Below are 144,179 nucleotides of genomic sequence, written 5' to 3' on the forward strand. Positions count from 1 at the left end.
GACATACCTTTCCAATAAAGCTCCCAGCGCCAGGATACGGGGCTGTTTTAAGATACGCTCAACAGTGCTTCAAACATTTTAGAGAAACAGCATGGTCTTCTCCACTCAGCTCCATGAGGGGGTTTGTGAAATGAAATTGTGATGTGTGACCTGCTTGATGCTTGTCTCATGTTGGTACAGGATTGTGGGTGTTGCCTCCAATTGCTTTGGAAAGTGTAAACATTAAAGTTATTTTGCTTCCACTGTGTGTGACACTTACGGAGCGATACAGATAAAATTGGTTTCTATTCTAGTAAACACCATACCCAATTAAAGACATTCTCAGTTTTTCTCCTTTCCTTTTGTATTGTTTTCTTCCTATACTGCTTATTTCCTTTACTATAATGGGATTGGGACTTGCTTTCTATTCATAAATCAACAGTTTCCAGCAGTAATAAAAATCAGTGCTTATTCCAATGGTAAATGTTCACAAAGATTTCTGCCCTCCTGTTGTGTTTATTTAGCCTGGACAGTGGCCCAGGCTGAATTTTCTGAGTAAACACAGCACACGTTAGTAGTCCCCACACAATCAGTCCCTGGGGATCCCCGCACCAGCTCCTTACAACCTCCTGTTGTATCTCCAGACACGTGTCCCCAACACAATTTGGACGGGGCAGTCCAGGAGTGGTGGGCCCTGCAACTAAAGTGGAGCTCCCATAGCAGGAGAGAAATATGGCTAGTCCCACATGTACAGCATGGTGTCAAGAAGGCCTGGCCTCAGTGCCAGAGCCTACAGTGGAGTGAGAGATGTGTCCTGGCAGAGTGCAGAGCAGGGCACATCCAGGCACAGTGAGAAGGTAGGTAGCCTGAGGGAAGTCTGTCAGTCACCGCAGTCAAGTTCAGGAATCTCTCTTTCTCTCACCCAGTGGGAAGGGAATGTCCAAAGTGAGATAAGGTGACAACTCTAGAAAGACTGGGGCACTGGGAAGGTATCAAGACAAGGTCCCCAACTCATTCAACAAGTATTTTGTGAAAAATCACTATGAATCAGGCATTGTTTTGAGGGCTAGGCAAACAGCAATGAAAAGCATAAACATAGTTCCTAACCTCATGGATCTTATGACCTAGCAAGGAAGAGAGATCACTGTGAAATAACCACAGAAATGATTAATTACTAACATATGCTGTCAGGAAGAGGTACAGGGGGTTTTAAGAGTACCCAGTAGTACTCCTAGCTGGGTCTAGGAGGTGAAAAGTCTTGCCGAAGGAGTGGCATTTAGGTTGAGCTCTGAAGGATGATTTGGCTATGTGCAAGAGCAGAAGCTAGAGGTCAGAGGTTGGAGGTCGGGGCACAGGTAAAGGAAGAAGAGTGATCCCATTGTAGGAGAGATCTTATGCAAATGAATGGAGGTGGGAAGTAGTTTGACTTACTCAATGAAACAAGGAAGGAAAGTGAGTGGATGGAAGAGATGAGACAGAACATGTGGGAAGGTGAGGCAGGAGAGGTGGCCAGGCCAGACTGTGAAGCCTCTTGTCCTAGTCATGGCCGTGGTAAGACTGAGAATGGGGTCCCAAAGCAGCAGAAAGCCACTGAAGTGTTTTTAGAGAATAAGTGGTGTGATCTTACTTGAATTTTTAAAAGCTCATGTTGACTGTTAAATGAAACAAAACAGGTTAGGGGCAGGGGAGAAGGGCAAACATGGAGAAACTAATTAGGAGGCTCAAGAGAAACAGACAGAAGCCAGTTCTTAGAAATGGAGCATAGGGTAAGGAGTGGGTGCTGGGGAAGAGACGGAGACTCTGTGGCCAGGACCAGAGACTCAAGTGGGTACTGGGCCTTGTGAACGAGGCTCTAAGTCAGATTCAGCCCACAACCAGGGTTCCCCTCACTGCAAAGCTCAGAGGCTGAGGCTGGGCCTCTTCAGCTGCCTTTGGTAAGGCAAAACTTGACCCTTAGGCAAGGGGCGATGCCCAGCCCACAGGGAGTGGGCAGGGCCTCAGCTAAGGTAGAGGAGGTGTATCAGTTTCGAGGGCTACCGTAACAAAGCACCACAAACTAGGTAGCTTAAAACAATAGAATTTATTCCCTCACAATTCTGGAGGCTGGAAGTCCAAAATCAAGGCATTGGCAGGACTACGCTCCCTTCAAGACTCCATGTAGAATCCTTCCCTTGCCTCTTCCTGGCTTCTGGGGGTGGCCATCAATCCTTGGCATTCCTTAGGTGCATCACTCCAGTTTCTGCCTGTATCATCACGTGGTATTCTCTTGGTGTGTCTGTGTCTTCACACACCTGTCTTCCTAAGAGGACACAAGTCATATTGGATTAAGGGTGCACCCTACTTCAGTGTGACCTTGTCCATCTTAACTCATTACATCTGCAATGACCCTATGTTCAAATAAGCTCACATTCTGAGGTACTGAGGGTTAGGATTTCAACATATCTTTTCTTTTTTTTTAAAGATTGACACCTGAGCTAACATCTGCTGCCGATCTTTCTCCTTCTTTTTCTCCTTCTCCTCTCCTTCTCCTTCTTCTCCCCAAAGCACCCCCAGTGCATAGTTGTATATTCCTATTATAGGTCCTTCTGGTTGTGCTATGTGGGATGCTGCCTCAGCATGGCCTGATGGGTGATGGCATGTCTGTACCCCGGATCCGAACCAGCAAAACCCTGGGCCGCTGAAGCAGAGTGTGTGAACTTAACCACTTGGCCATGGCGCCAGCCCCTCAACATATCTGTTGAAGGGAACACAATTTGACACATAACAGGAGGGTTATTGAGGTGGGAGCCACCAGAACCTGATCCCTCCCTTTAAACATCACAGTCTCTCTGCCCAGCAAGATCTGTAAGGATGCCTGCCTTAAGGAGACCTTAGCTTCTGCCATCCCCCTCTTTGCTTTCTGAAACAATTATTAAACAATTGAGTATGGGATAGGCACCGAGATACACAAATGGAAAAGATATGGTGACTCCCCTGAAGGAGCACACACGCTAATGGGAGACACTGACATATAAAAAGTAATTACAGGACACCCTGACCATTGCTATTATGGAGAAATATACAGAGCAGTGAGGAAAAGGAAAAAGAAGTCCCTGTGCAAGGTAGGGTGTGTATGCGGGGGACAAGGAGCAGGGAGGCTTTGAGGCTTCACAGTGGAGTGGTTCATAAAGGGTGGGCAGACATTCAGAGAGAAAAGACCTCGAAGAAGAGGAATCAGTGTATGCTGAGCATTCACACTTTCAGTAAATCTTTGTTAAGTGCCTACTATATTCTGGGTACTGCACTAAGCATTTGGGATACATTAGCGAACAAAAAGGCAAAAATGCCTGCCCTCGTGGAACTTACTTGTTTGTGGGATGTGAAAATGAAAAAGCACATGGGGTAAAACCAGTGGGCAATGCTAAGCACCTCAGTGTGGCTAAAGTGAGCGAGAGAGCTGGGAGATTATACTGCAGGGCAGGAAGGGGCCAGATTACAGTCTTTGTCATCACACAGAGGAGCATGAGATCACAAGGAGCCCACTTTCCTGGATTCTGTAAAGGCCAGGGCAGCATCTTACTCATCTTCATATCTCCAGCACCTAATACAACGCCTGACAGATGGCAGCTGGTCAGCATGTGAATGCATGAATGAATGAATGAAAGAATGAATAGCTTTACACACACCTGTGAACAATGAGAAGTGTGTTTTAGAAAGATAACTCTCTGTGTAATGTAAAAGAAGGGATCGAGACAAGGAGACCAGCCAGAAGGAATTGCAATTGTCTAGATCAGTGTTTGCCATAGAGGTTTTTGGTTTATTTATTTATAAATTATATGTCAGTACCACAATACTGATACATGCATTAATAAATCATACAGAAAAATCAAAATTTTAACAGGAAAAGTTGAAAATAGAAATTCTATTGCTTTCTTCTTCTGTTCTAGTGGAGACCAGTGCTCTAGATGATGAGGACTGAATGGTGGCAGTGGCAAAGGAGGTGGAGGGCAGTGGCAAAGGAGGTGGAGGGCAGCAGCACACTTGAGGACAAGTGGTAGCTCTGCCTTCCACACACAACAAGAGCTGGACAGCAGCCAGCCCTGCTGAGGAGGGACATCTGTGGGTACACATTGGCACTGAACTGCTGCTCCAACATCCTAAATCTAAATTCTGCTGTGTGACCCACATGCGGGAATCCTGGTAAAATGTACCACATCCAAGATTAGTCAGTGTTTAGCAGGATAACCCAAGGATAAGGTAAGAAGGGAGAAGAAGGGAAGATGTCTAGAAGAGGTGTGATTGAGGCCAAAGCAAACTCAGAGAAGGTGACTGCCTACTGCTGAGGGTGTTTACTGACCTGGGTCTACCTGCAAGTGGTTATCCCACCTGAGGCCCTCAAGCTGTACAACCAGTTTACAGCTTATCCCCTCCAGTCATGAAACCAAAACAGAAAATGGAGGGGCTGTAGTCAGGAGGCGCATCCACACTGACTATTCATTCACCCTGGAAATTCCTGCAGGCGGATTGTGTTCAATCCATCTGCCCAGATTCACATTACCCATCCTCTAAAATGGTAATGGTGATAACGCTCACTACCGCTTATTGAGGACCTACTATGTGCCAGGCATTGGACTAGATTTACGTTTAGTTGATGCTCATGGAAGCCCTGTGAAGTAGTCACTGTGTCTCCCTAGTCTCATTTTATAGATGAGAAAAATGAGGCTTAGGAACATAAAAATTAATACAGCTAGTTCTTGTCCAAACTGAGATTAGAACCCAGGTATGTCTGACTCCAACTGCGTTAGCTTTTCACTATACCTCCCTCTGCCTCATGTAGACATTAGGAGCCACAGGTTCTTGTCCAAACCTCACTTTTTGGCTTCCTTGATTCCCACGCCTGCTCTCCCATGTGCTATGCTCAGCCGTATTAAATTTCCTGCTGCTCCCTAACATGCCATCCTCTCTGTCATGCTTCTCAAACTTGAATGCCAATGCTGCTGGTCCTCTGACCACATTTTGAGCAACAAGGATCTAGAAGCTCACTACAAATGCAGAGTCTCAGGCCCCATCTCAGACCTACTGAACCAGAATCTGCATTTTAACAGGATCCTCAGGGGATTTGTACGTCCATTATAATTTGTGAAGCACTGGTCTCACCCTAAACTACTTCTGCCTTACTTCTCACCAGGCTACCTTTTACTCAGCATCATTTGAGCATTTACAATGTGCCAGGCACTATGCTTAGAACTGAGGACACAAAGTCAAATTAAATATAAGGCACAAACTCAAGATGATGATAATGTATTCATGAGAGAGATATGTAAATAAACCATATTCTTAAAAGTATGAGTGCTATGAACAAGATAATAACATGATGGAGTATCTTATATACCTCACTATCTCCAAGCACCATCATAATATCAGGCAACAAGAAAACGCTCAATGATATTTCTGGAAGAAAGTCAAGGAGGGAAGGTAAGAGAGAGAAAGCGAAGGAGCGAGAAATGAGACAAGGAAGGAATTGCACTAAGCTATAATTTCTAAAATGACAATCAAACAAGATGTGTCCCCCAGTGACTTCCCCACAGGGTGTCTTCACTTGAACACTTGGAGACCCTGATATTGAGATTACTGTAGCCCCTAACCCCACAAAATTCCCCTCTTCTCTTGTGATTCACTGGATAACAGTATTATCATTCTTTAAGTGATTAGCCTAAAAACCTTGGATTTATCCTAGACTCTTCCTTCTCCTTTGATCTTTCTATAAAGCTATTACAAACTCCTGCTGTTCTATTCATTCATGTACTAGTCACTAAGCCTCCACTGTATGTTCTGAGCAGGAGTTCGGGGGTGGAAAAGATCATTTCTAGTTGAAGTTCTTACCAAAGTCAGAGGGTTAGAGTGTGTGATCAGACAGAGATCTGAATCTTGGCCCAGCCACTTACTAGTTGTGACCTTGGGGCAGCCCCTTACTCTCTTTGCACCACCATCTGTAAAATAGGATAACAATATCCACCCTACAGAATTACATAAGGGATAAATGAGACACACACTCTTGCTATTATCATTATTGTCATGGAGCAGGTGGGATTTGAACACGCAGTTGAGGACTAAGCTTAAACAAAGACAAAGAGGTGGAAAGGATGGAGGCCTGTGGAGGGAATGGTGAGTGATCTGCTTGGACTGAGGTCCAGGTATGTTGGAAGTAGAAGGAAAGAAGGCTAGATAGGCTGTTTGGGGTCCTGGGGTCCTATCATGGTGCAGTTCAATGCTCAGCCAAATGGTTTACAGTGAGTTTGATAGTAAGAAGAGAACAATGAAAGTTTCTACAATAGGGAGAATCACGATCAAAATTCACTCTGCCTTGATGTGTTGGATGAGAGTGGCAAAGATGGAGAGGGAGGAGCCTTCAGCCAGAAAAGGGAGTCAGGAGGAGAAACTGGCTTGCAGAAGAGAGGCGTCAACTCACTGAGATGGAGAAGATGGTAGTATATCCAAACAGAAACATCTAGTAGGCAGATGGACATGCTGGCCTTTAATTCAAGAAACATTTGGGCTGGAGGGATGAACTTGAAAGATATCCGTGGAAAATAGTAGTTAAAACCAATACCGTGGGCAAATGCCCTGGGGGAGTTCAGGTAGGGGAGCAGACCCTTAGGAATACTACCCTGGGAGATGTGGGGAAGCAAGAGGAGTCAGAGAAGCTAGGAAGAGAAATCGGTTTTGCAGAATCATGGAATTAAAAGAAAAGATCATCAAACTCTACAGATAAGGACTGAGAAAAGGACTTTGAATGTGTCAGAGACAGGTACGAGTGACCTTCAACAGGACAGCTGAGGAACTAGGGCATCTTTCTTTATAGTCTTTGCAGCCTAATGTAATGTGAGACTGGTGGGTAAAGCGTGATAAATATTGGCTCCTTGAAGCAGCTGCCGCATCTTAGGCTCAATGCCTTTGGCAAAGCTGCCCAAGTCCATTGGCATGGTCCACTTCAGGTTGAGTTTCTTAGTCTGGCCTGGAAGAGAAATTGGTTACTATGACTTGAAGTGGTGGTAGGGGTAATTCACAACCAAAAAAGAATTGTTTCTTTAATCCTGTACTCTTGGACCTTGGGGACTCATTTAACCTCTTGCCTGTCTTCCGACCATCTAAGCTAGACAGAAATCCATCTCCATTTTCAACAGCTCCAGAGGCAATTCCTCAATGACTTTTGGTAGTCTGTTCCACAGTGTCTGAAAACCCTTGCCAAGGTCAACTAGAAATTAGGCCATTGTGACCCAGAGTTTCTAAAAAGCTCACTTGACAAATTGAGTAATGAGTCAACCAATAGGAAAAATAAAGTCAGAGATCGCCCTGCTACTGGAAAGATGGAGCACGGGGTCATCAGAGGCTGAGGGAACAGATTGTAAAGGAGGTGCAGAGGTCAGCATCATGGAGAGTGTGCTCCAGGGCTCCAAATCGGGGAACTGAGGGCCTCTGTCATGCACAAGAACATCAAAAGCGGGAAGTACAAAGAAGCATCTGTGCTGTGCCCTGAGAATAAACTCGAATGAAGTTATTCACAAAGAAACATTGTCATCAAGGTCTTGTCATTGAAATTTTTCCATTTCTTGGTGCCTAGAACAGATAGCCCTTGAGATGGTTTATAGTGCTCAAAGACAATAGGCATGACCTAACAAGGAGGCACATTGGGGGAAAACAGTGGGAGCGCAAAGAGGTACCATGCATAAAGAATTAGGATAAAAATGTACGCTTGCTGTAGGCAAGGAGACAGAACTCAGGTAAGTTATGGGAAAGAATATTTTATCAGATTTAAAAATAATAACTTTATTCATTCAAACATTTATTGAGCAGCTCACGGTGCCAAGCACTAGGTTGGGTAATAGGAGATGATGCCACGTTCCCTTGAGGAGTGAACAGCCTGTTGAAGGAGACAAGTGTGAGCAAACAAATAGTTGTGAAACAGCTTGAAAGGTGCTAACAGGCAGGTATATGATGCTAACAGAAGAGAAGGAGATTTACTGCCAAGAGAGAAAGAGAAACTTCAAAGAGCAGAACAGAAACATTGTTGCACTTCTGAGGACTTTCATTTAAGCCAATGGAGTGGTCCATGGCATTTGCAGACTGAATATTCATGGATGAAAATAGTCTCGACCGAGTGATCTGAAAGGTCCCTGCTGTGAGGTAATTCACTGAGACACAAATTTGAATGGCTTGGTAGGAGGCCAGAGTGTACTTGCCAGCCAGTTAGCTAGTGAATGGACCACGCCCAACACCTGGCATCTGTGTCCCAGCACGGCTTAGCTCTTCTCTTCTCGTTGACATCTACGTAGTAATTCTCATACTGTGATTAACATTTTTTTCTTTGCAGAGTCAGGGAAATATGGAATTAATAAGGTACAGATGTAATGAGGTCAGAAGTTTATTTTAATGGCAAATTTATTTAAGTAGCTTTAGAAATTACCTTGGTCCCATATTTATAGAACCATTAAGAGTCTAAAAGGATCCCTTACATTTTTCAGTCACACTTTACTGCTTTTTATAGTGGAAATTATATGTCATGGTGACATTCATGATTTTGGAGACTCACGAAGGTCATGGATGAACCCTTTGAGAATGTCAAGGGTCCAAGTCTGTGAATAATGAGTTATATTTGATTGGCACTCTGCTGGATATAACAAGGTCTCATCTTAAGTTTGAAAAAAGATATATTCTCCTTTATATGATTTCCCTATAATTGGGGGAAGGCTACCATTGCTCTAGCCTGTTTATGAAGGCTTAGCATGTGGTGCCAGAAGACAAAGGATGACATTTATCCACAAAATTGCAGCCTTACAAGTAACTCAAGTCAACAAAGATAACTAAATTCTTCCAATTGAATGTTTTTCTCTTGGTCTATTTCCTGGAACCTAATAACCACTAAAACTCAAACTCTGACCCTCTTCTCAAAATACCCTCCAAGTACCTCAAATTTAACACGACAACACTCAACCTCAATCTGCTTCTACTTCTGTCTCCTTGTTTTGACTATTAGGATCACATGTATTTAATTGCTGAAGCCGGAAAATTCAGAGCCAGCCAGACTCTTCCTCCAACATCTAATCAATTACCAAGTAAATCGGTTTTACATCTTAAATGATTCTCAAATGCAGTCAGGCCTCTCCAGTCCCATGGCACTGCCCTCGCTCAGGGCCAAATCATCTGTTGTCACAACATCCTGACACCTTGCCTCTAAACTGTCCTTGCTCTATCTTCCAAATTGAGAGAGTAATTTTTCTCAAAATGCAAATCTTGCATCCGTTGGTTTCCACTAAAGATCAAGATACGGTCCTATCAATAACTGGTTCCCGGCCAGCAATTCTGATGCCCATGGTCTACACGTAACACTTTGAGAAATATGCCTTGACTGTGAGCATTTTCTCTCTGTGAATAGGCTATGTTCCTTAATACCTCTATGCAGTTTGCATTTGCCCACCTCTTGTTCTACACTGCCCTTTCACTTTTCTTGGCAAGCCTCTATCAGTATCTTCAAGATCCAATTCAAATGTCACTCCTTCAAGAGAGCCACGTGTAAATCCCTCAGGGTCTCTTCTATCTGGGCTCCCATAAGACTGGATACACAGTACCATGAAAGCACGTGTCACAGTTAACAGTAACAACTTGTTAACAGGTTTATCTTCAGTGATCCATGAGCTCTTGTTCATCTTTTTTTTTTTTTAAAGATTTTTTTATTTTTTCCATTTTCTCCCCAAAGCCCCCCGGTACATAGTTGTGTATTCTTCGTTGTGGGTTCTTCTAGTTGTGGCATGTGGGACGCTGCCTCAGCGTGGTCTGATGAGCAGTGCCATGTCCGCGCCCAGGATTCGAACTAACGAAACACTGGGCCGCCTGCAGCGGAGCGCGCGAACTTAACCACTCGGCCACGGGGCCAGCCCCGAGCTCTTGTTCATCTTTGAATCCTAGTACTTAACACAATACTTGGCTCCTGCCAGGCAGTCAGGGTTTACTGAATGAAAGGACCAGTGATTAAGATCTGTGGCTACGTGATAAAATGAGAGAACTATGTTAGCAAAGGACAAAAACTGCTTTTTTGATAACTATAAAGTGAATCAAGGTGCCAGAAAAGTTAAAACAAGGATAAAGAGTGCTTTTAGATCTTGATCGATCTTTAAATTACTCATCACATCTGTCCTAACTAAAGATTAATTCTAGCCAGTCTCCTGCATCGTGTTAGAGTATTTCACACCAAGTTCAGCAAATGTTCAATGATCAGACAAGAAATATTTAAAGAGAAACCACCGACTTTGAAAATATAAATGTAAAAAGATGCCCAGTAAGAGCATTTGCTAAATATTTTTTTTCTGTTTGGCACATTCGACCACAATACCAGACACACAACATGGGTCATACTGTACACAATGTCCAATATCTGTGGCGGCAGTTTCCACACGACAATTACAATCGGGCTGTTCATTGCTTACTCATTCACTCATTAATAGACAGCTGTTGGCCAGCCACTAAGTGCCAGTCACTGTGCAGTGCTCTGGAGAAGGACAGATAAGAACGGGTCCCTGAGATTCCAGGCTTTCTACAGATTCCAGGGGTAGATGGAGTGCTACAAACAGGTATCCTGAACTTGTATCATTAAGCAGTTACTATTTAAACCCAGCCTGGTTCCAAAATGTTTTCAAGGTCCCCTTGTACTTAGCAGGTCACAGGTTACCTTGAGTAACCTCAAGAAAGCTGCTAAGCATTCTAATCCAGCTAGATGGTCCTGCTAGGCACAACCTGTCTCTAGGATACAGCTACATTCAAAATGTGATGTTTAGGGTAAGTCCACCACGGCTCCAACTCCCCAGTGTGTGGGGTTTTACTGAAAGAGCGTTTTCTAAGAAGGAAAAGATTTGGAGGAAGGCAGGCGATGAGTAAAAGCTGAGCTCGTGCTTCCACCAAAACTCTTGCCATTTTGGTGACTCGGTGTTAGGACACGGAAGGATTCTTTGGGTACCCTCCCTACAAACAGTGGCGGAAAATAAAAGCTTCCAGAGCAAATCGTCAGGGAAAGACGCAAGTGCACTGCATTTAGCACCATTACTGGAGCCCAGACTTCAGCCTTCTTCAAGGTAGGCTACCCGGGGAGCTCAAGCCTAACTCTAATCTAACAAACCACATTATAAATAACGGACCAATCTCAGATACAGCTGCTCTCCCAACCCTTTGGCTGCCCCAAACATTCACGGCTGGCTTCCGCCCTGACCCTGGACAGGGCCGCGCCCTGCTCCGCCCCACCCTCCTCATCGGCGCCCGGGCCTCGTCCCCACTCCCAGGCGCCACCTACCGCAGCCCCGCCTCGCCCCGGCTCCACGTGTCCGGCCCCACCCCAGCGCTAGCGGCCCTTTAAACACCCCCACCCTTACACATTCCCCCCCCCCCCCGCCCCCACCCGGACGGCAGCCGGAGAGGGACAAAACTCATGGCGTACAGCCAGTTTCCTCCGCGGGTCACGTCTCGGGCTGCCTAGCCCGTGGGGCTCTCCGCCCGGCCGCAGCCCCCTGGCGCCCCCCAGCCCCCGGCGGCCGGGGAGAGGAGTGTCGGCGCGGCCCGGCTGTGGGGCGGGGCCGTGGGGAGCGCGGGTCTCCGCCGCCGCCGCCGCTGCCTCCGCCTGCCGCTCGGGCCGCCCGCTCGCCCGCCGCTGGGTGCGCTGCACGCGGGGGGCAGCCGCGGTGCAGAGGTTCATGCAGCGGCGGCGGCGGCGGCGGCTGCGGCTGCTGCTGCTGCTGCCGCGGAGGCAGGCAGACCGGGCGCTGCCGCCGCCGCCGCCCTCCCCCGGCTCCATGCCGCCGCCGCTGCCGCCTCCTCCTCTCCGGCGAGGGGCGGGGGGCTCCGGCCTGGGGTGGGCACCACTCCTCACAGCGCTGCTCCCCTCCCTGCCCTCCGCGCGGGCGCTGGAGCCGGCGGGGGCGCCCGCCGCCTCCTAGGAGCGCACGCTCCGCGCGCCCTGCCGGGGAGAGGGGGCGGGCGTGGGCGGGGGCGGGCGGGCGTCGGGGCAGCGGGGACCCCGAGCGGCGGCTAGAGGAGGGGGCTTCCCCGGAGGGTGCCCGGCGGCAGCGCCCGGCTCCTAGGCGTGAGCTGAGCCGGACCGGGAGCCGGCGGCGTGTCGCCATGCCGGCGTGACGGGCGCCCCCGGCTGCCCGCGCGGGCCCCCGCGCTGCCCCACGCCGCGCCGCGCCGGCGCCGGGCGGCAGGATGGGCTGTATCCAAAGCATCACCTGCAAGGCTCGGATCCGGCGCGAGAACATCGTGGTGTACGATGTGTGCGCCACCATCGACCAGTGCCCCACGCGCATCGAGGAGACCTCGCCCATCGTCCTGCGCTACAAGACCCCCTACTTCAAAGCCTCGGCCCGCGTGGTCATGCCCCCCATCCCCCGCCACGAGACCTGGGTGGTGGGCTGGATCCAGGCGTGCAACCAGATGGAGTTCTTCAACACCTACAGCGACCTGGGCATGTAAGCGACCGGCCGCGCAGAGCCGGAGCGGGGTCCCTGGCCTCAGTCTATTCTCCCCACCCGGACCCTCCTCCCCAGCTCCTTCTTACAGCTCTCCCCATCCTCTTCTAAACCTTTCTCCCGCCTCCTCTTCCACCTCCCTCCTCCCTACCCTTTTGTTTCAGTGACAGGGCGGGTGTAGGGAGGCTCCTTACGAAGGCATTTTCTTGTGGTTTGCTTCTGACTCCCCTGAACGCGAGGAGAACGATGCGGGGCGGGAAGAACGCGACAAGGAGGGTTCGAGAGACAGAGGTGGGGATGGCTGGCGAGTGCCCTGGGAGTTTCGGGGCGCCGTCAGTGCTTTGTGAGGTTTCCCAGGAAGAGTTTGGGGGGACCTGTGGAAAGAGGTGTGGAGTGGAGTTGCCGGGGGCGCATGGGCTGTGCCGCGCGTCCTTTGGAGAAACCAGAGCGGGCTTGGAGGAGAAGGTCCTGGGTGTCCTGGCGGGACTTGGTAGTTCTGCTCTTGTTCCTCCGACTGTTGAATTCGAACCCTTGTCTCCCAGGCCAAGAAACCTAGAGGCGTTTCCACCCGGAACCGCAAACCCGGCCCAGGCGCCTCTGGCTCAACGCCCTCTGGACGAGTTCTGGGGCAATGGGGAGCCGGAAGGCACCGGACGCGTCCCACCCGAGCAGGGCTGATGGCCTTGTGCGAGCGGTCTCCGGCTGGCGCGGCGCGGTGTCCCCCTTATGCTTAAGAAAAGTACGGGTCTCCTGTCTGTCTAGGGTCTACTTCAAAACTTTACTATTTGCGGCGCTCGAAGGGATTCCCCGGCGCCCACCGCCGAATCCTGTTGGCGAGCTGGGAGCTCTCCAACTTCTTTCAGCAGCGCCGCTCGGCGCGCGCCGGGCTCGGCGGCTGCGGTGGAGACCAAGGATCGCGGCGACTCCTTGGCCGCCAGGGGCCGACAGCCTGCCCTGGAACCGCAGGCTGCGGGCGGTCGCGTCCAGGGCTGTTGTATTTACTAAATGTTCGTTAACCCCCTCTCAGCCTCCTTTCAGAACTAGACTCTGAGCGGTTAGCAACTACAATGGCTAAAAGGTTTGGGGTCGCGTTCTGCCTGCCGTTACAGTGTCGGTGTGGAGCACCCTAATTAGCCTACAGCCTATAGGGAAACCCTTTTCTGGAAGTTCAGCCTCATTTCATTTATTAATCCAGAACTCTAGAGCTCCCGAGGTTCATCTACTGAATATGGATATGGGGTGGGGGAGTTTCCATTTTAAAAGGTCAAACCATTTTTTTAGCAGCAGTGTGCAGGTTTTTTATGGCACTCTGAAAGCATGTAAGTTAACACTAGTCTTAGGTACTGAAAGGAATTTTGACAGTTCGCTTTGTCTCAGCACCCCCCTCCCCCAAGAGTTTGAACTTTTCTCTTTAAACATGAAAGCTCAATGCTGGAGAAAGTTCATTCCTAGTGAGGATGTGTGAGAGCCCAGTTTCCTCTATGCCTCTGCACATCGTGTTCTTGTCTTTCTGGAAGGCAGCTGGATGTGAGAAATGGGGGACATATTATTTTAGGTGAATCATGCCATTTAAAAGCAGACACACCCTCAAAAGAATGATTATATCTGAACACATGTCTCTTATAACTGTTTTTCTTAGAAACCCATTATTTCCAGCCAAGTCAGAGAAAGCCCCAGACAGGGCAAGGGTGCCCTCCCTTTTTCCTCCCTGGCCTGGCCCTGATGGCAGTGTGCAACCTTGCAGGGGAGGGAGGGGGCAGTCATGGCAGCCTGGAGCCCCTGTAGAGGAAGCCAGGAGGAACTGAGAAGAAATAGCCTCCCTTTTCTGCACAACCAGGGCTCTCCGTTGCCTCACGTCTCTTGTAAAACAATAAATCATAAGCAAATAAATAAATAATTCTGTCCACAAAAGAAAATATATTCTACCTCAGGAGAAGCCGAATTGAGATATAAACAGACGTGGTAGTTGAATTTCCTTGAATCTGTGGAAGAGAGCGTCCACATTGGAACCAACTTTCATGGGCATGAATCAGTGCCAGCTCTGAGGGACACAAATTCCCTGCCCTTTCCTTGCTGAATTCTTGCCTTTGGGGTCTAGAAAAAAGTTTTGCCTTTAAACTGCCACTTTTAGTATTTTAAGATTCTTGGTTTTCATGTTGTTGATGCAGGGGGGCAAAAATAGTCCCTAGGAAATCATAAAGCATATTATTATAGATCCATGTCCACCGTCTACCTGTCTTTTCATGGTTGCAATAATTGCCACGTGTTAAAGGCCGCTTTGGAGCCCAGATTTGATTGAAGCAATTTCCGCAAAATGTTTATGCCCTGAGAACTTCACCAGTGTAAACTTTTTAATGGGAGCTCATATTGCATGAAAGTCGCTGCAGACTATTTGTTATTATGTCTAATTTAGCCAGTACCTTGAGTGGAAAAAAACACCGCAGGCTGAATTTTCACCCCTGTGCAGTGCTCTTGTTACATGAAGCATGATACGATAAGAGGGTGTAGCTTAAAAATCTCCTTTTCAGATTTTAAAAGGGACTACGCCAGGGGAAATCCACAACTTAAAATGGCAAGAAACCTCTGTCTACAGGGTCAAAAGAGAGCATGAGCATTTGTGGTTTAAATTTTCAACACTTGCAAGAAGGGGTAGGCTTCTAAAGGAGCGTTTGAAGTAGTTGATGATCGTGATGGCCAGAGCTTAATTTGAACTTGAACTCAAGTGGCTTGCAACTTCCTCAAATGATTCTATGGAAATCAGGCTGGCGAATACTTGTGGCACCCATTTATTTCTCCTTTGGCCCTGGTGAACCCTGCTAATGCAGTCCTGATGAGACTGCAGCAAGGCTTCATCCTTCAGGGAGGATGGACTACTGGCTTTCTCAATCAACCTGTCAATAAACAAATATTTACCAAGTGCCACCTATGTACAGGCACCAGCAAAGAAAACAAAGGAATAAGCAGGCAGTTTCACTGTTCCTCAACGTAGGAGGTATGTACACATGCAGAGAAAGCCAGGGCAGTGTAGGAAAAATGCAGGAGAGAGGAGTAGGGGACCAGGCAGGGTTTTCTAGAGGTCTAAGGACTTGAGCTGGACTAGAGGTATGGATAGGAGTCAAGTAGGCAAGGAGGAGGGACTAATTCTAAAGGGGAAAAACAGCGAATGTATGGAGGTAAGAAAATATAAGATGTTTTAAGGGGCGTAAGTAGGCTGGGGTGGAGTTTCAGCTAGGAGAACAGTGGGAGATGAGGTCTGTAAGGTAGGCTGAAATCTGTTGGGGAAGGCCTAGGATGATTTGATCTAGAAAAGGCAAGGTTGAGGTCAGGTCTTCTTAGCCAGAGTGTCAGGTGCCTCTATACACCTTATTCATACCTCCTGGGCATGCAGTAGCTTTTTCAATTGGGGCACAAGACCTTTATGATGGAATGGTTTTGAATGCTGGGGTACAAGAAGAGGTTTCCTGTGTGAGGTTTGAACAAGGAATGGGGCTCATGTGCCAAGGATGAAGGAGGTGAAGCTGAGGTCAAGGGAGAGCCAACAATGGCTACAGGCCCTTCCCGTTCTCTCTGAACCCATGTTCGTTGTCTTCTAGAGCTATAAGGGAACTGTTTGTAGTCAGCCCAGGCCTGATGGCATGGAAGCCATCTCAACTGCCAACTGAGAACCTTGGCCTGGGTAGAACTTGAGGAGGTCATAGCTCACTCTTCTCCTTCAGAGCCAGTGTTATTGAGGGTTAGACTGTACCCACCCACCTCTGTTGCCTGTTTGGGTTCAATCCAAGCTGGTTCCTATCCATTCTGAAACTATTCTTGCTCAGTTCATCTGCGATTTCCCTACTGCCAAATCCAGCAGGCACTTTTGAGAGACACTCACCTTTTCAGCAATATTCCACATGGTTGGCAGCTTCCTCCATCTTGAATCACTCCCATCTTTTAACTTTCATGCTATTTTTCCAGCTGTTTCTCTACCTTCTCTCAAAATACAGTTCATCAGGACATTTTTCTTCTCATTCTCTAGTCTCCCTGGGTAATTTCATTCATCTCAGCGGCAGCAGATGCTTTGTGATATGCAGTCACCTGCAGTTTAGGTGTGTGTATCTACCCACAATTTCCACTTGGCTGTCTGAAAGACATCTCAAGCTCAATGTGTCCAAACCTGAACTCTTGATCTCCATAACAGCTCCCGCCAAAAACCTGTACCTTCACCATTCTTCCCCATCTCAGTAAATAAAACCTCTAGTTCTTGAGTTGCTCGAGCAGAAACACCTGTGTGTCATCCTAGATATTTCTCCACACATCAACCCATCGTCACATCCTACCCATCCCAATCTCCAAGACACATCTGTAATCCAGCTACACTCTCTGCGTCCGCCCATACCATTTTAGGACATGTCGCTATCAACTACCACCTGCTGTGACAGAGGCTTTCTCATCACACCTGCCACCTCCATTCTTGTCCTCCTTCCAGTCTGTTCCCCACACGGCAGGCAGAGTGATATTTTAAAAATGTAAATGCTATCATTTCCCTGCGTAAACCCTTTAATGACTTTCCATTACAATTGGGATAAAATCTGAAGATCTCTTCCCGCTCTCTGAATTTCTGTTCCTAAGTCGTGTCAGCCTTTTTCCGTTTCCTGAAAGGAACGAACTTTGTCCCACTTCAGAGCTTTTCCATATGCTGCTCTCTGTCTGAAATGCTCTTCTTGCCTGCCCGTTTCTAGCAAATTCCTACTCCTCATTCAAGTTGCAGCTGTTACCCCCTCAGAGAGGCCACCCGTGATTTCACCTTTTAAATTAGGGTTCTCCATAATGATGCACAATTCTTTTACGTGTTACAGTTAGTAAGAAGGTAATTGGATGTTTGTTTAACATCTGACCCATCTACTAGAATTTAAGCTCCATGAAAGTAGATATTATATCCATTTTATTCTCTATGAACAGTTCTTGGCTCATAGAGATATTCAATAAACATTTGATAAAAATAAATAAGTGAACCACTTTTCTGACCTCAAATATTCTGTGTTCTCTTCAACAAATTATGTGTTAGCTTTTCATGTTAAACTTGAGGCTAACCCTACAAAGCTCTTGAACTCTAGACACTCCAGCAGTCACTTAGCGCATAAACAGATGAATTCTGCTGTGCTTTTGTGCCATTTTGTGTCATGTGCACTGCCCCATCAGAGCCACTGCTCCTCAGCACACAACTTCTGTCTGTCACTTCCTCCCTCTGCCTGCAGTGTTCTGTATACCAGGAGGGGTGTTCAGCAAACACTGAAGCCTCACTCTCATGTCACCTGCCTTTAAAGTGGCACACAGTGTCTGCTGAAGGAGATGTAACATAGAAACCTTGTCGTAGCACTGTTCCCCCTGCATCCCTAACTCATGGCCTGAGTCCCAGGACTTGTCAAGGTCATGGCCTAGCCATTGCTTAAATACCTTGCCTGGTAGGTCATTTTTACCAGAGCTAACACCCCTCTTCCTGTTCATGGCTGCATGCTGCCTGCGTGTGCAGTGTGGCTTTGAGAGTGGCCCTCACTGGTCATAGAGATGCCTCCTTTGGGCTTTTAGCTCTTGAAGGCCAGCTCAGCCCATCTGTCCAGGGAGCCTGATGAGTCCCCAGGCCATTTCTGCCAACACCCATCCCCCGTTCCTGTCACATCCCCAGTCAGGGGTTCATAATCTGGCAGTAGCTAGAGCTGCTCATCACCAGAAATGTTGGGGACCCCCAGTCTAGAGCATCGAGACTCAGGATCAGAAAGCAGGACCCAATTCCCTTATTAAAGTCCTGAGTGCCCTTGAAGGGGAGATGGCCTAACCCTTTGCCTCTAATCTTCTCCATCTCAGCAAAAGAGGAGCAGCAGAGGATTAGCTGGTCTTATCAGGAAGTATTAAGCTCACTGGAGATAAAGCGCAACTCCAGAGTTGGAGGGGGTCGGGGAAACAGGGGAGGAGACAAATGATTAGGACAAGAGTTAGAAGGGGAGAAAGCAACGGGGAGTTAAAAACGCAATGTGGCTTGTGTAGCCTGGGATGCTAAAGTATGGCTGTGGGGGCACTGTGTGGGCAGAGAAAGCAGGGACAGATGAGCTGGGAGGGTGCTGGACTGCAAGGTCAGTGACTTTCCACGGGGCAGCAGAGACAAAGGCTGTCTTTGGGGCTAGGTCTGCAGATGCTTCATGTTCCAGGTTAAGAAAGAAGGCTGGTGATTGAGTAAGGAAATGCAGAGTCTGATGCAAGATCCCCAAATGCCCTTTCCCTCTGATTTGCATCACACTCCTATCTTGTCTGACCTCCCTGTGACCTGTGAGCTCGATGCTCGTGTTATGCCTGTCTTACTGATGAGGAAACTGAGGCTCAGGGAGGTCGGATGACTAGTCTAATAAGTGGCTGAGCTGAGACATCTTCTGACCCCATGTCCTGCCTGTCTGTACACTGTCACAGCTTGGCCTAGCTGTGACGGGGACAGGTCAGCACTCCGTTCACATCAGCTCTAGAAAACATAGTGTTGATGGCTGCTGCAGTCGTGGGCCTGGCTCTCTTCCTCAGTGCTTCTTGAGAAGCTCAGGGTTGCTCACAGGCCCCAAGTTGGTCATTCTTCAGCTTCCTTTCAATCAGTCACTTCTGTCCACTGATAAGGAAAGTTGTCACAGATACCAGAGGGGCCACTATTTCTGTTGTGTTAACACCATACAGGCCCCAGGAGGTGGCCATCATTTATAAATTGGCCCTTATGAGAAGAGAAATCACATGAAGTTAGCAGCAACAGAGCCTTCTGGTGAGCACTCACGGAGGGTCCCCAGGAGGGCTGGAGCCCGCACACCACCAGCACAGAAGCCCGCAGTGAGGGATGTTCCCCCCAAAGACAGAGTCAGGGGTGAGTTGCCTCTCATTCTCAGCAGTCTGAATCAGTGAGGTATTTTGGAGTCGTCGTTGTGATGGGTTTTAGTAAAGAGAATACGGGTGTGCAAGTGTTGGGAGAATTGTTCATATCAAGGAACACCTTGTGAGTCTAGGAAATTGTGCTATGGGAAGGAAAATGCAGGGACGGGGCATAAAATGACGTGAAAGGTGTATGAGCTGGGTGCTTTCCACACGGCCTCGTGGAGAACTCACCAAGGTGGGAGTGAGACCAAGGTGATGCTCAGAGGCGTTCATAGCTAGTCCCAGGCCACACAGCTAGCAAACAGCTGAGCCAGGAGTCAGCCCCTGTGCCCTGACTTCTCTGCTTCTAATCGATGGCCTTACCTCCTAGGAAGGAGGCTTTCCACACTCACTCTGCAAAATATCGTTGTGCCTCGATAGTTTTCTCTTCTGTTCCAAAATGGACCCAGCTGTATTGTTTTTTTCTGATTTGTGTGTGTCCTCACCCCTTTGGAAGTTGTTCTGAGGTCCTGTAGGCGAACCTCTTCGAACTGCCCCTGAGAGTGGCTCTAGCGATTAGCAGTGAGAGCCGAATCCTTGTGAGAGCATGGGAGCAAGGTCGGCAGGGAGCCAGTTCTGTCTGTGGCTGAGAAGCTCATTCCCTGGGAGCAGGGGGACACTGCCTCAGCTCTCAGGAACCCCAGGCTGGCCAGTCTGGGCTGCAGGTTTTAGCCCTGGGCCACTGCCTCCAGGAGCTTCCCTGTGGGTCCTGTGTCAGCCCTGATAGGCAGGCCTGGGCCCTGGCAGACAGTCACCCGGACCACTCAGTTACTGGACTTGGGAGTCTGTTTGTCCCTCAAACTCTCCAGACAATTGCTATTTGGACAGATGATTAGGAGGAGAAAGAGGATCCCCTTCTTGGAATGGGAAGGACCCCTGGCTCTACCATCAGCTCATCGGACATGCCTCTGGCTCCCAGGAATTGTTGTACTCTTATTCTTTTTTCCAAGGCCCCCTCAGGCCACCATGTTAGTTGTGTGGACCCTGCTCCCTCATTAGGTTCTGATACAAGCCAGTTGGAACTGTTCACCATGCCAATTGAAGATACAGCTGCTGGATCCCCAGCACAAGGGTTCACCTCAGAAGACCTGGGTTTGAGTGCCAGCCGTGCGACCTTTGGCAGGTCCCTTACCAATTCAGTGTCTAGTTTGCATGCATGTAAATAGATGTTAATGAGATCTGTCCCGTCTCCTTCCCTGGGGGTCAGGAATCAAGTGAGATGACAACTGTGAAAGAGTTCTCCAAACTGTAATGTGTTGTGCGCATGTTATTTGTATTATTTTAGAATGTGACTGTTATTATTCTAGAGGGTGACTCTGGATCAGCCTCAAGGAACAGGGAGGCTGTGGTTGTGGCCCTGCAGCTTCCCCAGGCAAAGAAGCATTGAGACTCTGGAGAGGGGACTGTCACGCCTCAGCTGCTGCTCCCCACGGCCCCGCTCAGAGCCAGAGGGGAGGAGAAAGGCTCACTCTGTACCTCCAGCTCCAGGGCTGTTTTCCACTCATAGTCAGAGGAGGGTGGTCGCTTCCCCTTGCCCCACCCAGAAGTCACCTTCTCAGATCTGCTCTAAGCTGTGGATTTTGGACGGCATCCCTGGCCGCTTTCAGTCCCTGGGCATGATGTCTGTCCCTCAGCCACATCCTCATGGGGACTGCCCCAGCCCTGGGCCCTCCAGAGGTGACAGTATCAGTCAGGCTCAGGTGAGGAGCCAAGGATGCAGGAGCAGGGCAATGCTACAGCATGTAAGCCATGCCATTCGTGCTCAGGACGGCGTGGAGTTTCCAGCCTGGGTCAACCAACACCTGAAATAATTTGCGTCTGAAACTATTTTTAATATTTTCTTTCCAATGTATTTTTAATATATCTTATATACATGTTTTCACAATTTTGTGTCTTTGTGTGGGACCTCACATAATGAACTTCACCTTAGTCATGAAACTTACTTAGGGCAACTGTTTTTCCCATTTTACATAAACAAGCTGAGGCTCAAAGAGATTAAATAATGTTCTCAAGGTCACCCTGGCAGATGCTGGTAGAATCAGGCCTGGTGGCCAGGCCTCCCAACTCCTGGCCTCCTGTGCCAAATGTGAGGTCAGCCAACCTGGGACAGGAGCTGGGGATGAGAGAGGTCGTCCTCAGAGCCGTGTACATTGAGCACCTCTGGGTCAGTCAGCACATGGGCATTTTGGCGGGCATCGCTTGTGGCCTCTGGAGACAAGAGAGAGTAGATAGGAACATTGAAATGTGTCCAACAAAAGCAAAGAGAAATTTTCAGGCTGTCAGACTAAAACAGAATAAATAAGGCCATGTGCTGTCTGATGGTGTCTCAGTGGGGTTACTGTGACAGGCCTGCCTCTGACAGCCTCTGGCTGGCTCCCCCTCTTGGGGCCTGACCTTTCCAAGCTGGTTTGCAGGCTCATGTCAGGCCGGGGAGGTGAGAGGCTGTCAGAGGTCTGGCTAATAGGAAGCAATAAATTGGCATCCTCAGTCAGGAAGCTTGGCAGCATCCTGAAGGGGCAGGCAGGCCAAGGAGGTCAGGGCTTCTGGGCATGAGTGGCGGCAGGGACAGGCTTTGGCAAGCCTGGGAACCTCCAGAAATAGGCAAATAAGATGTTGCTTTGCCCTTGGCATGGGGGTCGGGGGAAGGGGTCAGGAGCCAGGGTATGTGGGGAGGTGCGGGTTGAGTGGTTTTGGACGTGCTTGCTCTAAGAGAGCAGGGTGTTACCTTCTCATTCTTCCTCCTGCTAAGAGCCACCAGCTAAGCCTCCATTCCAAAATGGCAGCCTCCACACCTGAGCCTGGGGAGCTCGATTCAAGACTGGATTTTTCTTTCTTTTTTTTTTTTTTTAAAGATTTTTTATTTTTTCCTTTTTCTCCCCAAAGCCCCCCCGGTACATGGTTGTGTATTCTTCGTTGTGGGTTCTTCTAGTTGTGGCATGTGGGATGCTGCCTCAGCGTGGTCTGATGAGCAGTGCCATGTCCGCGCCCAGGATTCGAACTAACGAAACACTGGGCCGCCTGCAGCGGAGCGCGCGAACTTAACCACTCGGCCACGGGGCCAGCCCCTAAGACTGGATTTTTCTTAAGTGACTCAAATATTTGAGAATCTGTTTCAACCTTCCGTGAACAACCTTCGCATTTTTTAGGAAGGAAAAGAGATTTGTGCCGAAAAAACGAAACCTAAACTCCTATTGAAGATTTGGCCTTCAGAGCCAGGAAGCCTGTCTTTTGCTGGGACACGTGTCTACTTTGAGGAATGGGCAGGTATTTGCTCATTGTCTGTGTCCCCCTGAGGCCATAAGCAACTTACTCAACCCAATAATAACCACAACAGCCATTTGTTGAACACTTATTGAGTAGTGCTCAGTACTTCATATACACTGTCTGTGAAGCAGGTGCCATTACTTTCCCCATATTAAAGATGATGAAACTGAGACCTAAAGAGGTTGAGTGGCTTACCCAGCATTGCCCAGCTAATAAGTGACAAAGCCAGGATTAGAAACCAGAATTCCAGTGACTCCTTAGGATGTTATACTGCCTCATTAAGGGTTGAATGAATGACTGATGGAGTGAATGAATGAACAAATGGAGGAATAGGGAGTCTTCAGGATATTCTTTGAGTGCTTGCTTTTGTCTTTGCTGAGGAGACCTGGGAAACAAAGGGTTTAAACCAAATTGGAAATAGCCAGCCTCCTCGCCTCCCAGCTGGTTTGCTCAGCTGGTCAGGACACGATGTTAATGAGACCAGGGTCTTGGGGTCAGACTCAAGGGACCATCCCAGCACCCGCGTCGGCACTCTTTACCCTTCCAGCTACCAGTCATAGCAGAGTCTAGGTTAAAGAGTAGCAAAACAGGTGGGAAAGTGCAAGTGGTGGGTCGACAGAATCATCCTTGACTTGCAGGGTGTTAGGGCAGTATGGGAAATCATCCAGTCCAACTGTTCATTTCACAGATGGGGACACAAGCCCAGAGAGGGGCAGTGACACAAACTAGTGAGTGGTAGAACCAGGACTCAGACCCAGGTCCGTCCAACTCCATGCCAATGTTCTTCACCACTGGCCCACACTGGGCCCTGATGGGGAGCAGGTGGCTCACTCTGTGGGTCAAGGCTGGGGCACCCTTAGTCTGCAAAGTAGTAATCAGGGGTCACCACCTCCTATTTTTTTATCCACCCCCCCCCCAACCCTGTTTGCTGAGGGTCCAAGTCTGTGGGCAGAGATAGCCGCCTGCTCAAGAGGCTACAGACTGCAGGAAGAACCTGGCCCTGGGCACCACAGAGAGGAGCTCAGCTCTGCCCAAGGGATGTCTACACAGTTGCTGGGAGCAGAGAGACCAGCCTGTTCCCAGTGTTTGTAGGCAGTGATTAGCAAGCAAGAAAGGAGAGGGTCTCCCCAGAGACCCCCATCACAGATGGCAGGAAATGGAGGGCTTGGCGGCCCAAGGGAGAGATGTATGGAGAAACTGAGATTCAGCCTGGATACCCAACAACCCAGAATCCCTTTCCTCCACCCCTCAACACCCCCTGCCCCAGCCCAGGTGCTGATGCCATCCATGGGCTCCCTGGCCCCCTGCCCACAGACAGGCAAGGTAGCTCCAAGGCCCCTGGCAGAGGAAACAAGATCCAAGTGGTGTCAAAGATGACAGATTGTGAGGGGGCCAGGGGCCCTTCTTTGACAGCAGGGCTCAGCTGGGAGGCCCCCATGGAGCATAACAGATGGGGACGTCTGAGAGGGATACCCCAGCCGCCTGGAGACTCTGTTTCTGTTGTGGATTTTAGTTGCATTTCTCTCCATTTTTTTTTCTTTTCTTTTTTGTTAACTTGAGGCATTTTAGCCTAGGAGCATGATCCAGTTGTGCCGTGTCTGCTTTCTCTAAAGGAGGTGGGGGTGGAGAGGAGCAGCAGCGAGCAGTTCGAGGCCACCAAACAATTTGCTGGGGCCTTGTCAGGATCGAAAGGAAGAACTGCCTGGGGGCCGAGTTTATGCGTCCGAGCAGCCTGTCACCTCTGCCTGTCTGGCTGACTCCAAAGCTATAGTCTTTGCCCCACTCCCGCTGCTTCTCCTGACGAGGACTCTGGAAATCCAGGGTGATGTCACAGGTCTGCCTCTTGCTTCCACAGTCCTGTTCCAGCCTTGGCCCTTCCTTCCAAAACTTGCGCTAGGGACCTACCTCCAGCCCTCGCTGGAGGCCTCCCTGAAGGAGGAGGCACCTTAAGATCTCCTGGACTACTTGGACCTCTCTCCAGTGCTCCACCAGCCTGGCATGATCTTTTCAAGTCCTGTAACTTTCAGGGCTCCCTGTGCCTGTCTGATCAGCCCCACTGCCTGATTCTTCGGTATTTTTGAAGGCTCCTGCCTGCCTTTGTCCCTATCCACTGCTTGCACTGTCTCTGTGTCCGTCTTGATGTCTACCTGCTTGGTTTCTGACCCTCTGCTTTTCTCAGGCCAGCCACTGTTTCAAGCTGCTGGGCCTTAGTCAGCTGCCTGCCACCAGGCCCTCTGTCCTCCTGGGTCCTCCCTGTCAGGCTCACCCTCTCCTTCTGAGATGACAGATGCAAATGCAGAGGGGCCCACAGCCCAAGGAGCAACACTGTCTTGCACCTGGGAGCCCATGAGCCACTCTGTTCTCCTCGTGCCCTCAGAGCCTGCACTGGGCCTCCACTTTCATCTCATGAGTGGGATTTCAAGAACCATGGATGATCTTTATAAAGAAAATTACATGTGACTTAAGGGGCAGCTGAACTAGAGGCCTGGAGGTCTGATGAGAAAGCTGAAACACAGACCAGAGTGTTGGGGACTTTCCCAGAGTGGGTGGGGAAGGGGGAAGGGGCTTGACTCAACTAGCATTCAAGGCTGGTCAACTCACAGTAAGTCTGTAGCAGAGAGAGGGGACGAAAGAAGTTTAAGAATGTGGTTCACTGCCATTGTCTCTTTGGTAGCCATTAGAAAAGCCTAGGTGTCAAGAACAGACCCTAAGATAGAGGAAAAAGGACCATTGATGGGATGTGGACAGGGCCAAGGGAAGCCGTGGCCAGTGTAGTACCTGCCCAACAAGGCCGGACTGACTTGTGAGCTTTGTCCTAGCCTCCCGGGTGTGAGCCTGGGAGGACCAAGCAGCCGCTCTCACCTCCACCCCTGATGCCAGAGAACAGCCACCCTCCGGAGTCTTCTCTGCGGAAAAGCCCCCAGAGGTAACAGTCTTCAGTCAGGCGGCTAAGCTGAGTGGCCCCAGCTAAGAGGTTCCTGAGACGGAAGGGAGGGTAGGAGACAGGAACACCAAAGCAGCTCCTGTGCGGCCATGGTGGGCTTCCTCCTGCACCGATCATTGCCTGGGCTTCTCTCGAATGTCTCTGAAAGAGGTCGTCTTTTCGCAACCTGAATCCCACAGGGAATCTAGACCATCTGAGTACCCATGGGGTTGCTTAATCACTGGCAAAAAGACTCTCAGAGGTGGAACTGTTGCATAATTAGACAGAGAGTTAGACCTGGAGCAAGGCTGACTGAAAGGGTCATGCAGATTTAGATGGTCAGGCTGTCTTTACTAGGACAGGTCAAGAGTTAACATATATATCAGAGTGTAAGAGCACAGACCAGTTGACTGGGGTAGCAGTGAGCTCCTGAGCTGCTACAGGTCTTCCTGCAATCATTTCCAGTCTCAGGTGTTCAGTTTTTTCTGATGCCATCCGTGTGGGTCAACATTCTGGTACGTGCATGACCCAGGACAAAATGAGATGGATCTCCTTGACCTGCAGCTCCTTGGCAAAAATGAGTTTCCAGAGGCGCTCAAAATCCCAGTTCTGGATTACTCCATCCAACTTCTGCATATTTCTGATTGGCTACTATGTATCCTTGAAATGAGTGTTTTCATTATTTCTTTTGTCCATAAGATCTAGCTTGTAAGTTGTATTGTGCGAATGTTCTATATTCTTGCCAAGTTTTATCTGCTCTATCTATCAATTATTGAGGAGGTCTTTGGAAATTTCTCACTATGCTAGTGTGTTCCTTACTCTTCTTGTAAGGCGCTCGATTGTGACTTTATACATTTTGAGGCTGGGGCTGTTTACCTCTTTGGTTTCAGTCTATTCTTTATTTTTGACACCTGGGGATTTATTTTGCAAGCTCAACCGTGGATTCAATGAATGTCTTTCAAAGCAAGCTGCCTGTCTAGGCAAGGCCCTTTGATAAAAGGAGCTGAAGTTTCTTAGCAATCTGACATTAAGGGTAAAGAGGGGAGCCAAGGACCTGTGAGGGTCTTGGGTCTATGGCCAAGGATGAGAGAGTCCAGCAAGACCCCCACTGTGCACTGGGCACAGCTGACTGATGTGTACCACTGCCTCAGTGCACACGGTTTCTTTGTAAGCAACTCTGCTGAATGACTACTGCATTTGTCACCCATCTGTACACACTTCAGGGTTCTGCATCTGCCTTGACAAGCCAGAATGTTCTGTTGGAGAGGAAGCTGCATTCCCAAGAAGCCTCGAGGCCCCGCTTGTGCACAGCCATCCTCAGTGTCTCTCTGTAGCATCAGAGACTCAGAAAGAGTCGGCTCCAACTTGCCTTGCTCTTCTGCTCTGGGCCTTACCCCAGGGACTCATCTTGCACTGGCATTTGGCTTCTGGCAGGTGGTGAGCTTGTTCGCCCCCTTTTCTTCCAGATGGCTCTGAGAAGGACCAACAGGAGGAGGCAGGGTGGGAAGGGGGCGGGGAGGCAAAGCTGTCTGCTGTTTGGAAGGGTAACTAGGGACCCCTGAGGAGTTGCACATGCCTGGCATTGCCCTGGCACTCAGCAGGCTGGCTCTCTCCAGAGGTGGTTGAGGATGGGAATTCCCTGCATTGAGCTATTCTGGGGTCTGGCAATCTCAAGGCAGTTGGGGTCACATAAAGCTAGACTCCAGTGACAAAAGGCTAGGCTGGAACTTCAGCATTTATAAAAATGCTTTCGTCTGTGTTACTTCTGTGGTGCCTCACTCTCACTCTTAGAGAGGGTGTCATTGTTGTCCAGGTAACAAGGGAGACAACCAAGGCTCAGGAAGCTTAAATGATTGGGCAGGTTTACGCAGTTGGCAAGTGGCCACACTTGCCATCCAATTCCAAGCTGATTGCTCCCTTTGGGTAGCTGATACTGGAAAAAGAAAAAGTGATAGAACTTTAGGAGGTGAAAAGACGTTGGAGTTCCCCAGTCTGACTCCCTTATTTTACAGATAAAAAAAAAAATTGACCAAATTGATGTAAAAAAGAGGTAAAAAGAATTGTCCAAGGTCCTACAGAAAGCTAGGTGGCAAACCAGCAGAGATCCTCAAAAAATTGAGTTTACTTTAAAACTTGTCTGTGTTTTTTATAACAATTGAATTCAGTGAATGTATTTTTTTATGAAAGCCTATGATTTTTCTGAGACACACACTCCGTGATGGAATGAGTGTCCCCAGGAATGACCAGCCTAATAGAAAAGCATCTCGGGAGGAAGGGTCTGAGCCCCCATTGTCAGCTGGGCCTCCTGGCTCCACGTGGCACAATGAGTTGTCTCCTCCCCCGTCTCCATTCAGTGCCCATCAGAACTTCTCACCCCCTTGACTGTCGAGTAAGTCCTGTTCTTCCAGATAGCCATAACTGAGTCATCACCTGATAGGCACCAGGCCAACATGAGATGCTGGGTGTTTTACACAAATTTTATCTCAAAGTTCATTTAAATTCATATTCTCTCTGTTTCACACCTAAAGAAGCTGAGGCTTTTGAAAGATCACGTAACTTACCCAGACTTTCAGTGCTAGAACCAGGTTCAAAGGACTCCACATCTGTGCTTCTGACCACCGTTATTCATACACCTTTATTAGTACATTATTGCTTCAGCTGAAAGAGAAAAATTAGCCTCAGATTCCAAGCAGGACTTGACAGTGCTGGGCACAGCAAATAATTTGTACATCTGATAACAAAACTATTGCAAACACTGTTACCAAACTGCAAGTATAAGACAGGTATTTCAAGATTTATCTGTAAGCCAAAAATAAAAATACTCTTTAAAAAAAATCTTATCAAAGATTTGAGTTCTTTGTGTTACCAGCTCTCTAGACCCTCAGATCTTACCTCACATCCATCTGAGGTTTCTCCACGGGTGGACCACAGACTTGGAGAGTCATTGTTGTAATTGTTGTTGGTAAAGATGAAGCATTAGATAAACAGGAACAGTGGAAAAGGGCATGGAGTTCAGAGCCACCAGTCACTGAAGAGTCATTGCCCTTAACTCTTCCTTGACTGGCGGTGACATGGTGTTAAAAAACATGAACTCCGCTGCCTCTGTACATAGGTTCAAATCCTGCCTCCACCACTTACTAGCTGTGTGACTTCAGGCAGCTTATCTAATCTCTCTGTGCCACTGCTCCCTCATCCATAAAAGGGGATAATAATAGTTTCTACTTCCTAAAGTTGTTAGGAAGATTAAATGATTATCATTTATAAAGTGCTTAGAACAGTGCTATGCATTGCAGGCACAATATGTTTTCGTTAAATTTTTAAAAAATGGATGAACAACTAAATGGACAGAGATTTATAGACTACTTGGTATGTGTCAGGGACGGTACTGACTGGGGAATTTTTCATACTGTGCGGAAAAGCCCTTTATACGGTGGGATCACCCGGCTGGTGTTAGTAAGCAGCTGGGTGCCTGGCTTTGTGCTGGGTCTACCGTGGGCTTCATGGTTAGGGAGGCCCACCTGAGGAGGGGTAGCCTGACAGACCCTGAAGACCCCTGTAAGTTGCCTTTTGTTCAGCCTTCTCCGGGCAGAATTGAGCCAGTTCCCTAACACGTCCTTATGGGTTCTGACTTCTTCATCCTGAGGACTGTTTGGGGAGTTCTGGCCCAAGCAGTCAGCAGCCACGAGAGGACTTCCCCATGCCTCTTGCTCACTGACTCTTATCTGGGCATTATTATCCCAGCATTGTGCCTGCTTTTTACTGAAACCACAGCATTCCAGTAAGAGGAGTCACCTGTCACCTTCATAACCCCTAGGACTTTTCTGGCCGTCCTTACCTCACGCACAGCCAGCCTTTCCTGTCCTGGTTGTGAGGCCATCTCCCCTCCCTGTGTCCATCCTGCACGTACTAAGCTGCACTTTGCTCTTCCCTGACCACCTCTCCGAGGGCAAGGTTCTCTCTGATCATCTCCTTCTGGATCTGGTCTCTCCTGAACCCCAGCCGGGTGAGAGCCAGACCCAGAACTCAAAGCCTTGGAAAGAGGTTGTGAGCTCAGACTTTCTAGGAACCCTGATGGCTTTGTGCGTGTGCTTGGTGGCTGGGTATGAGACGTGCAAAGAGAGACTGGGGGTCATTAGCACAAAGTCGTTGACCTTGCCTGAGCACTGAATGCTGAGAAGGCCAAGGACCTAAAGCTTCCAAAAGAGGACACTCCGGATAACTCCAGGTCCTGTGAGCCAAAAAGAAATGCATGCTAATGCTCGGGAGGCTTCTCTGCCTTTGCTGAGAGGTTGATGGAGATGTCCCCTAAGACTCATTTCCCACTGTTTTTCCACCTCACCATCCTATTGGCCTTCTGGGTTCTGAATTTGAGCATCAGCTTAATGTGCCACCCTGACCCAATAATCAGTAAGTTTAATTCAGAGGTAGAAAAAGTGACTCAGACAGGATCCTAAATAAACATAATGCTTTGTGGTCCCAGATGCCATAAAACCCTGAATGGAGAAGGTAGAAATTGGCCCTTGAGGTCAAAATCCTTTTCAGCACAATGGCAGTGGCAGTAACTCTGAGACATCAGTCCATTGAACTAAAGGCCTGAAGCATTCCCCTGAATTGTCCTCAGGGAAGCTTTTGGACCTTCCAAGCCATGTTAATAATAACCATCCTTCATCTTGGTAATAGAAGCTTATAAAGTGCTTTTGCTCACAACATTTCCTTTCCTCTTCACAGTAGCTGTAAGAGGAAGGTAGAGAAGGTGTCTCTTTTTCGCAAATGAAGAAACCAAGACTCAGAGATGTTATGTGACTTGTCCAAGGCCAGAAGGCTCAGACATAGGACTGAAAAAGTATCTTCTGACTTCTTGCCCACTATTTGTCCATTTTACCATCCTACTAACTTTCAGGTTCTGAATCTGAGCATCAGCTTAATGTTCAGCCAACCAAAAAAAAAAAAAAAAAGAGTCACCTTTCATTTAGAAAACTTACATAGATGGGCTCCATTTGGGGCCAAAAATGTGTCTGACTTGAGCTTGTCTTGGATAATATACAAATTCAAAACTAGATCTTTTGGTGACTTTTGCTAAGATTATGCTTTGTGGCCTCTCTTAAAGTCATAAAGCAGCTGAAAGGGATTGGGGGAAAACATCTGACTCATCCCTCTCCCTCCTCCACAAAACGCGGAAGCAGGTGAATGTCCTGTAGGCTACAGACCCTTCCACACCCCCTTCACCCGTTGAAAGGCCTTCTTTCCCTTTGACAACATGGGCAAAATGCTGATGCCATGATGGCATCTGGTACCAACCTGCAGGATGCCCTGCAAGGCGATGTACCAGACAGGCTCTGGGATGAATTTTTGCCATTCAGACAGGTTGGGCAGGGGAGTGAGACAGGTGGAAGCACATCCAAAATGTAAAATCTTGCGTTGGTTCCATGTTTAGGAGGCACCTCTGACTTGGAAAGATGAGTGTGATGGAAGCGACCTTGATGGGACAGATGCGAGTCTGTGGCAGGCATGGCGGTTCCTGCAGTCTTTGGCCTCGTGAGTCTGTGGATATCAGCCATCCAGGCGGCACATCCTTCACCTTGAGTAAAATGGATTCACCCCAACTTAAGGGTGCCCTACCACCTGTCTTCTTTGGCGGAGTTTGAGATTCGAGGAACTAGGGTCTGATGTGTGCCTGTAAAATGATAGTCAGTCTAGCAGGTGGTGTCGATTTCCCCCAACGCCTACCCCATCTCTGGCTTTTTCAAAGGAACACAGGCAGGGGGTTGGAAGAGAGGGTTACTTTTTTTATGGAAAGATGAATGATTTCTTGGAGAAGCCTCTAGGTGAGGTACCATGGTGGAGATGGCTGTCTGCCGTGAAGCAATGGCAGGTCTCTCCTCCCCTTGTGGGCTCTATACCTTTGATACGCCTTTTCTCCCTTGAAGCTGAAGATTTTGCCCTGAGGAAAGTTAGTTTACACCTTGTTACTGAAGAAATTAGCTGTGGTTTGAGAGATAAACAGCCACCCACTCCCTGTCTGTCAAGAGCCAGTACAGCCTAAGATGAATAGGAGCCCGCTCTTTGCTCTCCTCTCCGCCCGCCCCATTACGCTCTGATTGTTCCTGCTCCATCATGAGGACAGCCAGCCTCCTCCTCCCCATCCCTGCCTCCCACCTTTCAGAACTCAGCTAATCCTTTAGGAAATATTTAATGTTCATATGCCTCCCTTGCATAGAAGCAGTTTAAGGGTTTCTGTGATCCTGGATTTAAATCTGTTTCTTTCATTTCCTACAAAATTATTGCCATCTGTTGATTTCATTCCTGTGACACCCACATCAAGATCATTCATAAGGAGGATCACATCCATTCCTAGACCCCTCCCTTACTCACAGCTCTTGCCTCCCATCCAAATGCCTGAGCATGCATGAATCTGTGAAAACATATTCTCTCTCTCTACCTCTCTCTCTCTCCCCCCCACCTCTCTCCCTCCCTCCCTCCCTCCCTCTCTCTCTCTCCCTCCCTCTCTCCTGCTCCCTCTCTCCCTCTCCCTCTCTTTTATATGCGTAAGCACACACACACACACACACACACACACATACATGCATTTGAAAGACTGTCAGGCAGTTTTGAGTTTTGGTATTTATTTCCTGAGTAATTAGAAGTAGGCACCCACTGCCCTTTATCCCTTGGGGACCCTGGTTACTGGACCCACTAACTTGGGTTCAGGATTTCTTTGGTGCCTTTTGTCAGCTGTTTTGGCTGCCTCATGGTTACTTAGTCCTTGATAAAATCTCCTTCCTTTTTTATTTTCATCAAAGGTAAGTTAGTAGGTTGTTTCTCAACTGTCCTCAGGCCCTAAGGGCATCCGTTCCCTCGCCATCCTGCCCACACCACCCCTGTGAGGTTTGTAGGGTTTGGGTAAGGACTAAATGAGATGATCCATGCCAAGTGTTTCGCAAAGGTCTGACACGTGGTTAAGGGCTCAATATGTATTATTGTTGGTGTTGTTTTAGTATTTGTCATTTAACCTGCCAGTCCTGTCATTTAACCTCCTAATCTTTCTCAGATCTGTCTGCTCTCTTCTCTCCATCCCCACTCCCTTAGTACAAGCCTCACCTCCTCTCACGTGCATTACTGCCACAGCCTCCTAACCGGCCTCCCGGCCTCCCATCTCCACACTCTTCCCCTCTGCCACCTATTCTCTGCATCATCGTCAGAGTGGGCATCTCAGAATATAAATCTGATCATGTCACCCCCTTCTACTTAAAAGTCTCCCAGGGTTCCCCATGCCCTTCAAGATAAAATTCAAGCTCCTTAGCAAGTAATGTCACACATCTGGTGATCTGACTTTCCCTGCTTAGGGAACCAGGAGCATCTCTAACCTGTCACATCTGCCAGTCCCTCCTTGGTAAGCCAGAACCACGCCAAATTGCATGCAGTCCCCAGCCATGAGGCCTCTAGGCCTTTGCACATGCAGGTCCCCAGCCAAGTTCACCTTCCTTTCTCCTAGAAGATACCTGTGCAGCTCCCCAGAGAGCCTTCTCTGGCATCCTCCTCCCATTCTGGATTAGGTGTCCCTCCCTGCCACTGTCCCAGCCTCTACCACACGTTAAAAGCTAGCACTTATGTGTTCCCAAATATTTCACAGATCAACTCGTTTAATCCTCACATCACCCCTATGAGCTAGGTACTGTTATCATTATTGCCACTTACAGATAAGAGATGGACAGAAAAATTAGGTGATTTTCTCAAGATTGCATAGCTCTTTAGAGCTGAAATTCGAACTGAAGTGATCTGACTCGAGTCTACACTCGTAACCACTGGGCTCTGTGGCCTCTTGTACTGTCGATCAAACCATCACTCTTTCTGAATTGAGCTCCTTGACCTGAGAAGCCCTGTGCTATGTGTGTTTGAATCCTAGAGCCTGTCACACTGCCTGACTCGGGGTAGAAACTGTCCAGTCCACCCATTGTTCTAGGCCTGTGAGACTCAGTAGATTTCAGACTAACCCACTTGATGCAGCCCGTTGCCCACACGTTATTCCACAAGAGAGAGGCCTGAGTGCCTTCTGGGTGCTACAACTATGGGGGTCAGAGATTCAGAAAACAAGGCTCCACCCTTGGGGAACTTATAATTTGGTCGAGGAGATAAACAAGGTTATACACAAACTTAAAGTAATGAAAATGATTCTTCAAATCACAGACCAAACCAGGTGCTTTGTTTTATGGTCAGTCCTCATATAAAAATAGTCTCCCTCTTGTCCCAGCTAGACCCCAAGCCCCTTGAAGAGAAGGACCATGTATCATATCTCATTGCCCAGCGCTTGGTAAGTGCCTTTCCCTGCACTTAAGGCTTCTGCTGCTGCCTCACGTCCTAGCCTCAGTTACGCAGTCTTCCCAGGTCTGGGGGGTAGAGGTCGCTCAAAAGACCCAGGCATCTAGGAGATTCCAGACTGGAAGTGGATTTCTGGGGACAGAGTCCCAAGCTGCAATAGACCCAAGTTGTCCAGGACACTAGAACCTCCTTGTTGTGCAGCCTGACACCCCCCCACCCCCGCCAACAATATTTTTTCATTGCACAATGTCCCTAGTGACCTACCTAGGTATAGACCTCTACAAGGCAGCCGTCCCCTTCCTTGCAGACATACCCCAAGGCAGAGAAGGGCTGGTTGCCACTGTGCCGCTCCCCCTCACAGCCAATCAGATCACGGGGGAACTGTGCTCAGGGCAAGGAAACTCAGGACCTCTCACAGTTGGCGTGTGCTGCCAGGAGTGCAGAGGGCACCATGACTTTGCAGGACCAGCCTAGCACCTGCCAGCCTGCCTCCTCCCCATCCAGCTCAGAGCAGTCTCCCACCTCTGGAGTCGGGGCACTTGGAGTCTGTGCCTGGCCTGTACAGCTTTGCATCCGTCAGCGTGCATGCAAAAGACAGTGCCAGCTGTCGTGGACTGTGCATCTGGTAGCTGCCACTTTTCTGTAGGGCACCCTTTGCCAGGCCCCATGTGGATATGACAAAGGACGTATAGAAGAGGACACTTTCCTTTTCTGTGAAATGGGGATAAACAAGCCTTCCTTGCAGAGTTTTTGTGAAGATCTTACATTTGTTTAACAAATTTTTAAGTACCTAATATGGTCCCGGCTCCTAGCACATGGTAAATACTCACTTACAATAGCTTTAAGAAAATCTGTCTTAGACAAAGAAGTTTCAAAACTGTGGAAAATGCACAGGTAGCAATATTCCCTCTCTTCCTTTGATTGTTTAATGCTGTTAGGATGTTCAGGGAGTGGAGTGTCTTGCTCAGTAACTGGAGTAAGACCCACAGAGATTTCCATGTCCCCAAACCTCTGGTGTGCTCAACATGGGGCACTTGCCCCATCAACCATTGGTCTCACTATGATGTAATTGCATGTTGACCTGTTCATCGCACTAGAGACCTGAGGGCAGACTTACGGTCATTGCCTCAGTGGGTGCTTCATGCATGTCCATTGGACAGTGGCAGGTGAGCCCTTTGTGAGTGTTCTACCCCTCACTGGCTGGCCTTAACGTCAGGGGAGCATTGCTGACACATGAAGAGGGTGTCCACCTTATGAACACTTCATGCCCCTCTTATTCAGCTACAGTAGTCCCCCTTATCTTCTGGGGATACGTTCCAAGACCGCCAGTGGATGCCTGAAACCATGGATAGTACCCAACCCTATTTGGACTATTTTTTCCTATACATATCTATGATCAAGTTTGATTTATAATTAGAGACAGCAAGAGATTAACAGCAATTACTAATAATAAATAGAACAATTATAGCAATATGGTAAATAAAAGTTACTATAGATCTTAGCAACCTCAGCATACCATTTTTTTTCTTAAGTCGAGAATTTTCACCTTTTCACTTAAAAGAAGCACATTACGGCTTCTGTTTGGCATATGCAAATTGTCAGCATCGCTACTCTTGTGCTCTGGAGCAATTGTTAAGTAAAATAAGGATTACTTAAACAAGAGCACTGCAATACTGTGACAGTCAGGTGGGTAGTATTTACGGCTTGGATATGCTGGGTAAAGGGATTCCATCATGCTACTCAGAACCGTACACAAAACTTATGAATTAAGGACTGGCCCTGTGGCCGAGTTGGTTAAGTTCGTGTTCTCCGCTTCAGCAGCCCAGGGTTTCACTGGTTCAGATCCTGGGCACGGACCTAGCACCGCTCATCAAGCCATGCTGCGGTGGCATCCCACGTACCACAACCAGAAGGACCTGCAACTAGAATATACAACTATGTACTGAGGGGCTTTGGGGAAAAAGAAAAAAGAAGATTGGCAACAGATGTTAGCTCAGGTGCCAGTCTTTAAAAAAAAAAAAAGACTGAGTGACGGAGGGCAGCTTAGGATGACTAATAAACAAGACACCAAAACTGGGAGTGTACCTATAACCGCAGTGATTACTGCCCAACATTAAGTTAAAAAAGAAGTATGAATTGTTTATTTCTGGAATTTCCCATTTAATATTTTTGGACTGCACTTGGCCATAGGTAACTGAAACCATGGAAAGTGAAACCGTGGATAAAGGGAGACAATTGTACTTTTGCTTACAGAGGCAGCAAGGCAGCTTGGGCTCTGTTGTCCAAAGACCAGATCGTAGTCACTGCTCTGCTGTTAGCTGACTGTGAACTCTGAGCAAGCTGCCTTGTATCTCTGAGCTGTGGTCTCCATCTGAGAAACGGAGACCTTAGTAATAATAATACGTGCCTCACAGGGTTGTTTTGAGAGTGAACAGGATGATGGGAAACCATTTTGTAAACTTCAAGCACTTCCTCTCTTCTCTGTGCTACAGACCAGTGTTCAGGACTGATGCAAATCATGCCCCCCAAAAGGCCTCTTTATTGTGTTTTACCATCAAGCAATTTCTTAGGAACCTCAACAAGCCACTTTGTGTTTCCTAGTAATCAGCCACTTAGCCCACTGTTTGCAATAAGGGAAACTGAGGCATGCCATGTTGACTTACTCAGCATGAGCAACCTCGCAGAAGACAGAGACCTCCTGCAGATTAGTTTCACCATTCACCCTCCAGCAGAGACCATGGCGCCTTTCTCCCTCCTCTGGCTAGGTTACAAAGTCAAGTTTCAGATTTATTAGTTGCCCTTTCGTTTCCTGAAGGCCCAAAGCTCTGTAACACTGCTGTCTGGCTTCCCAGATTTATAATCAGGGTTTCTAGCTGCTAACAATGTCTGGAGTCCAATTTGCATATTCACTTGCTCTGTCCAATCCAAATCCTCCCAAGTGGCCGTCCAGCCGGGCCGGTTCACTCATCCGATTGCAGTCTCCACTTGCCCAGCAAGTCAGCCTTGTCTCTCCAGGACCGGGGCAGCTCTTAGGAACCACATGTTGGCGGTGGATTGTGCTGTGGAGGAAAGACTGGACATGGGACCTGCACATTATAAGGCTTGGGGGTGGGGGGCAGTGGGATGGGTAGGTAGCATTTCTGTTCCTGGAATGCCCTACCCACTTCTAGAAAGGTTATCATCTACCTTAGAAGAGTCTGGCCCTGCTATAGAGTGTCAGAAACACGTGTGCTCTACAACTCTTTCCTGCTCATTTAAAGCAGTCCTCCCAAGAGGTCTGTGAAAACCTGCCTCCACCCTCCCCTGCATCCTGCATGGCCTTCATCACATCCTACCTCTGAGGGGGGTCTGGCAATGGTGGTAGGGAGGCTGCCACCCGAGCTCCACATCCTGGAAGAGTCCAGCCTCTTATCTCCACCCCGAAAGCAGTATAGCCCAACTTGGAGCTTCCTTAGGAACCAACAACAACAGAGGAACTCTAATAAAGCTGTTCAGCTCTCTGGTTGAAACATCATACTATGCTATTTCTGCGGCAACACAGACCTGACTGACAGTGTCTGTAGGAAAAGCAGCTGGTGGGATTTGCTAGTCTGGTTAAGATGAGCCTCGCAGTCCCCTCTGCCAGCTGCACATCACCTACGTATCAGGGTCCAATCTGAAGCCAGTGCAAACCCAGCCCAGGCACATGTGGTCTTGGTGCTCAAATGCTGCATCCTCTTCCAGGAAGCCTTCCTCACCTCTCCAAGGCTACTTAGGGGCTCCTTCTCCTTCTCTGCTCCCTCTGAACTCTGCCCCTATGTCACTGTGGCCATTTTGTTTATTTGCTTGGGTTTCTCCACTAGACTATAAGTGTCAAGTGTGTAGACACCTCTTTTTTCCAACTCGGTATCCCCAAAGCCCAGCACAGTCCATAGCTTTTACTGTCTTCTCAGCAATGTTTGTTGAATGAGTAAAGAGTCTAATTGCATAGAGAGCCATAGTGGTTGGTGTGTTTTTGGAGGTACCTATTTTGGAATTCTGCTGCTCATGAGGACAGCATCAAGAAGATGGGAAATACCTTGGTCTTGGATGTGTTTTACCTACAAAGTTTCTGCATCCTGGAGCTTATTTCAGCTTTTTCTGATGTTGGCCCATCTCCTACTGAATAAAACCTTGAACCCAGGCCTCTCCTTCTAACAGCCTCTGTACTTTTATGGGCCTCCATATTCTTGTATGTAAAATGAGAACATAGGCTAGCCAGGAAAGTTTCAGATGTACCCCTTCCTACTTTGTGATTCTGGAGCACATTCAGAGAACATCCCAAGATGGTAAAGGGTCTAGATATTCTTCGTATAATGTTCAAAGGATTGTAAATGCTTAGGGAGGGAGAAGACTCAGGGAACATGACAGCTGTCTTTAATTATTTGAGGTGCTGTCATATAGAAGACAAATAGGATTAGACTCTTGAAAGGCCCCAAGGGCTGGAAACAAGACCAATTATTAATTCATTCAAATATTTATTGAGCACCTGCCAAATGCCAGGCACTATTCTAGGCAGCAGGAATGCAGTAATGAATGAAACAGACAAAAATCCTCACCCTCATGGAATCTACCTTCTAGAGAGCAGAGATAATCCAGAAATAAAATAAGTGTTATGAGTAGAAGCTTCTTAGACCCCCAAAATGGGCTGCTTGGGAGCTATTCAGTTCTCTGTGTTCAAGGATACTTTCAGTACTTAGAATCTGGCTGGTTAAATAGCTCTACGATCCTATGAGTCTGAGACTAGTTAAGATGAGTGATCTCTCTCTATTCTAACACCTCTAGGTCAAATTGTGACCTCCACTCTATGGCAACTCTCACTCCAAGAAGAGAGACAAGATAGATGCAGTGGCTGTGTTTATGAAAGGCACTTCAAAAATGTGCAAGGTGGGATGGGAAGATTGTCTTTCCTTGATATCACTGTGATATTGAGGCTGAAGAAAGAGGACCACAGAGGATGAGCAACTTGCTTGAGGGATCAATAAGTGAGTCAGGAGGAAGAGGAGGAGATAGAGAGCAGGGGAGGTAGAGATGGAGCCTTTGATGAGGAGAGTGAGGAGGGAGCAGAAGTGAGAGACAAAGAGGAAAACCCCAGCTGGAGACCCAGGAAACTCAGCCTCACTCCCCACTAGACCCTCCTACCATCATCTATTCTGAGGAGGTGGGAGTCTAGTTGCGATGTCCCATGTTCCAGTTACACAGTTCATGTTCATTGACTAGATCTGGGACGTCCACTCTGGAGAGCATGAGGGAGAGGATGAGAAGGATATCAGAGCTCCTATTAGGAGTTTCTGCCTTTAGCCACATGCTCTCTTCTGAAACATACCTGGGACCAACTGCCTCCAGGGGGACTGATTCTCTCCTGTTCCAATTCTTTCTGAGCTCCTGCACGTGAGGCTGTAGCGAGAAAGCCTGCAGGTGTGGAGCAGATGTAACTGAAGTGGAATGTAGGGCTCCAGACTCTTCGCTTCCCATAATACTAATCTGCATTTTTAGGGTTGCTTATGCCTTTCGATGTTTTCAGATCTATTGATAGCATCCTGGTGCAGTAGCAAGAACATGGGCCTGGGAGCTGAAAGTTCTGGGATTCTGGCTTTTCATTTTGTCGGTAGTTCTGTGAGATGGATAAAAAAGAAATTATTTCCTCTAATCTGTGAGTGAGGAAATGGAGTCACAGGGGACTCATATTTCCATATTTATGGAGCCATAACCGTAAGTATTAGGACCAGGATGGCATGACATAGCGAAAAAATACTGGACATGTATTCAAGAGTCCCACATTAAAATTTCAGCTCTGCTACTGTCCAGCTGTGTGACTTTGAATACATTAATTTTATGATAAACTTAATTTTATTATCTACAAAATGAATAGGTAGACTAGAAAAAGAAGATATGGCCCTAGGCAACATCTTTGGTCCCATTAGCCCTTTCCATCCCTGTGGCAGATGTGGCTAATCGATCACAGCACGCTGCCCCACTGAGCAGCCCCAGGGTCCTCAGTACCATGCTCCCAGGAGCCAGCAGCCACTGCCAAAAATCTGAGTACACACATGAAATGCAGTTGCTTGCCATCCCTCAGCTATAGCCGCAAGTTCTTTCCTAGTCTAACATTCTGGGCACAGAAACCTGGTGTCCTCTCTTCCAACTCATGCTCTTTGTATGAGGTCAGCCTGGAAAATTCCTTTTCCGTAGATCATTAGAAAAAGCGATGGACTGGGAAGGAGAAGATCTGAGTTCAGGCCCTTCCTCTCTCCCTTATGAGCTTCGTTTCCTCGTGTTTAAGTGGAGTGTAATAGCACCTGCTGCACACCATAATTATGAGAAGTGAAGGGGATAAGGTGAGCAAGCGTTTTTCTAAACTGTAGAGTGCGGTACAAATACATTCACTGAGCAGACAGCGCCTTGCCTCCTCTGTGCCAGGTACCGTACGTACTAACACACAAGGTAGAGCCTTATTCATGTTTGGTCAGGCCAGGAACTTGAGCACCCCACCAAGCGTCTAGATCCTCTTTCTACTCAGGGACTGAGTGGGAACCTAGACTCTTGATCTGGAGCAGACATACCGCCCCAATTACGGGCAAGGTAGCCCGGGACCTGGCACAGAAGGTGGATATGTCCCTCACATAAGGCTACCTTCCACAAGCTCATTGCTTTTTTCTTTTGGCAAATCTTCCCTTTACCCTTTACTCATTTGCTTTTCAGCTCTTTTATTTCTGGGTATTACTTATCAATAGAGTTATGCTTCTGTAAAGAGAGAGAAGTAAGGGGTCACAGTTTGCAGTAACACTGGCAGCGAGAGTTGGCAGCAGTGGCAGCAGCAGTCAAAGCAGAAAGATGAGGCGCCTGGATACGGCTGTCCTGTTACCCACGTCACTGATCCGCTCTCAGGGGCCAATACGCAACTAGAAGTCTGCTTCCCTCACCTCACAGCCCATCGCCGCAGCCTCAGAGTTTCCATTACCCAGTCTCTGGGAAGATTAACGTGTCGTCTTTAAAGCACTTGGCACTTCTCAGAAAAAGCCATGCTGTGAATTCAGACATTGGTATAAGATTGAACTCTTATTAAATCTCTGACACCCTGCATGCATTAGAATTCTTACAGCCTTGTTCTGTTACATCCTCTGTGGCCTTTGCTAGTCCCTAGCTGGTCCTGTAGGCAAGCAAATTACTGGCAGGATTTGGTTAAGACTGTACTTAGCTCACCTAAAAATACGGTGAGTGACAAGTCTCCCTCGAAGGGGCTGTTGGATAAGATTTAGCATTGAGGCTTGCCATGTTTCCACGTTCCTTCTACTCCATCTTGCAAATGCAGGTGCCCCTGGGAATTTCCTGGGTCTTAAGAGACTAGGTCTCTTCTTAAAATATCAAAAATGAACTTTTAGAAAATGGGTTTGGTCTGTACTGATTCTAAAATACCTCGGATTATTAACCTTTGCACTATCTCTGTGGAATGCATACAGATGTAAATCTGTTTAGAGGAGAGAGAAACACTTTCAGGCACTGACTTGCCTCCCTTGACAAACACCATGGTGTTGAGTTGGAAGCGCTCTGTCTGTGTCTGTGTTGGTTGGGGCTGGTAACTTAGAACCCTGAGACCATGATGGAAACTGTTCCATTTGGAATTCTCTCTGGCCTGGTTGCTTCTCCGTCCCTTTCCTCCGATGGCTGCAAAAGGAGACTCAGAGAGTGCTATGTATCTGCCCTTTCTTTCAATCTTCAAAGAGAATGTCCTCACCCAACATGTCTCATGCTACTGGACTGAACAGAAAAGCAGTGGAAGCTTATTCCTTATTGCCGGCGAAACACACAAGGGGTAATGCCTGCTTTCATTATAAATCATGATCCAGAAGGATTCAGGTAATGCAACCTGAATCCTCATCAGGATGGTGTTTCCTGCTATCCCGTCTCCCAGCTTTAGCTATTGGAATTGGTTAGCCATTCCCAACAGACCCTTGTTTAGAGAGGAATTGTTTCCAGAGTTTTGGACTTTGAAAACAAAAGAATGCATTTTCAAGATGTCATTGCTGTCATAATACTCTAGTACAGATCATATATTCCTGCCCCTCGGACTCACTTTTTTCATTTTTCTCCTGGGACAGTCATAAACCACGTTCACACAGGTGTCTAAACCTGAAGTGGGTTCTACCTGGAAGTCTTCTGGAGAAGGCAAGCCCCTGTACATGGACTGAGCTCTTTCGGGGAACTTGTAGGAACCTCAAAATTCACCTAATTAATGTTTTTGCATAGTAGTATACCTGTTTTCATTGTAGACTTAATTAGCTTTTATAAAAATAATTCTTCAGAGGAAAGATATTAATGGCTTCTCATCCTGCCCTGCTGAGCAGAGTCAGAGAGCTTGATAGTTTTAGGCCAAATAAAAGGTGGTAGTACTTTACGCTGTAGGTAGTAAATGTGTAAAAATCGTTACTCTGAGAAACAGTATGGGCTGAAATTATAAATAGATTCCAGGAACGAACTTTTGGAGTCAAGGATGACAGATATAAATTGGGTTATTACAGGGAACTTAGGGACATTTCCTAAATGTTTCAAGTTAACATTATAGATGGGTCTCCCATGACCCTCTGTTATTCTGCCATCAGGGGCTCTGTGTCAGGTGAGGTGAATGCTGGTCTGACCTACTGAGGTGCTTTAAACTCTCATGCTCCAGTCTTGTTAAGCCAGTTTAACTTCTATTCTTTTTTTCTTTCTTTCTTTCTTTTTTTTTATTTTCTGGTCTCTTTCAATTGACCACTTCTTCAGAACTCTCTGCAGTGACTTGGAATACCTAGAGGGTCCTACAGTCCACCCATAAGATGGGAAACCTGAGCTCTGAGCTGTAGTCCTGCCTCTGCCAACAAGTTGCTTAATCCTGGGGTGTCACTGCAGCTCTCCTGCCTCATTTTTCATACCGCAAAGAAAAGCAGTTCAATCAAATCTCCTCTTAAGTTCCATTGGTAGTAAAATTCTAAGAATCTTTAAATAAATATGATATGTACACATTCAGGGAGTGTCTAAAATAGAATAGTGATGGTGGGGTAGGGGGACTGCTTTGTCTTATTTTCCAGAAAGGATAGAGAATTTTCCCCGTCTGACAGGAAATGAGCATCGTAGGAACAGTGTAAGGAAACCCCTATCAGCATCAGAAAACTCCCCATAACTTCCTTAACTTTGAACCTGCTGGAGGAAATGAGAGAGACAGTGGGGAGAGCACAGGCAAATCTGAGTTCAGATGTGGCTCAGTCACCAGCTGAATCCCGGTCTCTCGTTGGTAAAATGCAGATAATAACATGGAACTTGTGGGGTTGTTGTGAGGATGAAATAAGATTAGTGACATAAAGTGTCTTGTCAAGTTCTTGGCATAGAATAAGTGCTCAATAAATAATAATATTTACAGAAAGGAGATGGGATTTCCCAAACAGGATGATTATTGTGGCCAGCTCCTTGTGAGTGGCCATCAGAGAGGGAGAAGCCAGTGCTGCTGAAAGAAATGGTCTGTGTGTTTTCATTTGTTTGTTTAAGGTTGCACAACTTTGCAGGTTAATATTGTGTAAAATTTGTCTATGTTTTAATAAATCATTGGAAATAACAGTTTACACTGTGGAGTTTGGGGGGAAGATCCCCGCATCAAGTGGACATCTTGTAGTTTGGTTCACATTGCTGTCACCTGCTGGCAGAGTATGCAAATTGCAGGCTCTTTTATTTACGAAATTGTGCTCTTAGTGCGCATCTTTGGGAAAGTGTAATTCTAAACCTAAAACTATGCAATAACCGCAAGCATCCTCTCCTGAGAGTTCCCATAACCTGCTCTTGAGAAAGACCAAAGGGGGCCCTGTTAGGAGTTTCAGGTGCTGCCTGCAGCCTCTGGATCAGCACACTCAGCTCCGCAAGGCTCAGCCCTCGCTCTCCGTATATGAAGCCAAGAGAAGAACCCTGGGGTCCAGACTCTAGCAGAAATCGTGCTCTCAAAGAGAAGAAGAGGGCCACTTCCCCCTACCCAGAGTCAGCAATGCCCCTTGTCCTGCCCAGATCCTGCCAGATTAATAAACAACCCATAATTTCCCTCATTGTTGTAAGTGCAAGTAGCCCAACAAATTCCCAGCACTGCTGATGACCTTAGACTTTCCCCAGAGATTGTTCCCATATCCCCGGAGGCATAAATAGGACAGCGAACCCCCCTACAAACTGCTCTTACTGCTTTCATCATGGTTCATTTTGGGAAGCCAGCAGATATTATGAAGCATTGTTTCATCGTACCGATGAGATGGTATTGTAACTCAGTCACTGTTTATCTAGTAATACTTCGGGGCAGTTAGCAACAAAGCTGACCTTACTGGTTCACGTAGTTGGTGTAATTTTTTTTTTCTGTAGGGATTCCTTCATAGAAAACAATTGGAAACAAGTGCCTTTCGAACTTGGTGCCTTCATCCTAACATGAGAATGTTTGTCTAATTAGGCAGAAAAATTTGACAAGAGGGAATAATTGTTAGGTGGAGAATCATGCATTGGCAGGTTCGGGGAAATCTCCTGCTGCTGCTCCTTATGGTGGTACAAGGAGAAGGGAGATGACGTGTGAGAAAACCCTTTGTAATGATGGCTAACATTCACAGCCACTTACTGTGTACACACCCTGTTTCATGTACTTCATAAACATCTCATTTAATCGTCAACAGTTACCCAATAAAGGTAGGCGGTAGTATTTTCCCCATATTACAGATGACGGAACTGCAACATGAAAATTCAGTGACTTGCCCAAGGTCACACTGTTGCATTTTGAACTCAGGCGATGTCAGTCACCTCCAGTGTGTCATATTCTTCAACTCTGCGTGTTGGAGAGGAGAGGTCTGGAGCCACCCCTCTAAGTAACAAAGTGCAAACAGAAAGACCAAAAACCTTTCAGTTATTTATGAGAACTGCTTCATCTCCTTGTTACACAACAGTAATGATGAGATATCACCGAACATATCATAGTCGTTTTTCTATGTTTTACTTAATAATGACAACTAATACATGCCCAGTCTTTGTAGCCTGTTGCTCTCACTGTAGAGACATCTGCTAAGAAGTTTTAAAAATTGGCGAAAACTTAGGTGAGCTTTTATGGCCTTCCTGACTTTCAGCCTCAGATTGAAGTGGACGTCTTTTTCAACTGAAGTCAACAGTTTTGTTCAGAGCGTAAGCAATGCATGTACATCGCTGTCACTGCATCTTAAGACTTAGGTCTTCAGCATTCTCTGAACATGTCCTGCTATGTAGGGGCAGGGCTTTTTCAAGTCATGTCTCCTGTCTTAGACAGCCCTGCCACTGAGGTCACAAGCTCAGGCCTTACAATTAGCGCATAGCTGCATAACCTTGCTTTTTCTTTCATAAAACATGCAGGATTTTGGAGGTATCCAGTTAGGAACTTCTTCAACATTCCTTAGAGATCATCCAGCTTACCCTGAATCCCAATGACATGAAACCTCATGTGATGTTATATAATTGTCCCTATTCTTCCTCATATTGAGCCCAAATTTGTCCAATTTTATTGTCTCCGTGAATCCCATTTCTGCCACTAAAGGCCCCAAGATAAATCTTCTCGCAGATCCACATGGCTGCCCTACAGATGCTTGAGGAAGTGCTTGTACCCGCTAGTCTCCTGCTCTCCTCACCAGTCTTTCTCAGCCCTTTTCCATCCCACCACTCTCCTATAGATGGTGGGTTTTAGGACATGGACCCAATTGCTCAGAAAAAATGGCATCTGTGTCTGTCAAGCCCTCCTTTTTCATGCCAGTATGCCATCCCTCAGCTCTCTTGAGTCAAGGAATTCAGTAACCAAGGCTTGGTGTAGGGTTTCCCAGGACGGCATTCCCATCACTGGATATTGACTCTCCTTGGGCCGCTTCCCAGGCTTCATCACAGTACTTGGAACAAGGAAAACTGACCTTGATGCTGTTTGGTCCTAGCAAAGCCACTGTCTGCTGGAGGGGTCAATTATCCATTGATGGGAGGGGGAGGTATTTTCCTCTCCCTGATGCCCTTCCCAAAATGGTCCAGTGGAGTTGCTTCAATCCTAGAGCAGTCTGGTCCTGCCCACTGGGTTGGGGGTTCACGTGCCTCCGGGCTTCTACCATTGCCTCCCACTGTCTTGTTTAATTTAGAAAAATATAGAAAAGCATCTTGGCTCAGGAGAGGGGGTGGTAGATCAAGTTATCCTACCTGCACCCACACCATTGTGGTCACTTTGACCTCTACCAGGCTTAATAGCATTCTTGTTGGGTCTCTTGCTTCCGAGTTCCTGCCATGGTGTCTGGCTCTACAGATGGACACATAATCTAGAAGAAAGAACACAGGGCCTAGAATCAGAACTATAGGCCTATTTCTGCCACTTAAATAGCTGTGTTGTCTTTCCCAGCTGGGAAAGCCACCTGGCTTGCTTGTGCCTCAGTTTCTTAATCTCAATCAGGGGATTAATAATGCCTATTTTATATTAATTCAGGGTTTCTCAACATTGGCACTATTGACATTTTGGTCCAAATAACTCTATTTTGGGGCTGCTGTCCTGTGAATTGTAGCATGTTTAGCAGCACAAGATGCCAGTAGCACCTCCCCCTTATGACAACCGAAAATGTCTCCAGATATTGCCAAGTGTCCCCTTGGGGGCAGAATTGCCCCCATTTGAGAACCACTGCATTAATTCATAGGATTATTAGGATACATTAGATAACAATGTGCACAAACACAGACATCGTGGTTGTCACCATCATCATCTTTTAGCATCTTGGTCTTCTCTGATTTGACTATAATTATGTAGAAGCAGAAAGAAGAAACAGCGTATTCTATACCAGACCCCTACACGATCCAGCAAGTCGCTCGGTATGTCTGTGCTTTACCTAATGCAATTCAAGCAAGTTTCTTTCTTTCAGTGTGTTTAATATCTACTGTGTGTGAAGTGAAGAACCAGAAAGATGAGTAGTGTGCCTGTTTTCATGGATGGTAAATTCTAGTGGGAGGAATATTTAAGTGCAGAAATGACTGGAATGCAGAGTGTACATACCGAAGACCAGAAAGAGATGCTCAGATAACGGAGAGAAGCGCTTCAGGGAAGAGGTGATGTTTGGGATAGGGCTTGAGGGTTGAATAGTATTTCAGGAGGCAGACACAGGATGACATAGCTCGCAGGTGGTCTAAGCAGAGGGAGCAGTGTAATCAAGGGCAGAAAAGCAGGAGTAGAGGACAAGGTGGTAGGAGGTAAGACCTTGTGGCCAGTCTGTGAAAGCTCTGAATGCCAAGTTCGCAAGTTGTCCTTAACTTAGTCAGCAGTGGGGAGCCATAGAAGATTTCTAAGCAGTGTAATGGCATGTTCAGAGCTGTGTTTAAGAGGTCATTTGGCAGTAGTGTCTGGAGTGGATTGGAGCTAGGAGAGGCCAAGTACAAGATGGCTAGGGGACCTGAACCAGAGGGAGAGTGCTGGGAGTGGGGAGAATGAAGCAAATGGAGGAGAAAGTGCAGAGGGAGGAAGCAAGTGGTAAAGGAGAAAGGGGAGGAGGCAGAGATGACTAAAATTTTGAATCTGGATCCCTGAGGAAAAGGTTTCCGTTAATAGAACAGGAGACAAGAGGAAGAACCAGGAATCAGGAACTTTGAGCACTGGAGAGGGGCCAAGGAAAAGCATTAAATTTGTGGGTTTCCCAAATCCTTCCACATCCATGCCTGAGATGGTCTCACACACTTCCTGTGGGAAAAGGCACAGGAAAAACATTGTTTGCTGATGTATTTTTTTTCCAGTGGAGATAGGCTTCTAAAATCCATTTATCATTTTTTAGGGACTACGTGACCCTCAAAAAATAACGTTCAGTGACAAAAAGAAGCTCAGCCTGGGGCCTTAGACCCTGTGCAAAGCACCTTTTTATAAGCAGAAAGATTCAGAGTTTAGAATTAACTAAGTTAACAGCAGGAGCAGAATTGCATGCAGAGCATATGCCATATGCTGTTTTTTCCTAATATTCTAACAATACACCGGGATGCTCCAAATCTGTATACACAGGAGTGTGCCCACAGCAGGGGCTATGAGCCTGAATTGGTGCAGCTGAGCTTCCTGCCACTGCTCACACACCCAGGCGGGAAAACAGACCCGGACTCTTTGAAGTGCGAGTGGGTACCCCATGTTTGTGTTCCCATAAAAGGCTTCCACCCTTCCCAGAGACACCTCAATCACATTCACAAACTTGACCCTTGGCAGGTGACCTGACTTTGGTTTATTTTTCCTCTTGCAAACCTTGCTTTAACCTTCCCCCCGACCTTTTTTATTATTTCATTCCAGCACTCTGCAATTATGATATTGAGATCCTTAAATGCATTTAAGAAGGGGCAATCAAAGCGATAGCTCCCAGGACACCCATCCATCTTCCACCCTACATATATATTTAGTTGTTAATATTTATCTGCTAACCAGCCAAAGGGATACTCCATCCATCTGTGGATCTGCCACAGGAAAGAAGGCGATCCTGTCTCAGCCACTCTCTGACAGCCACATGCCAGGTTCACTCCAAGGGGGAAGTGGGAGGAGAGGCCCAAGGACCAGGTCCCCCTGGTTCTGCTTTGGGGATGTTGGCAGAGGGATACAGCTGTGAAACCTTCTCCCATCTATTGTCCAACTGAAATCCAAACAATAATGGTTTACATGCGTATAGCTTTTCGCAATTGATCAAGCGTTTTCATCAACGTTGGTCTACTCAGTTGTCATGATAGAAACTAGCAGGGGTATTAACCCCCTGCTTTTTAGGGGACTGGGGTGCAGAGAGATGCATGACTCATCCGAGGCCACACAGCTCCTGTGTGCCAGTGTAAGGATCAGAACATCAATCATCTGACTGCCAGTCCAGGCTCCTGCCACCTGGCCACTTCTGTCAAGGCCTCTGCTTCTCTTCCTTCTGCTGCAGGCTTCCTCTGGTCCATTTCACTGTGCATGGAATGAGGAACCCTTAAGGGAGGAATAAAATAGGTGAATGAGGAATGAATAAAATAACGAGAAATAGTCAATGAACGAGGAATAATTAAATAAATAAATAGAGGAATAAATTAAGGAGATGAAATGGAAAGAAGAAAAGTTTCGCTCCTGGTGATAGGTCTAATTAGGCTGTCAAAATGATATTTGTTGACTTAGCTCTCCTGTCGCTCAGTTCCCACATTTCCTTCAGCTCCGGGGTCTGGGGCTTTTATTTTGTGTAAGATTTCCAATACTCCTCCAATAAAGCTTATACTAGTTTCCCAGTTTCACAGAGGCCAGTTTCACAGGTTGTTTTTATGAAATAGCAAAATGCTGTGTCTGATATGACGGCTTGATGTTTTAACAGGTTATTTCTAAGATGATTACAGGGGCATGCTAAGTAATTCTGTGGGGACTCATTTGCCACCTGAACCACCAGGGCTGTTGCAGGTGAGATGTGATCTTAGTAACATCCTCAGCCTGCAGGTGAACACCAGCAGGCGGTCTGTGTGCTCTCTGATCTTGGTGCAGATGTGTGTCACTGGCTTCCCCCCAACACGCAGTGACTGTTAGACAAATTCGTGAGCTAAATTTATCTTTCTCTTTCTATCACCAAGTTTTCCTTTACCAATGTTTGTTCAAACTGGCAATACGTTTTTGGTGGCAGCAAATTCCATTTCTACTCTTAGTAATAACAATAACGACCATTTATTGAGCACCTAACATGTGTCTAACACTTTAAACAGAGCTGTGAGCATGCACAGTAGGGCCCCAACTGATGATGAGAGAGGGATTGTGTAGACTCAAGCTTGGGGACCCCTGGAGCACCAGATCCTGGGCCCACTGGGTGGAAAGTGGACTTGCCATGTGTGAGGACAGATAAAGGAGGTGATGCTTCTCAGTCCCAGGTAAACCCCAAGCTCCCCACTGGATTGGTGCTGGTTGGGGTGGAGGCTACCAGTATATATATTGTCTCTCTCTGGGGCAGGATTGAACTCAGAGATGAATTGTCAGTGGCTGCAGCTCTAAGAAGCTGGGGAAGAAGGTAGGAAAAGAAAGAGGAACTGTTAGCATTTTTCTGAGCCCTTGTACATAGATCATTTCATTTGATCTGCACAACCCTATGAGGCAAGGGTGCTTGTTTCCATTTTACTGGAGAAGATACCTGTCATATGATATGTCCTGTCATCCAGCAAAGGAGAAGACCCAGGCTTCAGCCTCAAAATCTGTTCTTCCTTCCACAATGCCAGAATTGGCTGAGAAGATCTCTGGGATTCTTTCCAGCTCAAAAATTTCTCAGTCTTTGGCCCTGCCCAGCCTAACTTGGTTGGGAGGATATCAAGAAACTTTGGGTTTCCGTGTGTGGGGAGGGGGTGCACTGCATTAGGATATGCACACAAGCTCTGGATATAGACCACCTGGGTTCATTCCCAGCTCTAATACTTACAGCTCATGTCATCTTGGGCATAACCTTTCTCTGCCTCAGTTTCCTCATCTGTAAAATGGTGATAATAATGGTACTCATATTATGGGCTACATGATATGACCCTTCATTGCCCCTCATTCTCCTCTTCCCTGCCCTCACTCCTTCCCAGCCTCACTTGCCGCCTCACATTCCCTGAGCACCCCAGGCATGCTCCCACCTTCAGGCCTCTGCACTGGAAGTTCCCTTTGCCCAGAATTTTCTTCCCCCAGATAGCCACATGGCCAACTCCCTCACTTCATCAAATTATTGCTCAAATATCATCTCAATAAGGCCCACTCAGACCATCCCCAGCACTCCCAGCCCCTCATACGTGCTGTACTATTTTATCCATAGTATTTTTCCCTAGCCTACTACATGGTTTGTCTTGTAGTTTATTACTTGTTTACTGTGTTTGTATATAATAATAATAATGTTTATTTTTGCTTGCAGTCTGTATACAAGTAAACGATCTTTGGCTGTTTTGTTCACTGCTGTGTCCCACGTGCCCAGTACGGAGCCTGGCATATACGGGTACTAGATCACATTGTCAAAAGGATTAACACAGATTTTCTAGGATTAAATTAGATAATATTTCTTAATAGCTTAGCTCAAAGCCTGACCCATTGGAAGGAATCAATAAAAGACTGCTCTCATTGTACCCAACTTTGATATTGATTAATTTGCCATTGGGTTGTAGTTTGGATTCCGGTCCCACTGGAGGGCAATATGAGCCATGTTTAATGATGGTTGCAGTCCCTTCTTACCGCCTGTCTCCCTACAGGAAACCAATAGGCTCTTATATTGAGATCCATGGCCCCCTCAGGCAGGTTAGTAGAGTCAGCTTCAGTATGCAACTGGGAAAACCAAGTCAGGAAGCATTTGATAGCTTATTTAAGGAAAGGTGGTGAGTCAGAGACCTGCCTGCCTATTGGTCCAGCAACTGTAGGAAAATGAAGCTAAATTGAGCACTGCCACCACTCCAGGTGAAAATCACCCCAGCACTGCACACCCCAGCACTGGCCTTATCAAGTTATGTATGGAAAAGAACTGCAGTGGTGGGAGCACAAAGCAGAAGCCCCTTTTTATGCCAGTAGGCAAGTCCCAGTGCACCACAGGAGAAACCAAATTTGATTAAAGAATATGGAGAAAGTTGGAGAGAAAGAAATTACGGCTGAGTCAGCCAGAGACATTTCACAGAAATAGCCTGGTGGGCAGTGGGGCTCTGGCTGGCCTCTTTGGTCTGTGCTCCCCACCAATCCATGTCTGCCAGGACACAGGCAATTTGGGACTATATTCTTCTGACCCCATTCCTTCCACAGCTCTGCAAAATCCAGCTCCCGGGGGCCCAAGTAGCCTTTTCTCCTTCCTTCTTCCTCCTCCTGACACCCAACAGAGAAAGTTCTGTTAGGTTCTGTCAGACAGTATTTTGTGAGTGCCAACTCAGTCATCACTAGGAGTATGAGGGTGGCTGCCACCATCTTTGCCCTTGACGGCTCACAACCCAGCAGGGCAGACTGAGGTCTTCAGGTCATTTCTAGAGGCAGTAGTTAGGAGCACAAACACAGAGCCACAAGTCCTGGGTTTCAACTTGGCTCTGCCACTTGTTAGATCTGTAATCTTGGGGAAGTTACATAAGCCATCTATGCCTCAGTTTCTTTGCTTCATAAAATGGGAACTTATATAATAATATTATATTATTAGAATATAATAGTGCCTATTTCATAGGGTTATTGTGAAGAACAAATAAAGCATGTCAAGGGCCTGGAACAGTGCCTGGTATATAGTAAACGGTACATATTTGTTTTTATTATCATTATTGTTGTCTGGTATCATTGTGTAATAAGTGCTATAAAGATGCACTGGTGTTCTAGGAACTCAAAAAGAGACATCGAATCTAGCCTAAGAGCTCCAAGAAGGATTTCTGGAAGAGGTGACAATGAACTGAGTCTAGAAGGATGAGTGGGCATTATCCAAACAAAGGTGCAGATGGTCCAGGATAGGGGTGTGAGCCTCTCTTGACCCATGAGCAAGACATAATGGAGTGTGCTGGAAACTGCAAGGAGACTGGTGTTGCTGTCGTGTAAGGTTCCAGGTGAGACACTGAGTGATGAGGCTAAACAGGATCAGATCATGGGGAGCTTTCGTCTTTATCAGCTCAGCACCCTTCTCCTGACTTCTTTTATCCCAGATCTCACTCCTCTTCCCAGTTTGTCCAGGCCCGGGCATGGGGCCGAGATACAAGTCACCTCCTCCAATTCCACTGGCCACAGTGATTATTGAGGGATGGTCATGTAACCCAAGCTGGCCAATCATAATGCTCCCTTGAGATTTCTGCTGGAGCTGGTGTACAAGAGTCAGGCTTGCCCCTCATGGCGTGTTGCTGGAGGATTATGGTTCTGGGCCACAGAAGGCCTCTTCCCTACCCCTTGGAGGACTCCCCAGTCCTGGCCCCTGAGATCCCAGGAGCTGCCCAGGTTCCTGCAGTTCTTCCTTCCGTGCTGTGATCTTTCCCAGGATCCTGCCAACAAACCCTTTTCTTAAAAATCTAAGCTTCTTCAAGTTGGTTTCTGACATTTGTAAATGAAAAAGCCCTGACAAAATCGACCACACTAAGGAGCTGGGATTTCATCCTCTGAGCAGTGAGGAGCTATTGGAGGGTGTTAAATTGGGGTTGGTTGTGCATTTTGGAGACATCACCCTGACAGCACTGTGGAGGGTGAATTAGAGAGAAAGGTTGGAGACAAGGACAACAGTTAGGGGCTGTCGTCGGTATCTAGGAGAGAAATGGCGAGGGCCTGACCTGAGGTAATTGCAGTAGGAATAGAGAAGACAGACCCATCTGAGAAACCGTGAGGTAGTGGCCTGAGGCAGCCTGAGCAGGCAGAGCTAGAGACTGACTGTCAGCCAGGTCTCTGCCCATCAGGCCCAGGGCCTGAGGTTCTGGACAAGCTGCAAATGGTCCAGTGTGTGGGAGGCCTGGCCTGGCTTTGAAGGTCAAGGCCTGGAAGCAGGGGGCCAGCAGAGGCAATGAGAAACTCTTGTCCCCTTGCAGCAAACCCTTTCTGCCGTGCCACACTGTCACCTCGCCATGTCGGATGTGGCCCCCACTGCTCTGCTGTCTGTCGCTGAGGGATATGTGTATTTTCCCGCCTTCCTTAGAGTGGTTTCTGACCAAAAGCAGGCCCTGCCCTCTGCTGCTTCTGTACCCTCCTCCCAGGGCTCTCAGCCTCACCATGTTTCTCCCTATGCAAAAGAGGGCCTCCGATGGCTGTGACCAACCCCCTCCACGGAATCCTGCAGGCTGAGCACAGAGGCTCTGGGAAGGAGGAGTGGAAGCAGAAAATGGCCTACGAGGGGGGATCATAGCACTTTAAAAGCACGTTCTATATACCGGACACTTTACAAACATTATTTCATTTAATTATCACAATAATCCTGTTAGATACTTTCTTTCCCCATTTTATAGGAGAGAAAGCCCAAGTTCAGGAAGATAAAGTGACCTTCACAATACCACACAGCTGCTAAGGGAGAGAACGAGGATTTGAACCCAGATCTGAGATGATTCTCACCTTTAGATAGATTTTTTAACCATCTGAGAGTGGGATGCAGCTCTCTCTATTCTGATGTCTATTAATTCTGAGATGTGAATTGGCTGATAGAGTGTTGGATGATAGACTTTACAATCGGATGTAACTATTAAGCTGACGGTGTTTTCCTTGGCATTTATTATCTGATTTAGGTAGGAGGGTTGGGCTTTTAAGAGAACCGAGATGAGCACAGTCACTTTCTTTGGTTTGTACTCTCCCCCAGTTCAAGGCCAGTTATCATCACTTGCTGTAGAAACCTAGCTTATCTGGGGTGTTTTCCATCTCATACTTCAGGCAGATCCCGGCCCTGGGCAGAGCAGCCTTCTCCTGGTTATCAGCTATGGCATCAAACCACAAATGACCTCAGACCATGCTTATCCCTTCGCTTAGGGGTGTTCCTTATCCCGAATGAGGCAGGAAAAAAATCCATCTCCTAACTCAGTTCCAACCCTTCAAAATGATGCTTCAGCAAATCCACCCCACAGACCTGGGGTGATTCAGCAAATCAGTCAGCGATGCGGCAGTGTGACAGAGAGCTGTTTCAAACATTCAGGAGTATGGGCCACGAGTACACAGTAGGCACTTCATGATGACTGATTGGGAGTTGTCTTGAGGGCTGTGCACGCCTCTGGGAGGCTGCCATGTGAGCCTTATGTGCCCAAAAGGTGAGCTCTGCCATGTGAGGAGGGGACATGAGGTAGTCGAGAGGAGTCAGCGCCGGCAGTCAGGTGACCTAGCTCCGTCCCTTTTACCTTGGCCTAGTGGCTTACCCATCTGTGTCTCAGATTCCTCATTTGTGAAATGGCAATAACAATAGTACCTACCTCCTAGAGCTGTGAGAATTAAATAAGTTAACCCATGTAAAATGCTTAGGATAGCTATTAGTACTTGATGCTCAATGGGTTCAGTGAAGATCATTGCCACTCTTGGACTCCTGTTCTGGGATCCATGCTTTAGAGTGCCCTGTACTCCACAAGGTATGGAGTTCTGAAGGGCCAAGAAGTCATGTCCATACTCTTCCTTCTAGACTGTGCTTCAGGTTCCCACAACCCCAGAATTCTCTATTTGAACAGCCCTATTTAAGGAACCCATTTCTGGGACCCACGTGGACCATTTCCCCAGGTCTGCCTCATGAGGGTGGACTCTACTGCCTTGTCAACCTGCAGAGGCGCCAGCCTGAGTGAAGATGAGGGTGTGGATGGAGCCTGGACCTGTGGACTTTGGTGTCCCACCATGAGCGCGTGGGTCCTCTTGGACCGTGGTGTCAACATCCATGTGGGTGCCATCCCTCACCACTATGGTCCAACACAGAGCTCTGTGGAGTCTGAGAATTCCAAATTTGCATCTGGCCTTTCGGATATGCTGATGTATAATTGTCAAGGTAGGACATATATTTTCTTGAGCAGTTTGTAGGCTTGATTTATAACTTTTCAATATTTAGTCATATGGTATGTGGGCTTTTTTTATTCTTGCCTCAGACCCTGAAAGTTTTCGGAGTGGACCTGGTGGTGATAATCTTGGTGTTAAAGAATAAGATCAAGAATGGTTGCTCTGAGCTGATGCTCTGGAAGTGACTGCATTCTATATTGATTTTCATTCTCACTTCCTCCCTCTGCTAACTATGGCCAAGTAGATGGAAGGTGGAGGTGTTGGAAACATAGGTGTAAAGAACAAGACTAATGGTGTTCGTGGACATGACCAGGGGTTCTGGAGTCAGGCTGACCCCTCCTGCCTGGAGCATTCATCCATTTGCCCTGGTTAACTGTGAGTTCGCAGTGGTGGTCCCCTGCTCCCCACCCACCCTTTCTCTTGGAAACGGCTCTTAGCTCCTCCTGTTTTTATCCACTCACCTCCTTCTGGATTCAGCTGGAATCATGTTTCTGCTATCTTTAGCATCCCTTGCAATGGCCCTCAGGGACCCCTTTTCAGGAGCCCCTGGGGTCTGAGTGAGTACAGTTGTCTGTACATCTGGTACTCTCACCAGCCAAGATCAATCCAAATAATTCACACCAACATAAACAATTGTATTTCCATACAAATCAGATTTGTTCTTCCCTCATTTCACTCCTCTGCCTCCCCTCTCCCAATGACCTTCAGTGTTTCAACTTGCTCTCATTTCAACATGATGTGCAGCACATCCAATGCATCTGTGCCTCGGCCCGTGTTCCTGCAGCTGCTGGGCACCCTACTAAGTGGGTGATGCACAGTTGGCCAGCCACTGCAGTGAAGGAAAGTCCCCAGGGAATTGGAGGTGGTGTGGTGTGATGGAAAGCACACAGACAAACAAAGCCCAGCTCCACCACTTATTTGCTGTGTGTCATTGGACTGGTTACTTAACGTTCCCAAGCCATGGGTGCTACGTGTGTAAAATGAGGATGATAATGCTGACCTTATGGCTGTGTGAAGATTTAAGGAGATGGCATGTGTCAAGCCCCTAGCACAGGCCCTCGCACAGATAGATTCTCCTTAAATGTAAAGACAAGGACCTTATTTATCTTTGATTCCCAGCACCCCACCTAGTGCCTGACACAGTACATGTTGGTTCTCATCTTCAGGCTATGAGGAGCTGAGCCCCCTAGGAAGGGCGAGTTGAGTTCAGAAACACAAGTAACAGCTGAGCCCCAAGCAGAGCTGCCTATGTTGACTATCTTCTCTCTCATCCTTAGCTTTCCTCTCTTGGCTGGAAAATATCACCCTTGAAATTCAGGCTTGTGTCTGAGCTGGGCAGGAGCTCTGTGGGCCCAGGGAACCACGCACTTGTTAAATGTATGGCCTTGGCGAGGCTTTGGGGAGTCTCATGTGGCCGCTTATGACACGCGTCCTTTATTCTCCTGACCACTTGTGTTAGGACTGCTGAGGCACTTTAATCTCTTCCATGAATATTCATTCCTATCTGTCCAAGAGAGATGTGTAATAGAAGTGAAAATGCAGAAAATTTAAAAGCTTATAAATGGCAAAGAGAAGGAAAACAGCCCTCTTAGGGAGGCAGCTGGGAGAAGGGTGAAAGTGGGGGTCGGCTTTCAATTTATATTCTCCTAGACAAATGTAGATCATTCTAATGGTCTGATTGATTCTCGGTGCTCTGGGAAATCTCCCACACAGAAAGCAGAGGCCCACCCCGGGCCTCAGATTGGCTGTTTGTTTCTTTAAATATGATTGTGGGCGGGTGGGGCTTGTTGTTTTCCCTTTGCATCTCTCCTTTGGAACCGCTTATTTCAAAAGAAGGTAAATATCAGGTACTCATATGTTTTGCTGTGTGTAGCAGATGCCACTGAAGGAATTGAAGGCAGCTGGGTGTGTTAAAATCATTTTAACCCATCAGGGCTGCTTGGAGTGATTTCCCTGGAAACCTGTGAAAAAGGTTTTCAAGTTGAGCTCAAGACAGTTGTAAATGTGTCCTTTTGTTGGATAACAGAAGGTGAATGCTAATGCTGAGAGGGAGTGGGGAGCCAGATGAGTTCTTCTCTTAGAAGCTCTCACTGCTCTCCAAGGCCTCAGCCTCCTTGGGGTAGCAGTTTGGAGCCACCTCTGTAGGGTCAGAACACGGGAGTGTGAGGCTTGTCCTGTGGCTGGCAGCTCCGTGGAGTGAGGCTGGGCCGGTGGGTTCCCCTCTGCCCCTTGGGCCCTGTGTCTGTGAAGTGAGACCATGCCATGATGTGAAGAGCTGCTCGTAAACAGAGCATCCAGGGTTGTGATGATGCTGTGAGCTGAAGGAGATAACTCAGACCTGGGTGTCAGATGTCATGGTTCTTGTCCCAGCTCAGTCACCAACTAGCTCAATCTGAAGGAAGTCACTTAACTCTGTCAACCTCAGTTTTCTTACCTATAAAATGGGGGATTGGATTAGATCAAAGTGTTGGCAAACTTTTCTCTAAAGGGCCAGATAATAAATATTTTAGGCTACATGAGCCATATGGTCACTGTTGCAACTACTCAATTCGGCCATCCTAGCATGAAAAGAGCCAAAGACAATATGTGAATGAATGGGCATTGCTGTTCCAATAAAACTTTATTTGTAAAAACAGGCAGCAGGCTGTAGTTTGCCAATCTCAGATTAGATGACCAATAAGCTTCTTATCTTTTAATTTACAATTTCTTATTAATAGCTTTATTGAGATATAGTTGATATACAAAAAATTGCATACATTTAATATTTAATTCAATGAGTTTGGACATATGCACACACCCATGAAACCATCACCACAATCAAGATAATAAAGATATCCAATAAGGTTCTTTCTAACAATAAAGTTACATGTTTTATCTTGTGAAAGCATAAAATCCATTAGAATAAAATCCATTAGAATGTGAAATTGTTGGTGCTTTTATTTACTATGTGATTAACTGAAATTATACATCAGATGGCCATCTTGGTATATACTTCTAAAAGATTCCATAGAATATCAGACTCTTAGAGGTCAAAGTGATGTTGGGTATGGTAGAGCGCCACCACCCGCTTCCTGCTGGAAGCCCCTCTACGAGTTCCTGCCTCCTGGTTATCCGTAGTCTACACAGAGCTGGTCATCTCAGGAGATAACCCAACCCACTCCAGCCAAGCCCCTCTAGCCGTCAGCCAGTTCTCAGAGAAAGCAGAATCTGCTTCCTGTAACTGCCCCCACTCCCCGTTGGTCCTACCTGTGCGTGCTCCTTTGTTCCACCTTCTCTTTCTACCCTCATCCCCCACAGCTGAGCTGCAGTTCCCATGCAGAGTCCAGGTTTGTCTCAGCGGACCACTTCAACCCTGCCTCCTTGCCTCTCATCCAAACGTGACCTGGTGTCTCTGGGCCCCACACGCCCCTCCCCAGCTGCCTCGTGTCACCTTTGCTCACCCTGGCCCAGCCTTTTGGTGTGAGCCCTCCCGTAGGTCTTTCTGCTTGACTTCCCATCCCAGCTGCCCTCCTGACTCTCTCTCTCAGACCCCACTTGGCTCAACCCCCACGCCCTTCCCAGACATCCAGAAGCTCTGCCCGTGTCCAGCCCCTGGGCCCCACTTCATCCAGGAAGAAGGTTTAGAATACATGATAACCCTTTCAGTATTTAAAGTCCACTCCTTTCCAGACCAATCAGACCCCCAGTGCCTTTTACTTACCTACAGTACCCACAGTTCAGCCATTCCTGCCATGAATAAAACAGCTAACAGCCTTCTCGACATAAATCTATGCTAATGAAAACATATATCCATAGAAAAATAAGTACCATTCAGACTGGAATGAAACAGAGACCCTGGGAACTGCACTTCTCAGATGGGAATAACTGGATACTTATGTTATTAGCACATTGGAGAAGCAGCAGCTTGTGCTGACGAGGAAACGTGGCATCGGGGGTGCCAAGACTGTAACAGCTGATCATCTAAATGAACAAAGGAAAACTTGCTATTTGGGGGTTCCATTATTCTGCTGTTGTGTTTATTGAGCACCAGTAGCAAATTACGTGCTCCACAAAATGCAAAATTAGTCAAGAATCCTATCCAGGGACTTGTGTCTCTCCCTCTACCGAAGAAAGCAGAAAGAAACTATGGAAAAGGCAGAAGTCAAGGTAAAAGTCAAGGGACCTGGTGACTCTCAGCCAGGACAGAAGGCAGTGAGCTGTCATTAGATGAAGGGTCATGGGACCTTGGGGTCATCTGTTCTCATCCCCTCATTTTACAGATAGCCTTTGAGGCCCAGGGGGTGCTCAGGGTCATGGAGCAGAAGCAGTTCTTGAACCCAACCAATGTTCCCCTAGGTGTCAAGCGTAGGCATTTCAGCTGAGGAGGGTGAGCTTATGGTAGGACAGCTCTGGAGAAAATACACTAGAAGATGAAATACATAAAGCCTTGGGGTTAGTGAAAGGAGACTCTGTTCTTCCTAAAGGGACCTAGAGATAAAGAGCTTTTTAGCTCCAGAATAGCATATGTGGAATGCACTTCATTCTAACGTCATTGGGGGTTATTTGGTGTTAAACCATGACTTTATCAATCTGCTGATGGAAATTTACTCCCCAAAAGTACCTTCTTTATAGAGAGAACAGGCTCTTCTCTTTCCCTGGCTGAGTGCCCCTTGCTACAGAGAAACATCCTGGACAGAGCCCATCCTGGCTTGTGTGAGAACAGCGTCCTCCTCCCTGGTGCAGACAAATGGCAGTGCAGGGTGACCCCCTCTCCTCTGGGGCCTGGGGAGCAGGGGCAGGATCCCATCTCTGGTTCTGGTTGGAGAGGACTAAGAGCCCAGAAGCAAACAGGAGTCTGCACACATTTGGGCAATGCCCGTTACCACTGGAGCAGATGCCGCTGATGGCCACAGTATGCGTGGAGTCCGCAGGATGCAACTAGGCTTCCGGCCAAGAAGCCTGGCTCTAGATCTTCTCAGACTGAGCTACCAGCTCCCGTGGGCTCCAGGAGGATGGAGAGAGGCTAGGAGCCTGTGCACTCACACAGTCACAACAGGCATAGGAAGAGAAAACAGTGTGGTGAGATAGTAGCAGTATTTTACGTCTGTCTAGGGCTTTCAAAGCACTTTTATACCTATGACCTTATTTTCTCTTTAGAGAAGAGGTATTGTTATTCCCATTTTATGCACGAGGAAGTAGAGGGTCAGAGAGATCAAGGACCTTGACTGAATTGGCAAGTGGGCGAAACTGGGTCCAGAACACAGCTGGCTTCTGGCTTATTTCACCACTCTTCCTGTCAACTTTGGTGTCATCCCCTCTGAGAGGCCTTGTCTGAGCCCTTCTTCCCTCCAAGTGCCCCCTGAGCACTGACCACGGGGTCCTGGACTCGTCTGTGCCTGTCATCCCTAGCTAGATCATAATCTGCGTGAAGGCAGGGTCATGACTTGTTCGTTTCAGCATCCCCAGGTCCTAGGACGTGCCTGGCACATGGAAGATGCACAGTAAATACCCAAAGTCCATTCAGCCTGGCTTCCAGGGCCCATAGGATCTGCGCCACCACTGTGCCCACTACCTCTTTGAGCCCCTCCACCCGCCTTCCCCAAGCTGCCCTCAAATGCATGAAGCAGTTTCCCACCCCCAGGGCTTTTGCCCTTGCTGACCCCCCTGCGTGGAAGCCTCTATTCCACATATGCATGCAGTTCTCTCTCCCACTTCATTTGAGTGTTTGCTTAAAATGGCAATGCAACAACATTCTCAAAGAGGCCTTCCCCGCCTCAAGGCAGCCCCGTCCCTCATTACCTTTTTCCTGTTTGTTGTCTGGTCTCCCACCATGTAAACTCCCTGAGGGCAGGAGCTTTGGTTTTGTTCAATGCTGTGACACCCCCCTCCCGCACCCCCCAGCTGACCCCAGAACAGTCTCAGACACTCACTTGATATTTGTTGAGTGAATAAACAAACCATGGAGTTTCATGGTAAGGCACCAAAAGCTGCTTTCTGTTACGTCTTGAGAGGACAGTGATACCACATGCCTTTCCTGAATCTCTCACTCCTCATCCTCCCCCCAAAATTTGGGAATCGCCATCTCTGCTGTCAAAGGGAGAAGGGAGAACCTTTTCTACAGACCAGACTTTCTCCCTGGGAGTCAGGAGCCCCTGGGGTCGACATGGATCAGACACAGTCTAACTCTGCTAAGATGTTGGCCGACACAGCCATGGTTTCTGTTTGGGGAGGAAGAAACAACCTAAGCTATACTTAGGAAATAAGGAATCCACACAGTTTTACTCTCCTGGGCAGGCTCCATGTCTTCCTCTTCTGTGTCCTCTGGGATGAGTAGCACAGGGCTGGGAAGAGGAGGAGTAAAGGCCCCCTTTCCACCCCAACTCTGTTATAACGCAAGATGGACTCAGTTCTTTCAAGTCCTGGAAATCTCCTGTCTGGAAACCTTCCCAGATACCCAATTTTCTTGCTTGAAGTGCATTTCTTCTTGAAAATTAGGACAGAAGAATTTGTCTCTGTTATAAACCCCATCCTGGTGGGAGGCGTAGAGTGTCCAACATTCACACAGAACTTTCTAAATGCTTGGTGTGTGCAGAGCACTGTGTGGGGCTGGGGGCTGCTACGGATGAGATTTGAAGGACTGGGGGAAGGGGCAGGTCATGCAAAGACATTTGCATGGGCTCTGCTCAGAAGATGTAGAAACTGACCTGGGACTCCTCTGTGTCAAGACTTAGGAAGAACTCTCTATAGGGCTGGGCTCGGGAAATACGGGTACTCGAGCGGCATCCCAGGGAGTCATGTGCTCCTTTCCTTATCAAAACCCTTCTTCCCTTATTAACCAAAATTACAGGGGTCTTGGGCCCTTCTTACCATGATACCCTTTCTAAGGGAAAGAATTGGGCTTCTCTTCTGGGACAGTGACTCAGAGCTCAGGAATGTATTCATTCTTTTAATATTCGTCAAGCACCTAGTGTATTTATATATATATATATACATATATATCAGCCCTGTTCTGGGCCCTGGATACAGAGAACTAAATTACAGAGACCCTACCTCCAAGATGCTTCCATTCTGGGGTACACAGACATGTTCTAATGTCTAGTGGTTAAGATTCAATCCTCAGCCTGGGTTCATTTCCCAGTCAGGGAACCACACCACCCATCTGTCATACTGTGGTGGCTGTGTATTGCTGTGATGCTGGAAGCTGTGCCACCAGTTTTTCAAATTCCAGCAGGCTCACCCATGGTGGACAGGTTTCAGCAGAGCCTACAGACTAGGAAGAAGGACGTGGCCACCCACTTCCGAAAAAATTGGCCATAAAAACTTGATGAATAGCCGCAGAGCATTGTCTGATATAGCACCAGAAGGTGAGAGGATGGTGCTAAAAGACCAAGCAGGGTTCCGCTCTGCTGTACACAGGTTCGGTAGGAGTCAGAATGGACTTGACAGCACTAACAACAAAGTGGGAGATATGGTCAGAACATGGAAAACTTTGGGCATCACAAAGAAGCCTGTCCTTCATCCTGTCGGTGATAGGGAGCCCCTGAAGAGTTTTGAGAAGAGGAATAGTTTTGGTTGGGATTTTCATTTTCAAAAGGGCGTTGTTAGGAAGTTGGTTGACTTAGCCTCGTTGTGGAGGTCCCATGCCTCCCTTGACCCATGAGCTCTACCTCCTCCAGCTGGACCGAGTGCATCAGCCATGCACTCACGCTGCACCCAGACTTCTCCCTGCTACAGCGCTCATCCTGCATATTAGGATTGCCTGTTCTCTGTCGTGTTCCTCACTAGAAAAGCGGGTACTCTGCCATGCTCATCATTATATCTCTAGCGTCCAGCACAGAGCCTGGGACACTGCTGGTACTCACTAAATATATACACTTTCTTTTTTTTAACAAATGTCAGATGGAACTATTGCAATCGTACAGGGAGAGAAAATCAGGGTCTGGATGAACTAGAGCTTTGACAGCAGGAGAATGGAAGAGAGGGAAAAGCAGGGTGATGGGCAGACCCCGTCGTGGGTCAGCGCTCCTGTGACCTGCAGAGCACGGGTGAGGATGCAGCCAGCCTCGGCTCCCTAGTCGTCTCCTGCTTTTCTCATTTGTAAAGTGGGGGTTTTAACACCTCCTCACAGGGATGCTGTGGAGATGAAATGAGAGTATAAAGTGGGAACTCACTGCCACTGGGATTGATAGCCGCTGGGCTACCTCAGTTTCCCTGGTGTGATCAGTCTCTGGACCAGTAGGAGCTGAGAAAAACAGAGAGGTACAGTTTGAAGGAGGTAAAAGCTCTCTTTTCTACCTTCTACACCTCCCTGTGTCCAAGAGAACAGCCACTTTCCAGGGGAGACCGCATCAACGAAACAGGCGTTCTTTCCTCTCACAGGCCCCTGGATCCTCTGGCTTCAACAGCCAGTCTTTTCTAAAAGATGACAGATCTATACCAAAATCCTATACCAAAATCAGGTCTGAGAAATTCCAACCACTCCGTCACTGACTGACTGAGTGAATGAATAAACAAATGGCCTCTATCCTGTGCTCTGCCATTTATTGTGACCTAGGACACTCTCCCTCCCCGAGCCTCAGTTTCCCAACCTCTAAATGGGCATCAGAGTACATTTTGCACAGGTATGTTTCAAGAATTCAGTTATATAATGCATATGTGCACACCTCAAAAATTCCAACACAATAGAAATGTACTTTTGTCATCATACGTCATATCCCCCAAAGGTTTCTAGCATAGTGTGCGCACAGATGCCTTTGGCAGAATGTTGAGAGGATAAATGGCATCTGTCTGATTTATTTATTGTCTTCCATTTTGTCATGTAAAGAATTTGCATGCCTCCAGATACCTGCAGGGTAGCAGATCCCAGTGTGGTAGGCGATGCAGTGTTACCAGTTCTGATGGGCTGCCTCCCTTTGGCCTGTGTTTGACCTTTGGTTTACCCCAGTTTGGATCCTGACACTGCTCCTGCTGGAGGTGGCATCTTCCCCTGACTTACCCACTCCATGTGGCAGAGCTGAGATTTCACAGCTGTGCCCATCTGCGTGCAGGCCCTATGTCCTTATCCCAGAGGCAGCAGCTCCTCTGTACCAGGAAACACCAACTCACTTCTGTTGGGGGCTGTTCAAGGGAACACACTGAGTGAGAGCACAGAGGCCAGCTAAACAACACAGGCAGGGCTGTAGCTTCTCAGAGCGGGAGCAAGCACTGCTCCAGTCCTCCCGGACCACTGGAGGAAGCAGTGGGCCTCCTGAATTTCTGATGCCGCATTCACAACCCTCCACATGATTTGAGCATCATTTGTTTTTATCAAATTCCTGTTAAAATGCTGGTATCTTTGATGGGTAAATCCTAATGGTCATTCACATACTGATGAAAATAAACATATACTTAATTGCTAATGTTTATAAATAAGTTTTTATGTGTGTTCTCTCATCACACATATAATTTGATCTTCATACGTCTGTGAAGTAGCTATTAGCCATGCTTAACAGATGAGGAAATTGAAGCTGGAGCCATGAAGTAATCTGAACATGCAGCTGCAAGGAAAGGAGATGGGATTTCAAACCCAGCTTTTTAACCCTGCAGAGTGTTTCTCTTTTCCCTAAATCTCATTGCTTCCCAGGAAGTCTATAGGGGGCAGGACCATGCTGGGGGAGAGCTGTGAATCCAGGGCCCGCAGAAGGGGAATCCTGGCTGAGGTCAGCAGAACTGGTCCAGAGAACCAGTGTGAGAGTCAGCCTGCTCATCAGAGACCCATCTACCTACACTCACCTCCCTAATCTCTCATCTCTCTCATTTAGCCAATTTAACAATGCACTTGAAGTGGATTTCTCAAGAATACAGACTTTAGAGTCTAATGACTTGGGTTCCTATCCCAGCCCTGGACTTGTTAGTGATATGACTTTGGGTAGATTACATAACGTCTCTGGGCCTCAGTTTCCACATCTGTAAAATGGGGGTAACCCTACTATGTACTTAATAGGACTGTTGTGAAGATGAAATGAAATGACTGTATACAGTGCTTAGCATGGTACCTGGCATATAGGAAGTATTCATGGAATTGTAGGTGGTCCAGGGCCTCACTGCTGGATCTCCATCCTTCTTGGTTTGAGGGCAGGAGCTTGGACAATGCTGCCTCTCAGAGTGACAGAGCACGCGGCGTCTTCTAGCCACTGCTTGAATAGTGAGGCATCTGCGGAGAGGAGTGGCTGGAGTGGGAAGTTAGTGTGTAGTCTGTTCTTCATCAGTGAAATCCAAGAATTAACATCTCCCTCAAGGCATTGCCTCAGATGTCTTGTCTGAAGTAACGCCCTGAAAGCTTGGAGCTTGGTCTTGCAGCATTTGGAGGGGGATTCTAAGGGAAAGTGCCCTTTCAGGCTCCAGAGGATTCTTTCCTAGAGTAATTCAGATTGTTGACCTAAAAGACCTGTTGGTGATTTTTTTTTTTTTTAATTTAAAGCTCAGTGCTGAATACCTTATTTGTGCAGTGCTTTTTTTTTTTTTTTTTTAAAGATTTTATTTTTTCCTTTTTCTCCCCAAAGCCCCCCGGTACATAGTTGTGTATTCTTCGTTGTGGGTTCTTCTAGTTGTGGCATGTGGGATGCTGCCTCAGCGTGGTCTGATGAGCAGTGCCATGTCCGCGCCCAGGACTCAAACCAACGAAACACTGGGCCACCTGCAGCGGAGCGCGCGAATTTAACCACTCGACCACGGGGCCAGCCCCCTGTTGGTGATTTTTTATAAATGGGGTGAAGTGAGGTCAAGATCAGAAGAAATGCAATAGGATGGGCTTCATAGAACCGTGCTTTGGGCCCATACCTATATTTTCCCTCGACCTTTCTCTGTCTTGTGTCTGTCTATCCAGGGACCAGGGTTGTGAGTCCAATTATAATAGAAATGTGATAAATGAATTAGAAAGCTAATCCCTAGTAAATCCGTTCTGAAGATGGGAATGACTAAGCTGAAAGAGAATTGCAGAGCCAGGAGAGAGAGACACCCCCAAGAATTTAGACAGAAGCAGCAATGCCAGAGAGGCTCGGCTGCTTCTGGAGACAAAATTGCAGAATTATAGCCAGGGAAGGCCACGGTGCTGAGTAATGTCTCCTGAGGTTAATCAAATCTTTGAGAACCTGGATCATGCAACTCCCTGAACTCAATTTATATTCTCTTAGGCAAAATCACTATGACCTGGATGGAAATTTAGCCAGAGAGCAATAAAGAATGGGAAGCCACAGGTAACCAACAAGCCTCTGGGAAGCCAGGAGCCCTGCTCTCTGGCTGGTTATATTTTAAATATTACAGGGAATTAAATAATATTGAACATTTACTGAGTGCTTATTATGTACCAGGATCTGTGCTGCAAACTTTGATGAACTGTATCTGTTAGATCCCCTCAAAAGCCCAGGCCAGAAACCACTTGTTAATTTTCTGTTATAAAGATATATTCTTGGACGTTATAGGTTTGACTTCTCTCCCACTTCAAGTGGCCCAAAAGAAGTGATATTCCCAGGTACTTGTAACTAAAGCAAGCAACGTAATGCATTTCCGGAAGAGACTATAGATACAACAGGGGCACTGTACATGAGCCACTGTCAATGGTTCCTTGCTGGATGACAGCTGTTCTGGTCTCTGTAACTGGTAGTCCTGGGCATGTCTGAGCATCCTAGATTTCTCTCTACATTGGTGAGTTTATGTATATCAAGCATCTTGACAACTGAGCTCTGAAAGCAGAGGCCCATTTACTGGGGTGCAGAGAACAATTGGGAAACCCAGTATAATCCTACCCTTACTATCCCTGCCCATCAGTCCTGGAGAGAGTCCTTATTTCTAATAAACTCCATCAATTTGGGGTCTCCTTGATGCAGAAATAGCAGATGCACTGGAAAGTGTATTCCTTGGACAGATCATAGCCACTTGGACCCCATGGTTGCTTGATCCGTGGGCATATGAAAGAGAAGGGTCTGGTCTAGGCCAGCATTTGTGGGATGGTCAGAAGACCCCTATATACAGTGGCCCTATCAGTTGTTTCACACAGAGGCCTTCTACCTTCCACCCTCCAAATTTGGTCATCACAATGATAGCTCATACCGGTCACTTAGTTTCTCACAACTGCTGTGTCCTTCTTCATAGGTGCCCAGCAGGGACTTTTCAGGTTTCTCTGTCATTCCTATACACACTTATAGAGCATAGGACCTTCCAAAGCTTGATTGTATAGTGCTAGTATATTCTCATACTTATAACTTCTCAATTCCCAGTATTATGTGCAGAGAAGCACTCGAAGCTTGAGCCTATCCTGAAACACTTCATCCCATTCTATCTTCTGCCTCGCTCCTCACAGGTCCACGTATGCCCAGCTTCCCTGAGCTCTGCCAGATGAGGTATCGGAAGCTGAGTCTCGCATAGTTGGGGAGCCACAAGCTCTACCCTCCACAACTGGGAACTCCTCAGGTTTCTCTGTGTGGCTCAGTTCCAAGCTTCATGGCATCCAAAGTGACGGATGCCCATCCAGTCACCAGCCAGTGAGATATGCTCACTGCATCAGTGATCGCAAGCAAGAAAGGAGCAGGGATGTTAACTGTTAGCTGGGCTTTGGGCAGCAGCACACGAGCAGAAAAGCCCGTGTTGCTCACCACTTGCACTGGCCTCAGCCACGGGAAGAAAAGATAATGAATAATGTCCAAAACGGCAGAAGAGAGCAGCTGCAGTCTCTTACTGCCTGACTCTTCAAAGATGCCCAGCTGTGCAGAGGGAAGATGTGAAGTTGGGATTTCATGATACTCAGGGTCAAGGCCAGGGATAAATCCCTGTTCTTTTTCTTTTCAACACAGCACTTCTCCTGATCCTGGGACTCCAACCAGGTTGCCCTGGTAACTAGGCTGACTTCCTGAGGCAAAGGTCAGGGTTCGGGGTGGGGGGGACACCATGCGGGGAAGGGCGCAGGCAGACCTGCTGTAATGGGTGTCAGGGCATGAAGGCCAACTGAGTAAAGAGAGAAAGGAAGAACATTGAAGCAAGCCTCTCTGACTACTTCAGGACAGTCAGAGAGATTCTTATCCTTAGTTCCCATCCTAGACGAGGGAACTGAGTCATACAGCAGCTACGTAACTCGCCCTAGGTCACGTAGCTAGTACATTGTAGAACCAGGAATTAGATCTATCATGGAACGAGTTTTCTTTCCTTCCAAAGAAAATACTACCACTGACCAACCATCGGGAAGTTGTACACTTCAAGTTGTTTCTCTTGGAGAAGAGACAGGTATACAGTGATCTCTCACATGTGGGGTTGTTTGGACTGGCCAGCTGGGACAAGCTTCCTGTCCACAGATGGGAGCAGACTGAACTCACTGCCCCTCCCCCCTCCCAGCCCCCTGCCGCCGCCCCCACAACCGGAGCTGCCCGCCCACGTGCTGACCAGTGACTGCCTGTCCACAGCAGTGGCTCCTGAGTAATGACAGAGACTCACAGACCCAAAGGGGAGCTGGGAATTCAAACTTGTGTTCTTCCCACCAGTCTGAGCAACTCAGGATGAAAACTTGCTGAGAGCAGCAGAGGCTCCTGGGATGACTGGCAATTTGAGTTTCTCAGAGACAGACAGTATGTTGGTACCAGATGTCATTTTAAGCTAGAAACCTATGGTTATGTTGCTTAGATGATCTTCTTTATTTACTCTAACCCATAATCCAGAAGCCATTCTAGATTGAATGTGGGCCGTGGAGCATTCCTGTGAGAACCACAGCTCAGTATTTTTAGGTGTTGCTGTTTCCAGCTGGGGAAATACATTTCGAACTGCAGCTTGCTGCATTTAGTATCTGATTATCTCTGTGTTTAGTCCTACCATCACTGATCCTCAGGAGCCAGCACCTTCCTTCTCTCTGCCAGCAGAGTGTCACCCCCCAAAATAGTTCCTGATTCGCTCCCTACTCCAGCCAGAGACCTTCTCCCAGGGAGGGTCTGTGTGTCATTCACTGTATCTATCACTTGGGCAGTTCCCCACCCCTTTCCCCCTGCCCTCTTCTTGGCAAGGATGAGGAGAGGGATGACCGAGGAGGTGTGGAGGGTCCCTGTGGGCTTAGGGGTTCTGGGGCAGAGACGGGAAGAGAGCATTCCATGCCAGGGCAGCGCCTGACAGTCTGTGGGTGGAGGTGCCGGCTATCCTGTTCCTACTGAACATGTTGGTGGGGGCCTTCCTACTCATGCAGTCCATAACCACCCCTCCCCTGGTGGCTTAGGATGGCCCAGGCCACAGTACCTGTGTCCCCAGATACACATGAACCTTGGGCCAGCACCAGGCCTGTGTGTTCTGATTGCTCTGCCTCCATGAGCTCTCCTGCCTGTCTGTCCTGTTCCTGGTCCACTGGCCACCCTGACTGCTGCCTCTACCCCCCACCTTCTTTTTAGTGTCCAGATTCCTCACCACCCCGGGTCTCACCTGTGCACTCCTCCACTGCCCAAGTCCTCGTGGGCCTGCACAAGGCTGGCTGCTCTGGCCTGCTACCACTTGCGGGTCTAGGACAGCAGGAGGGGCCTGTGCGTTGAGTTAGCCACCCCACCCACAGGGCCTGGGCAAGCCCTCTGGGAGCAGGGGTAAATGCAGCCACATGAGGCCCATCAGGGTGTACCAACAGACTTGCTCCTGCAGGGCCCTGCGAGGGCGGGTACAGATGGATGGAGTTCGCCATGCCTGATGAGGAGGGGCAGGAGTGTCCTGAGTGTCAGAGCAGCCTGCCATGCCAGCACGACCTCCTCTGACTCGTCACCTTGGACAAGTCACCTTAGCTCCCTGAGCTTGTGTTTTTCTATGTAAAATGGGTCTGGTAATACTCATTGTGCAGAAGGGTGGTTTTGAGGATTAAATGAAGAAGCGTATATGAAATGCTCTACACGCCCTGGCTGTAATAGGTGTGTAAAGCGCAGTAGCTAGTACTCCTGTTGTTGTTACTGCAGTCACTACAGCAGAAGCCCCGTCTTGTCCCTCCCCTGCACACCTCGACCTCAGCTGGCCTTGTCCATCCTCGGCTCCTCTCAGGACTCCCTCCAAAATGACCACTTCAATTCATGGCAGCATCCACACAGGGTCACTGCAGAAAAATTAAGGCACGTCTGTCCCCACAGCTGTAGGACACTCCTGCACTGTCAGCCTTCTGAGTACAGACTGAAGCCGAGGGCAGTCTGCCGTCACAGAACGTGACAGCGTGCATCCACAGATTCATGTCAGCCCCAGTCCAGCGTGGCCAACGGCAGTGCCGGGCCCGCCTTGGTTGGAAAATGCCCAGTGAGGCACTCTGTCAGTGTGCAGACGGCAGTGTGGCACACACTCCTCCAGGTGGAGGAGCCCCTCTGGGGCGTGGAGATGGTTCCTACAAGAGCACAGGACGCTTCTTCCCTCCACCATAGCAGGGTGCTGGCCTTCTGCTTCTGCCCCCACCTCATGGCTGCAGCCTCCTGCTCCATCAGGGCCCACTTTCATTCCCACCACCATGTTCCTGCTCTTCATTTGCCACTGTTTTTCTCCCGTTTGTGGGCACGGGCACTTTCCTAGATACAGTCCCCTTCAGATGGCTTCTGTTCCCAGGCTGCATTCAGCTCTGCATCTCAGCCTCCTGCTTCCCCTCCCACTGTCGGACCTCTGGCTTTGTAAGGCGTGGACTCAAAGAACACACACACACACACATACACATATGCATACACACGCACTCATTCACACTCCCTGTGTGCCCCGCACCCCTCCCCTCTCCCCTGCGCACAGTCATTGATCCCAGAATATGCAGTTTCCCTTCTCAGCAGCCTTGGCCTTGTACCATTCCGGCCAATCAGGACGCATTAAATCTTTCCTAAAAATCAATGCCTGCCTTACCTCCAGTGTCTAATCTACATCTACTAATTTTGTTTCTTTCTTTAAAAAAATAATAGCACATTCCATGTGACCTGCTTGCCTGCCATTTATAGGCCCTTGAGAAGCCTGTGTTGATCAGGATTCTTTTATTCTGCAAAGAATTGCTCTGACACACTTTTCGCTCATAGTTAGTCCTCTGTTAATTTGGCCCAGGTTCAATCTCTTGGAGCCTTTACGTGTGGGAAGAGCCAGAAAGATATTTTATGGAAAAGAAGGCAAACCCCTTGCTTTAAAATGGGGGTCTGTGGGCTCTGGGTCATGTAGGGCCTGGAACCTTAGGGCTGTGATGTTTTGGTCTCTCTCCTTTTTGGCCCAGAAGAAAAAGAAATAAAAGGCGACAAATGCCCTGTCAAGCCCCTTTTGTCTTCGTGAGAGTGATGGGAAGGGCAGTGACTTGGAATAGCTGCTTGAAAACTAGAATTTATGATCATCTGCGTATTTTTCCTGCTGTTCACGACCACCACACACACTACACTTGGGACATGACTTGGCCATGTCTTCCTGCCACCATTCTGCCCAATTCCTGTTCTGGGTCATGGTTCACAAACTGACATGCCCCACTTTAAGAAATATATATATTTTTAAAGAAACTTATAAAACTGGAAAAACTAGTGAGTGCTTATTGAGATGTTACATAAAGATTTTTGTGTTCCAAAATGCTTCTCTGGGAGGCTCCTTGAAGGAGTAGCTGCCCCAGTATATTTAATTGTTTCTTTACATATCCCTAACTACTGCTGGAGTTTACAAGTGAATTTGAAAGAGTGTAGACTTGGGGCTCAGATAAGCCCAGGTTTAATTCCAGCCTGGCCACGAGGGGCAAGTTAGAAGGTCTCTGACATCCAGTGTGCTCATCTGTAAAATGGGCATTGTTGGAGGATTAAACTTATTCCTTCCTTCATCAGAAATGTGCATTAGAATCATGCTTTTGGGGTCCTCTTTTATTCTTATGATATCACACAATTAATAACTGGACAGATGTCACCAAACTTAAGGGAGTATGTCTAGACCTGTGATAAAAGATGTGCTCCATACACAAAATTTACTTTGGGGAGCCCATGCCCTGGGGTCCCAAGGTCAGGACTGGAGATCTGGGTGGGCCTGGCTCGCTCATAGCTGAGGAGTATGGAGTAAAGGAGAACCAAGGTCTATATCCTGGATGACAAGAACATTCAAGCTTAAGAAGCTTGAAACTTGAAGCCCAATAGGCAGAGACTCGGCAGAGAACCAGAATTGAATCCAGAGTGAAAGGTCTGCAGGAGAGAAGAGGCAGAGCAAGACTAACTGTAGCAGGAGGAGGTGGAGGGGGATTGAGACCACTGACACCTGGAGGGATCCCTTTAGACAAGCCCCTGGTGAGCAAGCTTAAGAACACCCGGCAGGTTTGGGAGTACAGGCTACCTGGGTTCCCCTACTGGGGTGAGCAAGACTGTGGCCCCACCATCCAAGGGACTCTTCTCCATGGCTTTTTATCCTCCACATCGATGCTCGCCTCCACTAGCACAGATAATTAGCGTTGATGGCAGCTCATTAGCTAATTATTTCTGGCTTATGTTTACCAAGTGTATTACAGACAGTTTGGACAGATCTTTTCCCTGAGAGCCAAGTTCTGGAAAGTTCTTCAGAAAAATAGACTCTTGATACACAAGGCTCCCACCCTTTTTGTTTTTCAGAAAAATGTTAGCTCAACCGTGTTAACCACAGAGTTTCCGGGTCCTCCAGCTATCCTGCCTCAATGAGAGCAGAGAGATTGTGGTAGGAAAACATACAGGATGTGGATGTAGGTTCCAGACCTGTCTCCACTTACTAACTGTTGGACCTTGAGAAAAATCTTCCAGCCTTTCTGAACTTTGGTTTCTTTGTCTATAAAAGGAAGGATTATTGTGAGGATCAAATGAGATCATTTATAAGAAGAATATTTTGTGAAATGTAAAGTGCTAACCAATATTTGGCTATGGTTATTTTCCCATTGGTTCAGCCACCAAACATTTGTGGAGCATCTTCATGGCAGTGGGAGTGACAGGACCCACAAAGAATTATGCTTGAGACTCCACCTCCATGCACCAACCCAACCAGACAGCCACTGGGGAGTTGTCAAGGCCACCACCACCCCTTCAGCCTCATCTTCCCTGACTCTTGGCCCAACTTTATGTTCAAGTAATACAGAAACTACTTCTTCTACCCTTTGTGTCCACACCACGCCTTACGGCTGTTGCTCATGCATCTTTCTCTTCTGCCACTCATTCTTCATCCAGGATTCCACTCAGGAACCAGTCAACCTGTGTTCAAATCCTGCGTTACCCTAGGCTAGTTTCTTCACCTCCCAAACCCCAGTTCTTCCCATATAAAATGGGGACGGTGCTATTTCCAACCTCGTTGGCTGGTTGGAGGCTAATCAGTTCATGCACGTGAAGTGCCATGAACGATGCCTACACCAAGTAGGCTCTCCATCAGTGTTGGCTGTCGTCACTATCACCACCATCCTCTCCCCACGTGGCCTGCGTGCCTTAACGCTGCTTCCATGATGATATGTCTCTGCCCCAAATAGCCCATATTGTATTGAAGTCATCTGCCTCTAAGTCTGTCCTCCCCAAATAATGTCGACATTCCCTGAGGGCAGGGTCCCTGTTTTGTCTTGGTGTCCCTTACACCCAGGAGAGTGCCAGGCACATGGTAAGTGTTCAAGAAATCATGGAACGGATTCAAAATGAGCCATACCTCTGAGGTGGCTTTTTTTTTATTATGGACTTTGATCAGGACTATACATTCCCTTCAGTGGGGCTGGTCGTAGCCATAGAAGGATGGACTTAACCTGTGATCTTGGATGGCTTGTACTCCGTTGTCCTTGGAGAAGTGGCTTCCACCTTTGGCTCATGGCGTCTACTTCCCCTGCTGACTGTTGCTTTTTCGGCGCAGTCTTCCTGTTGCATAACAGGTCAGTTTCAGGGCCTGCGCAGGTTTATATATTGGTGAATAGGCAGATGCTTATGGTGGTCCTGGCTTGGAAAATGGAGAGTTATCACCTTAACTGTGTGCTCAGGAGCTGTCAAAAGTGGTATATGCTGGATGGGGCTTTCTGTTTCCTAGTTTCATGTTGACATCTTTCAACCCACACGAGCACAGGGTCAGCGAATGGGCACTGGGAAGAAGAATTACAGGGCCTGGGAGGGACAGGAGGAGCATTGTGTAACTGACCTTGGTACGGACCTTTGTATTTTAAGCGAGCTACATCTGCAAGAGGCTATTACCAGCTTCCTGTTTGACCTTCGATCCTTCCCTGCCTCTGCTGTTCAACTTTATCATTGCTGCCAGGAGGAGCAAGAGCCAAGTCTCGCAGAGTCCATGCAGCGTTTTCAGCCACAGGGCTCCAGATCATAAGGAAAAGCTGCTGTTTAACCCCCACCACAATTATGTTACAGAACCTCCTGCCCTCCCTTCTCCTGAGTCCAAGGGATACTTGGGAAATTCCAACTCCCTCAGACACCTGGAGGGCAGAGCCACCACATTCCACAGGGACATGGGCAACAGGGGCCCCTCCACAGAGCCCTCTCCTACTTCCTGGTCCGTTTCCCAGCTGCCAGTGCACTCTGTGAGGGCTGGATGCCCTCACTGTGCAAGGCCCATCAGAAGGCAACCCTTCTGGGAACATCGAAATAGACCGTTCTTCGTGGCTGCTCCTCTGAAATCTGATGTTCAGTCACTCTCAGGTCTTCCTGCTGGACTTGTTCTTTCATCTCAGAGAGCCCTCTCCCTGCCCGCCGCACTGTGTTCCTCCTCCTTACCTCTCAGGCACATCACCACCACCACTCCTTTTCCAATATCCTCCAGCCTCTTGCCTCTTCTGCAGGCATTCACTGCTTCCACACATGTGTTTATGACGTACCACTATGTGCCAGGCTGTGGCAGTTACTCAGTCAATAGTAGTTATCAGAGTCAACATGTTCCAGCCCACATGAAGAGACAGACATCAAACCATAAACACACTCACGCATATGTAATTGCAAAGGATGACAAGTTCTATGAATCAGGAAAAGAACAAGGTTCTGTAAGAGAGACCTAGTTTAGTTCAACATGGGGGGAGGGTATGTGCAGAGCAGGGAAAGTCCTAGAGGAAGTGACACTTACACTTAGACCTAGGATTATTCAGTTACCCAGGTAAACAGTGGGAAAAAGTACTTTCCAGACAGCATATGCCAAGGCCCTGAGGCAGGGAAGAGCCTGGCATGTTTCAGGACTATAAGGGAAGCTGGTGGGCATGGAGTGCTGAGATACAGTGGGGTGTAGTGTGAGATGAAGCTGGGGAGAGTCAGAGGCCAGATTAGGCAGGGCAGGAGGAGCAAGTTAGGGGTTTGGGTTTTATTCTACCTGTGATGGGAAGCCTTTAACGAATCATGAGCTGGGGAGGCCACCAACCCAGAAAACCCAAACCTCAGATTAATCCAGTATCTGCCTCCTGTGCCCCTAGACCTGGGCAGCTGAGTGCTGTGGGAAAAGGTCACACAGCCCTCCAGGAGTCAGGCGGGCTGGAATAGTCAAGAAGCCCTTCACAGAGGATCATGGGGTAGAAATGGCTTGGCCATACCTGGATGTCACTCGATGAAGCCTGGAAATTGTAATAGGCATAAAACCTAACATTCCACATACTTCTCATGTAACCCACACATGGCAGCTCCATGAGGGGACATCACTGTCTCCATTTGACAACTCAGGCAACTGAATCCTAGGAGAGTATCAGTGATGAAGTCATGCAGATGAGTGACAGACTGGAACAAGGACCTGGATCTTCTTAACTTCAAGTCCAGTCCTTTTTCTGCCCCACCCAGCAGGGTCTGTAGTGGAGAGAAAATTCCTTGGGAAGAGAGCAAGTGATGGAGGGTGGGAAGACGGAACCTGGTGGAGCTACAGGACCACGCAGGTGTGATGCTGGTGTTCCTTCTGAATCCACGTCAGCTCCCACACAGCTTTAATGGGCTCCCGAATAAAGGAAGAGATGTAAAGCTCCTGATTTCAATTTAACATCTAAAAAGTGTGAAGTTTCAGAGGCCTCTGTTGCAAGCCAGCTCCCCTGCTGGCTCTCAGGCAGACGCCAGAATCATCAGAGCAGAAATGATCCATTCAGGGACAAAAGCCAGTCCCCCAGTGTTTGACGGAGATGACCAACAGCTGGAACAGAATTGGCTCAAAGCATCCACAGCCTGGACTTCGTGTTGGGGGAGACTGACTTCCAAGCCAGCTTCCCCAGGATGCAGCAGACACAAGAGCTCTCCTATGTCTTGAAATCAGTTGCATTTCTCTATACTAATAAGGAACTATCTGTAAAAGAAATTAGGAAAACATTCCCATTTACGATAGCATCAAAAAAGAGTAAAATCCTTAGGAACAAGTGTCCTCTGCCATCCCCAGCACCCCCAGAGCGTTCTCTGGCCTGAGTGGCATTCCTCACCTTCTTCCTTGCATTGAAGTCATTATGTACAGCTTACACCCACCAGGAACCAGGTCACAGCCAGCTTAGTGTCCCCTCCCCCCAGATTGTCTTGGATGCAGAAGGACTTCAAAAATTACGTGTTAAAGGAATTAACAAAGTCGGGGAAGGGGCAGATAAGTAATGTAACTTTTTAAAATTGAAAACAACACAGTCACGTGGGAGATACCCAGTTTAGGAGAAAGAGCACAGGGTCTCTTCTGGGCTTAAATCTCAGCTCTGCCACCTACTAGCTAAATATAGGAGCTGGGAGAAGAAAGGTACATACTTACCTGCCCTCAGTTCGAGTTGCAGCATTTGTAAGTCAGGGCTAATGCTGCCTCCTCACAAGGACAGTTCTGAAGACCAGTTGCGCTGCCCCATATCAGAGACCTAGCACAATGCCTGAAGCATGGTAGGAGCTAGAGAAATGGCAGTTTCCTTCCCTCTCTGGAGAGCTGAGGGCTTAAATGTGGGCCATGGAGGCTACTGCTTGGGTGTGAATCCTGGCTCCATGGTTTACCAGCCACGTGATCCCAGGTGTCACTTAATCTCTCTGTCTCAGTTTCCTCCTTTGCAAAATGGGATGGTGATAATGGAAGACATCTGGTACTGTGGTTACAGATGAAATGAGAGCAGGTGTGTGAAGCATTTACCTCATTGATAGCCAAGAGGGGTAGCCCACCTGGACTGTGCCACATGTGGCCACGCTGGGGGAACACTTAGATGTCCCTAGATATTTTGGACTCTTTCTGCCCTTCTGGTTTAGTAATACCCATGTGAATTCCTCTGTGCTCATATGTGTATCTACTTCCACTCTCTGCAGACAGGCACCCCTTCTGAGTGCTAAGCAGGGACCTGTCTAATAAATCATTTTCACGACCCTGTCACCAGGACACACACTGAGCTGCCCGCACCCTCCTATTGTCTGTCCCCAGCTTAGCTGCTGCTGGTAACTCCGCATGGCTGCTGCTCTGCTCAGCGTGCAGTGAAATGTGGCGTGTGAAGAACACACAGTGGAAAGTTAATGAAAACAATAAACTCTGATTTTAAAAGCCTGCTGCTAGACCACTCCACCTCCATCCTCAGCCTTGTCCCTTCTGTGTCCCTGGGTCTGCCTCCCTCCTCTGCTTAGCTCCATGAACCTGACCCTTCCCCCCCCCCCCCCTTGGGCTTTATTTGGTGGGAACTGGGAGCTCCTTGAGGAAAAAGCAGAGGGGAATGGGCATGTCCATATTCTGCCCACGCTGTTTCCATCTTCCTGCCCAGTCCCGGTGAGAGGTGTCCAGCACTGCTGGCCCACCAACTGGCCAGCAGCACCTGGCAGAGTCTTATCCCTCTGTCCCCAGGCCTCCTCTGGGGACATGCCTCAGCTCTAGTGTCCCCTGTACAGAGTACCAGTGCTTTGGGGGATGATGGCTGAAAGGGAATCAGGTTAGGGGACCACAGTCAGTACTGCCATCAACCTTTCATTCTGAGCAATGAGTGGGCACAGGTGTTGGAGAGTCAGGTTCATCCCAGCTTGGTCACCTACTTGCTTTATGACGTTGGTGAGTGATTTGGCCTGAGCCACAGTTCCCTTATGCAAAAAAAATAAAAAAGGAAAGAGACGGTAATGCAGCGCCTACCTTGAGGCTGCAGTATTAAGCATTTCATAGAATGCATGGCACAAGGTAAGCCCCAGTAAATATTAGCTCTTACCGGCAGAGGCAGTATTAATAACACCCTACTGTCGAGATTCCTCCTATCTGCCACCTTGATCATCTCAGCCTTGTCACTACAGTTGCTTTCTTCAATCTGGCTCCCCTGGTCTTGTTCTTGCTCCAGTAAACAGATCTGTTTGACTTTATTTCCTGGTTTCCAGGCTTTGGGCCTGTCTAGACAATGGGACCAAGGAACCCCAACCCCAGACCCTGCATTGAACCCCTAATACCTAGACCCCTGGGTCATTCCCGAGCCTACCCTAGGCTTAGTGGTCCAGACTAGGGTCTATCAGCCTCTCCTCTGGTGCTTCAGCCTTTGGACCTGCCTTCCCAGTTCTAGTCCCCAAAAGCAGCCTGAGCCCTGTGGGCCCTTCTGTAGGGCTAGCTGATGGGGTGGGCAGGAGTGGAAGGGGGCAGTCTCCTCTCTTCCCAGGCTGGAATCAGTGAGCCTAGGACAGCCCTGGTCAGAGGAGCTAGGTTTAAACAAGATGACAGTGGACATGTTCTGGTCATGGTCACTTCTCATTGGGTCGCTGAGGCCCCTGTGACCAGAGGCAGGAGAAGTGTGAGAATGCTATCCGATATCAGTGGGCTGGTGGTTTCCCTGCACTCCTGCTTGGACACTTGTGCCCTGGAGTCCTGCTCTGGTTCATTCATTCATTGATTCATTCAGCTGGTATCTAGTGACTTCCTATTCATCTTGAGCAAGACTAGGCAATTCTTTCATTGCCAATACCTCATTGCCTTGAAGAATCACTCCTCTTAAGGATTCCCAAATCAGATGGGAAGAAATCACAACAACTGCTCGCTAGGACAATCGATAGGGAGAGTTCTGACTTCTGGCCCCAGCCTCCAAAACTGAAATGTCAGCATTAGGTCCAGATGTCAAAGGATGGCAGGGTGGCTGTCTCTACCTCAGGGCTGCCTGGGGCTCCCAGCCAACTGTCCTCACTGTTCATCATCTCCATCAGATGCGTGTGCCACCATTAGATTCAGCCCCAGAAAATTAGTTGTATCTTTATAAATAACACTTAAAACTGCAGATGTTCTATGCTGAAAGAGTCAATGAGAACACAGAGTGTGCAGTGCCAGACTATGTCAGTTCACCAAGACAGGGTGAAGGGAAGGACCCCAAAATGTCCTCCTCCAGGGATCCAGCAGAAGATTCTATACTAGGAATCCCACTTGAATAACACAAAAAGAAACAAGCAAACCACACCTCCTCCTAGTCAGTGACAAGGAACAAGAGGGAAAAAAGGCAAAGAAAGAAAGGGGTTGGATGTTCACATGGTCACAAGAGCTGCTGAATTTTAGACTCCAGTGGGAGCCCTTGGGAGGCCTGGCTTGGGGCTGGGATCCAGGTGGTATGAAGGCAGGAGCGATGTCTCCTTCCACCACCCGATGCACAGGTTAGAAGCCTGACAACCAGCAAATCAGAGATGTCCATCGGGGCTCAAGACCTGCAGTGGCTCCCCAGCTGCAGGTAGTGCAGGAGACTCAATCAAGAGGATGCCAGAACCCTGGAAAAGAGAGCAAATGGGGACCCAGACCCAGCATAGATCCAAGGAAGCTACCCTCAGTCCCCACTGGCCTTTGAGCCCAGGGAGAACCAGTTGTGTGGGGTCCCGTATTCTGGGAGGATCAGCTCATACCTGGGGAATGACTTTTGCATTCTTCTGAAACCATAGCTTCTTCCCTTGTGGCCCTGAAAATCCATCCCACTGGCCATCAGCATAAAGACTGAGGTCTTTGGTCATAGAATACAGAAGCTAGCCATAGCTTTATCCATGAGGTTGTTTATTCCACCCTCTCAGTTTTACCCAAAGAAATTGAGGGCGAAAGGGCTTGCCCTTGCACTCCTGCTCGGACACTTGTGCCCAGGAGTCCCACTCTGTTTCATTCATTCATTCAGCTGGTAAATATCTACTGACTTTCTACTCATTTGGGGAAGATTTGGCAATCCTGTCATTACCAATATCTCCTTGATCTTGACCTTGGAGGAGGAAGCCCAAGTGATATTCCAGAAGAGCATGAGAGAGTGGTTTCTGACCAGGCTGGTAGCTTCTAGAGCAGTTATATTCAGGCTGGGAACTCTTCTCCCACAAAATTGTATGCAAAAGTTGCTGATGGGGGTGGATATCCTACATACTCTGTGTTATCCGCAAAGTCTAACACAATGTTGGGAGCAAAGTACATGCTCAGAATACCTTGTGCAATGAATATGGGAATGTGCATCTTTCTTGGTGTGTGTCATGAATGGATTGTCTCTCTCTACTTCAGTGTCCCCATTATGTAAGTGAAGTGTGACCATCTACCCTCCTGTTACTTTGTCAGGATGAAAGGGAAGTACTCAGTTCCCTGGCCCACCTGTCACCTGCATAAAGTGAAGAAATGGGTCTTACTGTTTGAAGAGGCTTGGGTCCAAGCCAGTCAGCATTGTCTTTAAAAAAGCACTATCCATGACATTTCCTATTCATGAAGCACCTACTACTTGCCAGGCACTTTATAGATTGCTTTTTGTAGGTTTTCTCATTTATTTCTAAAAACAACCTATAAGATAGGTTTTATTATTCCCGTTCTTACTGGAAATTGAAGCCCAGAGAGGCCTAGTCATTTGCCCAAGGCCACGTGGTCAGCAGGTGGTAAAGTCCAGAGTTGCACACAGGTCAGTGCGAGTCCCCACCCCCCACTGCTTCTCCAAGTGAACTCTAGCCATTTCTCAGCCTGCCCAGCTCTACTCAAGCTAGGTTATGTTTCTATTCGTATTCCTTTTTTTCCCCTCTGAATGCTTCACACGCATGATATGCAATCCTGTGAAATAACTCATCACTTTTTATTACAGAATAAATACAACTTATTTTTTTAATTAGAACATATACAAAATAAAGGGAAAACACCCCAATCTTATAATCAGAGATAACCTCTCTTAACATTTTGGCGTGTCCATCCAATAGTGTCTTGTCTCAATTTTAACTAAGCTTCTACCTAAAGTAGCAGAATTAGGAAAACACATGTCCACTCTCCTTCTCCTCTTATCCACCATTTGTCTAGCTTTTAGGGTGGAAGTAGAGGACTCAGTTGACTTTCATGGCCGGATCGAATGTGTGTTGTGCCCACTTTACCCCTGAGCAGCACCACCTGGCTGCTCTGCCTCTCCCAGCACCTGTGGGGCTGGGCTCATGGGCGATGCTCACTGTCAGATGGAGGGCACTCAGCACCAAGCTGGGAGCTTCTGGGATGCTTGTCCCAGCATGTCTGCATTCAATCCCTTTGGATCACTTTGGCTGCCTCATTGGGCCTCTCCCCTGGACTCTAGAAGAGTCTTCCCTGTTTTATCCACTCTGCTGCCCTCTTGAACTGACCTTACTAGCTGGCCCTGCCTGCCCTGCTGGAAACACTCACCCCATTCTTTGCAGGAGCTTGAAGGAAGCTCTTGCTTCAGGCTGTTCACTGGAGATGCAGTAGACCTGTCCTCGAGATGCCCACAGTCTAGTGGGGAGACAGGCATAGGGACCCGCAGATGCAGCACGCTGAGAGTGGCCTCTCTCTTGGGGCTTGGGGGGTGACTTTGACATGCAAGTTGAAGATGAAAAGGAGCCAAGCATTTAAAGAGCTGAGGGAATAGGGTTCTGGGCAAAGGGAACAGCAAGTCCAAAGGCCCAGCGGTAGGAAGGAGCTTGTCTTCTTCCAGGATGAGAAAGGTCAGTGTTGCTGGAGTATAAGGAGGTGGTGGTGCAGATGAGACTGGAGAACTGGCGGGGGCCGGATAACGCGATGTGGATGTCATAAGTGCAGTAGAAGGTCGTCACAGGAGTTTTCAGAGAGATGAGGCATGATCTAATTTACATTTTTTTTAAAACCACATTTGTGGCTTGTGGGGGCAGGGCAAGCTTGGACCTGGGGGCCCAGCAAGAAGGTCATTTGCAGCGTCCTGGAGAAGGGAGAAATGGCTGGGAGCAGGGTGGTGGCCATGCAGATAGAAGGGACAAATTCTGGCATCCAGCCCATCCGAAGATCTCCAGGCCTTCGTCATCGACATGGCCTCAGGTAGGCTGTGAGCTCCTTGAGTCCAGGACACAGATCCCCACCTTGCCTAGCACTGTGCCCGTACCTGGCCAGCTCCATAAGGGACACAGCCTGAGTCTGCATACCCACCCCGCAGGTGTGTGAGAGGATGCTCCTGTGTTTAAGGCTTCAGCCCGCAGCTCTCTGCATGGGGAAAGGCGCTTTGCTCCAAGAATCTCAGAATTGGAGTTAGAGGTAAACCATCTCGGACATGACCCAGAAAAGTGGCCACCAACCCGAGACCCCAGGGCTGTCATATAGGAACAAGCCAGCAGAGGCCTCTGGGAACCCAACCGGGACAGGGAGTTCAAGAGAGGAACTGCCCTTCCAAGTAGCGAAGGATAAATACACGATGAGAGGATGTCTCCAATGCTAGAGAAACCCAGTCTAAACAGAACATGAGGGGGGCTGACTGGAGAAGCCTCTTGCTTAAACACGGAGCCTCTCCCAGCACGGATGGCTCTTTAAAAACACTGGAAGTTGTCTTTTCTGCCATGGGAAAAAAATGCCTCCCTGTGTGCCAAGAAGAGAAGGATGTGGTCAGAAAGGAAGGGGGCGGAGGGGGAGGTGGGAGGGTGGTATTTACAGGCTTCTCAGAGTCTGACATAAACAGTGCAGAATGAGGAAAAGTCTAATTTTAACTCTTACTCTGTAATCATGGTGCAGACCATCCGAGAACCCGGGCGTGTGCCAGCGCCAAGCCTGGGATTGGTGTTTGAGTGGGCTGAGAGGCTGCCCACAGGCTGTAGGCTTTGCGACTCCCCAGATGACATGGGGCATTGGCTTTGCACCCCTTCTGCTTCCCCCTGCCACACAGCCCTCTCCCCAGCCCTGAGCCCTGCCCCCACCTGCTCCTTGAAAAGGGGCTCATCTCCATCCTCTCCCCTCTCTTAACCTCCCCGCCATGGACTGTTATTTAAAGCTCCACTGGCTGAGGGGTTTGAGGGGAGGAAAGGTGCTGGGCGCTGAGTAGGAGGCTCCCTGGAACGTGGGCACATGGCTCTTCTCAGCGCTAGATGGAGAAAAGCCTGAATCCTCTGAAAACATGGTGTTCTCTTTAAACTTTCCATGTTCCTGAGTGCTAACTCTGTAGGTTCATGCCGTGAAATGAAGAGAGAAGGTAGGAGCCCCTTTTCCCACCGTCTAAGTGCAGTAAAGTTAACACAGCAGCCAATATTCCTTTAAGAGTAGGCCCAACGAGGTGGTTAGAGCAGACTCTCAGAGCGGTGCTCAGATGTGATCAGCACTGGAGGATCAGGAGGATCAGGATCAGCCGGAGAACTGGAGTGGGGTCATGGAGGTCCCCTGCCCTGCCTGCATTAACCCTTTAATTGGTGGATTTGGGAGAGATTCAGGGCTCTGGAGGGGAACCTGGCTAGCCAGGGAGGAAGCACTTGGGCAGAGGGGGGTCATTTTAGCAATTGTTCCAAAACTGCTTCAATATTTTAACAACTGGTATCCTGAAAGCAGGGTGTACCAGCTAAGATCATCCATGACTGTTATCATGATTTTTTAGAGCCTTTGGACCCCTAATTTAATACCAGGGAGTTATTGTGAGGAGAGCAAATGATTCAGAATCAGGTCTTGGGTTCACAACTCAATTCTGCGATCACTAGCTATATGACCTTGAGCAAGTTCCTTATTGTGTAATGGAAAGTAGAATGACACCCACCTCATGCGATTGATTTAAGAAGTGGAGGCAATGCTGTTTCTGAGAGAGCTTTGTAAGTGTTAAGACTAAACAGGTATAAGTAAAAACACACATACCAAAGAAAATTCTAGATTGGAATTGTCCAGACTTTCGAAGCTGTGGGAGTTCTACAGGCTTGAAACCAGCATTCCTGTATGTGTGGTTCTCCAGCTCCCATCCCACATTCCATCAGGGGGCATTAGTATCAGCAATGGCCGTGCACACCTGCCCACTCCTTGACTTCAAGAATGCTTCTGCCAGCTCCCCATCCCCTCAGTGACCACAGGGGGAGCGAAGTGGGGCTCCTTTGACGAGGCTGCTCTTTCCCTCATGGGTACTGGGTGAGCTGGCCAGGTCTGGGTGGAGCCTGGACCTCAATCCAGGGACCACCTATTGGAATGAAATACTTCACATGAGCGTGTTTGATTGAAATTTGCCTCTTTCTTCTAAAAACGGGATGCAGAAAGCATGAAGGTTGCAATAATCGATGTTTTCATTATTAGCTCCATTGACGAGTCCATTAACTGTGAGCTTTGGGTCAATGGCTGATTGTCTCAGATGAAAACCCTGTGTTTATCACAGTGAGAAGGGTTGTTGGAGAAGGAGGGCAATGAGATAATAACTGATATTGACCTGGTGCGGTATAGCTTACAGAGCATTTGCTCACACATCATCACCTTATTCGATCCTTGTAATAGCTCTGAGATGTAAGGAGGCCTGGAGTTATTTTTCTTCCCATTTTACACATGAGGAGCCTGAGGCTGACAAGAAGGGCTTTCATGAGGGCAGCTGTTACCTGGAGACTGACACCCACACCTCCTGAGGACAGTTTTAGTGCTTCCTTCATTCACCACACTAAAGACTTCAAGGAAGGAGAGATGAGATTAAGAACCTGAAAGAGCTCTTCCCACAAGTGTGGAGCAGCAGAAAAGGCTGGGTTTGGGGTCAGAGAGACCTGGTTTCAGTTTCCAGCGCTGCCCCTTCCCATGTATCTGACTTTGCACAGTTTACTCTGAGCTTCTTTTCCTTGTGAATGCACAGCACCTAATAATCCCTGCCTCGTGAGGTTATGGCCAAGGGCTTGCACATGGAAGGGTTCAGTGGCTGTTAGTTTCCTTCTTTCCCTGCCCCTGTCTCTGTCCCCTAGTAACACCTAAACTGAAATGTCATTGACTTTGTGCCACACACGGTGCTAAGTACTTCCCACTTATTATCTCATTTAATTCTCACACCAAGTACACCAAGTAAGTACTGTTATTATGCCTGTTTTATAGATGGGGGAGCTGGTATAAAAAGGGTAAGAAACTTGTCTCATTCACACAGCTAGTAAGTGGGAGCACTAGGTTTACAAGCCGAGGCAGTCTGGCCCCAGCAGTCCTGCTTTCGGGCACTATGCTTGAGTGGCTCTCTACTTCATCCTTCTTCTCCCCTTCATTGCTTGACTTCTTGAAGGAATTGCCTAAACTCTCAGTTTTTTCTTGTGCTTGTTGATTCCCTCCATAATCCCTTACAGAATGGCCTCCACCAACATATCTTTACTGCTGTCTAAAAATTAATAAAGCTAACTGGCTGCTTCTTCACCCCACTCTCTTCAATTTATGTGGCTTTGACACTGATGACTTCCTGAAACTCTCTTGACTTTAGAAACTAGTTCTCTCCCTTCACTGGCTATTTTGCTTTCCAGATTCTTCTTTGTCTTCTGGACACCTAAACAAGCCTCCTAAGATCTCTCTTTCATCCCCAAGGATCTCACCCATCACCATCACATCAACTAATCCTGTCCATGCAGACAGTCACCAGATTTATATCTCTAGCCGTCCTAAGCTCTAGACCCAACTTTGCAACTCCGCAAAAGCAGTAGCATCCCAGTTGAAATTCATAGTCTCCTCCCATCTTTCACTTCAGCTCAATTCCATACTTATTTATTCAACAAATAATTTCAAACTCTTTCTAAGTGCCAGGCACTGCTCTAGCTACCAGAGATATAGTAGGGAATAAAATATAGGAAATCCCTGCCATTTGGGGAGTGGAATGAGGGGAGACAGACTATAAGCAAAGTAAATGTTATGTAGTGTATTACAAGGTTCTTGGAGAAAAGTAAAGCAGAGACGGGGATGGGAAGTGCTGGAGCAGGAGGTTGCAATTTTAAATATGGTTGTCAGGAAAGGTTGCAATGAGAAGATGATATTTGAGCCAGGAATGATGGAGGCAAGGGAGCAAGCCTTTCAGATTTTGAGGGAAGAATACTTCAGATAACATGAACAGTAAATGCAAGGGCCCTGAGGTGGGAGTTTGCCTAGCTTGCTCAATGGACAGCACAGAGGCCAGAATGGAGAAGACAAGAGAAAAGGAGATGAAGTCAGAGAGGAAATGGGGAGCCAGATCATGTAGGGTCACATAGGCCCTTTTAAAGACTTAGACTTTTCCTGAGTGGTTTGGGAGCCATGGTAATAGTTTGAGAAGAGGAGTGACACAGTTTCACATAAGTTTAACAAGCTCTCTCTGGCTGCCATGCTGAAAATAGGCTGGGCAGCAGAGCAGAGGTATTACCAAGGAGGCTAGTTAGGAGGCTATTGCAGTGCTCCAGGAGAGACAGCTTTAGCCTGGATAGGGTAGTGGGAAGGAGTTGAACTCTAGATATATTTTGATAGCTTCAACAGGATTTGCTGATAGTTAGTACGTGGAATGTGAGAGAGTAGTCAAGAGCAACTCCAAAGTTGTTGGCAAGTGGGCAGTTGGGAATATGGATCTGGAGCTCAGGGGAGCAATCCAGGCAGGAGATAGAAATTTGGAAGCCATCTGAGTAGGTGGTACTTACAGCCATGAGACAGGGTTCACCAAGGGAATGTGAGTAGATAAAAAGGAGAGGACCAAAGACTGAGACCTGGGCCCTCCAAAGTTAAAAGGTTGAGAAATGAAGCAGAACCAGCAAAGGATACTGAGAAAGAGATGGCAAGATACAAGGAGAAACAAGAGTAGTAAGCTTGCACCATGTGCCAGACCCTGGTCCGGGCAAAGAATACAATAAGAAACGTAACTCCATCCTCTAATGGAGGAGTCAGGACATTGCGCCCTGAAATACCACTGTGGGTAGGTCTAGGGATGGGTGTGGAATGTCAGTAACGGTGAGACCACATCTACTACTTCTGAGTATGATTTTACACACACACACAGACACACCAGTCAACTGTGCTTGCCTCTTCTCAATGATTGCTTTACTTTAACTCCCCTTTAGCCTCTGATAAGCAATCGGTTACCAAACCTTGGAGAATCTGCCTTTGCAGTATCTCTTGTATGTGGCCGCTCCTCTCCATTCGTTCAGCCACCAGCCTCAATGAAAGCCTTATTAAAATCGCCTAGAATGTTGCAAAAGCTCGTAAAAGGCCTTATTCCGTCCCTGTAGCCCTCTAATTCTCCTTTTTACATTACCCTTCTTCCTGACACGTAACTCTCCTGTTCAAAAGACCCACCACCCCTAGGATGAAGCCCAGTGCCTAAGCCCATTATTAAAGGCACTTCACAGACTGACACTCCCCTGCCCACCAGCGTTGTCTCCACTCTTCCCATCGCTAGCCCTCCCAGATGGTGCCTCCGGTTCCTGGACACTCCATGTTCATGCTTGATGTTACACGTTTGCCCTTGATGGAACCTGCCCCCACCTGGGAGTGCCTTTCTTTATTCCCAACAGTTCATATCCCATTTCGTCCACAAAGCTTTCGCCTACTATAGCCTGCATGGATGTCCATGTCTCTGACTTCCTGTGTCACTTGGAGTCTGTGTCACTCATTTTTGTATGTAGATATATGATGGCATGAATAGTCAGTATGTACGTTTATATTCACCAATTCATTCAGTTTTATTTATGTGTGGTTTGTCCACCTCTCCCTCAGGGATAAATAACTTTCAGTGTTAGGCATGGCGCTATTCTAATAATAGATCCTAAATGAATAGTAGATGTTAGTTTTCTTAAAAAGGTGAGTGAATATATAAAGTGTAAAACTGATAAAGTACTTTGTTGTATATAAGTTCTACCAAGTTCCAGATATATAGGCATGAAAACGATTCAAATAAAATACCTATTTTTTCCTTCAACAAAGATTTGTTAAGATCTACTATGTGCCAAAATGTACTAGACACTAATGATTCAAAAGTAAGTCATGTGGGGCCTGCCCAGTGGCACAGCAGTTAAGTGCGCACGTTCCACTTCTCGGCAGCCCAGGGTTCACCAGTTCAGATCCCGGGTGCGGACATGGCACCGCTTGGCACTCCATGCTGTGGTAGGTGTCCCACATATAAAGTAGAGGAAGATGGGCACGGATGTTAGCTCAGGGCCAGGCTTCCTCAGCAAAAAAAGAGGAGGACTGGCAGTAGTTAGCTCAGGGCTAATCTTCCTCAAAAAATAAAAAAAAAGTAAGTCACAGTCCCAAGCCTCGTGGAAATCATAGTGTAATGGGGAAGACAGACACATAAATGAATAATTATAATTTGGGACCTGTAAAGATCTTGATATATCCATGGGAGCCCAGAAGAGAAGGCTTCCTGGAGGAGGTGATGCATGCAATGATTCTCAAAGGATGAGAAGTTAGATACAGTGAGACTTTAGGAGGGGAAAGAGCAGTGCAGACAGAGGGCACAGCATGAGCAAAGGGACAGAAGTGAGAAATAGCATGGTGTGTGGGGCTGGGGAGGCCAGACCACGGAGGACCATGTACGTCCTATTAAGGAACTTGAATTTTATCCTGTGAGTGATGCCAGTGACATCCATGTGGCAGAGGTTTTGGAGGGTTTTAGCTATAGAAAGGACATAATCAGATCTGTGTGCTTGAACACCAACACAGCCTAAAAATGAATTTGAGAAGGATCAGGGTTGGAGGCAGAGAGACCAGTTATAGACCATTACAGCAGACAGCAGACCAGGGGAGAGATGCTGAGGGCTTGGATTAAATGAGGGTAATGAGAGTTGGATGGAGAAAAGGAGATAAATTCAAGCATCAGTTATGGGGCAAAATTTACAGGATGCAGTGATACAGTAGCTGTGGCAGTCTAGGAGAGGGCGTGGGAAGAGCCAAAGATGACCATCACTTCTGGCCTGGAAGACTGAGTGAGCAGTGGGCCACCCCCTGCCACAGAGATAGGGGTAAAGGCCTAGTTTATGGCGGAGGTGATCAGTTTGGTTTGGTCCATGTGGAATTTGAAGTGCCTCCAGTATCCCACTCAAAGTAGGTGGTCCTAGAGTGGCTCCAGTGGTGCTGTCATTCTTAGAACTTTTCAGGGACTTCTTTGAAAACCATTGTCAACGCCAATTTATGAGCTGTATAAGCCAGTCATGCATTTTATAGGCATAACTCTTTTTGCAAAAAAAATGCCACTGTCTTGGAATACACAGTAGTACCTATTTTTCATAAAAGAAATAAAAATATGACACTTTTCAAAAAAGTAACCTGCTCCCCAGTCACTAGACTTAAGTCATAATGAGTTTTGGCTACTTCCAAAATTAAACCGTCCCTTAATGATGTCCCTGGGGTCTCCAGGGCTCCGACAGAGGACTTGCCTCAGACCCCAGAGATTTTCAATAGAGCAGTGGTAGCAGTGATAGCAGTGTGGATGGAATGAGTGCATAGACTCCCAAGGTCACCATGCCCATTGGCTACGCTCGGCCTGATGCCCTTGTTCCGATGTGATGATTAAGAAGCCTGTGTTATTTCTCTATTCCAGAGAACCCTCCAAGGCAAGGGTATCTTCCTTCTCTCCCAGGGCAGGTACAAGAGTGTAACTATTATCGCTGTTTTTAGAAAATCTGAGACCAAACTAAGCTTGGTGATTTTCCCACAAGACTGACCTCTAGGCCCTAGACTCAAGTCTCTGGTCACATAGCTCTGGACAGGAAGATGGGGGCAAAAATACGAACTGTAAAGACTCTAGACTGAGTAACTGAATTGACCTACAAGATAGCCAGTCCTGAAAAGGACGGTGTTACAATAGAATCAAAAACCAGATTCCCCAGGGAATACACTACAGTTTGCATAGTGTTTAGGTTGGGAGAGCAAGTACAATTTTACGCTGTTGGGAATACTTGTCCTCTGGTCCCACAGAGGAACCCAAAGACCAGCAGGGTCTGGTCACTGTAACCAAAATGAAGAACAGGGTTGAGGCAACACAGAAGATAAATACCTGGTGACTGAATAATTGTCTCAAGCCTTTGGCTGGGGGCATGAAGCTGACTCCAGTATGACCATTTCATAAAACCAGCAAGCAGACTGTGTCTGACCTCTGACCCATGAGTGATTATATCCCAATCAAACTACACTTAATGCCTTTTGTACAGAAAGAAATGGCTATAGAATGATCTGGGAGCTACTCCCTGGCACAGCTTCAGCTTGCATGTATAGCAAAATGGACTCTCTCTCACTTTCTGCCTCAGGTCAGTTCCTGTTCCCTGCTGTCTGCCAACCATGATATACTGCAGTTACTCCCAGCAGTTATCAAGGGCATGGAGACAAGAGAAAAAAGGTTCTTGCAGCTGTGGGCTCACCTTCTCCCGGCAGTGCTGCCCTCCTTTCCCTTCAGGTTGGGACTGACCAGCATAGGGAGTGCTGTGGGGGGGCCAAGAGGAGGTAGTGGTTAGTGTCTCCATGTCCCCATATGACACTAAAGGATGCTGAGACGTTTCAGCATGAACCTGACAATGCAACTCCCTTTAAGGCCATTTATCTAAAGCCCTGCAGGATCTTCTGTCACTTCATAAGAGGAAGAACTTCATATCGGACAAGGCTACCACCTCTTAGCTGATGAATAGAACAGTCTCATTTCTTTCTTCACTTATTAAATTCTTATGCAATATTGCCAAGAATCATTCCTGATCCCAGCAGTGGATATATGGAGAGTGTATAGCCAGGCTCTGCTGACTAATCTTCTGCCACTTAAGTTAGGGTCCAGTCTAGCTCCCCACGGCTGTCTGGTAACTGCTAACTCATTGGACAGCATGAGTCCCCTCCACTCTGACTTCCTCCAACATCATGGAAGGGCACTTCAGGAGACAGTATGGTATAGTTAGTGGTCCAAAACATAGACTTTGGAATCAGACAACTCCCAGCTCCACCTCTTAAAATCTATAGAACCCTCAACATGTACCTTAACATCCCTAAGCCTCCATCCTCTCGTGTGTAAAATGAAATAATAATTCATTTATCTTTTGGAATATTTTAAGCATTAACTGAGGTAACATGGTTAAAGTACTTGGCACAGTGGTTGGAATAGAGTAAGCACTCAATAAGTATCAGCTATGATGATGATAATAATGATACTGATGAACAGTCCATGGCAAGGGGGGAGGCATGGGCTAAGAGTGGGGCACATGTCCTCCTTTCTCCTTTTGTACAAGGTTGAAGACAGTCAGGAGGAGTAGGAAGATGCTCAGAATGGCAAGTTTGCCAACTAAGCAATTAGACTTCCAGGCTGGACTTGAAGCCAATGGGAAACCATCATATTAGAGATTGTGTGTCCCAGCCTTCAGCACAACTTTCATATTGAGGTGGTTTCCAGAAAGTGACCATTATCTCCTTGTGTTATCAGTTTTTATGCCTGTTTGCTAAGTGCTAGATTGGCCGATGACTGGAATTTAAACAACCTTTTTCACTGAGTAGAAATTACACTACTGTATTTTCTAGGAAATTAGTATAACCTTTAACTTTGCCTCCTTTTGCCCTCCTTTCCACCTGATACTTCCTTCCAAATACATAGAATTTCAACCACCACCTCTTCCCAATAAACAAACGTTATGCACACTCATACTTCCCAAGAAAGTAGTTCTTGCAGTGGAATGCCTCTAAACAGTTTATTACAATTGTACCATCCCAACAAGTTGATGCCTCTTCGTGGCTCTCATAAATGCCTCTTTGAGCTTTCTACTTCCAGTTGGACCACCTATGGTTTTATTTAACTTGTTTCAGTATTGCTTTTTTATTTTTGTTTTGTTTTGATTTGTTCCCATTTAATCCTGAAACAGCACAGCATAGAACTTTTTGACATGAATTCCCCTCTGAAATTCTCATTTTGCCCAAGTTCACTGTGTTAGTAAGTGGTGGGCACCTCTCTGGCTTTTGAAAAATTTATTCAGCCTCTTCTTTTCTTGTGCATCTCTTCTGCTTTGCCAGGTCAAGCTGGGAGCTGCCTGACTTGAGGGAAGGGAGAGTAAAAGCCATCAGTGACTCAGATGGGGTGAGCTACCCTTGGTATGGGAACACCACAGAGACTGTGACCCTGGTTGGCCCCACCAACAAGATCTCCAGGTTCTCCGTCAGCATGAATGACAACTTCTACCCAAGTGTGACGTGGGCAGTGCCAGTGAGTGACAGCAATGTGCCATTGCTCACAAGGATCAAGAGGGACCAAAGTTTCACTACCTGGCTGGTGGCCATGAACACCACCACGAAAGAGAAGATCATTCTGCAGACCATCAAGTGGAGGATGAGGGTGGACATTGAGGTAGACCCTCTTCAGCTCTTGGGGCAACGGGCCCGGCTGGTGGGCAGGACTCAGCAGGAGCAGCCCCGGATCCTGAGCCGGATGGAACCCATCCCCCCCAATGCACTAGTGAAACCCAATGCCAATGATGCCCAGGTCCTCATGTGGAGGCCCAAGCGGGGGCCACCTCTGGTTGTTATCCCTCCTAAGTAGAAACAGACTGGCCTAACTGTGTGTGGCACACATACCAGTGAGACACTTAGTGAGGTTGCCAGGGGTGGCAGGAGCCAAACTGAGTTTCTGAGCCAAAGCAGACCTCTTGGTTTGCCAGCCTATGCAGCCACTTGTGAAGAGTAGGCCTGCTCCTTGGGCGGTAGAACCATATCCTTAGGAAAAGTTCTTCCTTTTAGGAATAAAGAAATCACTGATTTGACAGACTTGCTGTGATTACCATGCAAGTAGCCATATTTTGGAGCTGACCAGGATGATTCTTTTATCTGAACTATTGACCATTTCTTTCCTGTGAGATGCAGGGGATGGAAACGATGTTAAACAGTGCCTGTGGCAAATGCTGCTTCCCAACCAATTAGAAGTGGGAGTGAAAACATCCACACCAGGTGTTTGTAAGACAGACAGTTCCGCTGTCTAACTGGAGGGTGCTGGGGAATGGGGTGGAATGGCGGTCAGGTTGTGAAGAGAACGGGTGATAGGACGAGGAAGAAATAAGTTGTTATTACAAATTAATACCTGTGCATTTATTAGCTGATCATCAGATTGTCAACACACTCACTGGAGTGAAAGAAAAACTTAGAAAACTGGAGAAAGGTTGGTATTGGCTCCCTTCTGAGGGGGAGCCTCTTGGGAACTGTCCCAGGTGCTGATGTGAACTAACCGATGGTGAATCTCAATGGTTCCTTCCACCCACCTCTTTCTGAAAATTGATTATTCAAAGTATGCTCAGCCACAGTATTTGGATAGATAATTCCTGTATTCTGCAGTAGCTATGATGTTTGGGGCCTTCACCATGTTTTTAGTGAAAACCGAATTCTAATTTTGTTTACAGCTGCTTATTCTGCTCCCATTACCAGCCCTAAATTTAAAAAAAGATAAATAGGCCATGAATCCATGTAGGGTTTCAAAAACACTTCAACAAATAAGAATAGTATTTTCATTCTATGGGGTTTTTTTTAGTTTCTGAATGGTTGGAATGTACATTTGTATGCATGGACACACACGCACATGCACACATGCAGGCAGGCATGCCAGCATGCGTATAGCATAATTACTAGGAGATTTTCCAGCAGTACCTGCATATGTACTTGTAGCCTTTATGCATACACAGTACATACATTGCGTATCTGTATGTGTTTATTTTAGCTCAATTTCACAGAAGCTCAACTTTAACTGCTTGAACATTTGTGAGAAAGTGCTTCATAAGACTTCACTTCAGAGCTCTTTAATGAAAATCTGAGCTACTCACATTAAGCAAGACTTTATTGCCAAGATCCAACCAGTAAGGATAAGAGACCATATTTTCTTTAGTCAGGCCAGTATAAAACTTTTAAAGTTTTCAGTCTTTACAATTAGGATTTTCCTAGCTCTTCTAGCTTAAATCACCCAAAAAAGAGCTTTTCCTTTTATTCTCAATGATGTAAATTGTGAGATACACACATACATATATGTGTGTGTATATATATGAGAGAGAGAAAGAGATCCTTGTTCAAGATTCCCCATGCAAAATAATTATAAAACTCTCACTGTGAATTTTATGAATGGATACTGCCAGTCTAATTTCAGAGGTGAAAAATTTGAGGTTCAGAACTATTATTATAGTCCCATAGTTGGCTCCAATGATCTGTCTTCTGCCAGAGTTTGAGGATGGAGAAAGAAAAGCAGGAGGACTTATTTATAACTTTTATTAAAAATACAATTTAGTCTCATTTCTTTCTAGTCCCAAAGGTTCTAGTCCCAAAGGATGGTGCTTTTTTTACATGAGGAGGTTAACAAATTCACTCCAAATGATGTAGTGTTAACCTCACACCCCAAACACCAGCTACTCTATTATAGATTAGTATTGATGGCAAGCTGAGCTATTTATAAAAGCACATTAATGACACATCCGTGACTCAGAAGACCTGGAGACATTCCATTTAGAAATAATTCAGCTGTTATATTTGGATTCCTCTGTCCTTTTCCATGCTTCCTTGTTTTTTATGGAAGAGGTAGCCCCAGAGAGCTCCATGCCTTGAATATAAAGCTGCTCGCTTTCCACACTGACATAAGGAACAGCAGTCTCTCCATCTGATTGAACTAGACGCCACCCTTAGGAGATTCTGGAGAGTGGATACTGATCCTGGAATCTACATGTGGCTCCACTTTAAGAAAACCTGATATCTGAAATTCCAAAATTGTAACAACAGATTAATGAAAAAGGATTATTTACATTACAAAATCCTATACAAGATTTCTGTTTTCAAATTCCCCCAGCCCATTAAAATAAGATATGACTTACACAATTATACTTACATATAGCATAACATTTTCAAAGGCGTATCTGTGTTTGTAAAACAAGGTGCAACAGATTTAGCTGGATTTGTTCTCACTGAAAACTCACACTTTTCAAAGTTTTAAAAGAAATGACCTCAGGCCAGTCTTCTGGAAAATTATGTAATGAGAAAAGTAGATGGGAAAGTGCTTGTAAAAGTTAAAAGTACAGTGCAGATATACATTATGATGATTGTCAGTGATACTCTTGTGAACTCCATAGTTGGATCAGTCAGTTCTGAAATCAGCCTGGCAGAATGCTCTGTTGTCTGATTATTTTTAAGTTATAGTTATTTTACAAGGAAAGGATCGCTTTTCTTTATGTGATCCTTAGATCATTACCTTTCAACTTGGTCAGGATATTGCCAAATGAAGGCTCTCCAACAAGAGAGAATTCACCCTAGAACTTCTGTTGGGGTCAACACCATCCTCCCATGAGGCCTTTCTTCCCCTAATAGTCTCTGGGTCTGACGCCAGATGCCATCAGTTTAAAGGGGCTCACTCGGTGCCTTGATTAGGTTTTAGTTGGGTAGTTTTAGGACTATATTTGGATTCTAAACACACATACACCCAATGGTTTCTTGGTGGCACAAGAGTTTTTAATTCCTGTGTAGAAAAGGGCATTTCATAAGGTCATAGATTCCTTAGTCACCTTTGAGATCTTTTCTTCCACAATCTCCAGGAAATTGACGTCTATTTCAATTATTTCATCTATTGAGGGTCACATACCTAATAAGAAGCAGAGCCAAGAGAAGACCCTGGGTTTCCGAAATCTCATGTCACAGCACGGTCACACTTACCTGAGACCCACAGTCATCTCTTTGTCTCCAGCCAAAGCATTGTCACCATCCTTGAGCCATTCACCCTCTTAGCACTAGAGACAATTGAATCCATCCTTTAAAGAGTAGGGGGAAATCCTTATTACAATTATGTCAAAAAGTAAATGTTCCCAATTCCCTTTTATTTAGCTGTTTTGAGATGGAACTCTTAATCCAAGCCTTTTGCAGCATCGTACATTCCCAAGGCATGGCTTCGGTCCACAGTACGTGGGAAGATCGAAGCTAGTCCTCTCTCCACCTCCCATTCCATGGGCCTTTTTACAACTCCCTCTCTCTGAGTACTAGAAATGATATCTCATAGGTCAAAATCATGTTCTAACAGCAATTCTGAGCAGTAAAATAAAATAACTATGATTTATAGAGTATTTTACAAAAGGCTTCCACATGCACTTTCTCATCCCCAGACAGTCTTATGAGGAGTGTAATGTTGTTGTTGATATTATTATTATTATTCCCATTTTACAGACAATAAATTGAGATCCAGTGGGGTTAATTTAGTTACCCATAGGCACACAAACAGAAAATTCCAAGAGCCAGGATTCAAACTGGGGATTTGGGCTCCAAATCTCATGCAGTTATACTATACTGTGCTGCCTCCCCAGTTATTCCCTGCATAGAGGGCACAAAAGAGAAGGAAGAAAAGGAGAAAGCAAGCCACTTTCACCTACACGGGCACGTAGTCCCTACCAGTCTACTAAGTGAACAGATTACAAATAAGAGAACAAACACTGTTTCTTTATGCAGAGAATCTTGTAATCCCCAGGGAGATTGGCCCAGAAAAATGCCTGTCAGGGGCTGCAGTGTGGGTGAGCTGGCTGTCACTTGGCAGCTCTTAGCACAGTGCTGGTAATTAGCGGAGTAGGAAATCTGCTCTCCTGGTCTCAGAATCCCTTAAACACCATAAGCACAAAAGGAGGAGGAAAGCGTGCATCCCGCAGCTGAGGTCCCAGCTGAGCAAGGCCCTGCCACCCGCCATCCCTCAATGAGGCAGGAACAGCCCGTAGGGCAGAGGCAGTGGGAACAATGGCTTTCCGAGCTCCGGTTGGCACATCGAATGTTCTTGTTAGAACTGAGGGCACAATTAAACATTGCCAGAGCCAGCTCCCCACTGAGTTGCAAAGAAAGATGTAAACACACACACACACAGACCCACTACACTCACACACTCTTCAAGCTGAAAAGAAAATTAATCAAAAACCCAATGAACGCCTGAACTCTATAATTAAGCCTAAATGATCCTTAGATAGAAAGGGAGCTGAGTGAGCAAGCTCAGCGCACACAGATATTTTTACCCCAGAGTCTATTGCCATTAATTTCTTTTGAGATCTTGAGTACATCTGGTTCCCATTTCCCTCGTAGGACATGTGCCTAGGGAAGGCCTTCAGGAGAGTTGCCAGCCCAGTGGCCAGAGGACAACCAAGGTTATTTGGCCATTCTCAAACACTTTTATAGGAATGCATCTGGCTGATGAAGTGCCATTGCTCACCTTGGCCAGCTGTGCTCCCTCCCCTGATGGATCCCATCACTAACCTCAGTCCTCCTGACAATTCCTTTGAGGTGCACAGTGCTTTACAGCTTACAAAGGGCTTTTCCTTTCCTTTGCACAGAGTAAAAAAATCTGTGTTCAAGATAGGAAATCTTAGTATTGGCCTAACCTTTCTGTCCTTATTATTATTAATAACAATAACTCCCGTTTGAATAGTATGCTACAGTTTACATAGCACAGACACAAATACGTTGTTATTTTATTCTCAACAGTACTATAAGATCCGCTTTATGTCCCCATTTTACTGATGAGGGATTTGAGGAGAAAGGTCAAGTGACCCGTCCAAGGTCACACTAACACTAGTAGTGCTCTGGGGACTGGAGCTTCAGTCTTCTGGCTCCACACCTTTACTCCATTCTCACAGAACATTCTCTCCCTAGTTAAATACAAGCATCCTTCTCTGCTTGTCCAGCCGCTGCTATTCCTTGAACAGGGCTGACTGACTAGGACAGGGAGTCTTTGCAGGGCTGCCCTAATCAATTCCTGGATGCACTTTGACAAGATAGAGTAAGCTCTCCTGAGGAATCTGGGTTCAGCTTCCCAGGCTCTGTGCCTGCAGGTGATTTCTCTCCTATCCCACATTGGAAGGGAAGCTCATTTGGGTGCTCTGAGGTCAGAGGCCAGAGCTCAGGACCTCAGCATGACTTGAATCTTTTGGACCCAGCTGGTAAATGAGACCTTGAGCAAATCACTTAATTCATCTGGGCCTCAGTTTCCTCCTCTGTTAACTGAGCCACTAATATAGCCCAGTCAACATCACAGTCAGGAAGACATAGTGCGATGATGTCTGGAAATAGTCCAAAATGTCTAAAGCACTGTCCAATGTAAGGTACTGTCACCTCAGTAGAATCACAGGGCCCAGGGCTAGTTGCAGACCCTCAAGCCCCAGCTACTTGGAAGTCCAAAACCATCTCAGGGAAACCCGCTCTCCCTGCCAAGTGATGCCTGGCCTCAGTGGAGGGTGGTAGGCTTTGAGCTCTCCCTTCCCCTAGACACCTTGCTGGATAGGCCTGGACCCTGGCGGACAAGAAGAGAAAGGGAACTACTACATAGCCCAGTAGAAAGCAGCTCTAGGCAGAATTTGCAGCTAGAACTTCAAGAGCCCTTCTGAAAAGGAAAGGAGGCAGAACATCAGATCTGGGCCAGACTTGAAATCCCAGCATGATTTGCCAGTTTAAGCAGACTAGAGAAACCAGCCAGGGACAGCTACGTTTTTCCTGTCGTGGGTCAGGCAAGAAATAGAGAGGGGAAAATAATAATAATAAATAAATATTTTTATATATATTTTTGTATATTATATGTACATACACACACCTCTGTATGGGTCTCCACCAGCCTGTCTGTCCCTACGGTTTCTGATACCCCAGGTCTTGGCTGAGGTTCCACAGTTAGGCGGTAGCCTTATAGATTTGGTCACGTAGGTGCACATAAAGGAGGTAATACTTCTTCCTAAGTTGCCCCCCCAAGCTGTCTCACCACACTGGAGGCATACTTGGTTATGGCCCCTCTCTGCCCACCCTGCCTGCTGTGGCCCCATTCCACAAGGCCCCACCTGGACCAGCCACACAGCCACATGGCTTGCCTCAGGGTTGCTTCCCAAGGCCCCCTGTGCCCACACCCCAAACTGTGCCTCTCCCCTGAGATGGGCCCCCCGCCACCGGTTCTCCGAGGAGAGAGGTAATTTTGTACGACTGGGGAGTGGTCCTGAAGAGAACCTGCCAGTCTTCTCATCAGGACAAATGTGAAGCCAGGCCTCTGGACAGCAGGCCATGTAGCCACGCACAGGAGTCTCTCCTCTGCCTCCAGGCTCTTGTTTGTCCTTGGCTAACCCAGAAAACATGGCTTGATCCTTAAAACAGCTGAGTGCTTGGTCAGAAATGCCTGAGAGAAGGGAAAATAGACATTGGAATTAGAACCATAAGGGGAGAAGGCTAAGACATAGAGCAGCAGCCCAGCTGCACTCAGACCTCCCTGGGGATCATGAGGAGCTCCGACAGTGCACGAGAAGCATTTGAAGGATGAGATAGCTGAGTGTGGGGCTGGTCTCAGGCTGTCTGAGGCCCAGCATCCCTGGGAGGAGGGAGCAGACAGGAAGGAGCAGAGAATGCTTTGCTTCAGGCAGGGCCTGGGACTAGGGTGAACCAACCAAGGCATCGAGGGTGCAGAATTTAAGAAGGCACTCACTCAGGTTTGTGCAAACACTGACGTTGTGCTTGCTGAGAGTGAGCCCCTTTGGTGTCTGCCCTAGATGCCTGGTTTGTCTCACCCCAGTGCCCATCCTGCTTCAAGCCATCTTTTATGCATTGTTTTCTTCACAAGAGGAAGAGCTGCTGAGGGAGTGCCATGAGATCCCTCTGGATACTCATTCTCTCAACAAGTAGTTATATGGAGTGTCTGCTCTGCACCGGGCTAAACAGAGTCCCTGCCTGCAGGGAGACGATGCTCACAGGAAGCTTTGGGAGCCACTCATTTTCCCCCTTGGGGTCACACATTGCAGGGAACCCAGTGCTCCATTAGTCTGCCTGTGAGAGGACATTGCCTTTCTGTCCCAGGGGCTCAGCAAGGATGGGTGAGGTGACAAGGCAGCGCTCTGTCCATCTCTTTGAGCTCTTCTAAGGAAAGGCACTGGGGAAAACCTACAACCACATCAAGACATACGCAGGCACTGGTGATGAAGGAAACAGCTGGTTATCTCTCCATCTGTTCCTGTCCCATCACCCCCACCCTTCAAGCCAATTAGAATATTCCACACAGACGTGATCCAATGAAATGTTAATTGGAAAAATAACAGGAAAGATAATACATGCACTTCAGACTGAGAACTATTTCATTAAACTGGGCTTTGAAAGCAAGACAGCCAATTAAATTATTTCCCACTTCACTCCCTCACGTACCAGAAACTATGGAAAGCTATTACTTCTAATTAATTAGGGAAGAAACAGGGACTCTGCATATGCACATCAGATGAAGAGGGACTGAGGCGCTATCTCACCTACCTCTTCGTGTGCAGTGCAAGCGCACACACACACACACACACACATATCAGGGACTAAGGGCTCGTCTACCATGTCACCTGAAGAATTTGTGGGTCTTCTGAAACAGCAAGAAAGCGCCTGCTTCCAAGAACCCCTCACAAAGTCAAACAAAGGAAAAGGCCTTCTTTGGGCACATCCATCAGAAATAAATAGGGCATTTGTTGTGAGAGAATAAGCAGCCCTAAACTCAGTTGGATTCCAAACCTGCAGCCAAAAACGATCTTGTCTTTGCCTCTTCAGTAAAGAAGTAGCCACTCCCAAGCCAGATCCCTATCTCAAATGCTCAGGATGGTCTCATGGACCAGGAGACCTGAGACCACTGAAGCCTGATTTTGAATTGCCTTTATTATGCAGCTCACCTTCACTTGTCCATCTGTGAAATGGGAAGAAGGCCTGTTCTCAGTGCCGTAGTCACCCCTTAAAGTTTTTAGGCTTGTGAGAGAGCTCTGAGCTTCTTGTGCCTTGCCTTGGGGAAATCTGATAGGCAAGACTCAACCCTGTGGCTAAAATATTATCTGTACAAAAATTATGCTAACCCAAGGTCATTTATACTGTATAATAAGTATAATTAATATAATATGAATAATATAATGAATATAATGGTCATATAAAGCAGTCGTCCTGATGATATGACTTTTGCACACAAGCATCTCTCCAGTATGATCCATGAGTACATGTGTGCCCACATTGTATCCCACTTTCCCCCATCACCCACCATGTCTGTCCTTCTGTGCCATACAAAATAGCAAGGGCTGGCAGAGCCTAGCACAAACAGTGCCTCTGGCCAATTGCTTATTGCAGGAAGAGGAACTGGCATTTATTGACACTAGAGTATGGCAGCTAGGGTGAATGGAGGAACAGTTTCTGAAATGACTTCTAGGCTATCAAGTTTCCATTTGTATCTATAATGGGGTTGTCTGCAAACCTCAAACGATTGGAACCAGTTTATTTGGCTATCAATATAAGAATTGGGGTTTTGTTTTCTTCCTAAAACTGAAACCATGCATAAAGTCTGAAAAGGCAACAGCATTCATCTGTAATCATAAAGCCTTGTATCATTATAGCAGTACCTCCCTGTAAGCAAACCCAGTATATCAAAATCCAAAGATACAAAACAGAAAAAAAAATCATCAGGGAACAAAGAGGAGGATGTCTAATGCTTGGATTTACCTCAGAGTAACTCCTCTCATGTATTCAAAAATATTCTTTTTATTTTAAAAACTTAGTTCACCCACTTCTTCTTTAGGACCAGAGCTATTATATAAAGCAATATATACAAGTACTCACCAAAAAAAATAGTGTCAACAGTTTTCTTTTCAAAGAAAAATTGACAACTTCAAGTTGAATAATGTAGACTCGGATTTAAGAAGTTTTAGCGCAGTTGGAGTATGCACCATGCCCAGGATTACTGGGGAAGCCGTGGGGTTCTGGTGAATCAGTGATTCTTGCAAATCCTGTGCCTTCGGATGCTGAGAAACAAAACCCTGGGGGCTCTGGAATTCCCACTCATTTCTGTAGATGCTTTTATTCCTTGCTGATGTATTATACCTATAGACGATCTGGAATCTCTTAATATTATTTTAATTATTTGTTAAGAACCACATAAAAGCTATAGACCATCTTTACAGAGAAATATGTAAATGAGTACCCATAATTTTGCATAAAATTTCAGGGTCATTGTCCCCTTGAAATCTATTTATGAAGCCCAGATTATGAACATCTGCTTTTAAGGAATGACATTCTTTGGTCACTGTCTTAATGCCCTTTTTATTGACATGTTTCCGTGTCCACATACAGGTCATCTAGTAGGACAAGGCACGCCCAGCAAGCAGAACCACATGGCAGAGACTAAGAGGAGGAAATGAGCAGTGGCTGTGGCTCCAGAAGCTGAAGCCCTGGACAGCTGATTTCCCATTAAAATGAGTGCCATCCTGCCTGTCTCCTCACCACCCTCCCATCTCATGACCCATACCCCCTCCCATCCCACCACGTGCCATGCAGCACTCCCCAAGGGCTGGCTGGGCTGGCTGGTTGGCTCCTGAGGAGCTGTGTTGAAGTGGGAGTTGTGTCTGCTGTATCTTTCTGTGTGAAAGATTGGGTCCATCCAGATATCAAGTTCATCCCCAACCCTCTAACTGAAGCTGCCCAGGGATGAAGAGCTGGTCAGCCTGGACTCCAGATATCTAAAATGACCCGGCCTTGGTTCCCAAACCCTGCCTTCCCTCCCTACACTTTTGGTTGGGAAACAGAGGGATTATGTATCTTTCCTCTTTCTCCCTTCTCCACATGGGTGGCTGATGTTAACACTCTCTTAAGATTTCTCTGATCCTTAGAGAGTCAGGACCAAAGCAATCCTGTCTCCCCTACACGTCCAGGCTGGGTGACTTCAGGTAACCAAAGGCAAAGTGTATGTCCCCAGGATCAGTGGGGTGAGGGGAGAACCACCCTAAGGGGGCAAAAATGGTGTGCATTGGTTTATTTATTGGCTTATTTATTGGCTTGCTCACTGACTTATTTATTTATGAAATATGTATTTATTATATAGCAGAAAATCCACTCCCATCGCTGAGGCATCCAGCCCCGGAATTTGTCTTCTTGGCCCCATAGAGCACAGTGAGTTATTCCTCTTTGAAGCCACAGAAAACAAGGGGGAAAATTCTCTCCTTCCAGATTTTCAATCAGATATAGGGTTAGAAACCACCAGCAAGTGATGCAGTAAAACCACCCAAGTCAGCAGAGGCTCGACAGTCCAGATAAAAGCTCTCAGAATCCTCTCCACACCCACCCCTGTAGAGCCAGTCCTCCCCTTCTCTTCTTTCATGTCTGCAGGTGGGGATCAGCCAGCCAGCTCTAGCCTGACCATCTCGGAACTAGACTTCTCTTTCTGCTCTGGTGCCATTTTCTTAACGCCACATACACATTAGAGACACCTGAGGAGCTTAAAAAAATCCATGCCTGGTCCCCTTCCCTACTCATTACAGCAGAATCTCTCGGAGTAGAGCCTGGGCACTGGTGTTTTAAAAAAGTTACCCAAATGATTCTGATGTGAGACTAGGGTTGAGAAGCACTTCTAGAGTCTTCTCGCCTTTGCCTCTTCCCACCACTCACATCCTTCATCTTTATCTCCCCAGCTTTCTCCAGTACAGAGAATGGGAAAGGCCACTGAGCATGACAGAGTTCTCTTCCCATTCCTCCAGCCCCTCCCTGTCACTGAACCTCCCCCATCAGGTCAACCAACCTGAGCAGAGCCCTGGAGAGTTGGCAGGTCCCACGTGTCTCACCCGGCTCCTCACCATCCTCCCTGGTTGTACCCTGGTTATACCCTGAGACTGGCTCCTGAACCTAGCGTGGGAGCTGCTCTCAAGTGACTTCTGGCTATTCTAGGAGCAGAAACCTACACCTTGCCAGATTCCCTCTCCATCTGCACCTTCCCCAGGCTCCCCAATTCCAAAAGTTTAAAGGGCACTTTTGTGACATTCATGTCTCCAAATCCCAATCCTGATGGGAAGGCCCATGCCCAATCTTTATAACCCAAGCCTTGGCCATTTCTGCAGAGCCACCTGAATTGAATGAGGGTCAAGTTGAATAACAGAGGAAGGAGTCACATTGCCCCAAGCCAGTCCTTTCCCCAGCAGTCAGGCAGCATCCAATTCCCGAATGGCTGAGAAGAGACATCTCATCCTTCATACTTATGAAATTTCCACTGCTGAGTACGAGTGAATGTGTGTATGTGTGTACATGTGTGTTTGCTATACACAAACCATCCACATCCATAGAGATGTACGGTGTTCCTAATGGGCCCAAGTGAACTCCATATTAGATATATACACAGAATGTTGTAATATATACAATCTGTTAGACACACTGCACACACTAGGGAAACCTATGATGTGTATTTTTGATAACTGATATCCCCCTTAGTAACCTCCTAGGGCAAGTACTATTTCACACGTGCCCTCAGCTGCCCAGCCTGTCCCGCTCCTGCATTCCATACCACCAAGCCTTCTTTCCCCATTAGCCAGAATGTCCCTGCCCTATGTCCCATCTCTCAGGGTCCTACTCTCTGATAGGTGACAGACAGTTCAGTCAGTGGGTGCTAAAGAGTTGAGTGTTACCCCTCCCAGGTGACATTTCCGTTTTAATAGGGGCTACAGATAATGCCTTAATTCGAAGGAGTGGCTCTAATGGTGGGAATTTCAGGCACAGTTGTGGGCCAGTAAGGGAGATTATTTTTTATCGGAGGGGCTTTGGAGAGCCCCCCAAATCATACCTATCTCTAAGATCAGCCCTTCCTAAGTGCATGAAGCACAAGCAAGCACACTTACCTACATACACTCTGCATCATTTTGAGATACCTCCCCTATATTGGCCCTGTCTTTAAAAAGGGGGGGTGGAAAAAGGAACCAGCTAAATTAATTTAAATCTCACTGGGAAATGTAGCCTATTTTTCACTGGCCACCAGCCATCTGGCCCATCCCACCCCGTTCCACTTCCCTTCTGCTCCTTCTCTTTTCTGCCACCACCCCATCAGTTAATTTACTTACATGTGTCCTCTCTGCACTCTCCTTACCCCCCCACCCCCCGCAATGTATTTCCTTCCTCCTTGGCCCTTCACAAATGTATTTCCTTCCTTTACTGTTTCCCAATTGGAATTGTGCTGTTTTTTGGTGTCGTCAGGACAAAGAGCAGGTTAAAAGCATGAGCATGTGTGTATCACTTTGAAGAAAGAGAAACCAGGTATTCTGCTCCAGTGTGGAGAAAAACCCAGTGAAGGAAGAGAAGAGAGCTGGCTCTGCAGAGTGCCTTAAAAATGACTTTAATAGGAAATACTGAGTCGTCAGTCTTTGGATGTTACATAAACTCAAACAGATGTTGCATTTCACTTCTCTGGGATTAAAAGATGTTAAATACAGTACGTATTCAACAACAAAAACAAAGTATGTTTTCTCTTTAATTTTGTCCTTAAAGATGCAGTGCCTGGTTTTCTAAAAAGCCTGGGGAAAGCCTCAGGAACAAGCAACTCTGGGACGTCCAGAGGGCAGATGGAAAACCAGCAGGCTGAAGCAGAATGCTGCAATCAGAGCTGGCCCAAAAAGCAATTCTAAGATGAGAAAGAAGCCTGGATGACATTGGGCAAAGAACAGGAAGGGGTCCTCACCCCTCTCCTTGATGACATACTATCCTAGTCTATGACTTCGTGCCGTGAAATTGAGGGAAGGAGAACATTCTAGAAACACAGAGCGTAAAAGCCCTTCCATCCCCTCCCCACCACCACGCCTCCCTGGAGCACCCTTTGACCAGTTTCTGCTTTGCTTTTGCTAAATGATGTTCCTTTAGTTTAACACTTGCCACTTAGGATCTGACTGAAATAAGATAATTTGAAGTCTGAGCTCCCGAAGGTAGTTAAGTCTTCTGAGGTCCTGCCCTCTCTCCCTCAGAGTTGCATTTTTAAATGGTCAGACCTCATCTAGGCCAGAGTGGAAAGTGTAGTTAGGATCGAGATCTTGATGTGTACTTGGGTTCTGAAAACTCTGTGGAGGTGGGAAGGAACTGAAGACCATGGTTCTTTCGGCGCCAGCCCAACGGAACCCTCCTTTTCACCCCACCACCTCACCTGACCCCGCCTTTCTACTTTGGAAGTCAGCGCCTGGCTGGTAAGTGCTTGGTGTCATTTAGTTAACGGCTGTTCTCTCTACTGGACCTTTCATTCAAATCTGCCATGGCTATTTTGCACATGTAACTCTTCTGTAGGGTCAGCAGGGGTTTTTTCGTTTTTGTTTTTTTTTAAGATTTTATTTTTTTCCTTTTTCTTCCCAAAGTCCCCCAGAACATAGTTGTATATTCTTAGTTGTGGGTCCTTCTAGTTGTGGCATGTGGGACACCGCCTCAGGGTGGCTTGATGAGTAGTGCCATGTCCGCACCCAGGATTCACACCAACAAAACACTGGGCTGCCTGCAGTGGAGCGCGTGAACTTAACCACTCGGCCACGGGGCCAGCCCCAGGGTCAGCAGTTTTAAGAGGGTTGAGAGTCACTAATTTATATTCATTGTGTGTCTGTCTGTCTGTCTGTCTCTCTCAATACACAGACATAAACACACAGACACACACACCACTCAAAAGAGGGAGAACAGGAAGGAGACCCAGATACTGAAATGACAAGTGGTAAATAGTGGCTTCCACTCCTGGAAAAAAAATATTTCTCTGTCATGCGTGTCATGGGGTGAGGGGAGTACATTTTTAAACATATGTATTTAAAACCTCAGACACCTCCCACCCTCACCAAGTCAGTCAAGCAGCACATGCTCAATTCTATGGGAAGCAGCTTCATGGACACATTTTAGAAAAAGGATTCGTGCCTCTTCTCTATTGGAAAGCATGATCTGAGAGACACTCTCGGTGAAAGGGCAATTTGCACTTTTTTTCTAGTTTATTCATCTTAGGAAATAAACAATGTACTGGTGATGGCTAAACACACCAAATATGTATGTGTGTGTATATACAGCTCAAGGGTATGAGTGAGGATTGGGGAATACAGTGACAGTTGAGGCAAACTGAAAATATAAGTAGTATTTCTTTCTCACTTAAAAAAAACTGTGAAGTTCTATGTTAAACTCTGTGCTGGTTTGGAAAAGGAAACAAGGATGTTTGCTTTAAAAAAAACAACTGTCGTATAGATAGATGAAATAGATGATTATAGATGATAGATGATTGATAGGTAGATAGATGATAGATGATGATAGATAGATGATACATGATCGATAGATAGCTGATAGATAGAGAGATAGATAGATAAAGAGAGAATATTCAAATAAAAACTATATGTTTATTGTTACCTATGTGAAAAAATGGCATAACCACCCTAATCAACTTGGGGTATAAATATGGTCAAGTTTCTTTTATTTTTCAAATTAATTACTTGAACTTTCTTAGTTAGGTTCTCATAGCAGAGAATTCAGCGATCCCTTCTTGAGGCTCCCTAGCCCACCCTCCCCAATTTCTTAGGAACCCTGGGTCCCGAACTCAGCCCAGAGAGAGTCAAAACACCAAGCAGAAAGAAAGGGTCACATTAATCCATTTCTGCCTTCCCTTCCCACTACCTGAGGGAAGATGGCAGTTCACTGTTGCCAGGATGCCCAGGACATAAGTTGACCCCTTGGTACATCTTTGGCCACCATACTTTGCTCAGTCACTGTTCTCAAAGAAAAATGATGCCAAGGGGGCTAGGACTGGAGGTCTTTCCAGAATCAGTCCTATGTTGTGCTGAAGCCATCCTCCTCACAAACTTCTGAGCCTCTGCATTACAACCATGTCAACAACCTAAAGCCCTGTCCTCCTCAAGTCAGTGACCTTATCACTCTCTCTGCTCTGAGTCTGGGTCTGGGTCCCTTGGAGATCCCAGCAGGTGTCCCAAATTCCAACTTGTAGAAGAGGAGTCAGCTCTCTTTCCCTGTTTTACAGAAAGGCCCAGGTTCCCTTTGCAAGTTGATCCCCTTCTTCCACGGCCCTTCCCTGAAAGCCTGCGTTTGCGTGAGTAAAGGAGATCACTGGAGTGATCTGCAGAGCAAAAAAAAATTTATTTCTTAACAACAAGTACTTATTAGTGACCAACATGTGCCAGACACTCTTGTAGATGCTAGGCATTCTTCAGTGGACCAAACAGACAAAAATCCATCCCTCCTGAAACTTTCATTCTAGTGGGAGGAGAGAGAGACAATAGATATAGTAAATAAGGAAATTATATAAGCAGTTGGGTGGTAAGAAGTGCTAAGGGAGGGGGAGAAAGAACAAATAAGAAGGATGAAGAGTTGCAGAAGATCCACTTCCAGGTGGTTCTCTGTCTGGGCTAAATGTCAAGAAGCAGCTGTCAATTATATTTACTAATAACAACAATAATAATAATTATGGGCGCTGCAGGCACCCCACTTAACCTCCACATTAACAGGCATCCTGTTGCTTGTAAGGCTTGAGATCTACAGTTTATACATTCCAAAACAGTCTCGAGTTTATTGTCTCCTATCTTAACCCATGGAGACTTCATTTATTGTGGCTGAGAAAGGTTAAGTAACTTTCTCAAGGTCACATGGCTTTCTCAAGGTCAGAATGAGGATTCAAATAAGGCTGTCTTGACTCCATTGTATGATTTTCTCAATGCGCTTGTAAAGAACACAAGACAGGAAGCCAGAAGATCCAAAATTGAGACCCAGCATTGCCTCTTACTAGGTGTACAAAACCTTGAAAAGTTCCCTGCAAACATAAGATAAGGCCGGATGTGAAATTACATTATAAATCATCAGCCTTGGTACAAATGTGACGCTTTGGGGCAACCCTGCAGGCTGCCTCAACACTCCACTTACCTACTATCTGTGTGATACATTGAGTAAATAAATATAATTAAAAGGAGTTATTTTTATAGTATGCTGCACACAATTCCCAAAGCAATCCTTACTCAAGTTGGAAAAATTAAAACAGTATATATTTTCTGTCTATAAACTAATTATCTGATTCAAATAGATTCAAAGCCAGCCCACTTGTAAGGTGTTCTATAAAAGCGTGTGCCTAATTACACTAAATGTATCGAAGAAGCACTGGTGCACGGCCCTTATTAGGAGCTCATGAGCACTCTGCATGGAGAAAAGGACAGCTGTGACACATCTCAGGCGTGTAGGTGTGGCTGTGGACAACTGGTTGCATTTACTATCCTATTCCAGGCCTCTGCTTCCTTTTTGTTTTCTTGGTCATTGGAAAATGCCAAACAGTGAAGAGAAAGAAAGCATCACGTTGGCCTGAAAGGCAGCTCATCTGAGCCCCTCCATCAGTCTAAGCTGGTAAATAAGACTGAATTCAGCTTCTGGGAAAGCTTAGAAGATGCAAACTACAGTAGGAAAGGGACTATGGAGTGAATGTTTGTGTCTCCCTAAAATTCATATGTTGGAGCCTTAATCCCCAAAGGGGTGGTAGACAGAGAAGGGGTCTTTGGGAGGTAATTAGGTTTGGGAGGTAATTAGGTCCAAACCTAACGAGGGAGGAGCCTCTCTGATGGGCTTGGTGCCCTTATGACGTCATGAAAAGACCCCAGCTCTCTCTCTCTCTGCCATGTGAGGAAACCAGGAAGAGTGCCTGCACTAGAACCTGACCATGCTGACACATTGGTCTTGGACTTCCAGCCCTCAGAACTGTGAGAAATAAATATTTATTGCTTAAGCCACCCAGTCTATGGTCTACTTGTGATAGCAGTATGAACTGAGTTCGGCAAGAGGCATACTCTATTTTCTGAAATGGTTCTGAAATCTACCTGCCCAATCTCTGTGCTTCTACAAAGGAAATATATTTGCCTTTAGGGGAGAAAAAAGTTCCATGAAAATAAAGCACACCTTCATGGAGCTGACAAATGTTACCTGCTCTCTTCTCCCCATGGTCAGGGTGTGAGACTTTAGAACAACAAGGAAAGGCAGTAAACCTCTTCACCCATCCTCGCAGCTTGGAGAATGTGCAGGGTGTTCTTTCCCTGCTTCTGAGGCTCCCCATCATCAAGATTCCAAGGGAAGTAGGATAAAACCACCCAGAAAATAAAGCTATCTTGATGAGCCCAGGTTCAAATGAAGGAAGTGAGCGTCTCATTTTCATGGGGAAGGATAGAGAAGGAACCAAGACAGAAGGTGAAAGAACTCCAAGAATAAATAAAATGGATAGGGGAGAGGCTAAAATCATGAGGATCATAGTTTCCAAACCAAAAATTCATGTCCAAAGCCTGACAGAGGCACAAGATAGTTTAAATCAAATCTATCTGCAAAATTCTGGAGCTCCTCTTTGTCTCAGCCCAACAGCCCAATCTGTGGGGTCGCAATTGTTCTCTCTAGTGAGATGATCTCCATCGAAGATCATGGGAACCAATTGTTTTCCTAACACTGAGGAAAGACAGAGAGAAATGGGGTCCCACTGAAGCTGTAGGGCTCTTTTGTCAAGATTCTGAGAGAGTGAAAAATGGTATCTGGTGCAGAATTTTTCTTCTCTTCCTTACATCCCTCTGCCACCCCAAATAGAGGGGTCCATAAGCAGCGGCAAACCCAGCAGGCTGGAGAATTTGTCCCTGGATAATTCTGAATTGACTCTGGCTCACTCTTCTGACGTCCAAACTATTAAACTGATGGCCAAAGAGCCCCCCAGATCCCACCTCTGTAAGAAAGCCCACCTTCTGGAGGAGCAGTGCCCCTCAGTGGAAAGGAGAACCCGGGATGCCCATGGCCAGGCTACAGTTCGAGGCTGCCAACAGGTGGCCAGGGATCTGATTCTCTGGAGTGTTTAACGATGCATGAATATCTCCTCAATGTCAAGTAAAGAGCTACCTCAAGGCTGCCGTCCATTTGTAGTAATAAACAATTTAGTCTGAGAGAAAAGTGAGCCAGACCAGCTCCCCAAGAGTTAAGGTCCTCTCTGCCCTCTGGTTTCCATGCTCCTCTCATTCTCTGATTCAGAGATTCCTAAGCACTTTCAGTTGTATAAAACCTGGGAGTTCATAAAGTTTTGTCACTCATAATACCTCACTTCATTCTACCAACAACCCCGTGGGGTGTTACTAGCTCTGATTTACATATCAAGAAACAGAGACTGAGAGAGGTTGAAAGACAGCTAATAAATCTCAGAGCTGGGTCTTTAGTCTCTCCGATGCATTAGGTATGGCTCCAGCTGGGAAGTTTAGAGCAAAGAAAGAAGCCTACATATCACACACTCATGCCATTTTAGAGATGAGAACACTGAGATCCCAAAGGTAGTTCATTATTCGCTTAGACACATGATTTACCCTAAGTGCAGCAGGGACAGATGCCCTCCTCCCCAACACTCAGCTGGTCTGGGTCTAGCTCAGCAATGGAGAGGTGGTCAACCCACAGAAAAGGACCTTGAAAGCTGACTCAGCATGGAGTCAGTCTCAGCCCAGGTTTCTCCCTCCCCTGTCGGGTGGGAGACAGGCAAGGAAAGTGCCAACATCTTTTCAGTGGGGTTCGTGCTTCCATCTGCTCTACTAAAAAGCTGCAGCTTCCAGCAGAGATGAACCCTCCAGGTGCTATCAGCTTCCATCACAAGAATCTGCCTGGAGCTAGAATCCTCCCTCTGAACCGGGGTACATGGGAGGGCTGAGGGGCCTCTTGGGATGACAGCAAGCCACTTATTTCATGTGTAGTATCAGTTCCATGCCTAAAGCTACTGCAGAAATGGGAGTGCCCTGGAAACTACCTGCCTTTGGATGTTAGCCCTCAAACACCACTCAAGCCCGTGGAGCCCCAGCTGTATCAGAGCCCGCCGATCCACCAGCTCATCCAGAGTTGGTGTTCCACGTGCCCGCTCCATCCAAGATTGGGGCCACCACCCCCACTCAAGCTCCTTTCTAGCTGAAGGCGCCCGGAGAACCACTGTTCCCTCTGCCGAGGGAGGTAGATGCTGACTCAGCTGTGTCAAGGACCGCTTGGAGTGCCTGGGAGCCCTGCTAAGGCCCAGCAAAGGGTGAGGGCCTCCTCCCACCCCCAGCCCTGAAGAAATTCCCTTTCACCTTGGCCAGTTCTGGGAAGGTTGATTTTAAGGGAATTCTAGGCTGACTTACGCGCTCTCTGTGAGGGAGTGGTTTACTTTGGAAAAGGGCCCCATCCCAAACCTAATAGCAACTAAGTTGGACCCTATGGGATTTTCCTCCACCAATTTTTCCCCTCAAGATTTGTTCCTGTGTCACCCTCCTATGGCACAACTCTCATCTCCCCTAAAGACAGGGAGGGGTTCTGGGACACCTCAGGGAGCACAGAGAGAAGACCAGCATCATTACAATGACTGTGCATGCACGGCGAGTTTGGGGCACTGAGTTCCCCATTACCAGGCAATCCAGGATCCCAGGGGCAGGGAGGCCGCTGCAAAAGCAGCAGGAGAAACAGCAGCAAAGCTGACCAGGGACTGCAGCTCTTTATCGCCTCCCTCCACTCCAATGAAAGATCTCTCTGCTGGTGAGTTCAGGTCGGCAGAAACCAGAGGCTGTAAACGAGGACATTCTCACACCTCTGTTGCCAAGTGACACTAGGAAAATACTGCCTGTGGGAAGGCAGCCCCTTAGAGAGCAGGGAGGGGGTGGCCCATTCAGTTGAACAAACATCCTAGGAGGACCTACTATGACTTTTGGGAGGATGCGGGGTGAGATTGGCTCTGAGCTAACTTCTGTTGCCAAACCTCCTCTTTTGCTTGAGGAAGATTGGCCATGAGCTAAGATGTGTGCCAATCTTCCTCTATTTTATGTGGGACACTGCCACAGCTTGGCTTGACAAGCAGTACTAAGTCCATGACAGGATCCAAACCTGTGAAGCCCAGACCGTGGATCACACGAACTTAACCACTATGCCACTGGGCAGGCCCCAAGGACCTACTATTTTAGGGGATGGGAAGAGGAGCAGGACAGTCTCAAGGGTCCCAAATGAGCCCCTGAGGATGCCTGTGACCCGGGTTTGGTAGAAGGAGGTGAGGCCTCCGTGAAAGAGGATGATGGGTCCCGAGTCAAGGGAGCAGGTGCTTGGAAACCAGGCAGAGGAGTTTCCCAGTGATTCTCTTACAACCCATAACCACCATCCAGTGCCTCTCAGAAGAGGTACAAGATGGACCCAGTTACCTCCCTTCAGTCCCATTATTCAGCCCTCAGAAATGTCCATTTCTTGATTATTTATTCAACAAACATGTAGGGCGCACCTGCTCTGTTCTAGTTCAGGTGTGGGGGCCCCAGGGGTGAACAAGACAGGCAAAACTCTGCCTTCAGGAGCTTACATTCTAGATGGGGCCTGGGAGTGGCAGACAATCAAGAAAATTAGTAAGCAAAACATATGCTATGTTAATGAGAAGTTCTCTGGACGAAGATAAAGTGGGCAATGGGAAGGTGTGATTAATGAAGGGTTTAAAATAGGATGGTCGGGGAAGATTCACTGTGAAGGCAGCATTTTAACATGGACTTAAAAGAGGTGGGTGAGGCATGCAGATACCTAGAGGAGCTTACTTGAAGAGAAAACAAGCAGTGCAAAGGCCCTGAGGCAGGAGCAAGCCAGATGTGGATGTGATTGAGGAACTGCAGAGGTCTAGTGGGGTGAGAGTGGAATGACCCAGCTGTCAGGAGTTCATCTGAGCACCCTGCTGAGTCTGAATTGGCACTGCCCAGTGGTCTTCATCAGAGGTGAGGATGCCCTGGCTGGGTAGCCAATTGCCCCATGAGAATTCTTTGGTAGTTCTTAGGTCTTTGGTGGAGGTGAGTTCAGAACTCTTATTGGAGAAAGGAAGGAAGGAAAAAAATAAGAAGAAGCAAGTGTAGGACACTGGGGTACTGGGCAGACGGTGGACATCTAGACAGAACTTTGCACTGTGAACATGTCAGCTGTTCTCTTGTTGCCTCTGCACAAGATGTTCCCTCTACGAATGCCTCTTCCTCCCTTGCCCAACTCATACTGTAGGTCCCAGTCAGTCCACCCACTCACACATACCTCCATGCTCACATCAGTTGTTCTGCAGTTTGTGCATTGTGAGTTTCTTGAGCTCAAGAGCAATATCATACTCCCAGGACCTCAGAATAGATGTTCGCTGAGTGAAGAGCTATGAGATTCTAGAATCACTGAGCTTTCCTTTCAACCTACTGCTGAGGGCAGTTATTGCAACCATGTGGAGGGAGCATCTACATTGGAGCAGAGCAGTTCCTTTTTGGAGTTCCTTTCCTTTCCCACTGCATCGGTGGGCTAACAGACAAGCCCACATAAGGCCCCTGAAACCGTCAGTCTGTCTCATTCCCCATTGACCTGAGACTTGAGCTCCTTGGGGTGAGGCAGGGCCTCCCTGGATCTGGAATCAACTGAACACAGCCCAGCTCCTCGTCTTTGTGAGGAGCCAGCAGGAGTCATGTGGCTGGGCCTCTTCCTGATGGGGATGGGGGCGGGGGATCCCATCACTGGTACCAAGTGCCTGTAGGATAAACCCGAGCAGGAATCTACATCAGTGCCATTTTTAGGGGCCCAGGGAGAAAGAGGAAACTTTCATTGACTTTGGTTACTTATCTTTTGCCAAAGTGAGATTTCAGCCATGGTGTTTGCTACTTCAGGAGTCCAATGCCCCTATCGCAAAAGGCTATTTCACAGGAGCCAATTACCAGTGGGGGTCGCACCTTCGCAGGAAGAGGCATCGGTTCAGGCGCAGCTGCAGCCTCCCCCAAATGCCTATGGAAACCCACCCACACACGGCATTTGTCTTTCACACCTTATGCACTCAGAGCACTGGCACCTGCCTCTTGGCTGTCACACAGAAGCTCACCAGTGGCCATTCAAGGTGCCAGCAAGGCAGATGTATTTGTCTGGGGCACCAGGGTGTGAGAAAATAAACCCTTTGTAGAACAAATGTGGAGAATGCTTATTTATTTGTTAGACATTTCAAATCATGTTTCCTGTAAAACTGGCTCCTGGGCAAAAGAAGCTGCACCAAAAATCTCAGAGGTTGAGAAGATTAAAGCACAAGAGGGAAACAGAGGTAAGTCTGCAAGACAGGCCAGCAAACAGGTGGGGAAAACCTTATCGTCTCTTGGGAGAAGGGGCTGGGAAACTCAGAGTGCGGTAAGGAAGAGAACCGGTTTTTACAGAATACCCTTTTGCCCTATTTCAGTTGTTTCTGTGTATGTGTAATATCTTTTCAAATAGTTTCTAACTCATCCTGTTTAATATATATAGCCTTTCCCCCATTTTACATTAATATCCATACCATTCCTATGTAGTTCCTCTTCCAAAAGCACTGAAAACTACGTGTATTGAGTTTACTAAGTGCCAGCTGCTTAAACACCCCTCGGTTCCTCTTTATGCCAACCTGCAAGGTGATGGAGTGACCACAGGTGAGGAAGGTGAGGCTCAGCGACCCTCAGTACTCACCCCAGAGCACACAGACGGTAAACGACAGTGTTACACGAAAATCCGGGCCATCTGATGGCAGAGGCACCTTCTTGCCTCATGTATAAATTCGAACAAAGGGGATGTGGATGAGATCAGGAAAACGGTTCCAGAGAAAGGAAAGTCTATTTAATACTGACTGAGAGGCATGGCAGGGAAATGGAATCATCTCCTCCCTCCTCTGGCCTGGACACAATTCCTGTATTCCTACCTGCCTTTTCACCCTCTGGGGTGTTTGCTTCCCCCGAGTCTCAGCAATACCTAACTGTGCGTTGTCTCCCAGACTGTGTGGACAAGACAACAATTAGCCATGCTCGCCTCCCATGAGCTCCTTAGTGTTCAAGTGACTCCTAATTCAAACCTCCATCCATAACTCCTACCTTTCTCTCTCTCTCTTTCTCACATACACACACACGTCTGCACCCACTCTCAAATCTATCAAACAAACACTCTTGCACCAGAATATTGGCTCTACACTAAGACCCACAGACTAGAATGAACCCTTAGTCCAAGTATGAGTAGGAGCAGAATGAATGAACTGCATCAACGGTGAAGAGCTCTATGGCCAAGGCTGTGTTCTTGTGTGGGTAGACCTAATGACACAAGCATTTAGGAATTTCAGGAAACCCCACTGCCAGCACTCTCCCTGCTGTAGACTAAATGTCTCCTCTCAAAATTCATATGTGGAAACACTCCCAATGTGATGGTATTAAGAGGTGGAGACTTTGAGAGTTGATTAGGTCATGAGGGTGGTGCCTCATGGATGGGATTAGAGTCCTTATGAAAGAGACCTCAGAGAGCTCCCTTGTCCCTTCTGCCATGTGAGAACGCAGCAAGAAAACAATCTTCTAAGAGTCAGGAATCGGACTCTCACCAGATACCAAATCTGCCAGTGCTTTGATCTTGGACTTTCCATCCTCCAGAACTGTGAGAAGTAAATTTCTGTTGTTTATAAGCCACCTAGTCTATGGTTATAGCAGCCCAAACAGACCATGACACCTTTCCAAAAGTACCCATTCCCTACCCACAGTGGTCAATGCTGTGATGCTTTTGCATGAAGCTTTGATCCTATTAAAATGCACTTGCCCCTGGAAGACAGCCTGGGTAGTGGCAAAGAGCCCTTCCTCACCTTCCCCAGGGCTGCTGTGTGCAGTCCTGCAAACAGATACTACACAGCTCTAGAGGCACCACTTACGTCATCACTGTCAGGGATTTGTATTTCTTCTGAGAATTTTCTGGCAGATGACAGTCAAAGGTCTAGTACTGGTGTTGCCCACCCCAACAGGACAGAACCCATTTTATCCTGACAACCTTGCTGTCTTGACTCACCCAGGGCGGGGACGGGGGAGGGGGGGCGGGGTACAAGCATCACGAATCTTGTCTGCCCCCGTCGCTTTTTTCAACCAGGGCTTGTGCTCCCTAAATGCTTCAGTTGGCCTCCACCCCATAACCCTTTCTGCATCTTGACTGGGATCAGTGTCCCACTCCCTCCAGGATACCTTGCCTGTGGACTCTAACCCAGGACTTCACGGTCAATCACAGAGTGGGGAACAGAGGGTTAGAGAGGGCAGTCAGGGTCCAAGGGAGCTCGCACAGTCTCCTTGTCAACCACTACAGTCTCTAGCTGTTGAGAACTCCCACTCCCATCTGAAAGCCCTCAGCTGCTTCTGCCGTGTCCCTAGTATGTCCCTTGACTCTCCTCATCACCACCGGACCTGGGGTAGTCTCCTTTGGAACCGCAGCAGTGCCCAGGGTTATCAGCATTGACATGGCTAAGGCTCTGAAGGGCTCTGTCCCCACCTGTTACAACTCCCGTTGTAGGTTCCCAAAGTGCTAGCTTTGCGCTCTCTTGGTTCCTACAGCTATTTTTTCCAACACTCTTTGGCTTGACCCAAGACCTAAGTGAAAAGACATTTGTAGGGTCCCCACATTCCCACCTCAAAGCTACGCCTCCCTCCAATAATCACTCAGAGTCCTGGGACTGACCCAAACACCTCAGCTCTCTGTGGTCTCAGGGTGAATTCCCAGCCCACCCTGGGCATCCTTTGGGAAATGGGGTCACCTCTTAGTCAAGACTCGGACATTCAATACCTTGAAGTCTTTCAACTCTCAAAGTCATTTTTTTATCCATGGAGTTTTTTCTTCATGTAAGGTTTATTTGCGTATTTATTTTTAATTGAAAAAGCCATGAAGTTACCTTCCCCCAGATGCCTATGTGGACAGCAATACACCCCAGGCAGCCCTTTGGGTTCTGCGTAAAAATAGGGTCTCCAGCAGGTACCTGGGCCTACAGACCCCTTAGGTAGATGCAAAGCCATGTGCGGCTGCACAGCTCCTTTGTAGGGGCTCCTGCCTTTGTTTCACACACACCGCCCCTGGGCAGGCAGAGCCCCCAGGGCATTGCTTAGCACAGGCTTTGGGAGATTATTATTTACAGCTCCTTAATGTCTGCTTTCCATTCCCAGCTTCTTGGGAAGCAATAAAATGGGAGACACACTTGCACCTGCTCTAAATACTCACCTCATTGCAGACAACGGCTTCTGGTGATTTAGGGCCCACCCTCTCACTGGGCCCGGGCTGGAGCGCCCACAGCCCTGTAATTACACTTCTTGTTCCAAAGGGACCTGAGGCAGCCCTTTCGCACTGTCCAAAAAAGGGTGGTGTATTTATGTGTAAGCCAGCCAGCCAGCAAGCAAGGGCAAGCCCACGAACCCAGGAGGGTCAAGGGCCGGAGTGTGTGGATTAATCCAGGAGCCTGACAGCACTCAGGGCAGGCAAGCCATCAATAAAACATCAAAGGCCAGTGCCATTAGAGGAGGCAAAGCAGGATATTTTATTCATGACTGTAGTTTGAAGGGGCTTGCTCATGACTCACAAATTATTCATGAGCTTCTTTCTATTTTTAAATGCAAATCACAAGGGTGCGTAAAGGGGCGGAAGTGCTACGCCCTCCCCCTGATACCACTCTGGGCTATTTTGGGGAAAGTCTGTCCCATTTCTGGTGCAGAGCCCCTTTTCTTTCAGAGTCCTGTCCCGCAGCACAGCCATCATGGTTTTCTCCCAAGGGCCTCTCCCAGCCGATTAGAAGGCAAGGGGAGCACTCGCCTCCCAGGCCCACCTTTCTGCAACTCGTACCAAGAGCTCCTGTCCAATCAGAATCAGAGGCTGGCGGCTGTGACAGGGACCTCAGCGATCAGCCCTGTGGTGTTAATGAATAGATGGTCCGTAGATCAATTCTGAATCTCCCAGGGTGCTCATTAACGGTGCCGATTTCTGGGCCTCTCTGACTTTCTGAATCAGAACTTCTGAGATGGGGTCCAGGGATTTTCATTCTAAATAAGTTCCCCCAAGTGATTCTTATACGAGGAGCAGTTTAAGAAGCACTGAACTAGTCTGGAGGTTTTCAGACTTCGGCATGTATCAGAGTCGCCTAGATGACTTGTTAAACTACAAATGGCTGCACGACCCAGCAATCCTACTTCTGGGTATATATCCAAAGGAAATGAAAACAGGTTATCAAATAGATAGCTGCACTCCCATGTTTATTGCAGTGTTATTCACAGTGGCCAAGATAGGGAAACAACTTAAGTGCCCATCAAAGGATGAATGGATCAATAGATGTGAGATGTGTGTGTGTGTGTGTGTGTGTGTGTGTGTGTGTGTGTGTAATGGAATACTATTCAGCCATGAGAAAGAAGGAAATTCTGCCATTTGCAACAACTTGGATGGACCTTGAGAATGTTATGCTAAGTGAGATAAGTCAGACAGAGAAAGACAAATATTGTATGATATCTCTTATATGGAATCTAAAAAAACCAAAATCATGAAAGCAGAGAGCAAAATGGTGGTTCCCAGGGGCTGGGGCTGGGGGAATGGGAGAGATGTTGTTTAAGGGTATACTTGCAACTAGCAGATAACTAAGTCCTGGAGACCTAATGCACAGTACTGTGATTATACACAACAAAACCATATTATAAACATTAAACTTGCCCAAATACCAGATCTTAATTGTTCCCAACACTAGAAGAAACGATCATTATGGGACACAACTGAGGTGTTAGCTAACACTACAGTGATAATCATATTGAAATATAAATGTATCAAATCAATATGTTGTACACCTTAAACTTATGCAATGTTGTATGTCAAATATATCTCAATTTAAAAAACAGAAAGGAAAAATATAGATGGCTGAGCCCCACCTCCAGAGTTTCTGATCCAGGTGATCTGAGGTAGGGCCTGAGAATTTGCAGTTCAACAAGTTCCCAGGTGAGGCTGGTACTGCTGGTCTGGGGACCATACTTGGAGAACTACTGATGTAGGCCCTCAGCCTCCTGAAGACTATTGAGGCCTGGGTTTGACAAAGGTCACTCATCTGGGTAAGGCAAGAGTCTGATGGTGGTCCAGGTCACCAAGTCCTCAGGTCTATAGGCCACTATAGACCACCGCCTCCCATTTCATCCCGTAAGCCTTTCCCACTTTTGAGCCCATTCCCACAGCCCTCTGGATTTGCCAGAATATGGCCAGAGCAGTGACAAAATTTAAATATCATGACAGCTTTAAGAAAAATTTGGAAAGTCCCTCTCTTCAACCCTCATCCTAGAATTCTCCACATACATCGCAGAGGCATCTGCTTTATAGAGTACGCCGCCCGCATTTCTTGATCTAATAACCAATTAAGCACTTACCATGTATGCACTGGTGATGGAAAAATACAGAATTCCCGGCCTTGGAGAGCTAACAGTTTACAGGTTCAAATAGAAATGGGTAATTTTAATATATTGCAGTTCTGGAAAACAATAGTCTTTATGGGGACACTGAGAGAGGCGTATAACCTAGCCTGCATTGTGGAGAGTGGTCCCTAGGGAGAGGCAACACTGGAGCTGAGTCTGGAAGGCTGTAAGGAGTCAGCCTGTCAAGAGGAGTGAGGAGGAGGGAAGACAAGCCTAAGCAAAGGAACAAAGATGGGGAAGAGCATTGGCCGGTGATAGGTCCAGGAGCAGGGGAGGTGAGCGTCTGCAGGTCTTCAGTCTGTGGTGGCAGCATCTTTGAAATTTTAAAGTGACTTGTCCAGTCCTTGGAGAGAGTGTGGTAGGAAGCGAGAAGGTGGGAGAAGCTGGAAGTGGGAACTTCCTCAGCTTTTCTGAGATGGGCCTGAAAGGAGAAGAAAGTAGAGCCGTGAGCCTGTGACACTTCATGAACGTGACCATGAGCATCAGCCTCCAGAGGAACATTGCTCTGGTTGGGAGGGAGTGAGGACTAGGGATGGAAGACAGGAGATTGGCAAGGTTTTTTGGAGAGACCCTGCAGCCGACCTTGAGGAAGCTGAGATCCACTGGTTGGCCTTCAGGAGAGTCTTGCAGGCTCACTCCCACAATGGGCTTCTTCCAACCCTGCCTCCCGATCTTCAAATTAAACCCATCCTTTGGGTCTAGCTTAACCATATCCTTTCCCAAGAAGACTTCCCTGCTCCCTCGTTTAAAAGTAAATTTCCCTGAGTCAGACAGAGAAAGACAGATACTGCATGATCTCACTTATATGCAGAATCCCCCAAAAAACCAACAAAACTCATAAATGCACAGAACAGATTGGTGCTTACCAGAGGCGGGGAGGTAGCAGGGTGGGCAAAATGGAAGAAGGGGGTCAAAAGGTACAAACTTTGTGGGGCCAGCCTAATGGCGTAGTGGTTGAGTTCGTGGGCTCTGCTTCTGCTGCTAGGGGTTTACAGGTTTGGATCACCCACGTGGACATAGCACTGCTCGTTAAGCCGCACTGTGGCAACATCCCACATAAAATAGAGGAGGACTGGCACAGATGTTAGCTCAGTGACAATCTTCCTCAAGCAAAAGGAGGAAGATTGGCCACAGATGTTAGCTCAGGGCCAATCTTCCTCACACACACAAAAAAAGGTACAAACTTCCAGTTATAAAATAAATAAGTCCTGGGGATGTAATTTCCAGCCTGGTGACTATAGTCAATAATACTATATGGTATATTTGAAAGTTCCGAAGAGAGTAGATCTTAAAAGTTCTCATCATAAAAAAAAAAAATTTGTAAAAAAAAAAGTAAAAGTAAATTTCCGCTCCTGTCCTATGAACTCCTGTAGCATTTGATCTGTGCCTCCCTTAGAGCATGTAAGACTTTCTTGTACACTTGTCATTTCCCCAGTGAAACTGAGGGTCTTGAGAGTACAGGCCATGTCTTATTCATTTTTGTATCAGACTCATAGCACCTGGCATAATGTCTAGCACATAGTAGGGTCTTAAAAGATATTGAAAGATGAAGGAATGAATTGAATAAATAATTGACTGAAATTTATTTCCCATGGTGGCTTCATTCCCAGGAAGCAGACTGGCAGCCATGTGGTTAGAATGAATATCCAGGAAGAGCTTACTCTTGATTACTGGGTGTTAGGCATAGACAGCCAGGCTTGGTAAGGGGTGGGGCCCCTACTGAACTTCCCACATGCCAAAACCCTGAATGAGAGCTTCAAAGCTGTCCCTCCAGATCCCCCAGTACCCAGCCCACAGACTAGGGTTGCAGAGCCCCATATCCACCAGAAGCTGACTGGTCACTCTGGACATGCTCTGCAGATAATTACCTTGTGTGCACTGGGGACTGCGGGCAATTTGGGAAAACAATTATAACAGGTCAAGGGCTCAGCCAAAGCAAAATCAAAATGAAATCATAAGGACTGCTGAGGTCAGGAAAGGGATACTCTGGTCTCTGAAATCCCATCAAAGTAATTAGGAAAGGAAGGTGGGGGTGAGAAGGGAGAAGGATGAGAGAAGAGGAGCAAAAGTCAGATTCCTGCCCCTGATTAAATCAGGGAATTCTGGGTAGGTACAGATCCAGCCTGCCAGAGAACATTCTAACTCTGCCTTCTCACACAACTGGGGGGAGGCAGGAATACAGGGTCTTCCGCATGTGCATCGCTCTTCTTTCTTCATTACACACAAATGCTCCCTTACACCAGTCTCTCTCCTCCTTGAGGCCAATCTGAAGGGAAGATTTCAAGGGAAAAAATTTAAATGACAACGCACTGCTGTGGAGTTGCTGGGAAGAGGAAACCACTCCAACTATTCACTCAAGAAATCAGGCAGGAGGCGTTAATCAGCAACTGTGTGCCTGGGTCTGTGCCAGGCACAAAAGGAGTGGATAAAAACAGTAAGACTCATTCCAGTCATCAAGGGTTTATCCCTGGGTTGGGGGGGAAAACTAAGCCTTGTGAAGCAATTAGAGAACCACAAAGCAAGCTGAGAGTCACTGTTAACACAGTGACACACGAAGGTGGGTGCACTGGAGCTTCCATCTCAGTGCAAGCGATAAGGAGGTGCCTTGTGCATGGAGGATTTAGAAACAATGGACCCACTAATGGTAGGTCTGCTTTTTATTATCACCATTGCCACAACTCTACACAATATCTGTGCTAAAATATTCCTCCCCAAAAGTAAAGATGGCTCCTAGCCATATGCCTGCTATTAAGATTCAGATTTCCAAAAAGGGGGGTAACATGGGGTAGAGTAGTTTAGGAAGACTTCTCAGATGAGGAGAGTCCAAGGTTGAGCCTTGATGTGTAGGAAGAATTTGAATAATGAGGGATAAGTGTAGGGATTCCAGTCAAGATTCCATTGTTGTGTTTACAGCGTTGAGAAGCATTCTCCACCAACACCAAAGACTTCCTATTGCTTATCCATCAAGGAGTTGGTGCAGGAGGAGTCTCCTGATTGAGACTTGATGCCCTGGAGCTTCTTGTGCTACTCTAACGGAGAAGGGCAGAATTGTCTCTTGCAAGCAGATCCTGTTGTGTGCCTAGGGCACATGAGAAGGGGCAGGCGAGATTCTTGGAAGAGAAGTGGGGCATGCTAGAAAGCTTCGATTGGGGTCCCAGATCACTGAAATGAAAAGAGAAAGAATTTTTTAGAAATAGAAAATGGAATAGACAGCAGAGTTTATTTCCTGGAATCCACAGAGATATTAACAAAAATTGAGATATCAAGAGAATCTGCCCCTCCAAGCTCCAGGGTGAGTCCTCTATTCTGGGGGCAGCTCTGCCTCTCCAGGCTCAGAAGCAGTGTCACCTCTCAGCAGGGGGACCTGAGAGGTGGCTCCAAGTAACTGAAGGGCTGTCAGGAAGGAGAGGGATGAGTCTAACTGTAGAGCTCCAGAGGCAGAATTAGGCTCAGTGGGAAGAAATTACAGGGAGGCAGATTTCAAGCCAACATTAGCCTGATGTTTTCTTGCCATTACAGATGTCCCACAGTAGGGTACACTGCCTGAGAGATGACGAAGGTTCAGTCACTGCGCGTGATCAAAAAGTAGCTGGACAACTAGTTATTGGAGGATTGTAGGATGCCACGGGGGACATTCTATCAATGAGCAAGGGTCTTGGGGGCCACCTGGAGGTGCCTTTTTAAGTCTGAGATTCCATGATTCCAAGTCCCCTCACTGGCCAAGCTCTTGGATTTAAATCATGCTGCCCAATATCCAGGCTCGCCCAAGCCAATGTCGAAATATCAATGACAATCCCCAGGGACACATCCTCCCAGTTAACCCACCAGAGCCCAGCCAACCATCACTAAAGGGAGACCACAGAACCACATGTTCTCTTGTTTATGAAGAGTCAAGGTTAGTAAAAAAAACACTGGCCTTGGAACGAGGAGACCTAGGTGCTACTCTTGAATCTGTCAACTGGCTATGAAACCTTGGGCAAATCTCTTCTCTGAGTCTCGCTCCCCTTATCTATCAAAAGAAGAAGATTGTTCAGAGTAGTCCTCACACCCTCCCCAGCTCAAAGTAATTCTCTTATCCTCTTCACACTTTATGAAGAAAGTAGAAGCAACCAGATAACAATCACCTCGCCTGCCCACCTGCCCACCTCTAAACCACACACCCTGCCTCTTCCTTTGTTCACATGGAAAAGTGTCTCCACGCCTCTCTAAAGTCAACTTCTCTTCTTGTGCCCTGGACCCTGCATCCACTGGAGCACTTTGGTCCTGAAATTATCCTCTCGCTTTCCTGCATCAACGACTTTCCCCTCCCTACAAGATTATTCTCATCAGCATACACACATGCCTAAATATCTACAAAATACATCATGTGGTCCTTCTTCAGACCCTGATTTGAAGAAATCTACTCCATAAAAACATTTGTGGGACAATCAGGGAAAAGTGAATTCCACTAAATGTTTGATAATATTAAGGAATAATTTTTTTTTTAATTTTTAGGTGTGATGGTGGTATTGTGATGGTATTTTTTTAAATGCTTTCCTTTGAAATAATCTAGGGGGGCAGGAAGAGTAGGTGGGGTTATGAATGAAACAAGATTGGATATGCATTGATAACTGTTGACATTGAGGGATGAGTACATGAGAGTTCATGAAACTGTTTTCTCCACTTTTGTACATGTTGGAACTTTTCCAGAATAAAAGTTATAAATAATAAACAAATAAATAAATGGCAAAGCTATCAGCAGATTTCATGCCACATCTTGGTAGGGCCTTCCCAGGGTTCCAGATGCCTGGCAGGCAGATGTAGGTGAGCTCTACAGGTAAGAGGACTCACCCCCCAAAAGGCTGGTTCAGCAGGCAGAGAAATAGAGATGGTGAGTCCCAGGCTCCCGCTCTACAACCCTGAGATTGCAGGATCCCCCAAACCATCAACAGGAGGAGCAGTCAGTCACGTGATGAGGTGTCCATACTAGGAGGCTACAACTAGCTTGCCCAACTCTCAACCCACCTGGCGGCCCAGGATAACTCCCATTTATCCAGTGCTTTGCTGATTACTTACAAAACCTCTTCATATACCTCACCTCATTTCATCCCCACCAACACTTTAAGGTTGTTCTCATTGTCCCCCATTTTGTTGATGAAGAAACACAGGCTCAGAGTGGACAAGTGACTTTCCCATGTTTATTCCGCTGGAAAGAGGCAGAGCTAGGACTTGAACCCAAGTCTTCTGTCTACAAAAGTCATATTCTTTCCCTGTCTCCTCACTAGCTGTGAATTCCTTGAAGATAGAGACTACATTTTTAATCTTTGAATGCTAAGTACAAGAATCATTAAGGGAACATGATAAGAGCTCAGTAGATGTTGGCTGGATGAAAGAATGGGTATGAGCTGTGCCCATGTTCACTGTAGATACTTTGCTCAGATGAGCGTTTATCACAGCCTTGTGTTTCAGGTATAAATGAGCACATCTGCTCTCTCTCCTAGTGGACTGTAAATTCCCCAGTGGCCAGGAGGGGGCTTCCGTGTTTCTGTGGCCCCTACCAGACATAAGCCAAGAGGCATTCTGGGTAAAATGGTTGGGAAAAGAGGAACAAAGTTTCCTTGGGCATGGTAGTGGCAGTAATCTCCATAGGAAGACACCTAGTATGTTTGTTATTTTCTCTCTCAGTGAAAGATTATGGCTTTGTTGTCATAAAATAAATAGAACTGTAATTTATTATTCACATGCTGATTTCTGAAACTGTTGACATCTATCACTTTCTCGACTTTTATAAATTCTTTCCTCTCCATCAATGAAAAGTCAAATTGGATATTGGCAGCCATCCCCCACTCTATCTCTCCACAAGCTACCCTCACCTCTGGTCAGACACTGGGCAGGCGAGGACACTTCTCCAAGGAATAACATTAGAATCCTCAGGGCCCGTCAATGGGCTGGCAGGGGCTAAATGGATATCTGAATTCACTGAGAACTCTAAGTGCCATGGTCCTGGCAAACGGCAAGAATTGGCTCTCTCGGGGGCACTCTGAACAGAATCGATTGGTTAGCAGGAAGTGGGGAGGGAGGGCTGGGGAAATGCAAAGTTTAATTTCCTTCCCTGGCACCCTGCCTGCCGGATATAACGGCAGCTGCTAATATATTTCAAACAGTCAGTTTCATGCAACGCTGGTAGTGTAAATGCTGGATTTTTGTCAAACCCTGGGATGCTAAAACGGTGAATTGTGAGGCAAAAGCCTAGGGCTGGCATGGTCCAGGTGGGCATGTTCATAGGCCTTGACCCTGGCAGCTCCAGCTGGTAGCAGCTCTTTGCCACCCCTGGCCCAAGGTCCTCTCGCCTGGAGTGAAGTGTCAGAGTGTCTGCCAGGAGCAGCATGTCACCGAAGCTACCACGCATTTTGAGTCAGCCCTGAAAACTCCTAGGGATTTTAAAAACAGAAAGACATCAGGAGGGCTCAGAACCTAATAGGCACAGAGCAATCAGGGTTTTTAATAAACAATGGCACATCTGTGCACATCTGACCCATTCCTAACACATTTGTGGTGTCTGGCCAGGTTGAGGGATGGGCCAGCCAGGGCTTGGTTGATTTGATTGAAACAATGACCAGATGGGCTGGGCTGACATCTAACCACTCATTAATCATTCTAAGGCCCTCGTTCTCCACCAAGGACCTGAGGGAAATGCGTCCCTAAACAACCTTAATACCACCAAGAAGGAACCCATGGTGAGAGGGAGTGAGGGTGAATGGAAGATCCCTCAAATTAGCTTCCAGCTCAGCCCTTTGAGGAAGTTGTGTCAGGTTGCAAGGAGAGATCGGCTGTGATTGAAAGCGACACACGTGAAGATTTCTAGCACTTGAGGCCCTGAGATCTCTGTTGACACTGGCAGAAAGGCGATGTTCTCCTACTTCTCACCTCCCCTTGAAGGAGGAGCAGAGCAGCAGCACAAGAGGCCATCCAAAGGACAGAAGCTGAAGCCATAGCTGTCGGCCTTCCCCCAACCCAACCCCAGCCTAGGTGCTGCTCAAGGCCAGCCCTAACTGAACTGTATTGGTGACGTTCTAAAGCAGACAGCCAGGATCCACTTCAATCCAAATTAAAAGGAATTTTCAGCTTTCAGTTCTGGGTCTCTTTGCTCCATCCAACTGCAATGTAGTAAACGAACCAGAAAAGTTTCCTTTACTAATGTATAGGTCCAGCACTGCTGCCTTGTACCAGGAGGATGCCCCTCAATTGCTCCAGGAACTGACCAGATAGATGCCCATATACACCCTGGGCACTCGATCCTACCACGAAGTCACTCATCTGCACACAAGTTCTATCTCCAAAGTAATGAGAGCAACCTTTGGGGGCCCACTTGGAATCAGACACATGGCCCCACTCCAGGGTCCTCAACCCTGACTCTGGGCTCCCAGGAAACGATCCTTAGACCTGAATGCAAAAAGGATTGGGCCTGCATCTTCTTGGGAAGAGCGTTCACTGCTTTCAGCAGATTCTCCAAAGGGAATGTGTCCCATAAAAGGTTGAAAGAAACTAGTTTACAAATAGGCCCGGGGTCTGGCAGCCCTGTCCAGGTACAGATTGATGCTGTGGCCTCAGATATGGAGGATAAACAAATGAGAAGCAGTTCCCAGATTTTCACTGCCTTTGTAATTCCTCAAAACTACTCAACCCTGATCTTCTCACAAGAAGCTTCCAGGGTTTGTGTCTTGGGTCAGTTTATTACAAAGGCTGATGACTTCACATTTGCATTACAAATAGCTCTTTTGTGTTGACATTTAATTTGGTTTTGAAAGGCCCGTAATATTTTTCTACACTTTGGGTGGGTTTGGCTCCCATCCAGAAACCAGTAGATATTCTTGAACTCAAAATATAACGGATGCTCAATAACTATAGATTGAATGAATAAATTTGAAGATAGGTTTCCTACTGCACAGAAGCAACACACATTCAGTTGTCTCTAAACAATTAAAAAGTTTTGAAGCTTTGCTTTTTTTTGGGTTAAATGCTCATATCTATCATTTATTTATTCATTCAACAAACATTTGTTCAATACCTCATTTAATACTTGACTGAAAACTCTGTGACCACAGGAAGCCTGGGACTACGTTATATTCAACTTTGCACCTCTAATATCTCCAGGTACACATGAAATGCTCAATAAATATTTGTTGTAAATAGGAATTCTGGATGTCTCTTATTTCTTTCAAGGAAGTGCCAAACACATTCAAGCTAAGCATCTGATTTATGCACCTACTTCTGAAATAAGAGTAAATGGGCTGGCCCGGTGGCACAGCGGTTAAGTTTGCACATTCTGCTTCTCAGCGGCCCAGGGTTCGCCGGTTCAGATCCCAGGTGCAGACATGGCACCACTTGGCAAACTCCATGCTGTGGTAGGTGTCCCACGTATAAAAGTAGAGGATAATGGGCATGGATGTTAGCTCAGGGCCAGTCTTCCTCAGCAAAAAAAGGAGGATTGGCAGTAGTTAGCTCAGGGCTAATCTTCCTCAAAACAAAAAAAAATGAAATAAGAGTAAAATATTAGTAAAGAGGAAGCTTTGAAGGCCTTTTGGATATTCATAGCATACAGAGACTTGAAAAATTATAGCAACCCATTCATACATTAATTCAACACATATTTGTTAGGCGCTCTTCACTATGTAGGCACTGAGGATACAGAAGTGAGTCTGATCTCTGCCAGGTGATGCACAATGTCAACAAAGCTTTGTTGATTGAGGGAGAAGGTAAAGGGAGATTAACCCCCATGACTAAGGAGGACGTGAGGGGCACCTGGCCAAGTCCAGGTCTGGAAACAGTTTTCCAAAGGAGTGACGTGTAACTGAGATTAAAGGATGAAAGGGACTGAGGGCTAGGCAAAGGGGCAGAACCAGAGGTGTCACAGGACACACCTGGGGAAAACCCAAACTCCCACCTGGAAATCCTCCATCCACAGCTCTTCAGACAATGAAGACAAGTGGGAGGCAAATATCACCTCCATCCTTGGGTCTGTTGAAAGCTTAAGAGTAGTTTGAAAGGAAGAGATACAACACTTTGATCTGATTTCACCTCTGCCTGCCTGTCCCTTTCTTTCTCAACAATAAGATCCTTAGTGAATACTGAGAAGGGGCTTGACGGAGGAATTTTTTCTTTGAAGAGGGAAAAGCACGTGTGAGGCCTGAAAGTAAGAGACAGTGTGGTCCATCAGAGGAAGTGACAGAAGCTCAGTGAGAGCTCAGGGGAGAGGAGGCTGGAGAGGCAGGCAGGGGCAAAGACTGCACAGCTTTTGGTCCACATAAGGAATTTGCCCCAAATCCCTAAGAATTTGAACTCTTAATTAAGAATTTGAATTCTGAAATAAGAACAAAGGGGTTGGACTTAAACAGGGATATGATAACACTCATATTTATAATTTTGAAATATGTCTCTGGCTGCAGAGATTCTCATCAGAAAGATTTGTCCGGCTAGGTAATGATGGTGACCCAGGCTAGGAGGTGGCAAAGGTAGAGAAGTAAATGAATTCAGGAAATATTTAGGAGATAGAATAAAAAGAGCCTAATGATTCTCAGAGCGTTTATTGAGCTCTTGCTATATGTCAGGCATGAACTATCTTATGTAATTCTCCTAATAACCCACTTGGATTGTTTCTATTGTTATCTCCTGTTTTAAAGAAGAAACTGAGACATCAAGTGGAACAAATCACCAAAGACCACCCAGCTTGTAAACAGCAGAGCTGAGATTCAGGCCAGGCACTCAAGCTCCCATCCTTTTATCCTTCCCCCTTACTCATCATGCCATACCACATGGGTGTGTGGCATAGGCAACGGGAAGAATGGTGGTGCCATTTACGGAGGTACAAAACGATTCGTGAGTTTGGGTGGGAAGAAAGTTATGAGTCCAGTTTTCAACAGGTTTGTGGAACATCCAAGTGAAAATGAGCAGTGGGTAGTCTGGAGCTCAGGAGATGGGTTTGGTAGGAGGCAGGTAAACATATAGGTAGAATGTTATCAACAAATAAGAAACAATCACACTTCACAGCCTTCCTCCTTGAGAATGCTGCTCAGTTTGGGAGTAGTCTCAATAGTTTCAAAGTGCAGAAAAAGTGGGAAGATGTCAGTAGTAATAAGCCCAATTAGGTCAGGGCATGGGGACATCCAGCAATGTCTCCTATTAGCCTCATCCCTCTCTGCACCTGGATCATTACCAATTGCCACTCAAAGGGCATGAAGTCAGGCCCCAGGCATTCTGGAACCACAGCCTTACCAGGCAGCCTTTTGGCACCTGTTTCATGCCTATGCCACAGGAGCTGCATTAATACTGATTAACTCCTCCTTTAAAAAGTCACGTTTCCACACTGCCTGCCAAACCGGTAACAGACAGATAATGTACTGTGTCATTAACACATCCCTGTCTATTTAAAAACCTCCAGAGAAGGAAGCAGATGAGTCTTGGAGTTGGCTCAGCAGTAGGGATTATTGCTTGGCTAATTATAAACAGCATTCTCAGAACTCCAGAAGACAATGGGGGTCCACAGCCCCTGTCTGCCCTGAGGAGCCAGGAATAACTGTTGAAATACACCAACTCAACACATAGGAAGTTAGGAGGGGACAGGACGGCCTGGCACAGTTGTAGACCCAGAAATAGAAGCTCATCCATGAGACAATGTATCAGGCAGCCCCCAGTGATCCCTACCTCCTGGTATTGGTGCCCTGTGTGGTCCCCTCCCACAGTGAATTCGGGCTGGCCCTGTGTGGCCAATGGAATATGGCAGAAGTGTATGATTCTCAAGGCTAGATGATAAATGACATTGCAGATTTCACTTTGGTCTCTTGGATTGCTCACTCAGACATGTTGTGAGGACATTCACACAGCCCTGTGGAGAGGCCCATGTGGCGCAGAATTAAGACCCCTCAGTCGGAATTTAAAACTATGGACCAAGAACAGTTTAGTGGATACCAGGGGAAAGGTGGGGTGGGGGGTGGGCACAAAGGGTGAAGTGGTGCACCTACAACATGACTGACAAACATTAATGTACAATTGAAATTTCACAAGATTGTAACCTATCAATAACTCAATAAAAAAAAAAAAAAAAGACCCCTCAGTCAACAGCTTGCCAGCACCAACTTGCCAGCCATGTAAGTGAGACACCTTGAAGTTGAATGTTCCAGCCTTGGGCAAGCCTTTAGATGATACAGCCACAGCTGATGTCTGACAGGAACCTTATAAGACCGTTGAACCAGAATCACCCAACCAAGCTGCTCCCAAATTCCTGAGCAACAGTAACTGTTAGAAATAATAAGTGATTATTGTTGTTTCAAGCCAGTGAGTTTTGGTGTGATTTGTTATATTACCTAAACTGTTGATAAAAAGACTGGGTCGAGGGTAGGGAAAGAAATAATATTAACCGAGTCCCCACTACATCTCAGGGACTCACATGCATGACCTCATTTAATCCGTACAACACCTCTATAAGGTAGGTATCAGCTCCATTTTACAGATGAGAAAATCGAGGCACCAGATATACAAGATTGCAAAGCCTGCCCAGCCCCAGAGCTGGGAAATGCAGAACCGGGTTTGAATACTGACCTGCCTGCCTTCAAAGCTCCAGCTATTTCTATCACAGTGTTCTTATTTCCTTGGAAATAAGCAGCCCTGGACTCTTGTTCTAGCTCTGCCGCTAAATAGCTCAGTAATTTGGGGAAACCATTCATTCTCCCTAGGCTCATTTTCTCCTGTAAAGTGGAAGAATTCGTCTTTAGCCTTTGAGGTCCCAGTTAGCACTAATATTCTTTGACCCTGTGGGCCCACTCACTGTACTTACCTTCTTTCTAGGACAGGTTGTTCTCAAAGACTTCCTTCTGGCTGTTCCCCATCTCCTCGTGAGGAACTGGCTTCAATTGTAGCAAAAGGGTCTTAGGTTAGCCTTAAGATATCCCTGGGAGTGCTAGGAAACTTAAGTTACCAAGAAAACATGAGAAATGTCCTTCCCTGGAGGCTTTTCAAAATAACATTAATAACTATTTGTCTAGGAGCTCTTAGGCTCATTGAACAAATTAGAAAGAAATGAAGCTAAGTCTGAAAGAAACCAGATGATGACCTTTTAGTAATTTCTATCTTGCACATAGCAAGTATCTCAAGGAGAATTGGCGGAATAAAGAAATGAACAACAGGCCTTTTCCCTTGTGTCAAGTGGAAATGAGCTGTGTGACAGTGGGCAAGTTATTTAACCATTCTGAGCCTCGATTGCCTTATCTGTAAATAGTAATTAACCCAAAAGGATTGTAATAATTATAAAACACAATAATGCATACCAAGCCTTTAGCAGAATGTCTGGATGATAGAATGTGCTCAATAAAAGAAGAATGACTATGTTGATTCAACAGAGATGAAGGACACTTCATCAGTATTGTTGACAGTTGAATGTGGGCTCCTTCTGTTTCTGTGAACCCTTGAAAAGCATTGGCATCTGCGGAAGGGGAGTGAATTTTGGAAGGAGAAAGCCAGATGGTAGACTCAACAATCCCTCCCACCACCCTCTAGCTGCTTAATATTTGCCTTGGCAGCACCTCCCTGCTTGGGCTCTGCAGCTCCCACTTTTGTCGTGTCCACCCCCAGAATCCACCTGTAATCCTATCACTCAGTGCATTTAAGTGCCACCCTCTCCTGGCCCAAGGTTGGGAAATCTATCCCTTCTACCAGCCCTAATAGGAAACTGACTCCTGATTGGTGGCCAATTCAGGAACTTCCCTTCACAAAAGGGACTTTCATCCCCACCAACTGTATGGCGTAGCAGCCATGGACATACATGTCCCAGGGGGACTCCCAGGAGGTACTGCTCAGTCTCCTCCCTCCTGCCCATCTCCAAATCAGGCCCTCTACACCCACCTGCTCAGAAGGCCAATTCCTGCAGCTTGGTTCATACAAAGAACTTCCCAAAAGATCCAGTATGGGTCTCCAGGAGGCAGACCTATACGTGGCACTAATTCCATTCTGACTCTGAGGATGTCATGAATGCTTTCTTATCACTCACCCAGCACAGGAAAGTGAGCATGGAGAAAGGAAAGGCCCTGGCATTACTGTTATCAAGTCTATGTGGTCCAGAGAGAGATCTGTCAGGCTTCATCAGGGCTGCTGATGGGCTAACTCAGTTACAACCTCTCATTTCATTAGAGGGAGGAGACCATAATTATATCTTGAAGCCCATAAGTAAAGGGCTGTAATAGTTAAATAAGTGAGGAGGGCTCCAGAACATTCAATAATACAATCAGGTTAGGCCCAGAGAGAAAATAGGATCATCGGATCAAAGATGACCCTTGTTTTTCATTAGTCTTCACTAAGATTGCTGGTGGAGATGACCTGTTTTCCATCCATTTCATTTGGCTCTAAAGAGTATGCTATTTCCTTCAATATCCTCCCATCAAAAAAACCCATGAACCTCATCAAAGTTAATAAAGACAAACACAAAAACAAACAACAACAAGAAATAGTCTCACTTTAGCCAGAAATCTCATACCCAGTCTTGGGATAAGGAAATCAACTCAGAGGTGATGTGACCAGACACGGCTTCAAGTCAGCCCTTTCAGATCTGTATCTCCCTTTTGTCATTTACAAAGCTTTGTCAGCTACACTGTCTCATTTAATGTATCCTTATGACAGCACTTATCCCCATTTTCCAGGTGTAGAAAATAGATTGGAGATGCTTGGTTCAACATTTACTGAGCATCTACTCCCTGTCAGGTGTCGGGAAGGGGTCACACAGATGACTTGCCTATGGTCATGGATCTAGTAAGTGGCAGGGCTGGGCCTTGAGCCTTCTTCTCTACCTGTTGATCTGGGTCTGTCTATGACCTTTAAGCTGGGCCAACAGAATCAGCCCCTCTGACTGGGGGAAAGACATAGGGTGTCTGTCCCACAGCTAGGTACATATTTGTCATCCTGTAACTCAGATCCTCGATTTTGAAAAGATCCATCTTAAACCATTTAAATGAAATCAGTTTTTTTTTTTAAAGATTTTATTTTTTCCTTTTTCTCCCCAAAGCCCCCCAGTACATAGTTGTGTATTCTTCGTTGTGGGTTCCTCTAGTTGTGGCATGTGGGACGCTGCCTCAGCATGGTCTGACGAGCAGTGCCATGTCCGCGCCCAGGATTCGAACCGACGAAACACTGGGCTGCCTGCAGCGGAGCGCGCGAACTTAACCACTCGGCCACAGGGCCAGCCCCTAAATGAAATCAGTTTTAAAATAAAAGATTCGTTTGTTCTTTTTTTGCTCAGAAGAAGAGCGAGAAGCCTGGAAAGATGAATGAGAACATTCTGAAAGAAAATGAAAAAGTCCCATCCTGTGAGCACCAACTCTTTGCAGTGTTCTGCATAACAAAGCTATCTGCCTTCTCTTGTAAATGGTTTCTGGTGCCTCGAATTTTCTGGTCCAAGGACCAATATTTCTTTATGATTAATAAACCAATACAACAAAAGCTATATCTTGTCATAAGTCATTCTGTCATATATATGGAATTATCTCCTATGGGTTTGTCTGGCTTACTAGATCATAAGTTTCTCTGGGCAGCAATTGTGCCTAGCACAGTGCCTAAGAAACATATGGCGCTCAATCAATGTTCATTAAACTTAAATGATCTCTACAAAAACATCTGTGTGTTTTAGGTGTGCTTCAATTACAGAATGCGCTTGGGAAATTAGGTTTCCTGCATTTAAGAGAGTTTTCAGGTAACATGGAAATATACCTTTATCCACCAAAACTTTTCACACACAAGTTTCCTAAATCTCCTCAGGTGGGATTAGCATCTTTCCTCTCTGCTCCTTCTCATTTTACTTCTACCTGTATTATTACACCAGATCACAATGATTGGTTTACACTGGAGATGTGTCATACCCAGATTTACCTTTACCTGCTGACAGCTAGGACCCTTCTGTAGCAATGCCTCTCCCACTTAGCTGTGAGCCCCCTGTCTTTCTGTGTCTGGTTCCTTATCATGGGGCCTGGCACAGAGTACATAAGGACAAAGATATGGAAGGAAGGAAGGAAAAGAAAGAAGGGAAGGAGGGAGGGAGGGAAGGAAAAAGTCATCTAAAAATATTAAAGAGTAAACAAGATAGTGAAGAATTACCAAACCAAGATCCAGAAGAAGATGGAAATATAGAGAAGTGAGACCAACATCTTTCCCTTGGGGAATTTTGCTAACTTCAGAGCATTTGAAATCCTCCAGGCAGTAGGGGGACATTTGATGGAGAGGGGCCTAATAAACCCCTCATGCTTTTGAGGGTCTAATAAATCCCTCTGAAGAGGTGTGAGGATGAAATACAGGTGGACCATCCCTTGCAGGGACTACAGCTCGGCTTCCAATCGTCTCAACCCCTGAAACTAAATTAAGGTGATCCCTGATTGCTCAGGCCCCCAAGTGCCTCAGAGAAGCAAATGAAAATTCTCACTGGAGGCAGAAAACAAAAATGAACTCAGATAAAGGCATTTTCAGACAAACAACAGTGAGAGAGTTTGTCACAAGCAGACTTACATTAAAGGAAACCTTAAGTGATGCTTTAAGTCGAAGAAAAATTATCCCAGATGGAGCAACATAGCTGTAGGAAGAAATGAAGAGGATTGAAAAGGGAAAATATGTGTGTGATATTGGCTATACAAACCAGTAATAAATATGTCTCACAGAGTTTGAAATACATATTAGTTAAAATACACAACAACAATGGAATGTAAGTCAGAAGGGGACAAAGTTTAAGTGCCTAAGAATTTGTATTTTCTGGGAAGAGGATAAAAGTACCAATGAATAGTAGACTATGATAAGTCAAGGATTCATATTGTATTCTCTTAGGTAACCAATAAAAGAATAATAAAAGTGTGTAACTTCAAAGCTATTAGAAGAAGGAAATGAATTTTAGCACTCAGTCTAAAAGAAGGGGAGACAAATGAAAAAGGAACTTGAAGCAGGTGGATGAAGGAAAGCACAGAGTAACGTGGGAGATTTAAGCCCAAATGCATCAATGATTATATTAAATGTAAGTAGACTCAATACTCTGATTAAAAGACAAGATTATCAGCCTGGATATAAAAACAAAACACAACCATGTGCTCTTTACAGGAAACACGTGTAAAACATAAGGAAACAGAGAGGTTGACAGTAAAGTAAAAGATAAAAGATATGCCGTGCAAGTGCTAACTCCAAGAAAGCTGGTGAACTCTCTCATAGAGTTTAAGGCAAAAGGCATTATTAGAGATTAAGGGGTACTTCATTATGATAAAAGGCTTAATTCACCAGGAAGATATTACACTTCAAAACTTTTAAGTACTTAATAATTTAGTTTCAAAATAACTGAAGCACAAACTGACTGAACTCCTAAGAGAATAAACAAATCTATAAAAACAGGGGGAGATTTAAATATACCTCTCTCAGAAATTGATAGGAGAAGCAGACAAAAATCAGTAAGGATAAAGAAAATTTGAATATGGGTAACAAACCTAACCTAATTGACGTGTTTAGAACACTACAGGCAGCAACTGTAAATTACACATTCTTTTCAAGCACACTCAGAACACTTATAAAAATTAACCATATGCTGAGCCATAAAGCAAATTGCGACACATTTCAAAGGATAGAAATCAAACTGAGTATCTTTAACTGCAATAAGATTAAGCCAGATTTCAATAACAAAAAGATTACTAGAAATCTCCACATGTTTAGAAATTAGAAACTACATAATCTAAATAACTAATGGAGAAATCACAATGAAAATTAGAATACAGTTTAAATAACAGTAAAAATACTACATATCAAAACTTCTGGGACTCTACTAAACCACTGATATATTAGAAAGGAAGCTGAAAATCAATGAATTCTCGATCATGCTATACACTTGCAACTTTTCCCCCTCAAAAAGCCTTTCCCAGTTCAGTCTCCTGAGCCAGACCCCAGGCCTGCTGAATGGACTTTGCCCCTCTCCAGGGCTGGATCCACCATTTCCTAAATTCCACTTCTTTCTCTTTCTTAGCTTGGCCCTTCATTTAGATGTGGTACATTCTCAAGCAACTTCCTGAGAAAAGGTTCATGGGAGATAATATTTCCCAGTTCTTACAAGCCTAAAAATAATTCTACCTTCACATTTGACTATTAGTTTGTCTAGGTATAGAACTTTAGGTTAAAATTCCTTTTCCCTCAGAACCTTGAAAATGTTTCTCCATGGACTACCAACATCCAATGTTGCTGATGACAAGTCTGGTGCCATGCTGTTTCTTGTTTCCTTGTGGACGTTCTGTTTTTGTTTGTTTCCTCTTTGAAATTTTTAGGAACCTCCTTGAGTTTTGAGTTTCACAATGATGTGTCAAGATCTGAGTCATTTTGCGTTGAGTGTGTTAGGAACATGGCAGGTGCTTTCAATATGGAGACTTTGCTCTTTAACTTTTGGAATTTACCTCTACTGTTTCTTTGACAGTTTCCTCTCCTCGATTTTCTCTGCTTTGCTTGTGTAAGATCCCTATCAGTCAGATGCTGAATGTCCTGTATTGATCTACCATGCCATTCATTTAATTTCTTTAAAGATAATCCCCATTTTTTCATTTTTGTTTGTCTGTTTGTTTGCCTGAGTTGAGAGAATAAGTGCCTTCATGATGGGCAAGCAGTGTGGGGAGCAAGGGAGAGGTTGACTGTTAGATACATAGTTCCAATTAATTCCTCTCTTTAGAGCCCCACGTCCCACTCCCTCTCTGTATGCCCGCTGTCCTGTTCCAGTGTCTGTTGACATCTAAGTGTTCTCCTTCATTGTGGCCCCTTCTTTCCTTTTCCAGAAGGTTGTTGAAATCTCCCATTCTCTTCATTAGGGCGAGATTATAACTTTTTTGTGATTTTACTATTATTTTAAGGGGTCTTGAGGGGAGAGGGGATAAATCTATGTACTCAGTCTCCTATCTTTACTTGGAAGCTCATCTTGTATTTCCTCACCTTTTTCTCCATAGGGCAGGAAGCAAAGAGCTGCCACATGTTTTTCTTCATCTCTAACTTCAGCGCGTAATGCATACCTGGCTAACCATCATTCCTTAAATGTTTGTTGAATTGAATAGAATTGCCCAGTGCATAGTATGCATGCTCAGTCACCCTAAGATAATTGCCAAGTCCTTAACGAAACCTATAAAGAGATACCTGAGTCTCCAAACTAAAGTCAAGATAAAATTTCTGAGAAGTTCCAGTGCATAGGTGAGGACTACATATGTGAATATTTTAAATTTGGATGATCCCAAGAAATCTGTGACTTAGGGTTAGCCTACTACTCCAATGGGTCTCGGGCACCTAATACAGTGTGCTCTACATACAAGAAACTCTGTTGGTGTTGCTTTTTTTGATGATAAATGAAGATACAAGAAATGCTGCCCATCTCAATCCTGAGAATATCAGGCATTTCCAAGTTGAAAGCAAGAACTGCTTCTCGTCTGAGAATGAATAACTGCTGAGTACGTCCCAGATGTTGCTGCTTTTATTTGAGTTGAGTTGATAAAACCTCAAGGTTTTGATCAATGAATTGGGAGGTTTTCCCTCTCATCAATGATTTAGAGTCCAGCTGATAGCTGATGAAAGAGCTTAATTCACAGAGGATTGATTTTCTAGGTATTTACAAGGATAGAGCTGTTCAACTCCCAGAAAGAATGATAGCTCATTTTTCTCCCTTTGTCTGAGCTGGCCAGTAACCTGGGAGAACCAGAGAGCAGTCCAGATTGAAAGGCCAGGCTGGCAGTGTATACTTAACTCTGGGAGAAGAGAGAGGGTAAATCTTTGAATATCCTGAGATAATAAAAATCCAGTGAAAATACAAATAAAGTCACATGGGTCTGAATCTGAATATTCCGGATGCTAGTGTCACTCTGGTACAGATGTTCCATGGTGAGTGGAAAAAGCCATGGCATTGGAATGGCAGAGATGCATCCAACTCTGCTGCTTTCCAACTCTGTGATCTTCAGGAAGTTTCTCGGCTTCTCTGAGCTGCACTTTCCTTATTTATAAGATTATCAGAGGAAATTAAATGAGAGCATAGTCAGTGACCAGTACTTCCTAGTTACTCAATAAATGCTGGGGTAAAGGGGGAAGGGAGAGAAGACAGTGATCACACTGCCACCTTTGTCCCAATAGGTGTTTTTTCCTCTCATCTCAGGCGCCCTCATCTGTGCCCTTTATTTCAATCACCATTATAGGCTGATGATTTCCAACTCTCTGTCTCCATCCCAGACATCTCTAAACTCTAGAACTACATATCCAACAGCCATTCAACATCTAATTGGCTAATTCACTAGGGCTAGGAGATAGGATAGGTAAGGTTTTATAAGTGAGAGAAGGGAGGGAAATGTCCTAGGTGATACCCAGAGAGGGAGACCAGGTCAGCACAGTATTGGCATTCCCTGACCAGCAGAGGGCCAGCAAGAGGTCAATACCCTGCACCCTTCAGTAGTGCTGGTCTTCCCCTTAATTTTATTTTGGGAAGTATTTCTTCCTTTCAAACAATTGTCTTCCTCCCCATAAGGCAAAATATGTTATGTATGAAGGATAAAAATGAGAAAAAACACTCCAATCCCTTGCTTCCCCTCAACCAAGAATTCTGTATAACATTTTACTCTCATATTTTATCTAATCCAAGATACTATCAATTATAAAACACCACAGATTTATGTAATACTAAGAAAAATTGTTTCCAGTTTAAACTGTGACATGACATCGATTATAAGATGTTGAGATGATTTCAGAGATGATAAATGTGAAAAAAAAGTACATCTTAAAATCCATGAAGTGTAACATCTATACATTGATTGGGTCAATATGTCTAGTCTGCTGCCACTGTCTGACATAATACCGTCCATCCGCTAGAGTGGGGATTACAATGTGGAATTTTCCATATACTCAGAGTGGAAAACAGTTAGTTGCTACCAAGGACTTTTCAATAATGATCGTAGTGATGGTAATCTGAAGCTGCAGTTTCTCCCAAAGTAAAATCAAGGAAATCCCTTTTGATCTATATACACAACAGATCAAAAGAATTTTTTTTAAAGGATAAAAATGGTTTTATTCTCCCCTACAAGAAACAAATTTGGTTCTGACCACCATTTCTCAAACTGAGGCTCAGAGTCCACCTATAGGCCCCTAAAAGCCATCCCAGGCTCCCTGAGAGCAATAAGCATCCCAGACCCCATGAGAAATCCTGCAGGGGACCCTCTTCAGTCAGCAGGCCCCAGAGACCTCACTAGTCACCCTGGGGGAGGAACTCCCTCATTCTAAGGGACCCATGTACTGCAGGGACATTTTGTCCATCAGGTCTTCGGTACATAATGACTAGGAGCCCAGCCCCAGGTAGTATGATTAGAGGTAAAAAGGAAGTTGACTGCGTAGTCCCTGCCTTGCTCTTCATGGAAATCCCAAGATAAAGAATAGGATCTTAGAACATGGTAAGATCAGGGTATTCCCTGGAAAAATCCAGCGGGATCCCAACAGTCAACATGAGGAGGGGAATGGGAATGCATCATTTCTTTAGTGAGTTCACCCACAGTCTCGGTTCTGGGCCTGGACCTCTCATGAATTGTCAGCACAGTAAGAGCAGATCCATCTCTTGGAGTTAGACTCCCATGAAACATGACTGACGTATAAAATAAGAATGCAAGTTAATTCACTTACAGGAGAAATTGTAACTGCTCCATGGACTTGAATACCCCATGACCTGTCAACAGGCCTATGTGAGAAACCAAACCACAGCTGGAATTATTTGATGAGGCTGGCAGCAGGATAAAAGGAGGAGGGTGGTGGGGGGGTCAAATGTGCAATGGCAGCAGGCTAAGGTCACCTCTGGGGCACCTACCTCCACAGCAGGGTCTTACCTATGTGATTGGAATGCTACAAGTGCATTGGCTGCAACTCTTTCTTACATCTGTGGCTTAGATAAAGCCTTGCTTAGTTGGGTCAGAATAAGCAAAATTCCATGGCTAAGGCACCTCTCTCCTGGGTGCTACTTGGATGGGCAGTGTTCTAAGATTTATCTTTTATCATTATTCTGGGGCTGGCCAACCCCCTTCTTTCTTTAGATATAATAATTATTTCCATCAGGTCTTACTCTGGCCTGAGAAACATTCTGTCTCTCTAAGCCCCATTCGCTTCACTGTTCATTCAGCAATTACTAATTGAGCAATTACTATGTGCCAGGGCTCAAGGTGCTATGCTAGGAACTAGGGGCAGAAGACTAAGCCAGGGTGACAATAGAGGAAGTACAGAATGGACAAGGAATGCACAGGAGAGAAACTGGAGCAGACTCTGGGGTGGAGAGCTTCTTCAAAAAGTTGATTGAAGACTTACCTAGAGAAGGTTGAAGGACCTATTAGGAAGCAAGAAAGGCATATTTGGGCAGAGAGAGAAGGTAGCCTGCAATGCAGTTGCAGTTGAAGCCTCACTTGATCCTACAGGGAGCTCTGAAATTGGGATAGCCCTTCAGGGTGCTCCTATATCTAAATAAACACTCCTTTATCCAACTTTACGTCTGTCCTCCTTGATCCAACACCTCAGGATCCAGTCCCAAGCGTAGTCTCCCAGCTCCTGGTGGTACATGTTAGTCAGATTCTGCAGCTCCTTCAGCCTATAGTTTCTCTCCTCTTTAGTGGGCCCAGATGGAATTTGGCTCTTATGACGGGTCTGATTGCCAGGAGAGGAGATGGAGGTAGATTCTGAGGGAAACAAGCGTCATCTTGTAAGACACTTGCGTCAACGGAAGCCTCCACATGATCTTCAGAATCTGCCAACGAGGGGGAGTGGGCCACTTCTGTGCACCCGGTGGCTCCAGGGAAATCTGTAAGTTCAGGGTTCTCAACTGTATCTACTCAGATATCCCCGTCTCAAGTCTCAGGGTCCATTCCTTCTCTGTTAGGACCCTGGCTTTGGCATTGGAGACCTGCCAGGGTTAGAGTTCATCTTCTTCTGAAGATCTGCTCCGCCCACAATCAAGTTCTCAGCCTGATTCTCCACTCTCCCTCGCCCTACTTCAGAGACTAGGATTTCCTTAAATGCTGACAAAGAAGCCCTCTGGCTTTCCCATTTTGCCCAGAATTGGTGATTAATCACACTCTGAACCTATCATCATCTCTCTTTAATGAATCAGTGGCATTCAACAACTGCCACCCAAATCCACAGTCTTCTCAGTTACTATTGCCCTCAAACCAAGATATTGCATGACCCAGGACATCCCCTTCCATGGGTATCCTATCTCAGTCTTAACAGTTGCACTGCTATACCAAAGAGGGGTGATCCTTACTATACCTACCACCAGTGTTGATGTTCTCACTGCCAAAAGTGAATTTTAGTATCTTCTTCCCAAGACCACTCCTGATACCAACTGTCTTAGCTTGGGTTTCTGGGAAACAGACTAAGATGGACAATTGTGTACAGAAAGTTGACTGGAGATACACCTGTGAGAAAGTAAGGATGGCAGGATTGGGCAGAGGGAGAAGCTGGCCTGCAATGAGGCTGCAACCAAGGCCCCAGCCATTCTTATGGGGGACTCTGGAGCTGAGACAGACCTGCAGAGTAGGTCCAGATTGAGGCAAGGGGGCTAAGCCTTTGTATCTCCAAACCAGCTGGTTATTGGCTAATGTGCTGCCCCCTGGGAAGGGGCATGACCTTGGAGAGGCGGCTCCCTGTGGCCCACAGAAAATCTCAGTGAGAGGTGTAGAAGTTGGTTACATTTCCAGCAGCTGGGGGTGAGTGTGCTGACCCCAAAAAGAGGATCTGAGAGGAGATGCACAGTGTCCACCACAGAGGGGTATGGGACCCAATCAAGAAAGGGGTCAGGAAGTCAAAAGGGAAGGGAAGTGGAGAAGGAGGAGGGGAAGCATCTCAAGCAGAGGGAGAAACATGTCCCACATAAGGACAGCAAATGGAAAGACATCTGTTGAGGCAGGAGTGCTGGGGGAGTGGTGGTAGGTGTAGCTGGAAAGGGAGGTGAGGGGGTAGTGCTGGACTTTGTCCTATATGGGGGGAGAGTGTGGTGCGCATGGTGCACAACATGCTCATTCCACTGTTTAACCTTTCAGAGGACATTCTTGTTCCCTTGTTTCTAAGTTTTCGTGGCAGTGAACCACTACATCCCCAAGTATTGACACAAGAGCCCCTTTGAGGAATTAGGACTTATGGAAAAAAAACAAGAAGCACTCAACACCTAGAGGTGTAGATGGAGCGCTTGGGATGGATAGAATGCCCCAGGAACTCGCCATGTAACCCTCTGTCTGCTCTATTCTGTTTCCAATGGGAAGGCTGCAATTATTTCCCTGCTTTAATGCATCCAGTTATGGAAGATGCCAGAAAATCAAAGAGGGCATTTACCTGGCTCCCCTGGAACCACATGGGGGCAGAAATCAGCAGGCTATGTGAAGACAGCTGAGGACACACAAGGGCTACAAAGCAAGAGAGAGGGTGGTGATGCAAAAAAAGGAGATGGACAGGAAGATGGGCCAATGTCAATTCAAGGTCTGGTTCTGTGGGGCTTTGGGAAAATCCTCTACCTCCTAGGGCTCCTGAGAGTAGGGCTAGATTCAGTCCTGTGAGTTCACTGGTCCTTTGTGTATTTCTTAGCAAATATTTTATAACACTCTTAATAAAAGCAAGACATCATCTTTTGATGACCAAATCAGCCCTGGGTCTTCCTTTTTTGGGGTGAGGTTTGCAGTGGTGGAAAGAGAGACCAGGTGGCCTGAGGAGCCTGGTGAGAGTTCTTTCTTCTCTAGGTGAAGTGAGCAGTGAACCAGAGAAGCACGCAACCCTCCCATCTAAGGTTCCTTTCTTGATGGTACACTGACTTTCCACTGTAGCATCCCAACTCTCAAAAACAGAATTCAATTCACTCACCCACACTCGCCTTCAACTCTCACCTACCACTTAGAGAGCAAACTGCCCTTTCTAGTCCCAGCTGGCTCCTTCCCTGGCACTTTCTTCCCCATGCTCTCCTCCCTTCATCCCTGCCTTAC

At 46.7% G+C, this 144,179-nt stretch overlaps 1 protein-coding gene across 6 annotated transcripts; it reads left to right on the forward strand.

The window, feature by feature from the left end:
• The first annotated feature begins 12,038 nt into the window (after positions 1-12,038).
• On the forward strand, positions 12,039-105,462 carry FAM78B (family with sequence similarity 78 member B). 6 transcript variants are annotated; one of them, XM_070266798.1, is made up of 4 exons: positions 12,042-12,467; positions 92,252-92,582; positions 93,095-93,386; positions 102,323-105,462. In XM_070266798.1, exons 1-3 carry the CDS (start codon positions 12,205-12,207, stop codon positions 93,149-93,151), a joined length of 651 nt encoding a protein of 216 aa, XP_070122899.1. In that variant the 5' UTR covers positions 12,042-12,204; the 3' UTR covers positions 93,152-93,386; positions 102,323-105,462. The 6 variants fall into 6 exon arrangements, with proteins under 6 accessions (XP_023496568.1, XP_070122898.1, XP_070122897.1 ...); XM_070266800.1 differs by having other exon boundaries at positions 93,095-93,184; XM_070266799.1 differs by having other exon boundaries at positions 93,095-93,180.
• The last annotated feature ends 38,717 nt before the right edge of the window (positions 105,463-144,179 follow it).

This window comes from Equus caballus, chromosome 5, assembly GCF_041296265.1.
Source record: "Equus caballus isolate H_3958 breed thoroughbred chromosome 5, TB-T2T, whole genome shotgun sequence".
Taxonomy (NCBI): Eukaryota; Metazoa; Chordata; class Mammalia; order Perissodactyla; family Equidae; genus Equus; species Equus caballus.

What these genes read in the sequence shown, in the direction of transcription:
- FAM78B (XM_023640800.2), top strand. Translation starts at nt 12,205, where the DNA reads ATGGGCTGTATCCAAAGCATCACCTGCAAGGCTCGGATCCGGCGCGAG. An exon ending in ACCTACAGCGACCTGGGCAT is followed by an intron (nt 12,468 to 92,251) that starts GTAAGCGACCGG and finishes CTGCTTTGCCAG; the next exon opens with GTCAAGCTGGGAGCTGCCTG.